Genomic DNA, 144,179 nt, shown 5'->3' on the forward strand with positions numbered 1-144,179 from the left:
TGTTTCTTGCTGCGAAGCCTGTGCAGCTGATGGTTGCACTGCGGAGTGGTGGTGGAACATGCTGGAGTCTCCGATCCTGTGCTGCTGTTGATAATGGTCCCCTGAAGACAAGCCATAACTACTGTGTGTAAAGCCTGCGTGCTGCTGTTGGGGGCCCAGAACTGCTGCTTTTGAGCTGTTCTTCACTGCTGGGACCCCGGATGCCCTCTGTGCTGACACTGCGTGCCCACTTCTTGAAGTCTCTTTGACGGGCCCGTTGCCACCTTGCTTCTCCAGAGGTCCACTACAGGTGGCAAAAATATGGTGCTGCAGCTGTCGATGGCCACACATGGGCCCTGTGGGCACATTCCACATTCAATCCACCATTATCTCTCCGCACCCTTTATAGGCTCCGTGGGACTTTACATCTAGGATTGCCGATGACTACTCCCACACCAGTCAACCAGGACTGTCTTGCTTCTGGACCACGGGTGACTGTTCATTGCAAACTCTCCACCGGATATCTCATTTTCTTTGCCTTTGCCTCCCTTTGGGGAAAACCGATTTCATACAGGACAAGCATTTGATGCTAGGAAAACACCCCATCGCAAAGTGAAATGGATGGCGGTCACCCGAAGGCAACAGAGCTAGCGGGTATGGCTGACTTCACACTTCTCTGCGAGCTCAAGACCAGTCTTCAGTCCATTGATGGCAAGATATACACCATGGCAGTGAGACTTGATGGCCTAACTGAACAAATTGTTTGCAACTTGGCCAGAATATATAGTGTACAAAGGAGGATCTCTGACCTGGAGACAACATTACTGAAACAAAATCCCGATTTAGCGGCCTGGCCACACAGAAATAATATCAGGATAGCTGGTACAGCAGAGGCCACGAACATAGAGATGATGACCACGTTTATGGACACACCTATTCGGCCTCAACAACTTTTTGGCAATGTCCGCAGGTGAGTAGCCACATTGATCATTGGGCTCAAAATCCCCTCCGAGACAAATAATTCTACGAGTCCTAAATTATTGGGACCGGGACACCATTCTTCAGCTTGCTAGGAAGAGGGGCCTGCTGTGGTGCCAAGGCTTGCAGATTTCTATTTTTCCAGACTTGATGGTGGCGATGGAAGAGGCGCATTACAAATTTGTGTAATTAAATGCACACTGCACCATTGTAATATGAAATATGCTATGCTATACCCTGCTCGACTTCATGTGGGCATAGAGGGGAAGGTCTATTTTTTCACCTCATCAAAGGAGGCTATTACATTTTGCAAGTTGCTTAGACCTACTCGGAACACTCCCCAATCAAGTTCCCCATGTTGGATGATGAAAGGATACCAAGGGAAGACCCTTGAATTACTAACAGCCCCGGTCTTTTTGCTACACCACTGGACGATCACTATCACTTAGCCTGGGCAGGACCCACCAGATCGCTTTGAGCACTGTGAAAATTCAAGTTTGTACTATGTGAGTGTCGAGGTGCGCTTCCAAGCCCCATGGTGTGTACCACCAATTCGGTTTGTTTTCTTTCTCGCAATGTTTTTGCATTGGTTTGTTGCTTGCATTGCTTAAGATGCCTTCAAACGTGAGTGCTAGTGACTGGAGAGATGGTGAAGCTCGAGCAGGAATCCCTCAGACCTCACCACCTTCAAATCTGCCCTCTGCAAATACCGCCAGTGCCTCAGGAAGCCAAAAAAAGACGCTGTAACCACCTGCATCGGAGCTAGCACCAATCACACAAAAGAACTATTCACCATCATCAGAGAATTCTTCTGGTCGTCTGCCACCAAGACCACGATTTGCCCTTTCCAAGCCCTCTGCATCTCTCCGGCGGACTATTTCCACAAATAGATAGCATATATCTACAGCAACTTTACCCGCAGCAAACTGACCTTGGCCCCTTCCTGACACACACTGGCAACTCCCATCACAGCCACCTCACAGACTGGACACCACCCACCACACCAATCACCTCAGTGATCATAGCCTCCATCCACTCACGTGGCATTGACAGACACGTTGACACTGCTACAGATATACCAGCTTGCCTTGACGAGGTGGCCTGCTTTGCGCGGTGGCCTGCTTTGGTTAGAACACTGCCATCTGCAATATCTAAGTCGCCCGATCTCTGTGGAGATCGGGATAGAGATAGATTCTTTGGCAGGAGGCAAGGCCCAAGGCTTTGATGGCTTGTCCATTGACTTTCAGAAAGCTTTCAAACACATATATGCACCTATTCTCATGGTGGTTTGTGCAGAGGTGCTAGTTGACGGTACCCTTCTTCCAACCTGGCACTAAGCCGTCATCTCTGTTATTCCCAAACCCAACCGGGATGCCACTTGCTACACTTCCTATAGACACCTTTAGCTGCTGAACTGTGATAATAAAATCCTTGTAAAGGTGATAGCGACTAGGCTGTTTCTCTTGCTAGATAGGATGGTGTCACCAGTGCAAGCCGGCTTTGCTCCACATCGTTCTACTTCCATCAACCTCCGCATGGTGTTTACTGTCTTACACCAACTTAAACTGGAGCTTGAGGCATCAGTAATATTGTTGGATGCTGGAAAGGCATTTGATTCCTTGGAGTGGTCGTTTCTGAAGGAGGTGCTCAGGCAAAAGAATTGCAGGCCCTTATTTGTTTATTTTACACAAACTCCACTGCCACGGTTAACATCAATGGTCCCCTAGCTGTGCCTTTTCAGATGCACAGAGGTACACAGCAGGATTGCCCCCTATCACCTTTATTATTTACATTAGCCATGGACACTTTAGCACTCCTCCTTCAATGGGGTCTGTCTTTCTAGTCCCGCACGCTCTTGCTATCCATGTATGTGGATGACATGACATCTTGCTTTTTGTAAGACACCAGGACGTAAATATGTCCCCATTGATCAGAGACATTATTAGATACAACAGACACTCTGGTTCTAGCTTCCACTGGAACAAAATGGATATAGTTTGACTTACTGATTCTACAAGACCATGCCCATTGGAATGCCCAGTAAGTTGGACCACTGAATCGGTGAAATACTTGGGGTTCGTCTTGCACAGAGGGGTGGAATCCATAGTCGGTTTGAATTACAGCCCAGCGATAGATACTTTACAGCCCCAACTGACTGCATTGGGTAAATGTCTGTTGTCCCTGGCAAGCAGGGTGGTGCTGCTTAAAAAGGTAGTCTTACCTAAGTTCCTTTACCTATTCCAAAGGATCCCCATCCCTCTAAAGAAACCTTTTTTCCACACACTTAATTCCCTTCTGGTCAAGTTCATCTGGGGCAGTGTGGTCGTTCGAGTTCGCTGGGACACGTTGACACTCCTGTATGAGCGGCGAGGATTTGAAGTTCCCGATTTCGAATTATATTACTGTGCAGCACAGTGTCACTATGCAACACATTGGTACCATCCGGAAGCACGCCTTCACTACCTGAAACTGGAGCATGAGTAGATACTGGGCATACTTCTGATGTCAGTGCTTCCCTATAGGCAACATAAAACCCAAACATAGGCCGGAGAGGTTGCTACGACAAACTGGGCATGGCACACATTGTGTCGGACAGGGGGAACTCCCTTCCCTTATTCCCCCACAATTCCCCTTCTACGTAATCCCTGGCTACCTCTCCCTCTGCGCAAGATGGCCCTAAGTGAATTAGGCCACTTATATGTGGAGAAGCAGTTCCTCAGACTCAAACAATTCCAATCATGTGGTAATCCTACGGCCTGGGACATATTTTTCTTTGCAAGATTATGCAACACAGTTCGAGAGAAAACTCCAAATTATCTGGCAGCACCGCCATAGTTTGTCCCGCAAATGCAACTAATAACTTCCGTAGACACAATGAGATGGACATCAAGATTGTATGTCAGTGTATCTTTATCTTGGGTGAAAAGAGCCGTACCAACTCTGCGAGTATGGGATCAGGACCTCGGTGTGGTGTCGGGCCTCAGGCCCACATGATGCAAATAACTGACACAGACACCAGGGGATATAGTACAGTAACTGGCCACGAGCCCGTGCACCCCGGGCCCTTTTTTAGTGGCAGGCCCACGTCACTCATTTACTTTGTTATGCTCGTGTGCTGACAACTGTGTATTTTAAAAATCCAGTTTTTTGTATTTAATTTAATATTTTATTTTATAGCGTTTCACCCTGGTTTTAACTCCCCGCGCGCACACGTGCACTCTAAATTGTTCCCTCACCGCTACTTCGGCGGGCCGGTCCCTCGCGCTCTCGATTTGCTGAGCGCCATCTTGGGTGGGTGCAGGAAAGGCAGGGCACTCCCGCGCTCTAGCAGTCAGGAGGACTGGCTAGAGCTCTACTTAAACCGATCACAATGACGCGCAGCGTGAATGCCGCAGCCACGCCGGAGTCATGCCAGAGTCCAGCCGTCTGCGCCCGTCCGCGCTGAGGACGGGCTGGGCGGCTGGACCACTGGCCAGACTGAGGTAGGCTCCTATGCATTGAAATATTCTTTACAAGAAGCACTACGGCTTAGGCCCACACCTGCCCCATGCTTCCATCGGTACAGACCTGGAGATTTTCCTACACGTCTTGGCTGTGCTTGCTTTCAGATAAATGCGGAGGCTTCCAAACTCCCTCTTCCTCCTGTTCTTCCCGAGCCATGCCCTTCTTCGGCACTTAAAAGGCTGAGCGAAAATTGTCTTCTTCTCAACGCTCGCTCGCTTATTAAGAATAATATTGTCTTCAAGGAACTCGTTTTAGATAGGAAACCATCCTGGGTTTTTATCACCGAGACTTGGGCTAAAGACTCCTCAGGCCCGGATATTGTAGAAGCGGTTCCTGAGGGCTACTGCTTAGCTCGACAGGACAGAATAGGCAGTGTTGGTGGTGGCCTGGCTATTTTGTATCAGGACAGATTCCACTGCCACACTATTCCTCTCTCTGACCCTAAGGATATGTTCCAAGTTTTATACTTTTCCCTTTCTGACTCCTTCAATCCCGCGTTTAATGGGATCCTGGTCTACCGCCCCCCCGGCCCTCGAGCAGGTTTTGGGCTGAAATAGATGCAGGTTTTGGAACCTTACTTCGGCCGACAAAATCTCACTATTCTAGGTGACTTTAATTTTCACCTAGAGCTACTTGAGGCTCATGATACCATTTCCTTATTGGAAGTAATGTCAGCCTGTGGGCTCACCCAACTGGTGAATGCTCCCACTCATCGTGCGGGGCACACGCTCGATGGAATCTTTTCAAATGATCAAAGGGTGACAGTTACCAACCCTTTCCACCTCTCTTGGTCGGATCATCTGGCCGTTCCCTTCAACATGATCAATTTGAATTCGGATTCTGCCAGAAGGGTCCCGAGTACCATGGAAGTGCGAAGGAACTTTAATAACATTAGGGAAGACTCTTTTCACCCGTGGATATCTAGTTTGTCCACTACTTTGGAGACGGACGTTTCCTCAGCGGTCCTTAAATATGAAAATATCATCTCGGAGGCCTTGGATGAGCTGGCTCCAGCTAGATCTTGCTATTCAGCCAGGAAAAGACCCTCAGCTCCCTGGTTCTCAGAACAACTAAGGCTTCGTAGACAGGAAATTAGGAGACAGGAACGCCTTTGGCATTCGAGCTGGGCCCCCAAGGAAAGAGAGGCCCATAAGGTCTTGCTTAAAAATTATAAATTGGAAGTGATTAAGACTAAGCAAGAATATTTCACAGCCCTCACTTCCTCACTCTCGTCTCCTAGAGAGCTTTTGAAGGTCGCTGACTTCCTTACCTCCCTCCAGATCCCAGACCCGGTGGTGGCTTCTCAGGATTTGTGCAACAAGATAGCTGCTTTCTTTCAGTCCAAAATTGCGGACATCCACATTGCCCTGGAGGCCCAAAGAGCCCTTACTGCTGTGCCCTCGGTGCCCCCTCTTTTCGAGCCTGATGATGCTGAATCATCCCGACTTCAAGAGCTGGTATCCTTTCCTCCTCTCTCCTGTCAGGACCTTGAAATCCTGCTCAACAAGACTAAATCTGGCTCTCCGCTAGATGTCTGTCCGCTAAAGATCCTCAAGCAGTGTAGAGATTCCCTCCTTCCCCCATTAGTTGACATCATGAACAGGGCGATGAAGGAGCGCATTTTTCCCCAGCAGTGGAAAAATGCTGTTGTGAAACCTCTGCTCAAGAAGCCCTCTCTTGACCCGGGGGTTTTAAGAAACTTTCGCCCCATCTCACTGCTCCCGGCTCCCGCTAAGATGTTAGAAGCCCATCTTAACAAACATCTGGCTGCATTCGTGGAGAGCTCGGGTTGCTTGGATCTTTCCCAGCATGGATTCAGGAGGGAACATAGCACCGAGTCTGCCCTCACTATAGTGCTTGATAACATCCGCACTAGGGTTGATGAGGGACAGACCTCCCTCCTGATCCTTCTAGATCTCACGGCTGCCTTCGATACCCTATCCCCCTCGGTGCTAACATCTCGGCTGAGGGAGATTGGGGTTCGCGGATCGGCCCTGGGACTCCTTGCCTCTTACCTCGGCCATAGAGAGCAAAGGGTGATGCTGGGATCCTTCCTATCTCCATCCATGTATGTGCAATGTGGGGTTCCTCAAGGGTCAGCGCTTAGTCCTACCCTTTTTAACATTTATGTTACCCCCCTTGCCAGACTCATTAGATCTTTCGGGATGGAGGTAGTCTCTTATGCGGACGATACCCAGATCCTCGTCTCTCTCTCCCAGTCAGTTACGTCGACTGCCGCCAATTTTAGATCTTGTATGGAGGCAGTCGGCCAATGGATGATTCACAATTCATTGAAACTGAATGGGGAGAAGACGGAGGTGATGGTATTTGGAGGAAAGGAAGAGATCTGGTCTGCTGAGTGGTGGCCGAACACACTGGGCGTCTGTCCCGAACCCACCACCCCAGCAAAAAATTTGGGGGTTATGATCGATCCCATCCTTAGTATGTGTCAATAGGTCAACAGGACTGTATCGACCTGTTGGGGGATCATCTACATACTAAGAAAAATCAGGCACTATTTGTCCCTCCAGGCAAGAAAGCAACTTGCCGTTGCACTCCTGGGTTCCCGTCTGGACTACTGCAATGCGCTGTATGCAGGACTGAATAAGAGTCAGCTGCAGCGCTTGCAGGTGGTCCAGAACGCGGCAGCGAGATTTGTTCTCGACTTACCCAGACGCGCCTCGGCTACTGATGCCCGGAAGCAGCTCCATTGGCTTCCCGTCGGGGATCGTATCCTTTTTAAATCCATGTGTATGGTATACAAAGCCTTAGCTAAAGCTAGCCCTACAGGCATTGGGTCTATCTTGACTCAGTACAACCCCGGCAGGATTCTTCGTTCCTCATACAAACTTCTTCTTTCTGTGCCCCGCGTTAGGAAGACAAGATGGGGAGGCAGGGCCTTTTCCTATCTGGCCCCTAAATGGTGGAATGCTCTCCCCCTTGAAGTAAGGACTCGCCCCACTCTACAAGCCTTTAGATCTGCCTTAAAGACCTACCTCTTTACACGTGCATATCTTTAGTAGTGCTCTGAATACTTTTTGATCTATTTTGATAGGCGCCTTGACACCTTCGGGTTTAGTTTGCGCGTTACAAATTGCATAATAATAATAATAATAATAATACTCATGACACCCGTGATGGACGGGTGGGGGGGAAAGTGTGTCCAGCCCTCATGGGAGTGGCTGGGAATACAGAGGCCGGCTAAACACCAGAACGTGTCCTGCAGGACAGTACACTCGGCATACCCCTAACTGATTTGCATTGGAAATACTGTTATTCCCAAACAGGTGAAGTGTTCCTAAACTATTGCCACAAACATTTGCACTTCAATTATTTAAATAGGGCCTACATCACACCAACTCGACACCAGATAGACCTATCTTCCTCCTAATAACTGTACACGCTGCAGTGCACCTATCATGGGAGTCCCCTGCTATTCATTCTTGGGAGGGAATTCTTTCAATGTTTGATCGAATGATTGATACTCACCTCGCATCCCACCCCCTAGTGCTGCTGCTGGGGTAGCTTAAAGACATACCACAAGAGGTTAGATGCTTCTCAGCATTGGCTTGGCTTTAGGTCTAGCGTAAGGTTGCTACGTATTGGGGACGTTGCAGTACACATAAGGCAATTGGCTGGATTAAAGACCTCAAAGTAATTAATGATCGCATAGAAACATATGAACTGATGCGGCCGACAAATTCCCGGCCGGAAGATACAGAATAGACGTAATGTTATGTTATGTTATCATTATTTATAAAGCGCGACAATTACCCAAGGGTTTCCTGGCGCTAAACCACTAATTCTCTGAGATCAGGCGAGCTATCTGGGATCAGTGGGTGAACAGCCAGGTTTTAAGGCCTCTCCGAAAAGCGAGTAGGTCCGTGGCATTTCTCAAAAATCATGCTGCATCCCACCACCATTCGAAAGAGGTACGATACTTACGCTGAGGGGTGATGTGACTGATGAGGTGGAATGACGAGATACGCTGAAGGTGGTGGGAGGGAGTCCTTACTGTGCACATACTTTCTTAAATACACATGGGGTAGCCTTTGTGAGGAGATTATATCTAGATGCGGATATTCTGTGTAGCCGATATTACTTTGTGTAGCACTGTGTTCCAACGTTAGGATCTCTGTTACAGATATTGCTGATGTACTCTATGTACTGTTTGCTTGCAAATATTCAATAAAAAAAAAAAAGCTATTTGAAAATATTTGTCATTGAAATAATTGTCCAAAAACAAAATTTGTCCACAACTAGTTTGGAAATGAAACAATTAATAGAAATATATTTTAAAATGAGATTAGATCAACTGCGTGCACTCTATGCTGCCCTTTTTCTATTCATAGATGGCCCCCAACCCATCTCACCTCAAAGGTATGCAAACATCCTCACTTGGCCTAAACACGAATTTGAAAACTTTCTCTTTTGGCCATGGCCTACTCTAATACATTGCACCACTTCAGTGGTGTCACCTATCTCCACCTAAGCACGAAGGTGTGGCTGCTTATCTTAGACTTGTACATGCTCTGTCTTGTCTGTGCCGGGAAGCTTCCAAATATTCCAAGAGTATAGAATTTCGGATACAAACTTTACCAATTTTTGATTAATAATTCAGCAAGAGGTAACTGTTGGTTTAGGCATCCCAAAAACATACAGGGGAAAGTTTATAAAGGCATTTATGAGTACAGAAATAATTATTCCTGTGGTAATACTTCAACGAGTCATAAACAACGTTGTTACTCGGCCCATAATTTTAAGCTGGTTTTGAATTAAAGTTTGATTTTGGTAGCATCTTTTTTAACGAACACTCTTTTGCTGCATAAGAGAACCACTTTATCATGTTTATCTGTATTCCAAACTTTGAGTTCAAGTCATAAAGGCTTTTATAAGCACATGACGTGGTACTGGTGGAGTATTTACTTCACATACTCCATTAACATTGAGTCTACAGTATTAACAAGCATTTGCAATGCAATAGGTCTCGCATTTACGCAAGTGTGAGCTATTGACATTGCAAATGACAATGCCTTTTATTTTTGGTTTCATTTTATTTAAAACATAAATAAAAAGCATTGTCATTTACAATGCCAATCGCTTAAACTCTCGTAAATGCGAGACCTATTGCCTTGCAAATGCTTGTTTCCTTATGTTCTTACTAGTGAATGAAAGGTGGTAAGAATTGTGCCTTAAAATGCGGAGATTTTGAGGAAAAGAGGAGAAAAATGTGAAAAGAAAGTGCGGTTCTTTTCCCACTTCCTCCTATTTAAGGGTGGCTGAAGTTGTTTAGTTTTAGTGTGAGAACAGATTTTTAATCCGCCACCTCTGAGGTGGTGGTTTTATGTTCGAAGAGTATAGCCAAAAGGGCTATTTTCGAAAAGTGTGTGTTTGGCTGGAAAAGTGGCTTAAAACTATTTGAAAATATATCAATAACGCTTTACTTCAGTAAATAGTGGAACAATGGGAACACATATTATAGAAGAATGCCTCCCTAGCCCAAGCCCTACCTTGCTACCATTTCTTCTGTTTTATATGTAACCCTTGCCTGTTATTTGTGCACGCTTGGGGAAGGCCCCAACACTCTGCAGCAGGCACGCTGACTCACTAAGCTACCACACCCGCACATTATCGATGGTGAAATGGAAACAAACTGAAAGACGTAACGAGGATCGCTGTGGCTCCTTCAAACTATCAAAGGAGATTAGAGCTCAATCTATCAGGCGCATGAACCCCGTGGGCTATCTCACCAGTATTACAACCAGATTTTCTCGGTGCTCAGACCTCTGCAGGGGGTGCTGCAAGCCTAAAAGCTATTTTAGAATACAATCTTTCTATGTGGGTAATTAAGTACCTAAAGCACAAAAAATATTTGCCAATGGATTGGATCAATAGGTTGAAACAACTGCCACTGAAACCTGCAGTAACTTGCAGTTCTTTAAGAACTCCTTTAATGAACGCCGTTGACGTCAGAGCCAACGTGCAGTAAAGCAGAGCTTCTAGCTTTTCACCTTTGTTTTACTAATTGAAAACAGCCAAATAACAATACATACCCATCATGAAAGTCATTGATAGCACCCTTCCCCATGCCTGTGTAAAAATGATGCTTCCACTCTAGTCCTAGTGCACTTACATCTTTGCACTTTCGCCTCTGTGGTGAGGATTTCTTCCACTGGTCCTGAGGCAGCAGTTTTGAAGCAAATAAAACGAGACCTACTGCATTGTAAATGCTTGCCAGTATTAGCAAACAGGTACTACTTAGGATAGTAAGTACCTGCACCTCTTTTACATATAAACCACTGCCTAAGCGTCTGTGGCGGTAGGGTGGGCTCTAAGTACTTTGTAGGGGTCCTCAGGTATCCTAATGCATGTTAAGTTGTGGACACAGGGGTTCTGCAAGGCAACGCAGACCCACACAACTTACAAAATGTTCTATGCAATGACAACACTCACTTGGATTAGTGCATGGTAACTCCCCGCGTTCACACCCCGGTGTTCTTTAGTATAACATATGCGGGGGGAGGGGTTGTATGACAAAACCCCCCTCCCAAAGTTGAGTGGGTGAGCCTGGCCCACTGACTAAACATTACATAACGCTCTTGTTAGTAGGCTCCTTCCAGCAACGAGAAACGGTGATAACTGCTTCTCAGCAATAAGTTAATTCTCAAAAACACGAGGAGCGCAGTGAAAGTCATGACTTTCAGAGGTGAGTGTGCATACAGCTCATTCATGCAGCGTCGAGATTGGCTTTAGGAAACAAGCGACACAGCTGAATTTAATGAGGCGTGACTGAGGGCTGCTACAGCCGGACAATGGAGCTCTTCACAGACGGGGACGGGAATGTTTAACAAGCATTGAAAATGCAATAGGTCTCGCAATAGAAGAGTTTGACATTTTTCGTTTTGCAAATGGATGAGTGGCGTTGCGTGGATGAGTGGCGTTGCGTGGATGAGTGGCGTTGCGTGGGTGAGTGGCGTTGCGTGGGTGAGTGGCGTTGCGTGGGTGAGTGGCGTTGCGTGTGTGGCGTTGCATGTGTGAGTGGCGTTGCATGTGTGAGTGGCGTTGCATGTGTGTGTGGCGTTGCGTGTGTGTGTGGCGTTGCGTGGGTGAGTGGCGTTGCGTGGGTGAGTGGCGTTGCGTGTGTGGCGTTGCATGTGTGAGTGGCGTTGCATGTGTGTGTGGCGTTGCGTGTGTGAGTGGCGTTGCGTGTGTGAGTGGCGTTGCGTGTGTGAGTGGCGTTGCGTGTGTGAGTGGCGTTGCGTGGGTGAGTGGCGTTGCGTGGGTGAGTGGCGTTGCGTGGGTGAGTGGCGTTGCGTGGGTGAGTGGCGTTGCGTGGGTGAGTGGCGTTGCGTGGGTGAGTGGCGTTGCGTGGGTGAGTGGCGTTGCGTGGGTGAGTGGCGTTGCGTGGGTGAGTGGCGTTGCGTGTGTGAGTGGCGTTGCGTGTGTGAGTGGCGTTGCGTGTGTGAGTGGCGTTGCGTGTGTGAGTGGCGTTGCGTGTGTGAGTGGCGTTGCGTGTGTGAGTGGCGTTGCGTGTGTGTGTGGCGTTGCGTGTGTGTGTGGCGTTGCGTGTGTGTGTGGCGTTGCGTGTGTGTGTGGCGTTGCGTGTGTGTGTGGCGTTGCGTGTGTGTGTGGCGTTGCGTGTGTGTGTGGCGTTGCGTGTGTGAGTGGCGTTGCGTGTGTGAGTGGCGTTGCGTGTGTGAGTGGCGTTGCGTGTGTGAGTGGCGTTGCGTGTGTGAGTGGCGTTGCGTGTGTGAGTGGCGTTGCGTGTGTGAGTGGCGTTGCGTGGCTGAGTGGCGTTGCGTGGCTGAGTGGCGTTGCGTGGCTGAGTGGCGTTGCGTGGCTGAGTGGCGTTGCGTGGGTGAGTGGCGTTGCGTGGGTGAGTGGCGTTGCGTGGGTGAGTGGCGTTGCGTGGTTGAGTGGCGTTGCGTGTGTGAGTGGCGTTGCATGTGTGAGTGGCGTTGCATGTGTGAGTGGCGTTGCGTGTGTGAGTGGCGTTGCATGTGTGAGTGGCGTTGCATGTGTGTGTGGCGTTGCGTGTGTGTGGCGTTGCGTGTGTGGCGTTGCGTGTGTGTGTGGCGTTGCGTGTGTGGCGTTGCGTGTGTGTGTGGCGTTGCGTGTGTGTGTGGCGTTGCGTGTGTGAGTGGCGTTGCGTGTGTGAGTGGCGTTGCGTGTGTGAGTGGCGTTGCGTGTGTGAGTGGCGTTGCGTGTGTGAGTGGCGTTGCGTGGCTGAGTGGCGTTGCGTGGCTGAGTGGCGTTGCGTGGGTGAGTGGCGTTGCGTGGGTGAGTGGCGTTGCGTGGTTGAGTGGCGTTGCGTGTGTGAGTGGCGTTGCGTGGTTGAGTGGCGTTGCATGTGTGAGTGGCGTTGCATGTGTGAGTGGCGTTGCATGTGTGAGTGGCGTTGCATGTGTGTGTGGCGTTGCATGTGTGTGTGGCGTTGCGTGTGTGTGTGGCGTTGCGTGTGTGTGTGGCGTTGCGTGTGTGTGTGGCGTTGCGTGTGTGAGTGGCGTTGCGTGTGTGAGTGGCGTTGCGTGTGTGAGTGGCGTTGCGTGGGTGAGTGGCGTTGCGTGGGTGAGTGGCGTTGCGTGGGTGAGTGGCGTTGCGTGGGTGAGTGAATGGTTAGCTGTTGCTTATGCGACGTATAGCACTTAATACTAAAGTAGGCAGACCTTCTTAGCCTTTGTGAGAATAATAGCAAAATAAAAATAAAAACCAGATCAAGTCAAGGACGCAAACGGCACCATGCTATTGTTTATTTACTCAGATGATTTGCATAAAAATGTAACTTGTGAGCACGTTTCTCTAACTCTCCAATAATCCCATTACAACACTTTGTACAAATGAGATTGGGACTCATCCTTCCGAAGTCGAGAAAAATGTGCAACGCTGTGTTGTAGTTAATTTTTTTAATTAACAAAATGCAAATAATGTGGAGAGATGTCAAGTGATTCAGGAATGGGCGCCCTTGTAAAGAGAAAGTACGGCCGGCCTGGGCAGTGATAGGGGAGGAGGGAGGAGAAATGCGAGTCACGGCAGCAGCAGCCTTTGATGTGCCTGCCGGCCGGCCGTGAATAATTAGGGGGTGAGAAATGCGCTCGGAGGGCTGCCTTTGATGTGGTAATGCGAGGCAGGCAGGCAGGCGGCTGGTGGCATTGTGCACGCGCTTTTTAGGGCTTGCGCAAGCGCAATGACCTAAAAAGCACATGCACTTGAAGGAATCGCCAGTGGAATCGCCAGTGGTGGATAAACACTGGATAAGCCCCTATAGAGCTTCGCCAGCTATGCGCTGAAGCGCATCAGCAGGCGAGCCCTAAAAATGTCTATCTATCTACATATCTTTGTATAGAAGATGCCGAGACCTAAAAGGACATCAATTCAGTTACATTTCTATGTCCGTGCCTCTCCCGGTTTTTCGTTCTGAAAATCTGGTCACACTAGGTTAGGTGGTAAAAATGTAGCAATAACTGTGCCCTCCATGCCACTAGCTCGGTGCCACTGCACCTGCTGAACTATTGATAGCTAGCGCAGGCGCGAGACCTAAAAACTAAGACCTACTGAGTAGAAACCCAAGCAATACAATATGCTCCTTCCCGTCAAAAACCCCTAAAAGGTGATACATCGGATTTATACAGTAACCTAAAGTGGATGAGGTAACTGAAATAATGCATCCAAGGTTATTCATCCAGCTAAGAGAGTGGTGAAAGCAGCAATTGAAGACCACCTCCAACCTGCCAGCTTGTAATAGGACCCATAGAGGTGTGAAAAGTGTTATCTGCAGCATTAAATAACGGATCATGGTTCATAGAATAAGGATCTACAGGCATTTACACCCACAGATAATCATAATTTGCTTTCTGTATAGTTCTCTATATCCCTGTCCTGTTATTTGTGAAATGAATAACAAGTGTTTTTACCCAGTTTCTAGGTACTCATTTATGGACAGTAAAAGGATGGAAGACTGAATCTGCCCCCAGTGCTTTGCGAGCCATCCTGATGGCTAGGTGGAATTGTCTGATCTGGTAGCATGGGTGTTCCAACAGAAGGGTTGGGGATGTAGTCACCAGAAATATTGTGGAAACCTATAAACTAATATTTTTGTGAGCATGCATCAACAATCCCAGTATTTTTCATACTAAACTTACATACATAAGGTTAGTGCTAACAGCTGCACTAACTTTGAGTGGGGTGTTAAATGCTGATACATGCAGTAGCAACATTACCAAAACTACCACATTATTCCCTTGGTACATTTCAGTAGGTCAAAGTTGCTGAAATGTATAGGGTCAGAATGTACAAGAAATACTGATACACAAACTTGGAAAAGGAGGTGTTTACAACACCTAGAAAATACCACATTTTTCAAGTGTCAGTGTCAGTATTTTATTTATTTATTTATGAAATTTGTAAAGCGCAACAAATGCCCAAGGGAGTCTCGGCGCTGTGAATGTGGCAGGAAAGAGGGGAGAGTTATTGATTGAACAGCCAGGTTTTAATATTTCTTCTGAAGGCTAACAGCGTGGGACTGGATCTGGTGTCCAAATCAAGAGAGTTCCAAAGTTTGGCTGTGGAAACAGTGAAACGGCGATTGCCCCAGGAAGCCGTTTTGGTGTGCGGGACGGACATCAAGAGGGCGTTGGTAGATCGTAGTGGTCGGTTGGGAACATGGAAGGCTAAGGAGTTAAGGAGGAATCGGGCTCCTTGCTTGCATGAGGCTCTGTAAGCGATGCATCGAGCCTTGAATTTGATGCGGTTTTTTACTGCAAGCCAGTGGTAGCTTTTGATGATATGGGCGATGGGTTTGAACTTAGGAGTTCCCGAAAGCATTCTTGCTGCCGCGTTCTGCACCGACTGTAGTTTACGGAGGACTTGTTGCTGGGCATTAATAAAGAGTCCTTTGCAATAATCCAGAGAGGACATTACGAAAGCTGTGACCAATGTTTTTCCTGAGTTGGGGGGGAAGATTTTTTTTATGGTTTTCAGTTTGCTAAAGGAGGATGAGACGATGGTGTTGGCATGAGCGGCAAAGGTGAGTTTGTCGTCAAGTAAAATGCCTAGGTTTCTAACCTTGGTAACGGGGTTAGGCGGGGGACCTAACTCTGTGGGCCAGCAGGAAATGGGCCAGGTCGGGCTGAGCTTGCCAAATATAATGACTTCCATTTTTTGGGAATTCAATTTTAAGCAATTTGTAGCCATCCACTCGCTGATGGCGATCATGCCATGCTGGAAGTTGGCCGCTACTTTCTGTCCATTGTTTTTTATGGCCAGGACCAACTGGGTATCATCCGCGTAGGATGTAAGGCTTATCCCGTAGAACTTGATGACTCTTGCTAGGTCAGTTACGTAGACATTGAATAGCGTTGGGCTCAGGGTTGAGCCCTGTGGGACGCCACACGGTAGTGTCATCTGGGCGGAGCTGAAATTGCCTAGCGTGACTGTCTGGGTGCGGTTTGAGAGAAATTATGAAAGAAGGTCACTGGCTTTATCCTGGACGCTTATGGTATTGACACGATTAATCAAGATGTTGTGGTCGACCGTGTCAAAAGCGGCGGATAAGTCCAACAGGATAAGCACAGCCGTCGCTACATGGTCTAAGATGGCTCTTATTTCGTCTGCTGCTTTGATCAGAGCTGTCTCCGTACTGTGATTCTTGCGGAAACCAAATTGTGTATCATCCAGGAGATGCTGGTCTTCTGTGGAAAAGTAAATTTTGCCATGTTCTGTGTCCCTACGCCCCATCCATCATATGTTATGTATGCATGACCAATATGCATATGTTATTCCCCATGTTTGATTAAAGACGCAATTACAGTTGTGTCCACCTCTGGTATGTTAATTTCCAGTCCTCGTGAATACTACGAATATCAGGCCTATGTAAAGTAATGTTGCCACGTTTCCCAGTGTGCACGTTATTCCATTATAAAGTCCCCGTTTCTAGGCCTCAAAAGGGCCCGGACCACAGATTCAGCTCCTGTCTCCTGAAAGCCTCGCTAAGGAGCGATACAGCCCCCACCTGTATCCTCGACCTTTCACTTACTTCCTGCCTTGCAGTGCCCGGTGCAGCCCGGCCCTGCCTCTGAGTCTGCCAAAAGTATGTTATAGTTCCAGCTATCAGTTCAGTCCTCCTCCTCTGCATTCCTAAGCTACTGAACTGCATCAATAGTTTCCGTCATTGTCTAGCCTTCTCGTCTCCACGTTAGAGAAATACTGTATTTAATGGTCATTTAATATTCTTCACGCACTACATGTAGAATAATGCATGGTCCAGTCTTAGAGTCAGGTTAGCCTCTCCCCTCATGACTTCTAGTTTATATCAACATGTTCCCTAAACATTAGATACCAGATAGGGTTTAGGTACATGTCGCTCCGACCCTCCAGACTTTAGTCTCTGCTCCTAGCACAGAGTTCGTAGCCCCCAGCTTCTCCTAGTAATACGTCATTGCCAGTTTTCGCGCACCATTAGGTTAGAGGTCCCGGCTCCTTAGGTAGCCCCCTCCTATGTGTCCGCCCATTCATGACATATTCTGTTACGTTTTACATCACATGTCTAAGTAAACTCCCAGTTACACCTCTTTTTACTGTTATCTCTCGCGACTGTTACGCGTCACGCCTTCTGCTCCACCCACTGTTACGCCTACTGCAATGTAATGCTATGTGTTTGCGCTATGTATATATGCCTGTGTCTTGTTATTGAATGTTAGCGCGCTCATCCCAGACCCAGCCCCGGCAGCTGCCGGGCCTCTTTTCCCCTGCTGGGCCCCAGTTGTCCTGCTGGGCCCCCTTTTTCCCCTGCCAGGCCTTATTGTCCTATTCCTATGCAGGTTGTCCTGATCCTGTCCTTATGCTGTAATAAACCTGCAGAAACTCCTACTACCTCGAATCTTGACTCTTATTTATTGAGCTATCTGTTATTCATTTATTCATCCAAAAATAGGGTATTATTTATTTATTTACCACATAATGGCGCCCGAACAGGGACTTGCCCTTTCCCCACGCGTCGGTGAAGCCACGCCGACCCCCTGACCCTCTGCAGTCGTGACGGAACCATACTGGCCAAGTGCAGATATTTCTGCTTCAAGTATCCCTCAGGCCCACGGAGGAGACGGAGGCGGCGGTCCAGCATCCGAACGAGACGGTGGAGGAACGCGGCGAGTCCCGACCAGAGCCCAAGCCGAGAGTCCAAGGTCCGAGGTATCCGGAGGTCCACCCGTAACTGAAGTCCGAAGTCCGAAGTTCGTCGTCGTAGTCCAGTCCCGTCCGAGGCCTTCCGTTCCGTGCTGCCCGGTGAGTACCATTGCTGGGGTAGTGTCTAGACAGGGTCAGTCTAAATTGACTCCTGGTCCGTGGGTTGGTGGTACCCAAGCCCACAAACGAAGTATTCGCCTAGGTGGATACGGGTCTTGATGTGTTCCTTTATGGGACCGGTATGTTCCGTACTGTTATAGCAGTGCATCCAGTAATTCTAGTCTGTTCCGTTCTCGAGAATTCTGTTCTGTTTCTGTTTTCAGTATTTTCAGGTAGTATTCTGTTCGAACTGTTATTTATAATGTTGTTTAATGTATTTCCAATGTCGTGGTATGCCTGAATTGTTTTCCCAATTGTTATTGTTTTTCGTGTATTGTATTGTGTTCCGATTCAAGTTTAGAATGCCGCTCTTTTCCAAGTTACGTCAGTTAAAAACTAGAAAGGGTCTGCTGGAAGCAGCAGTTCCTGTTCCGCCTAGGGACAGTCCAGGTCATTTTATGTATCAGAAACATGGCATAAGCGCCATATTGTATCTAGATTTATGGGTAGAATATACCAAACAGTTAGAAGAAAAGTATAGATGGCCCGTATCGGGTACATGGGATGCCGAATGTATCATGCGAGTAGAAGAAGCATTATGGAAAAAGAAAGCCAGACAGTCACAGAAAGATGCCATCGAGTTATGGCGTAAGGAAGCGCATAGAAGAACGGAAAAGGAAGTCAGAAAGTCAGAGTTAAGTAGAGAATCCCAAGAACGAGCCCAAGAAAGAGAACTAATCGAGATAGGTGAACAAGTCAAAGCCGAACAGTCAGATAGACAGAGGCATGCCCTTATTAAGGGTATGTATCCTCTCCTTGCCGAAGGCTTGCCAAAAGCGACCCCAGAGGCACCCAGTAATTTCCCGCCACCATTGGTTCCGACCAAGCTACGTCACAAACCGACCGCAGCTGATATTTTTATTTCGTCCTATTTGGACGACACAGTTCCAGAATATGCAAATCCTGTTCGTGCTCCGCCCGTCCCTGTAAATCAGGCACTTCCCGTTCCTCCAGACACCGGAGTACCTGTTGCGGTACCCCCGGGTCAGCCTGTCATACAAGTTCAGCCCACGTTACAATTACCGACCCTGCAAGCACGAAGAATGTCAGTCGACGATTCTAGTCTAGGGGCCGCAGGAGGAGGTCCTCCTCAAACCCCGCCGCCACACAAGCGTTTATCAGCACTCGAATTACATGCTCAAGCATCACAGCGTACTCCTAAAAGTAATAAGTCTGTTACAGAAATCAGACAAGCCCTTGCCGAATGTGTCTATGACGCAGTCCCAGGCGAGTATAATATGGTTTTATATTCCGTACGCGTAAGAAGGGTGACCGAGTATCTAGTTACCTTGCCGAATATGAAAGAAGATCTAGACAGAATATATCGTTTCATCCGTACAGGGGATGATCCAGAAAGTATTGGTGAGATTATGTCTCAAAGGAAAGCCGAGATTCAGCTCATGATATTAAAGTTCCTGATCAATTGTCTAATAAGAGAACAAGATTACCCGTCTAAAGATCCCGCCGAAATGAGAATCCTGACAAGGTGGAGTGATAATATAGCCGAGGGTAAGCACAAGACCATTAGTGCCATGGAAAGTATGTACAAGAAAATTCGTAAAGAAATAATAAGGTTACACGAACAGCGTAAAGCAGCACAAGTAAGCGAGAAAGAAAGTATCTCTGATCCTGAAGAGGAAGACGAGAATCCCGCCAGAATAGCGTATGTAGGAAAATCCAGATTTCCAGATCGCCATTTATGTCTAGAACCCAAGTCTATTTTTCATCATCCAACACGAGAGCCTTGTTCTCTAGAACAAGTATTTCAAGCTACCGATCACATTCTGAAATCACGAGTCGGTTATAGCGAATTAAGCACCATGCATGAACAAGAACTAGCCCGATCAGCAGTCCGATGGATTACTGATTCTACCACTTTTCCAGACGAAATAGTGGCACAAATGTTTCTGAAACTGCCCCCAGCCGAGCAACGACTGGTGGGTATGTATATGATCCAGCACCTCATTACTCTGTATGAGGGTCAACATTCTGATCCAGGCCCGTTACACGATGTCCTGAACGAGTTACTCCAGTATAAATGGAGAGGTCTAGGTACCGATTTAATAAGTGTCATTCTAGAACAGCGCCACAAGTATAGAACGTTTCTGAACCCGCATTTTGTTCATGTCTCACCCCCAGAAAGTAAACCATTCTACATAGACAGACAGAATCCGTTACGAGAAGTCCACCCAGTCCAAGGGGCGGGTGGCGTAATGCAACGAGTGTTTGTATACACTCCGATTTCAAAGATGGAACTTCTCGAAATGAAAAAATTAATTCCCTGTCATGACAAAGATCCAGCAGGGTTCCATAGAGAATTAAAAGACATGCTCCGTATGGGAGAATACACGTACCCAGATATCATTAAAATGTTAAAGGTTCTGCTACCCGCAGGGGTGTATGAAAAGTTAAAGGAAAAAGAATGGGAGGTGGGAGAGAAAAAGATCGATTGGGCAGCTCTAGAAGCTGAAGACAAGGCACGAGTACCAGGTACCGGTCTTGGAGATAAATGTAAAGAATTACCAGAATTATTGATTCAAGTTTTACCCAGATTATTGACAACTAGGAAAGAAGACTGGGATGCAATCTCAGCCTGTAAACAGAAACAAGATGAAGACATTAGTGATTTTTATTCTAGATTTGAGAAATGTTTCAGCATTAATAGTGGTCTCAAGACAAGTAGTGAGTCATACCCTCATCTTTTCGTTACCAAATTAGTCGAGAATTCAAGTCCACAAATTAAAAACCGAGTTTTGAAAGTCGAAAGCACCTGGCAAGCAAATACTCCGTCCCAGATGCTCCAGATGCTCCAGTATCACCAGAATAGAATCAGAGAAGAGCAAGAACACGAAAGAAAACGTATGAAAGACACGAAAATGAAAGTACTAGTTGCACAATCTATTCCTCAAGACAGTCAGAAGAGGGGTCCGAATCAAGCCAGTCATCCTGCGGCTCCCGTTAAAGGGAACTGCAATTATTGTAAACAGCCAGGTCATTTTATAAACGAGTGTGCAGTTCTGAAACACAATATAGCTACTGGTAGGACTAAAGAAAGACCACGTCCGCCTAGACAAGAACAAGTTTCACAGATTCCTCAGCCACAGAATGCACAACAGACAGTTACAGTACCGCAGCCTATTGCTGCAACACAGCACGTTACATCGCAGATGTACCAGTATGCACAGTCCGAGTATCCAGAGTACCAGTCATATTCATGAAACAGCCTAGAGAGGGAGGTAGGCTTGCCTCTCATCGAGATACCTGTAGACCAAGAAGGTCCCTATGTTCACAGCCAAGTATTAGGGAAAGACAGAAAGTTTTTGATCGATACAGGGGCAAGTAGGACCACAATTAGTCACGCCGAAGTTCCAGGGGCTCCGCTCTCAGGCTCAAGAAATGTTTCCCTTGGATTTTCAGGAAAACCCATCGTTAATGAAATATCTAAGCCAGTTACTCTAGAAGTAGGTCCATTGTCCCGTACTACTGATCTGTTACTTACTAAGTCATGTCCAGAAAATCTGTTAGGTATTAAGACACTGAAAGAGTTAGGTGCAGTTATTTGCTGTTCCCCAGAGGGAATACGTCTGTTCCTACGTGACTTTAAGGGTCACTATGTATTACGAGATTTTGATTCCAGATTGTCTAATGTTCCGCAGCATTTATGGGCGCAAGGTCCAACTGATGTAGGTTACATGCAAATCACACCCTATCGTGTGACTCTCAAGTCAGGTGTAGTGTTACCACGAATCAGGCAGTACAGATTGCCACCTGAGGCTGTAGCAGCCTTATCCAAAATTATTGACGAGCTCATGGCTCAGGGAGTAGTTGTAGAAACTGACTCCAATGTATGCAATTCTCCGATCATTCCAGTCATGAAACGTACTGATCCAAATGCACCCCCAGTATATCGATTAGTGATTGATTTACGAGAGCTTAATAAATGTATAATTCCTCAGTACCCAGTTGTTCCAGACATTTCTTCTCTGTTAACTGCCATTGATTCCGAAGCCATGTTTTTCACTGTTATTGACCTTAAGAATGCATTTTTTAGTGTTCCAATTCATCCAGACAGCCAGTTTCTTTTCGGATTTTGTTTAAATGGAAGGAGCTATATGTTTACACGCGCTCCTCAAGGTTTCACAGAAAGCCCTAGTATTTACAGTCAAGCACTCAAGAGACAACTAGACAACATTCACATGCCAACTGACACTGCCCTGCTCCAGTATGTCGATGATCTACTGATCACAGCCCGTTCTGAACGTGCTTGCGAGCGAGCATCACTTACAGTTCTGTATTTTCTAGCCGAGATGGGGCACAAGGTGTCACCTTCAAAGCTTCAATTCTGTGTCCAGCAAGTGGTATACTTAGGACACTTGCTGTCCAAGAGGGGTAGGCAGTTGACACCCGACCGTATCCAGTTAATAGCGAGTCTTCCCCAGCCCAGAACCCAGAAGGAGGTACGTGCCTTTATCGGCCTTACTTCTTATTGTAGACAATGGATTCCCCAGTATGCATTTCTAGCCAAGCCACTGATACAGTTAACGACACAGGAGGCAGCCGTATCGACTGTTCTCCCTTGGACATCTGAACATACACTTAGTTTCAACGAGTTAAAGAAAGCCCTATGTCAAGCTCCAGTTCTAGCTACACCGAACTATAGTAAGCCTTTTATACTTTTCGTTACAGAACGCGAAGGTACAGCATTATCTGTTCTCACACAAGATCAAGCAGGTCAATACAAGCCCTGTGCTTATTTTTCGAGCACATTAGATCCAGTCGCCCAGGCGTTGCCTGCGTGCCTCAAGTCAGTTGCAGCCACAGCACTAGCTATCAGACAAAGTGATTCCATAGTTTTAGGACATTCCCTGACAGTACAAGTTCCACATTCAGTAGAAGTTCTTTTAAACCGAACACAAACTCAGCACTTGACAATTGCACGTTTAACAGGTTATGAATTGACACTGTTCCAGCCACACATAGAAATTAGACGCTGCAACGTCCTGAATCCTGCTACACTGTTACCATCAGTTAGTTCAAACCCAGACACACATGATTGTATGGAAGTAGTTAACATTACGACAAAGCCAAGACAAGACCTGACAGATATTCCATTACCAGATCCTGACCTGACACTTTATGTGGATGGTTCATGTATGAGAACTAGTACAGGAGAACTAGTCGCCGCGTATGCAGTGACTACTGACACTGAAGTTATTGAAACACACCGTATTGATACCCTGTCCGCTCAAGCAGCAGAGCTAGTTGCTCTGACACAAGCCTGTATACACGCCAAGAACCTGAAGGTTAATGTTTACACAGATTCACGTTACGCATTCGGAGTTGTACACGACTTCGGAGTGCTCTGGCAGGAGAGAGGTTTTATGACTTCTCATGGAACCAAGATTCAGCATGGTCTCCTTATTCAAGCTCTGTTAGATGCCATACATTTACCGACATCTATTGCTATCATGAAATGCAAAGCACATACGAAAGTTACTGACATTATTTCCCAAGGTAATGATCTAGCAGACCGCACAGCCAAGCTTACAGCACAGACTCCAGACATTCCAGTAAACAAGACACATACTCCAGATCTGATTACATGCATGACGGTTAAGGACCCTACACAAGATGTCATAGATATTCAGTTACATGCTACTCCCGATGAAATCAAGAAATGGTCTGTACAAGGAGGGGTCCAGACAGATCAAGGATGGTTAACGAAGGGTAGAGCCACATGGTTTCTCCCCGATTCTATGGTTCAAGTCATTATCAATACCGCACATAGTCCAGCACATTTAGGAGAAAAAGCTATGTTAGACAGTATCCAGAACATTTGGTTCAACAAGCATTTACGAGCTGCAGCCAAGCAGAAAGTCCGTACCTGTATGATATGTTGTCAGTTTAATCCAGGTAAAAGTGTCCCGGTGGAACAAGGTGGTTTCCAGCCCCCTGACCACCCTTTTGAGGCCCTCCAGATGGATTATATTCAGATGGAGCGATGTCGAGGTTTCAAGTATGTCCTCGTAGTTGTATGCGCTTTGTCCAGGTGGACAGAAGCATATCCAGTCCCAGATTACACAGCCGCGACCACTGCCAAGCAGCTGGTTCGTGAATTCTTCCCTAGATACGGACTCCCTAGAGTCGTATATTCTGATAACGGTCAGCCATTCTCATCCGAACTCATGAGACACGTTTCCCTGTTGTTAGGGTACCAGTGGAAGTTCCATTGTGTACGCCATCCAGAAGCAGCTGGACTAGTCGAAAGACATAATCAGACTCTGAAAATCCGTATAGCAAAAATCTGTAAAGACAAGGGTGTGGACTGGTTAGTAGCTTTGCCAGTCGCTCTGTTTTACATGCGTATGGTCGCACATTCCAGATCAGGTCTGTCCCCGTATGAGGTCGTATTCGGCCGCCCCCCTAACATGTGGGGTACTCCTAGACCCCGAAGTATTACCGATGTTTCATGTAATATGCTGACAGATTACCTAGCTTCCTTGATGTCTGCCCTCAACTCATGTCGTTCACAGGTTGCCGCCGCATTTCCAGACAATACCGAGGTGGCACCGCACGAGATCGTTCCAGGATCCTTGGTGATGATCAGAAATTTTGACAGATCAAGTCCGCTGGAACCACGTTGGAAGGAGCCACGTCAGGTCCTCTTGACCACCCGAACTGCCGTCAAGTTGGAAGGCAGGAAGGGGTGGGTTCACCTTTCTCATGTAAAACTTTTCAAAGGACCGAGTCCAGACTTCAAAAACATTGCCAAGAACATTTCCCAGGATTCGAAGGATTGCCAGAACATTGTTTTAAAGGACTGTCCCGCACCAGACTTTATTACAACCCCTCCCTTGTTAGAGAAAACTCCGCAACAGGAGTATAAGTTAAAGCTCAGGTCTAATAAGTCAGCCAGTTTGATTGTATAAGTCCTCCCCTAGGTGAAACGGTTAGACTGTTTCTGACATGTATAAAATAGACCCCCATAGTGAGAGAGTCAGTCGAAGTTCACTTCGATGCATCGTTTTTCTAAGTTTCATATTATTTCTTAGCATAATGATTTCCTGCACCAATTATGCTTTCTATCTGTGTTTTCCAGTTCCTCATGTAAATATGTCTGCTCATGCTACAGTAGAGCACACGTTTAGTGATCTGCCTCCTCACGAATATTCATACCGCCTCGCAATGCGTAATAACACATTCATCCGTATGTTACATTATTCACACCAGACCAGCAATGCCACTAATTGTTGGGTGTGTGGTCGACTCCCCCCTTTCCAGACATCGAAGGGAGTTCTGCCACTCTTTCCTTATCCATTCTCACACAATGGTTCGTGTGGAGCATGGTCCACGCTAACGTCATCCTCAACAGATATGTCTTTTCTTAACAGTACATGTTTCCCAGACAAGCAAGGTTTCCCCCATAGAACAGGTTTAGATCTAGAAAATGAAGTATATAATTTAGGAAATTATTCGTCGAATTTCATGGTTCTGAATGTTCAGTCTGATACTACTCCAGACTCACCCGCTATTTCAGTACTACCAGTCAAAGGCGAATTATGTGTCCGTAGTTATGGTTCTGTACATATAGGTCATAGTGAATGTACTACTGTTATCCAGTATAGTGACAGTAGGAAATCTATTTTTAGAGCTTCACGTCATTCTTATTTTGTTTGTGGTCAAACTGCATATGTCCGTCTGCCCCTCGATTGGGAGGGAACCTGTTACATTGCCTTCCTACTGCCACCTGTTTTTCTAGCCCCACCTGATTATCATAGGAATTCTTTCTTAGTACACACTAGACACAAGAGAAATCTCCCGATTGTCGATTATACTGAAACCGCCGCAGAGCAATTCATTGATATAGATAAAGGTGTTTTCCCTTATTTAGGTACAGTTGTAAATAGTAAGCTAATTCGTAGGTTAACAAGAACCCTTGAAGCAGTAGTAGATGAGACTGCCTCCGCTCTAGGTAACTTAACTGAAGAACAATCCTTTATGAGAAATTGTCGTTTTACAGAATCGTCTCGTCCTTGACGTCATACTGGCCGATAGGGGCGGGGCCTGTAGAATTCTCGGATCCAGTTGTTGCATTTTCATTCCAAATAACGCGCCGTCTGTTTATTCAGCTATAACCAGACTCCATAAAATTGCACATCTGTTACATCAAGATCCAGGCACCTGGACATGGTCCGGTTGGTTCTGGAATGTAATTTCTGCATGGGGATGGAAAGTCCTGTCCTTCCTAGGTATTGCAGTAGCGATCATATTTAGCTGCTGCCTCTGTATACAATGTGGCCCTGCGATTTGCAGCATGTGTGCTACCTCTTGTATTCCTAGTCCCAAGCCCCGTTCTAAATCCCGTTCCAAGACAATTCGAGACGAGCAAATGGTACTGTATGAAATGATAGATGGTATCATGAATATTGATGTTTCCTGATGGAAACGTAGTGACAAGGAGGGAATGTGGAAAAGTAAATTTTGCCATGTTCTGTGTCCCTACGCCCCATCCATCATATGTTATGTATGCATGACCAATATGCATATGTTATTCCCCATGTTTGATTAAAGACGCAATTACAGTTGTGTCCACCTCTGGTATGTTAATTTCCAGTCCTCGTGAATACTACGAATATCAGGCCTATGTAAAGTAATGTTGCCACGTTTCCCAGTGTGCACGTTATTCCATTATAAAGTCCCCGTTTCTAGGCCTCAAAAGGGCCCGGACCACAGATTCAGCTCCTGTCTCCTGAAAGCCTCGCTAAGGAGCGATACAGCCCCCACCTGTATCCTCGACCTTTCACTTACTTCCTGCCTTGCAGTGCCCGGTGCAGCCCGGCCCTGCCTCTGAGTCTGCCAAAAGTATGTTATAGTTCCAGCTATCAGTTCAGTCCTCCTCCTCTGCATTCCTAAGCTACTGAACTGCATCAATAGTTTCCGTCATTGTCTAGCCTTCTCGTCTCCACGTTAGAGAAATACTGTATTTAATGGTCATTTAATATTCTTCACGCACTACATGTAGAATAATGCATGGTCCAGTCTTAGAGTCAGGTTAGCCTCTCCCCTCATGACTTCTAGTTTATATCAACATGTTCCCTAAACATTAGATACCAGATAGGGTTTAGGTACATGTCGCTCCGACCCTCCAGACTTTAGTCTCTGCTCCTAGCACAGAGTTCGTAGCCCCCAGCTTCTCCTAGTAATACGTCATTGCCAGTTTTCGCGCACCATTAGGTTAGAGGTCCCGGCTCCTTAGGTAGCCCCCTCCTATGTGTCCGCCCATTCATGACATATTCTGTTACGTTTTACATCACATGTCTAAGTAAACTCCCAGTTACACCTCTTTTTACTGTTATCTCTCGCGACTGTTACGCGTCACGCCTTCTGCTCCACCCACTGTTACGCCTACTGCAATGTAATGCTATGTGTTTGCGCTATGTATATATGCCTGTGTCTTGTTATTGAATGTTAGCGCGCTCATCCCAGACCCAGCCCCGGCAGCTGCCGGGCCTCTTTTCCCCTGCTGGGCCCCAGTTGTCCTGCTGGGCCCCCTTTTTCCCCTGCCAGGCCTTATTGTCCTATTCCTATGCAGGTTGTCCTGATCCTGTCCTTATGCTGTAATAAACCTGCAGAAACTCCTACTACCTCGAATCTTGACTCTTATTTATTGAGCTATCTGTTATTCATTTATTCATCCAAAAATAGGGTATTATTTATTTATTTACCACACTTCGAGGTATTGTGAAATTTGTGTGTTCATTAATTTTTCCACGACTTTAGCTGCAAATGGTAGACTGGCAATGGGTCTGTAATTTTTAGTGTTTTCTGCGTCCAAGTGGGGTTTTTTCAGGAGAGGTTTGACAAGGGTATCTTTCCAAATATCGGGGTAGATGTCTGTGCGAAACATTGAGTTGAATATTTCTGCTAGTGGAGGGGCTATGATGTCGGCCGCCGGAAGGAGGATGGCGGGTGGGCATGGATCATTGGCCGATCCAGATTTGACGGAAGTCATAACTGCCATAACCTCCATGGCCGTGACCCTTTGGAACTGTTTGAATGTGGGCCTAGAGTCACTTGTGGGTCGAGAAGGTGGATGTTCTGTAATGCGATCTGAGAAATTGATATATATGTTATTAACTTTATCGAAGAAGTAGGTGGCTAAGGTGTTACAGAAGGCTTGAGAGGGAGCTGGGACAATCTGGGAGGGTAAGTGTGAGAGTTTGGAAACAACCTGGAAGAGTTGTTTATTAGAGTTGTTTGATTTTTCAATCAGATTCGAGCAGTATAGGCTTTTTTCTTGGTGGATCATGATTTTATATTTACTGAGTTCTTTTTTTGTAGAGAAATTTCTCGTCTGGGGAATAGGTTTTTCTCCAGTGTCTCTCTCAGTTTCTACATAACTGTTTTTGTTCCCTGCGAGCATTGGTGAACCAAGGGTCTGAGGGGGAATTACGATTTTTGGACTGGGATTTCATTGGGACTAGTATGTCCATGATGGTGGTTAGCCAGTGGGTATAGTCTATGGCCGCTAGACTTGGATCGGTGGGGAGTTTAGGTTGTGATTTTGGCAAGAGATCCTTAAGTTGTTGATTATCAAGATCTTTCCAAGATTTGAACGATTTGGATATGCCTTTTAAAGTGATAGGGTGTGATGGGGAGTCAAGAGGGATTTCAAATAGTATAGCGTGGTGATCTGACCAGGCGAGGGGCAAAACCTCTTTTACTTTAATGTTTTTGATGTTAGTAAATATTCCATCTAAGGTGTGGCCTGCTTCATGGGTGCTACTTAGAACCAGTTGGGTGAGGCCTAGTGCCTCTAGTTCTGATAAGAGGGTATATGAGTCTTTATCTGTGGACTTTTCCAAGGGGAAATTGAAGTCACCTAGGATGATGGTGGAATTGTTGGTGGCTAGGGATTCTGCTATATCAATGAAGGTGGTTGAAAACTGAGTTTTGCTACCGGGTGGGCGGTAGAGTAGGATACCCTTGAGGCGCTGGGAGGGACCCAGGGCTATGGAGAAATGTAGTGCCTCACAAGTAGTAAGAGGGACTGGGTTTATAGCGGTTTTAAAAATGCTACGATAGATTATAGCAATTTCGCCCCCTGTTTTTAAAACCCTGTCTTGCCTTAGGATGTTGTATCCTTCTGGGACAGCCACTAGTAGATCTGGTTCTGAGGAGGGATTTGTCCAGGTTTCCGTGATAAAAAGAAGATCTAGTTTATAGGAGATGATTAGATCAGCGATTTCCTCTTTATGCTTGCCCAAGGACCTGGCATTGATAAGGGCTGCTGCAATGTTGGATACAGTTTTATGTTTTGGAGGTGGTAGGGGTGCAGCGTGGGAGTTTATGTCACTCTGTCGTTTGAAAAGACAGTGAGAGCATACTTTAGGGAGGTAGGACCGATCGTAGAAGGAAAAACAGGTATCGGGGCATTTGACAGGGGGTTTTAGTTTGAGTAAGGCCATGTGGGAGTAATGGCACCTGATTATATCATTCTTTGGACCATGGGGTATGGCCCTAGGCTCGAGCCAGGCGCGGACGGGCGCAGACGGGCTTGCCTTTGGCGCGCCTTTCTGCGCGCAGCCGGCATGTCTGCTGCGCGCGTCCGCTGCGCTTGCGCTTGCCCTGTGCCCTTTGTAGTGTGGGGAGCCTCAGCGACTGGTGTGCTAACTCCGGCATCCGCCGGAAGTGCTGCAGAGCTTCCGGGTCAGCCCTCCGAGCGATCGTCACAGGTCGGACCGGGGCTTAGGGAGGAGACTGCGGGTAGAATTCAGGTAAGAGCAATGATCGTAATCAAATTCAAGTACAAACAGTGGTTTTAAAAGAGTAAAATGCTACTGGCTGCGAGTCTATTAAATCCGGCGGCGTGCGTTCAGTGCAGTGAGGTAGGAGGCGGCGATCACAGTGATAAAAATAAATGCATAACAAATTACAGAGGGTTAAAAGCAGTGGCGGCAACTCTAGTGACTCAGGCTGCGCACGTTCACCGCGATTGTCCCTGCGCTGTGCCCTTTGTAGTGTGGGGAGCCTCAGCGACTGGTGTGCTAACTCCGGCATCCGCCGGAAGTGCTGCAGAGCTTCCGGGTCAGCCCTCCGAGCGATCGTCACAGGTCGGACCGGGGCTTAGGGAGGAGACTGCGGGTAGAATTCAGGTAAGAGCAATGATCGTAATCAAATTCAAGTACAAACAGTGGTTTTAAAAGAGTAAAATGCTACTGGCTGCGAGTCTATTAAATCAGGCGGCGCGCGTTCAGTGCAGTGAGGTAGGAGGCGGCGATCACAGTGATAAAAATAAATGCATAACAAATTACAGAGGGTTAAAAGCAGTGGCGGCAACTCTAGTGACTCAGGCTGCGCACGTTCACCTCGATTGTCCCTGCGCTGTGCCCTTTGTAGTGTGGGGAGCCTCAGCGACTGGTGTGCTAACTCCGGCATCCGCTGGAAGTGCTGCAGAGCTCCCGGGTCAGCCCTCCGAGCAATCGGCACAGGCCGTGTCGGACCGGGGCTTAGGGAGGAGACTGCGGGTAGAATTCAGGTAAGAGCAATGATCGTAATCAAATTCAAGTACAAACAGTGGTTTTAAAAGAGTAAAATGCTACTGGCGGCGAGTCTATTAAATCAGGCTGCGCGCGTTCAGTGCAGTGAGGTAGGAGGCGGCGATCACAGTGATAAAAATAAATGCATAACAAATTACAGAGGGTTAAAAGCAGTGGCGGCAACTCTAGTGACTCAGGCTGCGCGCGTATTTACCAGGTGCAGTCACTATCTCACCCTATTCTTTCCAACTCATAAACAGGGACAGCGTGTGCAATTCTGGTGTGAATAGTACACAAATAAACATATTTTCTGGCCCTACGGGGAACAAATTTACTCAACTTCTAGTTAGAGAAAATAAAATAAAATCTAAAAAGCATTTGTGACTTATGCCTAAAAGCAATTTGCAGATTGTTTGATGGCAAGAAAGTCACGTGGTTTACAAAGCCATCATGACCAGCATCCCGCTTATCTTGCAGACAAGCTCACCATCTCTGGTGGTTCGTGGCACACCCGCAGCCATAATACCATCAGACTGCAGACTAAAAAGCGTAAAAATAAAAAAGTAAGGCAGTAAGCCTTTTCCATATATACATCAAGGATTTTGAAAAACATTACCACAGTGGCGGCCGGCAGAGGTAAGCGCAGTGAGGCGGGGTGAGGCGGGGTGGGTCAGGGTGGGAGGGGGGAAGTCGACTGACGACGGAATGGGTATAATTAAATAAATAAGTAATACCTAACCCATTGTCTGTCAACTTCCCACACCCCACCTCACCATGCTTTCCTGTGCCGGCCACCGCTGCATCACCATATCCAATAGGACCACCCTAACACTGCTCCAATTTAGAAAAGAGTTGAAGACAGACCTCTTAAAAAAAACTACTTCACCACGCATTAGTCCACAAACCAGCGATCTCTCTTATCACTTGTCTTAATTAACCATGTAGGGCACTCCACTGCCTTTTGGGCAAGTTTGGGCTATAGAAATAGTACACACTTACATTCATACATACATTCAGGCTCGGGCACAGAAACCTTTGTCTTTCATTCAAGCACATCTTGCCACTTTTGTGAAACCTAGAACTGTAGTAACTTTGGAATTATCATAGGCATAAGTCTATGCTTTCAGGAACGTTTCTACTCGGTCCTCCAGGAACTAATAAATAGGGTTGTGGGGAAAAGGAAGCGTAATTCTGGAATGCATAGTGCAAATAATAACCATAGGCCAATGCACAGGGATTTACAACTTTAGGCTTCATTGGTGAATAATGCGTGCAGTAGAGTAGGTGACATTTCTGGAAGGGTAAAAGGCTGGTGGTCCTTTTCTGCCATCTGTCTGTGTGTCTTAAAAAGAGGTTGTTACAACTAGACCCAGGCAACTTTGATCACGCTGGTGTAATCTCGCGTAATTTCCTACATTTTGCCTTACACTTTTTACACGAAATGCCCGACATTACGCCATTATGCCACATTTCATAACAGTGATCACATTCAGGTAAACATCCCACTGTGAGAGCATGAGAACAACGCGAACACACAGAACACGAGAGACTGTTGTTTGTGTCACTTGTGATTTTATGCAAATTGAATGCAAGGGCGCATTTTTGTGCTAAAAAATACTAGGGGCCTCATTGTTGCACCATATTTACAAAGTGACGCATCTAGGTAGATGCGTCACTTTGTAAACCCCTGCGCAACATTATACCTGCGCCAGGTATAATGTATGCAGGGGGGCGTTCTGACGCAAGAAAGGGTCATAGAAGTGACGCAGTGAAATCTATAAGATTTCACTGCGCCACTTCTAGGACGCAAATGCGTCAATTTCTTACGCCTGCCTCACAGCAGGCGTAAGACTGACGCAGGCCCTTTCACATGGGACTTGCCCCAATGTGAAAGGACACATTGCTGGAGTTGCATCACTTTTGTGACACACTCCAGCAATGCGTCACTTTTGCGCCATACAGATACGTCAGAAATACTGACGTATCTGTAACTGCTTGCGCAACGATGCGACATACTGTAAATATGACGCATTAATGGTGTTGCAAGGAGGGCGCAATGAAAAGTGACGCATCGCTGTTTTCACGCAGCGATGCGTCACTTTTCATAAATTAGGCCCTAGGGGCCTTATTTATGAAAGCCTTGCGCCGCCGGTACGTCACTTTTTCCCATTTTAAAAGTGACGCACCGGCGGCGCAAGGCCTTCATAAATAAGGCCCTAGATCTTTATATCTTGTCATTTCATGTACTTTTTCTGGAATTATGCATTATTTCTAGAAAAGAAACGTGCATTTTGCACGGTACTAGTTATAACATTATCTACTGGTACATGGTACAATGCCCAGCTTCGAGCCTTAAGGAAGGGATGTAAAAAGCTGGAAAGATTGTGGAGAAAGAATTGGGAGACAACTAGGCAGGAGAAGTACCGTGCCGCGATGAGGGGTTATAAATTGGCTCTTCGGCAGGCTAAAACACAATTCTTTGAAGAGCGCATAAAATCTGCCTCAAGTTCTGCCAGAGAGACTTTTAAAGTGGTTAAAGAACTTCTTAAAGTCTCCGAGCCTGTGGTCATCTATGATGAACATAAGTGTTCGGAGCTCGCAGACTTCTTTCATTCTAAAATTGAAAAGATTTTAATTTCCCTGCCTCAGCCCCGGACGCCGCTTCATAATGAGAACGTTAATATAACGTCTCGGCCAAATGGGATACTTCCCTATCTAGATACATTTGGCCCAGTAGCGGTGGAGGAGGTGTTAAAAGTCCTTAGATCCATGAAAAGTGGTTCTCCCATGGATCCTGTGCCTATGAAGTTCCTTAAACAAGCAGCAGCCTCCATTGCGGCCCCTGTTACTGATCTAATGAATGCCTCCTTTGCCCTAGGTTCGGTGCCACCAAGTTGGAAAACAGCAGTGGTAAAGGCATTGATAAAGAAGCCTCACCTAGATCCCGGGGACCTCTCGAACTTTAGGCCCATCTCTCGGTTGCCGGGTATTGGCAAAATTGCCGAAAGGTTAGTGAATGAACAACTGTCGGGTTTTCTGGAGGCTAATGGTCTGCTCCGAGACTCACAAACCGGTTTCCGTCCTGGCCAGGGCACCGACACTGCCCTCCTGGCAGTCGTCGATGAAACCAGACGCATCTTGGATTCAGGAGGTTCAGTGGCAGTGATCCTCCTGGACCTAAGTGCGGCGTTCGACACCGTGAACCACCAGGTGTTGATACGACGGCTGTCTGAGGTTGGTGTGTCAGGTGTTGCATTGAAATGGCTGAGGCCATTTCTTACCGGACGGTCGTACCAGGTTTGGGAGGGCAAACATCGCTCCAAATCTATCCCCCTCCAGTGTGGTGTGCCACAGGGCTCTTACCTCAGCCCGACATTATTTAATGTCTATATGGCCCCCCTGGAGGATGTGGTGGCCCCCTATGACATTAAGATCGTCAGTTATGCGGACGATACGCAGTTGGTGGTCGCCTTATCCCAACTGGTAGAGAATCCCGACTTACTTCACTCCTGCTTGTCGGCAGTCCATACCTGGATGGACGAGTCAGCCCTGAAGTTGAATGGCTCCAAGACAGAGGTAATGCTTCTAGGGAGTAAAAATCCCCTGCTCCCTCTGACCAGCTGGCCAAGTTGTATGGGAGACCTTCCTACCTCTAAAGAGGTGATCGAGAGTTTAGGGGTTTGGATAGAGCAAGATCTGTCGTTTAGGACTCACGCAAAGAAAACCGCGGGGGTGTGCTTCGGATTGGTGTCACTACAACGCGGTTTATAACAACGCATTCCGTTACATCGGAATTTTTACAACGCAGGATCCATTACATCGGATGCCATTACAACGCATGGCATTACATAGCAGATGCTATTACAACGCATGGCATTACATCGTAAGTATAGGTAAGTATACCTTTTTAAAAAAAATGTAATTAAGTTAATTTAATTAATTAAATTTAATTAATTTAATTAAAATACATTTTAAAATAGTAATTAATTTTATTTAATAAATTTAAATCTATTTATTTAAATTAATTTTAATAAAAATTGTAATTAATTTTATTTAATTAATATAATGAAATTAATTTAATTTAAATATTTTTTAAATTGTAATTAAATTAAATTATTTAAAATAATGTATTTAATTTAATTATTTTAATTAAGAAATGTAATTAATATAATATAATTAATTTAATTTAACCTAAAAACACCCCTGTACCCCAAAACCCAAACCCTGCCCTGAAACCTAAAAACACCCCTGTACCCCAAAACCCAAACCCTACCCTGAAACCTAAAAACCCCCCATACCCCAAAACCCAAACCCTGCCCTGAAACCTAAAAACACCCCTGTACCCCAAAACCCAAACCCTACCCTGAAACCTAAAAACACCCCTGTACCCCAAAACCCAAACCCTGCCCTGAAACCTAAAAACACCCCTGTACCCCAAAACCCAAACCCTGCCCTGAAACCTAAAAACACCCCTGTACCCCAAAACCCAAACCCTGCCCTGAAACCTAAAAACACCCCTGTATCCCAAAACCCAAACCCTATCCTGAAACCTAGAAACACCCCTGTACACCTGTACTTATTTTAAAAATTATTTTAATTAATATAATAAATAATAAATTAATAATATTAAAAAACATAAATAAATATATTTAATTATAATTAATATTAATAAAATTAAAAAAAATTAAATACTTACCTATACTTACGATGTAATGCCATGCGTTGTAATAGCATCTGCTATGTAATGCCATGCGTTGTAATGGCATCCGATGTAATGGATCCTGCGTTGTAAAAATTCCGTTGTAAAAGCCTCCCGTTGTAAAAGTTGCGATGTAACGGTGCATCACCGTGTGCTTCGCCCTGTTACGGTCAGCGCGTAAAATTCTCCCTCTTTTGCCTGTAACATCAAGGAAGTTGCTGATCCAGGGGCTGATTATATCTAGATTAGATTTCAGCAATTCCATCTTCCTGGGCGCCCCGGAATCCTCCCTGGACAAACTCCAGCAGGTCCAGAATGCGGCGGCAAGGTTGCTCATGGGCATTCCTAGATCACAGTCCGCCCGACCTGCCCTGAAGGTGCTGCACTGGTTGCCAGTGCGAGAACGAGTGAAATTTAAGGCACTCTGCACTGCCCATAAAATCCTCTTGGGGAAGGGCCCTCCAATATTGAGGAACCTAGTGGTCCCATATAAAGCCAGTAGAACACTGCGGTCCGACCAAAAACATCTTCTTGTAGTCCCCAGAATTAAAAGAGCCAGGACGGGCGGGAGAAGGTTTTCAGTTCACACAGCAAAGCTCTGGAACTCGCTTCCTTTTGAAATGCGCGCTGAGACTTGCACACTGCGATTCCGTAAAGGTCATAAAACCTACCTTTTCCCTGTTTGACTGCACTAAACGTACCGTTTTTTAGGTCTCGGCTAAAGACGCGCGGAAGCGCGTCTCCGCCGAGATCTTATGTCACCGAGCGTGCTTCCCAGGAGACAGTCCCGGCCGCGCGCATCCTTCGAGGCGATTTGTAACTGGAACGCACGCTGTGGCCAGGCGCTGTCTCCTGGGAAGCGCAAGCACCACACACGCATGCGCATACACACACACACAAGCGCCCATGCACGCACGCACATACATACATACAGACACCACCCCTGACACATACACACACAAGTGCACCCAGGCCCCCCCCGGCCCCCCGCCGTCACCGTCGCACACATACATACACATACACACGAGCATACACACACACACACAAGTGCACCAATCCCGCTCCAGCCTTTTGGAACTTACCTTACCTCAGCACGCGGCGCCCAAACTCCTGCTGGCGCGGCCCAGGGGCTCTACACCGCTCACAGGAGCCCCGGGCCGCGAGACGCAACACGCAACGACTCCGCCTGCCTCCTCTTCCGGTCTGAACGTGGCCCCGCCCCCGTCACAGGCGACCGTGCCTGACTTCCGGGGCGGCCGCGATACTAAGAGACTGCTGGGGACAAAGTGTGGTCTGTGGAGTTACAATGGTTGCATGCAAGGGGTGAGTGTGAAAGTGCCGACCTTATTTATGTTGGCGTCGTGCGGCGCAGCCAGCTGTAGCATTTGATTAGTGCCTAAACAATAGCGATGCGGGCCACATACATATGCCTGCAGTGGTGCACGCGCGCGAGGCCGAGGCTTTTTTTTTTTTCATTTCGTAGTCGTTTTATGATTGTTGCTGAGCTGCAACCCACACTATATTGACAGATGGGCACTCCTCAGTCCAAATTGTCACAATGGCACCCGAAAAGAGACTATAACCAATAAATACAAGCAAAGATAATATGGCTGGCTTCTAATGTGCTATGGCATGATGAGAAAGCACATTAAAGTCGCCGGGGGGGGGGGGGGGGGCGGGTAAGCCGTGGACCATAATGGCCGCATTGCATTGAAGCTCCGCTGGCTACACCAGCAAATCAGCAAATATCCCCCATTAAACATGACCGCACCATACCAAGAACAGAACCGCCAGACATACGAATGTCGCCTCATTTCGACACTGGCTCCAAACTGCTGATCGCCACATGGAAGACCGCGATTCCCGACCCCGACTGCATCCTATAGCGGAGGACAGGCCCGAGGACTGGACACGACTTGAGGGAGGAACTGTGGTGTGGTAAATGTGCTGGGAGCGTGGCGATGCCTTCTGCCCCCTCCTCAGTATATGCAGATCTCAGGCAGGCGGTGCAGTGATCCGTTTGATCGTTAGCCCGCAGTTAACATGTGCGCCACCTCGCTGTGCACGGCTCCGCGTGGATAGTGCCCGCGCGAGCTCACCGAGCGTGATCCAGTCGATTGGCTGAGGTCCCTGAGGGAGATAAGTGGGGTAAGATGTTACTGGAGCCTAGGTGTCTCCCCCACCCTTGATGATTCGACACCTCAGCGGCCTGTGCATTCACCAGCAACGGGCCCCTCCAGGATTACAAACCTGCCGTTGGGACTGCCGCCTCCATTGTAGACAGGCAAAAACACCTGAAACACTGCACCAGCACTGGTCTCTATTAGCGCACAGACTCCAGGCACAGCAGCTACAATACATAGCAGGCTACATATTCAGTACCGCTAGCCCAACATCAAAAAAAGTGCCAGCCTGGCTGCGCCCATCCTTGGTGTGTCTCTGAGGCTGCTTTGGGCCACACAATCATCCTGGACCCCTTCTGTTTCCAGAAGCCGCTGCGCTCTCCCCTGTGATTGAGCCACCCCAGTCTACAGGCAGTAAAACGCCAAATCCGCCACACCATTCCCTGGGCGCATGCATAAAAAGTCGCTCTACACCAGTGACCCGACCCAGCTGCTGACCCTGGCCCACATTCTTCAGCGCACGAGCGGCATGGGCCGCAGAGACCCGAAACAGAGGACTGTTGAGTGCAGAGTGCTGTGTGCTGTTGAGTGCAGCGTGCTGTGTGCTGTTGAGTGCAGAGTGCTGTTGAGTGCAGAGTGCTGTTGAGTGCAGAGTGCTGTATGCTGTTGAGTGCTGTGTGCTATGTGCTGGTGAGTGCTGTGTGGTGTTGGGGGCAGAGTGCTGTTGGGGGCTGAGTGCTGTTGAGTGCAGAGGGCCATATATCGTCTGTTGAGGGCAGAGTGCTGTTGAGGGCAGAGTGCTGTTGAGGGCAGAGGGCAGTTGAGTGCCGTTGAGTGCTGTTGAGTGCTGTGTGCTGTGTGCTGGTGAGTGCTGTGTGCTGGTGAGTGCTGTGTACTGTTGAGGGCAGAGTGCTGTTGGGGGCAGAGTGCTGTTGGGGGCAGAGTGCTGTTGGGGCAGAGTGCTGTTGGGGGCAGAGTGCTGTTGGGGGCAGAGTGCTGTGTGCTGTTGAGTGCAGAGTGCTATTGAGTGCAGAGGGCAGTTGAGGGCAGTTGAGTGCTGTTGAGTGCAGAGTGCTGTGTGCTGCGTGCTGGTGAGTGCTGTGTGCTGTTGGGGGCAGAGTGCTGTTGGGGGCAGAGTGCTGTTCAGGGCAGAGTGCTGTTGAGTGCAGAGTGCTATTGAGTGCAGAGGGCAGTTGAGGGCAGTTGAGTGCTGTTGAGTGCAGAGTGCTGTGTGCTGCGTGCTGGTGAGTGCTGTGTGCTGTTGGGGGCAGAGTGCTGTTGGGGGCAGAGTGCTGTTCAGGGCAGAGTGCTGTTGAGTGCAGAGTGCAGATTGCTGTTGAGTGCAGATTGCTGTTGAGTGCAGATTGCTGTTGAGTGCAGATTGCTGTTGAGTGCAGAATGCTGTTGAGTGCAGAATGCTGTTGAGTGCAGAATGCTGTTGAGTGCAGAGTGCTGTTGAGTGCAGAGTGTTGTTGAGTGCTGTTGAGGGCAGAGTGCTGTTGAGGGCAGAGTGCTGTTGAGGGCAGAGTGCTGTTGAGGGCAGAGTGCTGTGTGCTGTTGAGTGCAGTGTGCTGTGGAGGGCTGTGTGCTGTTGAGGGCTGTGTGCTGTTGAGGGCAGAGTGCTGTTGAGGGCAGAGTGCTGTTGAGGGCAGAGTGCCGTTGAGGGCAGAGTGCCGTTGAGGGCAGAGTGCCGTTGAGGGCAGAGTGCCGTTGAGGGCAGAGTGCCGTTGAGGGCAGAGTGCCGTTGAGGGCAGAGTGACTGTTCCAGAGAGAGCAGGGTATGCTTGTGCGCTTACACGGTACACTGACACACAGGAGCTAAAACAAAGAACAGCTGAACACATGTCTTGTTACACAAGGTTCCAAAACACAAAGGTAGGTTACACTATGCTTAATTCCACAAAACTCACGCTATATACGGCTGAAAAATAGCACAAGGCGAGGATAATGAAATTCAACAGTACTGCGAAAGCATGGCTTACATTACAAACAAAGTCTTGCACTTGCCCATTGTAAATGACAATGCCATTTATTTAACGATTAAGCTATTGGCAATGTAAATGACAATGCCATTTATTTATGATTTAAAGAAAAAAAAAAAAGAAATGTCATGAGCAATGTCAATAGCTCTACCTTTAATGATGCCGAGACCATTGCATTGTAAATGCTTGTTAAATAGGTCTGGAAAAGCCCCGGGATGCCCAAGGGTAACTGCGCGCTATATAAAATTTTAATAATCATAATAATAATAATAATACTGAAGTGTGTATGTCAGAAAAAATGAGAACATGTTTGTTTTCTCAGAAGTATCTTTTTTGTTGTTGCTGTGCAGTCTGGATGTGAGCATTATTCAGCACACACCTTCGTCTTCCATGAAATCTCAGCAGCCCTGATTTACTAGCCATGTGTGGGTGGCTGACTCTGAGATCTCCCATCTGCTCCAGGGGGAGAGATGACTGCCTCGAGGCGGCTTCCACATCACAGGCGAAGCGCTGACTCCCACCATCATGTGACATGGGAAAGCAGGTGAACTGGAAATGAATTACCGTCTGTACACCGCTGTTTGATTTTGATTAAAAAAACTATTTACTGTTTCTTTAACGTTGATCAATTGCTTCTTTTTTTCAAAAAAGTGTTTTTCTATCTTTTCTCCAACATATGTTTCTGTAAACCAGAAACAGCTGACTTGACAACATCATTTGTTTTCATTAAAAAAATAAACATGCAGGTCTATCAGTGTTTTTCATTGACAAGCCTGCTTTTCCTGGAAAGTCCTTTAAGCTGAAAAGATGGATGCACCTTTTAAAATCTGAGCCTGGGACAGATCTTTTAAAATCTGCCACAGGCTCAGATATCCGACATCAAACACGTGTTGAGGGCATGTCTGGAGACACAGTACACGGTGCTCCAGTATAGCGCTGCCTATTAAACCAGGAGATGCATCTAGACCCAAGAAATGGCAAGATAACGCAGGTGTGCCTGAGTGCTACAGGCAATATTTTCGAGCATAGTTTTTGGATGAATTATTCGTACTGTGCAGCGTTGCAGGAGGTCACTACCACATCGGTTCTGCGTATTCCTAGCAGAATGAAGCCTTCTGCAGCAGAAAGTAGCAACGTGTTCTCATAGTGGAAAGTGAAAAAGACAACTTACTAAAGCTTTGTATTAAATAAAAAAGTTGGGGGCATATTATCAAGAACTGGGATACAATTATCGCCGCTTTAGCGCCAGGAAACTGCCGCTAATACGGCGATAATGGGCTTGATAATATGCCCTTGTGAATTCCCATAGCAGCCCAGGTTAACACCAGAACCTGGGCTGCTATGGGAATTCACAAGGACATATTGTCAAGCCCATTATCGCCGTATTAGCGGCAGTTTCCTGGCGCTAAAGCGGCGATAATTGTATCCCAGTTCTTGATAATATGCCCCTTGGTACCATAACTATCATCCCAGAATACCTAAAATATTGCTTAGTGGGTTCAGAAAATATTACAGTGGTTTAAAGGAAGCCTGCAGTTTTCGAGTTTGAATCCCGGGATAGATAGCCTGTTTACCTGTTTTGTGGAAAAAACACCTTGAAATTAGACTTTTATGAAAAAATTGTGGCAATAACTCTAGGACTTGAGTTAAGATGCACGCGTTTTTATGATTTAGGGCATGATTTAGAACTTAGCAGATAGGATACTCGAGGGCTTATTTACAAGACCGTTGCGCTGCCTGAGTATCACTGTTAATATGGGAAAAAGTGACGTACTGGCAGCGCAAGGGGCTTGTAAAAAAACTCCTCTGTCACAAACGTGCTTGATATTCCGTCCGCCGTATTGCAAGTGCCATTGAATATACTCACTTGTAATACGGCGGACAGGATACGGCGGACACAGCCATCAAATACTAAATTAGGCTCTTAGGGTTCATTTATGAGCAAGTGACGCAGTGCAGTGCAGCGTCACCTTGGTGCGCTGCGTAACAGGGAAAGGGCAGGAATGTGCTACACTTAAGTCAATAAGGCACTTCCCTATCCGTTCCCTTTCACTGGAACCCTTTGGCTGCCTAGAACCAACGCAGGCACCCTTAAACCATAGTGCAAGCGTGCCTGTGTTGCATGCAGGATTGTTTTTGTGAAGGGAGGGGCATCTTCCTGCACAATAACAATCCTGAGGGGCATATTCCTCTTTCTATGTGGGCTGCACAATGCAGAACACATAGAAAGAGGAAGAACCTAGGAGAAATAGAGAAAGGAAAGTGTAAGATTTTGGCACATTCCCAGGTTTACTAGTTCTTGTAAATCTGTTGATGCAACAAAATCCATGGGAGTTGCATGGAAACACCGCTGCAACGCCCATGGAACGCCTACCCAGGGCAGACTAACACAACACATCCATTTGTGCTGCGCTGCATTGCGTTACACCAGATTTGTGAAGCCACTCAGAGCCATGCAAAGTGGCTTTGCGTTGCTTCAAAAATCTGACTTAGAGGTTTGCTTCACGCATGTACCATGTCGCGTGGTGCAAACGTGACACAATCCTCTCATAAATAAGCCTCTTAGGGGCATATTATCAAGCAGGGTGTTAAAAATTATCGCCGCTTTAGTGGCAGGAAGCTGCTTCTAAAGCGGCGATAATGGGCTTGAAAATATGCCCTTGAGAATTCCCATAGAAGCCCAGGTTCTGGTGTGAACATGGGTTTCTATGGGAATTCACAAGGGCATATTATCAAGCCCATTATCACCACTTTAGCGGCAGTCTCCTGCCGCCAAAGTGGCGATAATTTTAACGCTATTCTTGATAATATGGCCCTAAATCCTTTACAGTAAATTTAGTCCCAGTTCCGAGGTCAAATCTGCTGACATTTTCTGCCTCTCCAGAGCAAGCGGAAAATATCAGCGGGAGGGTGAGAGGGTGCCGGGGTGTGATCTCAGGGAGCAGGGCTGGCGAGTGTAGTCCAAAGTAAGCATTATCTGCTCCACCCATGTTGTGCTCTTGGCGGGGGTGGAGTGAGTGGAGGTTATACCAATGTGGGCTCTATCATTGTCTTTCTTTCATGTGGGGTGGAGAGTGGAGGGAGTACACACAGCTCCCGACTCTATTGTTGTTCGGGAAATGTCCTTCATCCAGGGGTGGATGAGTAAGTGGTTACACACAGCCTTGGCTTCGTTACTGGCTCAGAGTTATCTTTCATCTGTAGAGGGTGAAGCTGTCTGGGCCCATGCAGGGAGCAGACACTGCTCCCCGGTGCAAGTGTTGGGGAGGGAGAGGACTAGTCTGCCTTGGGCCACATCTTGCCAATGACTGTGGACGTGTCCGAGTGCACACTCGCACCCATCCTTGCTGTTTTGGGAGGGAGCGGGTCAAGTGGGTGTTCCATAAATGGCCTGGGCCAGCCTGAGTGAGGATTGTATACAGCACTACCGGATGGTGCTGTAGATCTCAGCAGGGGCCAAGCTGTGCACCTCACCCCAAATCTTGTCTGTGCACAGGCTACTCTGGAATTTGCAGAGCTAAGAATTCTGGAACTAGAGACAGGGTTCAACGAATAATAGAAGTGAGTACTGTTGTCTGTGCTTTTCACATCAATCGGGGCGAGTGATGGATCCGGGGTATGTGTGGGTCAAAAAGGATGAGAGCCTTAGATAAAAATTACTGTAAAAGCCAGACAACCCCACACAGAAAACTCCACACAAGAAAATCCACACTTGATAATCCACACAGGACAAGGTTAAAGTACAAGCCATGAAGGTATTTAAAAATCATTACAGAAAGCAAAAGAGGCAATTAGTCAATCAATTCAAAGTACTCCAAAAGTTAACAATTGTAATTCGCCATGGTCAATGAAAGCTGAGCCCTAATTCAACAGCAAGTGCCAAATATGGCCTAGGACAAGGCAAATAATAAATCAAAAAGTAAATTATCATGATGGCTGCTCAGTTTAAAACAGGAGAGAATTCATTCTGCAGAATGTGGCAGAGGCCAGAGGCCAGGGACCCAGATTTATTGCTCCAGGTAAAATCCCATTACTCAAAATCAGGGCCTTTGTGTGTATTCCAAACATTAAAAATGTTGCATGACCATCCTGTAGATACTTACCTGACCTTCCCTTTTTCCATCTTACCCCTAAGCTGAAAGTTGTTGAGAATCCATCATATATATATACATTTTCAGCAATCTTAAATTGAATATTGGTCCACAAAAATCCCCAAATTCTGAGTCTGTAAATATAATTTGAGAATTCCGACTGCAAGTCCAGCTTTTTATGCACACAAGCTACACAATGGTGCGCACACATTTTTATTGTATGTTATTATTAATTACTCTAAAATGTGAGAGCTCTCAAATAAAGTAATTGTTCGACTTTTACAGCAATCACTACTAGAATTACAACTCTAAAGGAGCAGCCCTTCCACAAGCTGTTGTTCAGGATGTAGAGATGGGACAGTATGTTCCAGATTTCGGTCAGATTTCTTTGTGGACACAAACATTACTTAACTTTTGCATTAAGATTGGCCCTACAAAGCCTTATACCCAGGAGAGGCTGTAGGCTAACTCCTTCCACTCAGATTCTTGGATTATGATGTGGGGCAGATATATATGAACAGGCAAACATTTAAAAAGGTGCTTGGCCTCCAAGGCTGGATAAGCTTGAGTGAGGTTTTAAGATGCGGAATGTCACTGGTGGAAGAGATTTTGAGGTACAGTTGAAAGTAAATGTAAATGTATTGTATTTATATAGCGCACTTCTACCTGGAGGCCTCGTAGCGCTGTATTCATACCGCTGTGGAACCCATCCTGGTTTTCCTGTGAAATGTCCACTCCTGGGCACCCCCAAGGTGAAGCCAGGCATCCGCAGCGCTGCGGGGGCCGTTGTGGAGATTAAGCAAGCTATTGCCCAGAGTCACAGAGTGGGACCCATGATTAGACTAGGCACCGAGGCGAGAATTATCAGGTCTGGGGAAATTGAGTCCAAGAGCCGCCGAGGCGGGAATTGAACCCTGGTCCCGGGCCAGACCTCTGCAACAGGGTCTGCCGCTCTAACCATTGAGCCACGCTTCTCCACAAAAGTAGTCAGTACTTTGATGGATCCTGATGTTGGTATTATTGAACATGGATCCCAAGTCTTCCCCATAGAGATAGAAGATGATAGAAGAGAACAGAAATCTGTGCTCCACAATGTATATGAGTTCTTGCAGGATTTTGTGGTAGTATCTGTGCGAGTTGATTACAGTTATCTAGGGAGGAATTGAACCAGTCGAGGACTGGTAGAAAAACCCATGCTGGTTTCCAAGATGTGGATCTGTGCTTATTGGCATACTGTGCTGAAGGCTGTGGAAAAGTGGACAAGAATCAGAAAGCACGGATTGGTACTGTCATTAATGACACAAGTGCCATTATTTTTTGAAGAGTAGCTGTATGTCTGTGCTAAAGTGTGATCTGAAATTGAAATGATAGTTCTATAGAGGACTGTTCTTGGTGATCTGCTCCAATGGTTCAGTGAAAATGCTTTTTCAACTATTTTTCCTGTGAGGGGTAGTTGGTGATGAAGAGAAGTTGTCAAGATTATTTGAGCTCAGGTTAATTTCTCAAATATAAGGAGTGTCTGTCCTTTCATGAGGACATTCAGGACATTCAGGAATAATCCTTGGCTGAAGGAGGCGGGATTTAAAATGATTACTTTATTGATAGGCTCATAACTACTGACACAATAAGGCATAAATATCCCTATTGACCGTGTCAGGCAAGGTTAGCTTGAATGACCATTGTAGTTGCCAGTAGTACACTTAGACACAGACTCACATTTGCACACATAGAAAAACACAAACATACACATACCAGTACTGTAGGTAGTAATGCTGACTACAGGTTGTGAGACTTGGCACCAGTTGAGGAAAGAGTTAATCCATGGGTTCAAGACTCCTCTTAAGATTCCCATGTCAGACATGAGCAGCTCCTCTACTAAGTTTTAACATTACCTGCTAGTACTTAACTTCCAGTACATTTATTCCTATATTTACAATGTGGAATCGAGTATTTGAAAGCAAGTATGTTGGGGTACGTGGCCTGCTAAGAAGGCAGACTAGATGGCTTTTCACGACGGCTCTTGCTGCGGAGATCTGCATCCTTTGAAATCGTGAGCCTAAACATACACACGCAACCCCAAAGTTGTGTTGGTGACATCACCTGCTGTTGGCAGTCTGGTGGGGACCCTGAAAGCGATCCATCCAGTGTGTGGTGAGGAGTACAGTGATGGGCTTGATGGGGCCCGGATTGAAATGGGTGTGTGGAGAGCCCAGCACAGACACAAAGCGAGACCAGACTGTCTCTCAGAGGGTGTGCGGGGAGCCAGGTGGAGACCCAGCACAAAGTTGTACAGTATACGAGTGGGAACAGCAGTGGGGAGCTCCTGCCCTGTGAAAGCCCATGGCCTGGAAGACTGTTCACAGTAGAAACAAGGCCGGCGAGTGCAGGTGAGAGGGGCAGTGACTGAGGCCTGCCCTGCGCCCGCTGCTCAATAGTGGTGTGGTGGCCTGGGAAGAAGACCACCCTAGGACCCCGGGGCCTGGTTCGGATGCCGAAAGAGGGAATACGTCAATTACTGGTACGGTGGTGGGCTGGAGTTATCGGCTGGTGCAAAGACACCCTAATAGATGCTGACAGCTGGGAAGGACAAGGGGGCAAACCCAGTGCAACAGAATCGATCAGTACACTGTGACAAGGCCGGAGGTGCTGCCGGCACACCAAGTCTGTGAACAGCCCACAAGTTGCGGAACTCCAGGTGGCAATACAGGGCTCCCGTGTTGCGCTGGAGGGGAATACGGACTCAATGGCTAGTGATATTTACCACCAGCGACGGATCTACAGAAAGTTATGGACCGGAATACGGCAGTTGAAGATGATGTGGATGCTCTGAAAAAGGAAGTTAAGTCTCTGAGAGCTGCGGAGGAAAGATTAAAATGCAGTGCCACGCACATGGAAGAGTGCCTGGAGGATGCGGAGGGCCGGTTGAGGCAAAATAATCTACTCATGGTGGGCTTCCCCGAGCGCATGGAGGTCCCCTTGGAGGAGCTCTTCCTGGAGAACTGGATTGTAAAAACCCTCAGGCGTCCGCGACTGTCTAATTTCTTTACAGTGGCGAAGGCTCATAGACCATGCTTCAGCATGTGCGCACACACAACCCCCCCAGAAATGAAGATAAGCAATTTTTCATTTACCCTGACTACACTCACAGGGTCCAGACTTTACGCAATACATTTTTATCCGTAAAATGGAAGTTGAGAGACTGTAACATCAAATACAGTCTATCATTCAATGCCAAACTGCAAATGCAGTATGATGGCCTTTTTCAGTTTGATGAATTCCGTCACCAGGTCATGGAGTGGCTGCACATTCTGGGATGGAAGAGTAGTGCTGGTATTCATGGGAGACATGAGACGCGTATGGGCACGGTGTGGCATTCTTCCTGTAATCGGAGTACACCACTGGAGAGTACAGAGAGGTGGGAGGCCCCTACTGATGACTTAATTCTCGTGTGCCTGTATGACACCCTCAGGTCGTAGGTGCTGGGCTTAATGGATCAGAGAGCTTTTTCACAGATTAGACTGGTGCCTGACACACTTAGCAATAGTACGGATGAGGGGTAGGCTCTACGGGTTTAGGAGGACACCAGGCACAGTGCCAAAGGATTTTGCTTTGGATACTAGCACTATGGCTAGGGGAGTGCAGGTTGAACTCTCTCTTTTTTAAACTTGTTTTAATTTTATTGTTATTTAATTTCATCGTAGCCTGATAGACCAACATTTTTGCCATGCACATTCTGCTTTTTTTGCTCATTGTGAAGACTTTGGAATGATGAAACTGCATGTATGCTTTGTCAGAATTTAAACTTGACAGCAGTGTGGTTGAACTCTGTCTTCCATGGATTGCCCGAAATATGATACCAGCTCCCGGAAGGACGAGATGACCTAAGGAAGTTTGGAGAAGATAATGATATGATCACAAACTGTAAAGTTAACACTCTGTTTGCATCATATTTTCAATTTGTTGCACCATAAAAGTTCAGGGGATGCTCCTTTAGGGCTGACGGGACACCTAAGCAGTCACATTTGAAACAGTTTGCAGAGAATGCATGGAGGGTGATTGTTAGACCTGGCATCATTGGCGTGAGTCTCCCTTCCATTTTTGATGGATTGCCTCCTGTTTTGATATGTTTTTGCTGGTTTTATGCTTTGGGCACTGTGCCACTGCTAATCAGTGCCACAGTGCAAGTGCTCCCTATGTTAAATGAACGTACTAATTGGTGATTCCATGATTGGGTTATTTGATTTACCTGTCAGCCCCTAGTACAATGCACCATGTGTGCCCAGGGTATGTAAATCAAATGCTGCTGGTGGTCTTGCAGCACTGGTTGTGCCACCCACAGACGCAGCTTGTAAAGTGTGTCTCAGGCCTGCCATTGCAAGGCCTATGTGCAGTCTAGCACTGCCATGTCGACTTGGCCAAGTGCACCAACTTGCCAGGCCCTAAACCTTTCCTTTGCTTCATATTAGACACCCCTATGGTAGGCCCAAGGGCAGGGTGCATTGAAAGTATAAGGTAGGACATGCTCTGATGTGTGTAGCACGTCCTAATAGTGAATTACAGCCATTTTTGTTGTTAACAATTGAAGGCTACCTGTTCTCTATAGGCTAGAATGGGACGTTAGATTATTACATTCTTATAATCCTAACTGACTGAGGGAACATGGTAGAAATTAAAATGTAGTATGCCTGAAAGATGGTTTTAATATTCTGTGTTTGAAAATACCACTTTTAGAAGTAGGTATTTTCTTGCCTAACTGTCCAGGCCTGCTTCTGCTAGGTTGTGTATTCCTTGTCTGGATTTGTGAGTGACAGGGCTGGGGGATTCCAGGAGACAGGCTGGGGCAGTCCAGTGGTGAATAGAGAGATCTGCAGCTAGATGGGAGGGAGGCACCTTGTACCTGAATAGGGCTGGGCCTTCCCTCTACAATGCTGACTCCAGCTCCAGTGGCTTGTCTGATGTCTCTGCCCTGCGAAAGGAGAGAAGGAATCATGTCAACAAAGTGCTCCAGAGCTGTATCTTCCCTCCCCTGTGCTGGCTCCACCTCCCGTGGGGCGGCTGATGTCTCTGCCTTGCACAGTGAAAGGAAGGAGAGAGTCATTTAAACAAAGTGCTCAGGAACTGGTTTGGACTAGGCAGAGGCCTCTCTGCCTTCAGAGAACAAAGGATTTTGGGGTATAAATATTGGTACCCTGATCCCAAGAAATTAGATCACTTCTGGAACAAGAAACCTTTTGCCAAGGAGAAGTACCAAGGAAGCTGCAGGAGTTTGACTGCCCCTCTGCCAGTGTGCTGCTTGCTGGGTTGGCCTGCAGTGGTTGCTACATTGCCAAGGAAAGGAGAAGGAGCTTTTTAGGGACTCATCATCTTCACAATATTCTCCAAGGGCTTGAACTGTGCTTGCCTCCTGCTGAAGTCTCAGGGACAAAAGACTTCATCTCCAGCCCCCCTCTGAATTTCCTTGCTGGGAATTCTGACTCCAGGCATTTGCGTGTCGCTGGGAGCTGGAAGCGTGATGCATCGCGAGGAAGCATGTCACCGCTGCAGCTGAATTCGTCGCATCGCCGGAGAAGCGAGCCTTCGCTGCTTCTCCCTGGAAGCGTGTGTTCATCGAAGCTGCCTGGTGTTGCATCACCGGAGCAGCGTGACGCCATCGTGAGAGTCACCATCGCATCACTGGAGAAGTGTGTTGCAGGGCCTGTCGCGGCTCCAAAGTACAGAGTCATTGCAAAGCTGCCAGGGCGTCTACGCATCGTTATCGTATCGCATCGCCACATCAAGAGCGCCATTTTCTCGCATCGCAACTGGATCATCGCATCGCATCAAGGCGCCATCCTGCACACCGCAACTGGCCCGCAGGCCGAGAATCTTCACATCACCTCCGCAGCGGTAAGGATTATGACGCATCCCCTACTCTGCGCAAGCATTGAGGCACGACGCATCATTTATCACGGAACCGACGCATCTGCCCTTCTGCAAGCCTTTTGTTTACTTTGCGTTACACATCCAGGTACCTGGTTGAGAACTTTGACGCATTTAGCATCAACTTGAACTAAGTAACTTTTATCATCTTTAAGTCATCTTCAATTATAGTATTGTGGATTTTTGTTGTTTGTGGTCTTGTGTTTCAGTCTATATAAAGAATACTTGTTTTTATAAAACCTGTGTTGTGTCCATCTGTAGTGTTTTTCACTGTATTACTGTGTATATTCACAAATGCTTAACACACTGCCTCTGGGATAAGCCTGTCCGCTCGTGCCAAGCTACCAAGAGGGTGAGCAAGGGTTATTAAGGAGTGTAATCCCCTTAGCCTGACTTAGAAGTAAGGGTCCCTATTTGGACAATTGTGAATACCATTGCCAACTAGAGACCCCCAGATCTAACAGTGATGTGCTGGAATGCTCTGTGATGGCCCAATAAATGCCAGCACAGGCCTGGCAGGCCGGGATAACACTGCTTCTCCGGCTGTACTACACCAAGTAACTGCTCTAATTGGCAACGATAGGGAAGGAGGAAGGAAAGTGGGGCGGTGACTGCTACCCTTCTGGCCAATAGTTGAGATGGAAGGAGGAGAGTTGGGGAACTGTTGAATGTTGTTTTTGCAGATAATGTGCTTTTAAAGGAAAGTTCTTTTGAGGCTCGTGAACCTTATGCTTTGAGTCCTGTGCTGAAACTGCCCAGTGGGAGGGCCTTATGGTTTAGGACACAGGGTCATGCCGAACCCAGGAAGTGAATACATGTTCCTTAAATGGAATGTCAAGGGACAGAACAGGCCAGAGAAATGCCATACAATTTTCACTTACCTCAAAGGTAGCCCCAGATCTCTGTACTGGGGTGAATGTATGACATTGTTCTGCATTCTGTCCATCAACTGTTGTTTTTTGCATTTGTTACCCTGAGTGGGACGGGTATGCTCAGACGTGAGTCCTGTGCTCTCCACACCACTGGAGTCAAGCTATCCTGGCTAATGACGGCTGATAGCCAGAAACCGGTCCTAGGATGTTTGATTCCGGTCCAGGGAAGACATGGCTTGGCAGTTCGGGCTGGACTGTTCCCATGAGGCACAGGGTCAAGGCTGATTTGCATATGGCAATGTCTGAACTGGGGTGGCTTGGTGAGCAAAAAAATTATGGATTTAGGCCCAGTTCTCTGTACTGGGATGAATGTATGACATTGTTCTGCATTCTGTCCATCAACTGTTGGTTTTGCATTTTTCAATTTACATGTCAGATTATTTTTGTGTGCATATTCTATTGTCAGTTCATCAATTTATAAGAAAAATTCCCCCAAAACTTTAGCAGGTTTCCCTTTGTTCATTCTATTTACTACACGAACTTTAGCAAACATTTCATAAACATCAGAATAGTAATACTCTACTTTCCCAGTTTGGTAAAATAATTAGCTATAACACAACAAGTCATTCCATACGTCTAAGGAAGGTGATGATAAGTCACACCCTCTGATACAGATGCAGGCAACTGCATCCAGACGTAGCAGTCTTGTACATCCATAGTTTCTGCATTTTCTTTCAATAATCTAAAAAAAATATTCTTTGAAAAATCATTAATAGATCTATATTTGTGCAATTCTGTTTTATCTATCAGTTCTACATAATTCTTTGTATCATGTATACTCCCACTTTTAATATTACCTCTACTTCTAAATAAATGCACAAAACTTGAATGAAATGGAATCAATATTGCTAAAATAATCCATATAAGCATTAATTAAACAGTACATATTAAACACATTCTACACCATCTGCGTATAATTCCACATTTGGATGTATTTCTTGCAGGCATTTTTTTGGGGGGGGGGAAACTTTCTATAATGTCTCTTTATCACTTACAATGTCTCTTTGCCACTTCCCACATAAAATATGTGTCCTTTTAACATCTGTAAATTTAATTATGTCTTTTCCTTTCATTCCATTTGATCTTATCTCTTCATTTGCCACTTTTTACTTTCTTAATTTCTTAAATCAAATCCTTTTTCTTTGTCTTTTCTCACTCACCAGAGCCACTTCGGTTTTCTTGATTACTTTCAAGTTCTGGTATGTCAGGTAAAGAAATATATAACCATTCAGGTGACTTATATTTTTGATTTGGTCTCCTTACACTCTTGGGTCTTTGCAAAATTTCTTTATTCTTTTCCTTTTGGCCTTCTTGGCTAGATATCTCATTTACTTGTTCGTGTGGCACTCCATTTATATTCATCAATTTGAATTTAAGACCTTTAACTTCTGCAGGCCAATTATCTCCCTTTTTGGGCTTTTTAATCACCGGTTCAATTGTTTCACGTTCAACTTTCCAAGCTGTTTTTTTAGAACTATTTCTTAGAATAGTTTCTCCATCACTTTCATTGGACTCAGTTTCAGATTTGTCTTTGCTTCTTTGTATTTTAAATGTTATTGTTTCTAATTCAGCTTCTGAGTCTTGCTCTTCTCCAGTCAATTCAGTTCTTGTGCAAGGAATCTCTTTATCAGTGGTACTTGGAATCTCATCCTCATCGTGAGTTATTTCCTTTTCTCCAAGATCAATATTCCTTTTCTCAGAACTTTCTGTTTGACTTTTGAAATCTCCTCTTTTGCCAGTTTAATTCTGTTCTTTTTCAGTGTCCAAACAGTTTTTTTCTTTTTCCAGATGTCGACTTACAGTTCGATCTTCAAGACCTGAAATTTCAATTATTTCAGTCTCTGTTTCTGATGCTGAACTTGTATCTGATACCTCCAGATGTCGCCTCACAGGTCGATCTCTCTTATCTGGAACTTTGTCAGCTATTTCCTCTGCATCAGAGTCTGAAGTAGTCTTTTCCTATTGTAATTGTTGATTCTCAGGCTCTGGTACGTGAATGGTGTGGCTCGCATGAACCCACCTTTTAACACCTGTACAATTCACTGCAGTTGTGCTGACCAGAATCACCTGTCTCGGCTTGTCCCAGCGAGGAACCAAGCAATTTCTTCTTCTGTGTACTTTTATTCGGACCAAGTCTCCAGGACTCAAAACATGTGTTGGATGCTTTTCCTTAGTACATGCATCAGTTCCAACCTGGTGAAATACAGAATTTATTGTATCAGACAGGCCTTTTCAGTAAACCAGTATGATATCATTTATTGTTAGCAGTTTGTTGACAGGTACAAATGCTTGTCTCGGGGGCGGAGCTTGCCGGCAACGAAGATGGCCGCATAAGCCCTAGCTCGGCTCGGCGATTTTCAATATCCTAAATTTATCCTGCATCTGCAGCAGTTAAGGCACAGTTAATGCGACCCCCCATCCAGTCAACACTAGCGTCTTGCGGTACGAGCTTCCCGGCGCTGAGCCGGCTCTGGTTCCCTGAGTGCGACGGAGGCGAGGAGCGCGGCCGCGGCGGGCCGTGGAGGGCCGTGAGGCCGCGACCTTGAGTGCGGGCGGAGCCTGAGCGACGTGACGTTGCGTGCGGCCTGGGGAGGATGAGCTCCCGGGCATGCTTAGTGCCCGCCTGCGCTGATCGGACCGGATCTGTGTCCTTTGCCTGCGGTGGCCACAGACGCTGTCTGGGGCGAGCAGTCTGTTTCTGATTGCCCCTAAAGCCCGGATCACTCTCCTACGCTACTGGGCAGGTGCTGCAGCCACAGACGGAGACGGCCGGGGGAGGCCACGCGGAGAGTGCGGTGCCTTGACACCCTGGGCCCCGACGATACAGAGCGGAACGAGGTGCTGGAACCGACGAGGCAGGGTGGTGCCTGTGGGAGCAGCGGAGTGACCGGATAAGCCCGCTGGTAAGGCCACAGTTTATCCACCTACGGCCTTGGCTCTACTCCTTTGGGGATAGGACGGCGGGAGGCGACGGAAGAGGCCATACTGGGGCGCGTTGGAGCGCATTGAGGAGACACTGCAGGCGTCGTGGCCCATATACAACGCTATAAGCAGCGCCTGCCCTAAACTTACAGTCAGTCGAGGCTGGGGTGTAGGGACATGGCCGCTCCTGCCTCTCTCTACCCGCAGTGCACAGAAGCCTGAAGTGCGAGCCCTAGCCGCGTGCGTGCTGTGGTGCCTAGTTTGACTGCCTACTTCACATGAGAGGCTGCAGGCCGCCTGGCCGACGTGGATAATACTGACCTGGACTGCCTCGCTGTGGATCGAGCTGACCCGGAGAGTCTGGAATTATTTACTAACAACGGTGTGTGCACGACACTGCCATTCAGATAGTGGCTGCCACTGCGAGTGCTTTGCACGGCTCAGAGTGTGCCTGGCCTCGGCGCACGCTCGGCTCGGAGAGACGAGCGGCTCCAGCCTGCGCCATACAAGATGGGCCGAGGAGACAAGACACAACCTAAAATCTCATTTGAGCAACGGCGCTCTAAATCCCAGGACACCGCGCACTCGAAAAATGATGCGCTGCAGGAAGACGAGGGCGCCACAGAGTCCACTGACATAAAATCCATGCTACTGGCAATGGGAAAGGGTCTTCAGAATATCATGACAACCTTGGGTTCAAAAATTGATGCCCTCACCTACAGAATGGACAGGATGGCCGAAAGGATTGATAAACACGCTGAAAGACTGGAATTGTCTGAGCGGAGGCTGACGGAGGTCGAGGAGGCGCACATGGAGCTCGACACTGGCCATAAAAAAATTGAGAAATTAATGTGTTTTACAGAACTCACTCCTGAGGCGGAAAGCCGGGAGATAGCACCCTTTTTATTGTGTATAACGTGATTTTAAACTTTGCTATTTAAAACTCCTCTCGAGCGCGCAGACTGCCGCCCAGCCGATTGGAGGCTGACGCGGTCGACTGTTGCCAGGGCAACGCCGCCTTTCCTCTGCTGAGGGCTCGCCCAGCTACGCTGACCACGCCCCCTTACCGCACTACATAAACGCTCGCTGACAGCAAGCGAGGCGTTTACAGAACTCACTCCTGAGGCGGAAAGCCGGGAGATAGCACCCTTTTTATTGTGTATAACGTGATTTTAAACTTTGCTATTTAAAACTCCTCTCGAGCGCGCAGACTGCCGCCCAGCCGATTGGAGGCTGACGCGGTCGACTGTTGCCAGGGCAACGCCGCCTTTCCTCTGCTGAGGGCTCGCCCAGCTACGCTGACCACGCCCCCTTACCGCACTACATAAACGCTCGCTGACAGCAAGCGAGGCGTTTACAGAACTCACTCCTGAGGCGGAAAGCCGGGAGATAGCACCCTTTTTATTGTGTATAACGTGATTTTAAACTTTGCTATTTAAAACTCCTCTTGAGCGCGCAGACTGCCGCCCAGCCGATTGGAGGCTGACGCGGTCGACTGTTGCCAGGGCAACGCCGCCTTTCCTCTGCTGAGGGCTCGCCCAGCTACGCTGACCACGCCCCCTTACCGCACTACATAAACGCTCGCTGACAGCAAGCGAGGCGTTTACAGAACTCACTCCTGAGGCGGAAAGCCGGGAGATAGCACCCTTTTTATTGTGTATAACGTGATTTTAAACTTTGCTATTTAAAACTCCTCTCGAGCGCGCAGACTGCCGCCCAGCCGATTGGAGGCTGACGCGGTCGACTGTTGCCAGGGCAACGCCGCCTTTCCTCTGCTGAGGGCTCGCCCAGCTACGCTGACCACGCCCCCTTACCACGTCACTTGAACTGATGATAAAGTATGCACGGCAACCGGAAGCGCAGCGGACGAGCGCAGCGGGCGCGTCGAATGCGCGCCGAAGGCGCGCATAAGGCAAGCTCGTCTGCGCTCGTCCGCGCCGAGGACGGGCTAAGGGCCACCTCCCCTGCCGCTTCAACTCCACCACGGGCGGCAAACCCGGTAAGATACACCTATACCGCTGCCGAACTTCATAACCTCAGACACGTAGCGGAACGGCCCCATGTACCTCCTTGTTTCAGGCATACCAACCCTCTTATGGGCCCTCACCACTGCCCTACGTGCACTCTGGACACTCCCAAACTGACCAATACTGCCTCACGTCCAATATTAGCAGCGCTTATAAATGCAAGATCGCTTCCCAAACACAAGCTCGAAATTGCTGAATTAATAGATACTTACAAACTGGATCTTCTGTTTATCACTGAAACTTGGGGGGATGAAGCCTCCGGTCCAGACTTCAAAGCTGCTACCCCTATCAACTTCAACGTGTGCAGATTAGACAGACCCAAGAAAAAAGGTGGAGGTATAGCCATAATGTACAGAGACCACTTTAAACTCTCCACGGTACAAACCACATGTCCCGAATACGAGGCCCTCCTTTTTACTTTAGGCCTCTCTGCTAAATCATCATTTAAGGGCATGCTAATTTATCGACCTCCGGGATCGAGATCTAAGTTCTTAGCCAACTTAGGAAACATAATCGAAGGGACTGCAGGCTCCCCTTATTTTACCTTACTAGGCGATCTTAATTTTCATTTAGAAAACTCCAATGACCCGGATACTACACAGCTAATCACGGATCTAGCTGCTGCCGGCCTGATGCAAATAGTAGAATCCCCCACTCATCAAGCAGGTCACACCCTGGACGGTCTATTCACCAACAACCCCCAAATAGCCGTTACCCAAGTAATCCCTCTGATATGGTCAGACCATTCAGCAATCTGCTTCTCCATCGAAGTAAGCCCCACTAAACCCCCGCCTACATCTGTCTCCGAATCCACGTATAGAGACTGGAAACATATCAACTTATCTCAGCTAACAGAGATAATGCAGCAAACCCACATCCCCATCGAGCAGGACCCTACGCTGTCTTCCTCTAACTACTTAAACAACTTAACCACGGCTTGCAACAAACTAGCCCCAATTAAAAACTCACGCCGAAACAGGAAATTACCATCAGCACAATGGTTTACAGAGCCCCTCCGAACTCAGAGACAGCATTGTAGGAACCTCGAAAGGAAGTGGCGCCGGCAATACGACCCCATAGATAAAACAAATTATAAAAACGCTCTTTCCATTTACAAAAAACTCATAAACTCAGAAAAAGGTCGCTACTACACCGCTCAAATCAACCAGGCAAAAAACTCAGCAGGAGAACTGTTTCAGGTGGTTACTCTTCTGTCCAATCCACCTGCCCCACGATTAGAAGGCTCACAACCCCTAGCAGACGATTTGGCTAGCTTCTTTGAGGACAAGGTTAGCTCCATTTTTCTGACTTTCTCCCAATCATCCTCTATCCCCTCCCTGACATCACCTCCTATAAACAATAATGTCAGTTTTACTTCTTTCAACCCGACTAATCAAGAACAAATCCGGCATCTGGTAACTAGCACTAAATCGGGATCCCCCTTAGACCCATGCCCTCCAGCTATTCTGAATCTTATCCCAGAAGCCATTTCCCCCGCGTTATCTACCATCTGTAACGCCATGTTCTCTACAGGCATTTATCCATCGGTCTGGAAAGAGGCAATTATTAAACCTCTCCTCAAGAAACCAACGTTGGACCCTCTTCTCCCTGCTAGCTACAGACCCATCGCCTGCCTTCCCTTCCCAGCTAAGATCTTCGAGAAGATAATGAATACCCAACTCTCCAAATACATTAATGACAACGACCTTCTAGACGACACTCAGTTCGGCTTCAGACAGGGCCATGGAACGGAAACTGCACTGCTCAAGGCAGCAGATGAGATCAGAACAGCTATGGACAAAGGAGGCGCGGCGGTCCTAATACTACTGGACCTTTCCGCTGCATTTGACACGGTCGATCATGTCACCCTGATCGACCGTGTCTCAGCCTTAGGCATAAGAGACAAGGCCAAAGACCTTATCGCCTCATTTCTAGCCAACCGCCCACAAACAGTCAAGATGGGTAATTTTATCTCCCAGACCTTCTCCCTCCCTTGCGGAGTTCCACAGGGTTCCTCGCTGAGTCCGACACTTTTCAATATCTATGTGTCGGACTTAGCGAGAGTAATAAAATCCCATGGAATTGCCCTCACAACGTATGCTGACGACACCCAATTAGTGCTATCAGTGCACAATGACGGAACATCTGTCGCAGCAAACTTTCAAGAAGGGATGAAGGCGATAGGCTCCTGGATGTCATCTAACTGCCTCAAGTTGAACTCCAACAAAACGGAGGTGATGACATTCGGGAGCTTGCAGCCGGCCTGGTCCCCCAGTGGTGGCCAGCACAGATGGGCACGCCCCCCCAGCCAGTGGTCAAGGTACGAAATTTGGGAGTCACTTTTGATAACAAGTTGACGTTCCTCCACCACGCCAATTCTGTGGTATCCTCGGCTTTCTTCATCCTAAAAAGAATAAAGAAACTTCTCCCCTACCTGCCACAATCCGCCGGTAAAACATTGATCAGTACCCTAGTGTTCTCTAGAACAGATTATTGCAACTCCCTATTGCTGAATGCTCAGGAAAAGGTACTTAATAAGCTCCAGACAGTGCAGAATGCCGCGGCTAGAATTCTTCTATCCATTCCCAAATTTACTCCTACCTCCCCTTACATCAGAAAATTGCACTGGCTCCCCATCAGGAGCCGAATAAAATTTAAGGCACTCTGCATAGCCTATAAAACCTTGAACAATCCCGGACCTTGGTTCCTGAAAAAAGCTCTCTGCCCAGTGGAACATCAGAGAACACTACGATCGGCATCAGCCCACCTGTTAAAAGTCCCTCGAACAAAAAAAACCAACTGGGGAGACAGATGCTTTACCATCGCAACTGCCAAACTATGGAACACTCTGCCACTCCACATTAAAACTGCCCCCACGCTGCTAAAATTCAGAAAAAGTCTCAAAACCTGGCTGTTTACCTCCTAAATCTTTCCCCCTACTGAAGTGACGATCTGTAACATTAGCGCCGAGACACCCGTAGGGGTATTTGATGCGCTTTAAAAATCGCGATAAATAAATAAATAAATAAATAAAATGCAAGCTCTGCAGGATAAAACTGAGGACTTGGAGGCGCGGTCTCGGCGCTGCAACCTGAGAATTAAGGGCCTTCCAGAAACAACGCAGACTGGCAACATGGAGAGAGACTGAGCGTGCGCACCGTTCCCTGGGCCCACGACCAAAGCCGGGCACCCCCCCCCCGCGCCCGATCATTGCCAAAGTGCTCAACTACAGGGATAGAGACGCTGCTCTACGACAGGCCAGAGAAAAGAAAGTGCTCCGTTACGAGTGATCGGAGATCTCCCTATACCCGGATTTCACAGCCAGAGTGCAGGAAGCCCGCAAACTCTTTGCCCCTCACAAGAAGCAGCTCAGGGACTTAGGCTTAGACTATGCCATGCTATATCCTGCCAAACTCAGAGTGAATAGACAGGGCCACTCTCACCTGTTCACGGACCCCCGCGCTTTGCGGCAGGCTCTTAAGGATTGGTCTAGAGATGGCTACGGGAAGGCTGGGGGGCCGGAAGCTGAGGCCGGGGGCAGCAGTCAGCTTGACGAACAGGAATGACCGACCCCCCCGTGTCCGCCCTTGCTGGCGGTGAGGTAAAGGGACTGAACTGTATGTTTAAATCCATAGGTGATGGGGGTAAGTTGTTTCCCAGAATGCCGGTGTAACCCGGAAGGCATAGTTGAAATGCTAACTCTAACTATGTGGTTACTATAGAAGTTACGTACGATTAATGATCTGAAAATAGCCCTATGCACGCGGTCACAGAATCGCTATTACGGGGTATGGAAAGTAGTATATTGCTGTAGGAATGTTATGTTTGTGTTAAGTGATAGGGGGTTCTAGTGATATGCATCAAGTATTCCCTCTGTGCTTTTCTGGGGCGAGCTCGGATGGCGCGTCCCCCCAGGGCTGTTGGTGCATAATATAAATCGCAGCGGACGGTGAGTTCCATGACTCCGGTGCAGTGCGTATTAGCACTCATTGTTGATAGCATGGCAACCTTGACCCCCGCGTGCAATGCTCCCATTTGACTCTCAGGAGTTTGTACTGTTTGTGAGGGGCTTGAGTGGGAGGGGGGTGTGTTTGGGTTCGGCAAGGCCAGATTGGGGGTGGTCTGCTGTGGGAGGGGGTGGGTCTGTTTTGGTTATTGCTGTTTGGGGGAGGGGAGAGATGGTTGACTCATTGTTTGCACACACTGCTAACCCTAGACCTGCGCACTGGCCCTTCACATAAGATTCCCAAATTGTACACAGATGGCGAGTACAACTGACATAGATGCGCGAGACGAGCCAACAGTGCGTGCTCAACCTGCTGCGCTTAGAGCTCTCACATGGAACGTTCAGGTCCTAAATGACCACCGAAAACTCCGAAAGGTCATACACTATCTACAAAAGCAGAGATTAGACTTAGCCCTCTTACAAGAGACCCACCTTCCACTCACAAGTAAGATGTTGCAGAGTAGGGGTTTGGTGGGCAACTATACAGCGGCAGGATTCACTACACACTCCAGGGGCGTGCTCACGTGGGTCAACCTGCGATCGAAACTGGCGCTGACGCTGCTTAGAGCGGATCAGGGGGACAGGTTCTTGATATCGCGCTGTGTGGGGATGGGGCTTGATCTAGTGGTCGTAAACGTGTATGGCCCGAACTACGACTCCCTGGAATTCTATAGTGAACTGGCGTCACTCACGCACACATATTCCACTGCACAGATATTATGGGGGGAGACTTCAACCTAGTGCTTAACCCGGCGCTCGACAGGTCATCCGGCCCGCCGCGCAGGCCCTCGGCAGCTGCACAGGCGTTAATGGCAGAACTCACTGGTATTGATCTGGCGGATGTATGGAGACAGAGGCACCCCACACAGGGTAGTTACACACACTACTCGACATTCCATGACATCCACACCAGAATTGATTACTGGCTAGCCTCTACCTCCTTGTTGGGACGCATACAGGACTGCGCAGTCCTGACCCGCACTCTATCTGACCATTCCCCCATCCTATTGACTCTGGAGGCCCCCTCAAAGAGAATTCCGCCGTTCACTTGGCGCTTTTCCCCATATTCGTTGCTCGACCCACTGTTCAGGAGTGAGTTGGCGGAAGCGATTGACACCTTTTTCGAGACTAATATGGGTCTGTAGACAGCTTTCAAATGGTCTGGGAGGCCTTTAAGGTTTACATCAGGGGCATTGCAATGTCAAAGCACTCTAGTGTACTTAAAGCGATTAGACAGAGACTAGACCCGTTAGAGAAGCGACTAGCGACCCTAGAGCAGCAGCAGCAGCACTCCGCAGACACGACAATAGCTGATGAAATAAAGTCCCTGGGAATTGAATACAATGAGGAGGCGGACAGGGAAGTGCAGCACATGGGGAAATACGCCACGGCACGCACTAACGGAGAGGGGGAGAGACCAAGCTCGTTTCTAGCTAGATTACTATGGGTAATAGGAGACAATTCCACATCACAGAGTTGAGGAGAACAGATGGCCAAGTGGTTACTGATGACACTGACATAGCACATGAGTTTAGAAGGTATTACACAGAACTATACTCCTCAAGGAGTGGCAATGCGGCAGAGGAAATCATAGATTATCTGGAGCATATAGACCTGCCTATGCTATCGAACGCCCACCGTGAGTTCCTGAGGCAACCTATAGAGAGAGACGAAACCGTGGAAGCACTGGTGAGCATGCGCTCAGGGAGCGCGCCGGGGGCAGATGGACTCACGGTTGGATTTTATAAAGCATTCCAAGAAAAACTGATCCCACATTTTTCCACGACATTTGCGTGGAGAGCAGTATGCCGCGGTCTATGAGGGAGGCCCTTATAGTTACAATCCTCAAACCAGATAAGGCGCATGACGAGTGTAGCTCATATAGGCCGCTTTTGCTCCTCAATGTGGATGCCAAACTATACGCCAAGGTGCTTGAGACTCGTCTGGCTTTACTGGCGCCTGAGCTGATTGCGCCAGAGCAGGCGGGATTCATTCCCAGCAGAAACTTGACATGTAACATACAAACAATCCTAGGAACTCTGCAGCACATTAAACAGGACGCGAGGGCTATCGCGGTCTTCCTTGATATGGAGAAGGCCTTTGACTCGGTCGAATGGCCCTTCATGAGTCAGGCACTACAGCGCATGGGTCTGGGGGAACCGTTTATGCAGATGATGGGTGACCTATACCATAAACCAACGGCCAGACTCCGCCTGGGCGACTTAGTGACGGAACCCTTCCCAATATGCAGGGGTACCAGACAGGGGTGCCCGTTATCCCCCTTACTGTACGCTTTGGTCGCAGAGCCGCTCGCATGCGCACTGCGGGAATATCATAGCAACGAGGGTGTGAGCTTCCCAATGTATAAAATAGTGGTCTCAACATACGCGGATGATACCCTACTGTACGTCAGAGACCCAGAGAATAACTTGTCTTCTATGCTCCACGAAGTGGTCCGGTTCGGAGCGCTGTCCGGACTGCGGGTCAACTGGTCAAAGTCAGTGGCCTTCCCCTTAACGCCGGCGACCAACAGATTTGAGATGGAATTCCCTTTACGGTGGACCACGGAACTGGTAAGATACTTAGGAGTACGATTACACCCGGACTCGGACACTCTACTCAGAGAAAACTATGGGGTCGCATTCAGCAGGCTGGAAGATGATGTGGAGGTATGGAACAAACTACCACTATCCCTTAAGGGACGCATAGCTATTATGAAGATGGTGGTCCTGCCTAGATTCCTATTCCTATTTAGCACCATTCCGATGGTGCTGCCGAAAGCCTTCTTCCAAACTTTGACGCAACTCATGATTAAGCTGGCTTGGGCAGGCAAACAACCTAGGGTGAATTGGATGACCCTCACTCTGCCGACCAGCGCGGGCTGGCTGGGAGCCCCAGATCTTGAGACTTATTACAGGGTAGCACAGGCCGCACATCTCCACACGTGGATACATGGAGATGTAAATATCCCCCATGTGCGCATGGAACGGATCTTCGCGTTCCCGCTTCCTCTCCCAGCCACGGTCTTCAGGCCAGTGGACCGACGGACGGGCATGCTGGACTCCATAACGGCCACAAATCATGCATGGCACTCTCTATTGCAGGTGCAGAATGGAGCTCTGTTGTACTCGCCGAGCATGCCCCTGGAGTGGGCCCTTTGGCTACTACCGGTTAGAGAAAGGGAGGTGGTAAAAGCTCTTGACGCAAAGGAAATGCGATTGGCTGGTGACTTATTCTTAAATGGCAAGGTGAAGGCCTGGGATCAGACAGCTGCAGAAGGAACAAAAGACACACTGCTGCTCCGGTTCCAATACCATAGGGTGCGAAGTGCCCCTACCGACCTTCTAGGGCCAGATATGGTGGAGCCACCTGAGGTTCCGGAACTCTCGTATGTTGTCAAAACAGAGACGCCCCAAAAACTAATAACTAACTTATACAAATTGGCACTAATGCACCGACAACAACAGTCCATGAAAGCCAGACTGGCCTGGCAAAATGACCTGCAGGTCCCGATAGACGACACCATGTGGAGGTATTGCTGCACCAGTACTAAAATGATCTCTCTGAATGGAAGGCACAGGTTAGTGCATTTTAAATTCCTACAGAGAGTGTACTACCCCCGAGAGACTTCATAGGTATGGCCTCAGACAGTCGGCCCAATGTGAGAGGTGCCACGAACCAGTAGCCGACTTTATGCACCTCGCCTGGCGCTGCCCTGGGATACAGCAATACTGGGACAGTATATTCACAGCAGTAAATGCAACACTGGACCTCGAATTGACCCTGGATCCAGCGCTGGCGCTGCTGGGACACTCTAGGGGCCTACCGGTGGCAGTTAGACGGCTTGTAGACATGGGGATGTTAATGGCCAGACGTGTGGTGGCATTCTGCTGGATGAGAGGTCCACTCCCGACTGTTAAGAGGTGGACGCGCGATTTGCTGTACTGCTGCACGCAATCTGAGAATTATAGCGAGCTGTTGCCTCCGACCAGCAGGCCAAAGAACTTTTGGGTCCTGTACCAGACTCGGCTGAGGACGGATGACGCTGGGACTCCTGCGGGGGAAGAAACTCTGGCTATAGAGCCGCTGCCCGGGGAACTGAACGCTTTAGGAACTCACTAGACAGCACTTTTACGGGGGAGCAGGCCTGACAGGAGACCCAAAGGAACTCTGGGGAATAAACGGAGGTGGGGGTCGGAGAGTCGAGGCTAGGTGCGTGTCACTCGTGTGGATCTTCATAACAGCTTCAAGACACTTAGATTGATGAGTGACCACGCTTGGGCCTTGTTCTGGCACGGCAGAGACTTGGGGCACCAGTTCGGTCAGTTCCCAACACCTTGTTTGAAATGCTTAGGCTGTGACTGCTACATTAGAGGTCGGTGGGAGGGGGGGCAGTGTGTGTGCATATTGGGGTAGGGGGTAGAGGGTTTTAATTTGCTCACTCGCAGCACGACACAGGGCCAGGCCAGGAGACTGCGGGAAGATAGACATAAGTTTAGATAAAGACGGGGAAGGAAGTCAGGAACCCCCGTAACTCCCAGGAGAGGAGAGGATCTACATTCTATATTTGATAACGAAGTGAGAGATGAATGACATTAAGTTTGACCCGCCGCTGGACCCCAGGTTTATCGGCTAAACGGCTGTGTTGAAAGTGCAACTTTATGTCCTATCCTTCTCCTCTAATGCCGCCGGCCCCCGGGTTGTAGGCGTATTGCAAGATGTTATCACTGAATGAGCAATAAAGGTTTTTGAAAATTTAAAACAAAAAACAAATGCTTGTCTCATTACTCGCCCCATCAGTATCTCATGTGGCCTTAAACCAGTCTTTCTGTCTGGAAAGCTTCTTAAGGTCATTAGAACAAGTGGCAAAGCATCAGGCCATTTTATACCAGTTGCCAAACACATTTTTCCAAGTCTGTTTTTAATTGTTCCAAAAACTTGCTCAACTACTCCAGAAGCCTCTGGTCTGTAGGCGCAATGTAATTTCTGTTGAATATCAATTCATTTTGAAAGTGGCTCCCTCTGTCTGATTCAATTGTTACTGGAAATCTGAATCTCGGTATCACTTCCCTTAATAAAAGCTTTGCTACAATCACTCCATCATTCCTCCTGGTTGGGGAGGCCAGCTTGTTGCATGGAGGCATTTCAATGAAGTCCAACTGCATTCATGTGAAAGGACCATCCTCCCGTCCTGTGGTTCCCAAACTCACAACAGTGTTTCTTCCTGGATTCAATTGTTGACAGACCAAACACCGTTGGCACAAACTTTCAGTTATTATTCTGAACTTCGGATTGTACCAAGTTTGCTTGAACATCCTCATCATAGCATCTCTACCTATGTGTGCTTGACCATGGTACATTTGAGCCATATTTGAGATCATGCTATCAGGCTTAACTGGTCTTTCATCTTTGTATACCCAAATTTCATCTATCTCTCTTTGTCTGCAACCTGCTTTTATCCATCTATCTTTTCCTCATCATCTGCCTCATCTTGAAATTGTTTCACTTCCTGTCAGGTCTCAACAATTTTAGTAAGCATTAAAGGACTTGAAGCATGTTCTTTTTCTCTGTCCCGATTGATTGAAGAAACATTTCTAGCACAATATTGAGCAATTGCATCAGCAAATCAATTGCCTACAGTAACATAATCATCTCCATTCTTATGTGCAGCACATTTCACCACTGCAATGCTTTTAGGCAGCTGTATCGCCTCAAGCAACATCTTCACAAACTCACCATTCCGGATAGGTGATCCAGCAGAAATCATATAACCTCTCTGTGACCACAGTTGTCCATAATCATGAACTACTCTGAATCCATATTGACTATTAGTCACTATGGTAATTCGGACATGCTTCCCCAACTTGCATGCTCGAATCAAAGCAATCAATTTGGCTACTTGAGCAGAACGTATTCCTTTCACACAAGATGCGTCCATGACATCTGCCACTGTACAAACAGCATATGCAGCACTCAAAGTTCCTTCATCTGTTATTAAACAAGAACCATCAACAAACAGCACATAATCTGATTCTTCCAAAGGTTCATCTTTGATGTCAGGTCTTGGTTTGGTACAATACTCAAGCACATCCAAGCATTTGTGATCAATATCATCTTTCACTTCCACATCTAAAGTATCAGGTAACAAGGTTGAAGGATTCACATGAAGACACCTCGCAACTGTCACATTGTCTGCACCCAAAATCACCTTTTCATATGACTATTGGTCATGTACTGAGTTTTCGTCTGTGTCAAGAGTATTTCCACTGAATGCGGCACATACACCTTGACAGGATATCCCATCACAATGCCTTCACTCTGTTCAAGACTCATACTTACGGCTGCAACAGCTTTCAGACACCCAGGCAATGCTCTTGTTACTTGATCTAATACTGCTGAAAAATATGCAATGGGTCTTCTCATTCTTCCATGTGTTTGAATCAGAACTGATAAATGTGTATCCCTCTCTCTCATTGCAATACAATTCAAATTCTTTTTCATAGTCAGGCATGTCTAGTGCTGGTGCTTCACCTAGACTATTTTTCAATTGTTCAAATGCTTTCATTTCATCTTCATTCAGCACTAGAGGATCTTTTACATCACCTCTTGTCAATCACTGTAACGGTTTTGCAATTAGTGAAAATCCACTTATCCACTGACGACAGTAACCAACCATACCCAAAAACATTCTTATTTGTTTCTGTGTCTTTGGTGGACTCATCCCTCTGATAATTTTTTTTCTTTCTGAAGTCACTTTTCTCTCTCCCTTTCCAATCTTGTGACCTAGGTATTGTACCTCTTGCTGGCAAAATTGCAATTTTGATGGGGACACTTTATGCCGTCCTTCTGCTAAATGGTTCAACAATTCAACTGTATCTGTAATGCAATTTTCTTTTATTTTTGATGCCACCAATAGGTCATCAATATATTGAACCAATACTGATTTTCCTGGCATGTTTAAGCTTTCTAATGACTTTTTTAGCATCTGATTACAAATTGAAGGACTTTCAGTATACCCTTGAGGAATTCAGCACCATGCCAAAATACGCTCTCCAAACCGAAATGTGAAAATTGGTTGGCTATTTGGATGTAATGGAACTGTAAAGAATGCATGGCACAAATCAATAACAGTATACCATTCTGCATCATGTGGAATCTGATATAATATCACTGCTGGATTTGGTACTATTGGACAACATTGAACAACTATTTTGTTTGCCTTTGTCAAATCTTGCACTATTCTAAATGTACTGTTTGGCTTTTTCAGTCCCATAATTGGTGAATTACATGGACTACTCATGATTTCTCTCAAAATCCCATATTCAATCATTTTGTTAATCACAGGAATTACTCCTTTAATTATTTTTGGTGTCAATTTATATTGTGAAATATTTGGATATACAGCATCTTCTTTTACCGTGATTTTTACTGAACTTACTCCTTTCATCAGTCCTATTTCTTCTCCTGTGAAATCCGACACCTCTTCTTTAACTGCTTCTTTTAATTCATTTGAGATCTTCTCTATGTCAAATACAGGAAATTTTTCACTTCTTTCCGAATCAATTATTGACATAGTCGTTTTATACATACTATAATCATCTGCTGTTTGGAAAGCTATTCATATCCAAGTAGATTTACATGGCCTACTGTCACATACTACAAAACTATGCATTTCTTTGAAATTACCAATTTCTACTTCTACGGTTGTGTCAAAGGAGTTTTAATTTGCCTGTTCATCACACCTACAACTTGAATTTCATCACCAGAGAGAGGAAGGTTTTGAATTTCTACTGATCTAACTGTAGAACGGGTAGCAACTGTGTCGACTAGGAAAGTAACATTTACACCATTCACCTTCCATTCACAAAAGGACCAGATTGATCTACCTCCAGAGTTGCGCAAAGCACGCACTCCACATCCTCCCTTAGGCACCGTCAGAAACTTTCATCAGATTCATTTCCATCCGATCTTAACCAAAACTGCGGAACAGCAGTCACAAGTGGTGATCTTTTTACCTGTTCTCCTTCATAGAATCCTGTGTCTGCACTGTATTTCTGAAGATTAACACTCTGTGGAAGAGGTGGCAATGGCACCTGATTCTGTTGAGTGTCAGGGTCCCCCTACTGCTGCAAATAAGCCAGTCCCATGGTGTCTGGGTCTCTCCCTCATCTTTGTCATCCTGTCCATGTCACCTTGGTCAGTCAAGTTAAAGTCTCCCACAATAAGGAGCATGGCCTCAGGCACCGCCGCCAGGCAAGCCCCCATACTGTTGAGTCCCACATTCTGCCGGCCAGGGGGGGAATACCATGTAGCAAAGGTTAGATTTTTTCCATTCAAACACATATGCAGGGCTGCCTGGCAACCCTAGCGGTCAGCCCAAATCTGGATGACCTGCAAGGGTATAGACCGAAAAGACAATATGCCCACCCCTCTGGAGCTGGCTGAAAAAATCGGAATGTACTAACAGCTAGTATCTATCGTGGTGTAAAACACTGCATGTGTTCCTGGAGAGATTTGTCTCCTCGAATAGGATTATGTCTGGATTTTGTCTCATTCAGTATTTCCACATGACCCCCCCTCTTAAGTTTACAGCCCAGACCATTAATTTTCCATGCTAAAAGGCCCGGGGTTGTTAGGTGAGCCATAACCATTGTTGTTGGTGTCTAGCCTGCTCTGGTGTCATAGTGTCGATTATGTCTTGATAAACCTCGAACAGTGCCATGTACCCACCCCTCCCCCCCTTCAAACCTCCTCCTGCTGCTGGCCCCGAATTATTAATTCCCTCAATGTGAGGTGTCTGTCACCCCATCCCAAACAACAACATAACAGATTAATTTGACTGTACTTTCTTGGTAAGGTAACATGTGCCTGCCCTGGCCCCGTGTATTGCTTTCCAAATCATCACTGTCAGCAAGCCTGCTGGTGACCCCAGCAGGCACCTCATCTGTCATTCACCGATCGCAGCTGTCCGGTGTCTTCCATAAATGACAACATTGGGGTGACCATTGGCCTATTGGTTTCATCTGACCCCCGCTCCAGATCCCCAGGAGTCGCTGGTGTTCTCATCTAAGTCTTTTGCCAGAGCTTCCCATTTGTTGTCTGACTCGCAGAAATGTGCATCTCGATGTCTGCCACCACTTTGACCCTCTCCACCGTCAGGCCACCGCGTCTCCTATTCCTTGGTCGCTGACGTTGCCACTCTCGTTCCCTGGGCAGTTCACAGGAGTCCAAAAGGTGGTGTCCCCATTGACTCCAACCAGTCACATGCGTTCTAGGCTTTATGAAAGAAGTGCGCCTCACAGAGACATATACGCAATTTTGCAGGTAAAAACAAAGCATATTTTAGATTCAGTTTTCGGAGATGCCTGTTTAGTGGTGCGGTCCGGGTATATATTCACCAGGGCACCACCTATCTTCCAAGGGCCATGGGTCCATGCCATCTGCAGTATATGGTCATAGTCATACGGATACGTGCATGTTTTTCACTATTTAATTGCATCGCAAAAAGCAGAGTAAAAACGAGGTCCTGAGGAAAGCCTACTGACCCTTCATGGCTATATAAAGTATGAAACATGTTCACATATTAGATGATTGGCAACATTAATTCCTAAAATCATCACACTGATCTATTCTAACCTGGCCCTAGATCACAGGTTAATAAAGTTGTTACAAAGGATTTAAAGGCTATTTTAACTCACTAAACCCTTCCTTCACTCACAGCTACCACTCAAAGAGCTCCACTTATAAACATGTTGAGTCCACCCATTCACATTCAGTGTCTGGGTGAGGGCCCAATGATGAAGGATGCCACTCCAGGGGTCGAGAGCACACAGGGGGTGGCTCCAGGATACCTTCTTCAAGGGGCTGGCTCCCTGAGCTCGCCACGCACGCGTCCAACTTCCTCTGTAACTTGGTCACACCCCATGTAGGAGACTGGCTTAGTTTATGGTACTCATTTATGTAAGTGTAGCACCTTGCAATGATCCAGATAACCTTTATGGTGATTTTAGTGGTCTTAGACAACCTTAGAACGCTCTCTAAGTGGTAGCTGTGGAGATCAGCCTTCAGGCTTAGTTCAGGAGGAGTTTAAAGCAGCCTGTTTTACCAGTACTAATCATATAGTGTAGGTTAAGCGGAAAAAAACTCATTATGTAGTTGTAAATATGAATTTATTATGAACACTCACTAACACATTGCAATACTCCCTACCCAGAAATATAATCACAACACACATAATACTTTGATAATAGAACACGTAAGTAGCACAAATACACAGTGGTAGCCAGGGAGAGGCCAAACCATATACTAATAAAGTGGAATGCGAACCACGACCTAAGTCGAAAGTGGACCAAGAAGATGTAGAAGAGTTGGAGACCCAAGGAACCACCCAAGGTAAGTACCCAGGAACTCTACGGAGGCCTGGTGCAAAGTGGGAACATGGCCGCGTGCTCAATACAATTCAATGGGTAAGTTGCGGTTGCAGTTTTTAAGAAGAAGGACCCTTCCCAGAGGATCCTGAAGAAACCCCACGGAAGATGGAAGGTTGGAGAGTCACCCCACTTGTGGATACCCCGGGAACCAGGATACCTACAACAGGGAAGCCGGGTGCACAGGTGCAAAGTGACATCGGAAACTGCCGCAGACCACAATGGGGGACTTCAGTGCAGCTGTCAGTGGCGAAGAAGGTGAAAGAGTCCAGTGGACCAAAAGGTGGATTCAAGATGAGAGGTACCTGCAAGCAGAGGGGTCAGAGTCTATGCAACTCAGGAGTGACCAGGAGGCATGGAAAACGAATGCCCATCTATGTCAGAAATGCAGGATAGTTGACGGTGAACTTGGTGCTGCAGCTGTGCCGACCAGGCAACGCTGTGGAAGACCAGGAGCCTTTCACAAGCTGTCCCACATCGGATGTCAAGAGCCAGGGGGCTGGTGTCCATCGGGGGCACGAACAAACCTTGGCAACAGCAACAAATGTGGTTGACAAAAAAGGTGCAGTAACTCACCACAAACAGGTAAGTCAGAGCAGGCCCAGAGCAAGCAGGGGAGCTCACTTGAGCCAAAGAAGACCCTTAAGAGGACCCGCTGGCCAGAGGCACAGGAGTCGCAAGAGGACCTCGAGCAGCTCATCAATGATGAAGGCCCACGGTGCAGAGGATGTGATGAGGACAAAGATCTTAGTGGAAGGAGATGCTTGAGGCTGGAACTCCTTGGAGCTCGAAGATCTCTGGAGGCAGAGTCAACAAGTCTTGGCAAAGTCTACACAGTCCACCGGGGTACTGCTCCAGGGGTTCTAACGAGGCATACTGGGGTCATATTTGCTGTGAAGACAGTGCAGGCCTCGAGGGAGTTGTAGAACCACCACCTATGTTGCTGAACCTTTTAGAGTCCATGGGAGCTCAGGAACAGCAGACCGGTTGGCTTTGTTGCGGTGCCTACAGATGCAGGGGAGGGACTCTTTCACTCCAAGGGAGATTCCTGTGGGTTTCTTGGATGTCCACAAGCCTGTAGAAGTACCTGTATGGAGCACAGGCATGGATGACGCAGAAGTCTGGCAGGACAACGACACCAGGAGCAGCAGGAGTCTTCCTAGTTGCAGTCTTGATTCTCAAAGCAAAGTCCAATGAAGTCCAAAGTGCCCAGACGGGTGAAGATGAATTGGTTTCGGATCTGAATCTTGTCCCACAATGAATCTAAGGAACCACCCACAGGTAAGCCCTTAATTATCCCAAAGAAAGTGTTGGGACAATTCAGGATTCCCTCCCACAGAAGGGGCTGGACAATGGGGAGGATACTACCCTGTCCTTTGTCCAGTTTCACGCCAGAGCGGGAGACAACGGCTCCCTGAACTGGTTCCAACTGGAGTATGCAAGGAGGGCACCAAATGTGCCCTTCAAAACAGTCTAGTGGTGCTTGCAAACACCCCCACCCTGGTCCAATACACTAAGTCCTGTTTGGGAGGTGGTCACACCTCACTGTGACAGGAAACCTATAGTCCTGCCTTCCCCTACTGGAGCTTGGTTCAGCAGCAGGAGGGCAGAATCGTGTCTCTGGTCAGCAGAAGCCATAGTTTGCTGTCCGGTTCTAGAAGACTAGTACCGGTAGCACTGAGGGCCTCCTGGAGGAGCTTTACAGTGCATGGAATCATACCTCCAACAAGGTGTTGGGGTATGATTCCAACATGTTTGATACCAGACACTCAAGGGTTCCTTACAGCCAGTTTAGAGATAGCCATCACGTAATGACGCATGGCCACTCTATGTATCGTAATGGCTGATGTACTTACAACCAGAGATAATGGACTCTGTGGATTGTAGGGGTATCCTGCTGCTGCAGGAGTATCCTCAAACTTATAAGCAAGCACCCTGCCTTCAGGATTGAAAGCCATGTTTTAGGGGTGACTTATAGGTTTTAGGTGCAGTGACCTCAGATATAAGAAAACTTATGTCCGTCGAAGGTGGTGCTAGCACCAGCTTGCACAGGCTGCAAAGGCAGGACTGTGGTCACAATTTGAGTGGTCTCCCATGGGTGGCATAATACATGCTGCAGCCCAAGGGGGAACCCCTGGTGTACATGTGCCTTGGGTAACTTAGCACTATATACTAGAGACTTACAAGGTATACCAGTAGCCAATCTGGGGGGAGGGTACCTAAGTACTCACCATGGTCTAATTTAGGAAAGAAACACAGAGACTGGGGTCCTGATTAGCAGGATCCCAGTCAAGCTAGTCAGAAAAACATAATGACACTAGCAAAAAGTGGGGGTAACCATAAAACCAGACCCTACTTTCTACACCCCCCCTGCACCCAAACATTGTGACATCAGCAATAAACGCTGCCCATCACTCATCTTAGTTCAATTATTGAATGTCATTAAACTTTCTTGTCATTCCACGACCTTCAATTTTGCCTAATTTTTTACCGTCTGAAAGTGGTTTGAGCTGAAAATGTCTGGAGATAGCAGTAAAATCAAGGCCGGAAGACATTTTCTCCTTAAACCGCTCTCCTGTTGGTGTTGTGCATTTCTTTAGAAGCCCAGGTTCTGGTGTTAACCTGGGCTTCTATGGGAATTCATAAGGGCATATTATCAAGCCCATTATCGCCGTTTTAGCGGCAGTTTTCTGCCAATAAAAGCGGCAATAACGTATTGCCCTTTCTTGATAATATGGCCCAGAGTTTTTGTAGGCAGGTTTCATATTGTCACTAGATCTCTGACTATTACTCTATTATTTACATCTGAGTATCTTACATGCCACATACAGAGCAGCACCATTCCTATCCTTGAAATAACTGTGTTATAGCTTCAAGATCAAAAGTAAAATAAACAACATCAGCTGCCTTACACTCTGACCTTTCTTCGCTTCTCATCTTTGAAGGGCAATGTGTATGTGTTAGAAGAAAAGTATGAGATCGCCTTGCAATGACTAGAGTCTGGAGTTGTGTCATAGGCCGCCACCTGCGGCTGCTGACCACTAAGAGACGAGCAGATGGCTGCTGTTCAGCATCTCCATCAGGGAAATGACCCTGTAGGCTTTTAGTCCAAAGGGCAGGTGTTTCGATAAAACCAATAGTGTCCTTTCATTTTAGATGAATTAGCCAGATCATCAAAGGCGACACAAAATGCCCTGCAGATTAGCAGAACTATTTGTAACATGCCTACACTTTTCAGAGTGTGATAGTTACACACATTCTAAACAGCAGGGCATGAGTGGGGCGTGCAAATTCTATGTTGTACAATCACTATAATGAAAGCTATTCTATAGAACTGCTTGGCTGACCAAGAGATACATGTATGCCAACCTCTACTTCATAAAGATATTATAAACTAGTGATGAGTTTTGTGCAGAATAAATCTTGAGGTACCGGGTTTAGTACTTACTAGCATTACAGTCGTTTGAATTAGCGTTACGATACAGAGAATGTTTAAATACATGTATATACGGTATGCATTTTTTTATCACATAATCGCACACAAGGCACACATCACATGTAAAAAAGATATTACAGCTTTCCGATTATAATTATATTTGTCTAGTTGTCAGGTCTCAACTTTAGCTTTTGGCTATGAGGTGTGTTAAAGAGAGCTTAGCATAGCTGTACATGCACAGTACACCAACGTATGCATGGTGCCCATGCACTGCAAAAGAGGTGTATTTTGTGCCACTAAAGTTTTTCCATGCTGCACCAACAGTGATTTGAGTCAAAATGTTATTTTACACCTAAATGCACTTTTGCTCCTATATGTGATCTCTGCTCCTAAACATGTTTCCACAATCCTGAGATGTTGCACCAAAAGTGATTTTGCATCTGAAAGTGATTTTGCTCTGAAATGTGAAAGCAAAATGCTGCTTCGTTTACATTAAAAGTAATTATACACTTTGGTGTGCTGTCAACCACATGAAGTGTCATGCTGATGCACAACATTAACACCTAAACTGACTTCTTATGTTCACATTTTCTATCTGTACTGAGTGACAGTGCAACAGAGTGGGCTTTTTCACAATAAATGTGTTTCCATACTCCTGCCGTTGTTGCGCCAAGGATGATTTTGCGCATAAATGTGAATTTTCACACGCAAGTGTTTTCACGCCTCTGTTGATATTGCTACAAGTTTAGTTTTGTACCTTACTGTGACTTTGCAGCAAAATGTGATTTCTTTCCTAAATGTTATATCATATTCCTTCTTACTTTTTACCAGGGGCGAGTTAATACCTAAAAGTGATTCACACCAAAGATTGATTTTTAAAATGTTAGGTGATTATGCACATAAGTGCAATTTGTGCTGTGGCAACAAATGATGGATGGAATACTGAATAAATCAAACATTCACCCCCAGTCAAGAGACATGGGTTAAATCCATCTTTCTTTTGCTCACTACACCACCCCAGTTTGGATCCAGCCATATGCAAATCAGTGTTGACCCTGCTCCTCATGGGAACAATCCAGTCCGAAATGCCAAGGGTATGCCCAGACTTGGGTCCCTTGCTCGCTGTGCCCTGGATTCAAGCTAGCCTGGCTGATGAGGGGTGATACCTCAAAACTACTGATCCTAGGATGCTTGTGTCTAGTCCAGGGAGGACCTGGACATGGTAATTCAGGCTGGACTCTTCCCATGAGGAGCAGGGTCAAGACTGATTCGCTTATGGCTGGGTCTAAACGGGTGGGATAGTGAGCAACAGAACCATTGATTTAACCCATGTCTCTTGACTGGGGGGAATGTTTGATTTATTTAGCATTTCTTCCATCATTTGTGTGCGTAGCATGAATGCAATTTGGTCTGCTGAACATTATCTACATGTATGATGATGTTGCATTGAGGGTAATATTGGCACTTCGTTGTGCTGTGGACCACATGTAGGCTCATACTGATGCCCTTCTGTTTGTCCATCATGTGAGCAGTGCTGTTGTTTTTGAATCCCAAATCTTGTGATGCTCATGCCAAGTCTCACCACAAGCTTTTGGAATAAAATAAATGTTTCAGAGAGGCACAGATAATGACAGAGAAATGGCATAAATAGTCCAGATGCATTTGTGCATGTGTCAGCATACTAAAGCCAGCTCTAAGAAGTGTAATTGTGGAAAATGTGTTTGCCCGTGAATTCATGTGCACCCTAGTTATTTTTCTAGAGCAGCATTCAATGAGGTACTTTAACATAATAACTTAATTTGATGTGCAGAGCATCATTGGAGTTTATGGTTAGGAGCTGGAATTTATGGGGAGCCGGGTAACATGACAGAGAGTTCTGGGAAGTAGTAGCACAGAACATTCTGGGAAGTAGTAGCGCAGAACATTCTGGAATATAGTAGCACAGAACATTCTGGGAAGTAGTAGCACAGAACATTCTGGGAAGTAGTAGCACAGAGCATTGGGGACTGTTTCATTGGGAAAAAAAGGCTTTCCTGGGTATGCGAATGATGGTTTAGGGCGGAACACCTTCTGAATGAGCTAAGAGTGGAATTTTTGTGACATCAGCTGCCTAATTATGTTATAATCGGATATTTGTGAAATGACAAAGAAACCATTGTATAAGGAGTAGTATTTTCTCTACTCTACAGTATTAAGTTGTTTGACGTCCACGATGAATTAATTATTTAAAGGAATGTGTCCGAAGGCCACTAACTCTATGGGAAATTGAGATGCCCTTTTTAAGTACCATAGGGCTTATTTTATTCCTTATTAAGCGTGTTTCCACCATCTTCTTCCAACATCTTTAAAATTCTTCCTCTTGCTCCATCTGAATGGGGACCTTCTGGTTGCAGATATTATGAGTATTTTGGAGTAAACATGGTACGATAAATACTATTTTACCATAAATGTCTTCTTATTAGCTAATAACCACGTTAGGGAATTCCTTTCAACATTTGAGTCTCGCATCAGACCTTATGACACAACAAAGGAACTAGAGCACGTTACTACGTAAGAGTAGGGATTTTTTTTATTCCAGGTAGGTAGTGAGGATACCACCAGACTGTCATGTGAAATTTATATACATGTTTTGAATTGCTGGATCACATGTTTCATTCATAATATAATACAGCAATGCTTTTCATAGAAATAGTTGCAAGTGTAAGGGTCACACAGAGACCCTTCGCAGTACTTGGAACCCTCCAGTACCAAACCTCCCCCAGTGCTATCACGACAAGAGCAGAGAACACAAAAACTCAACAGCACCGGACATGATAGGAGACATTTATTTTAAAAAGTCCTGGAACTATGCGTGCCTAATGATATCCTCTGTATGTATATTTAAAGGTATTATATTTCTTACAGTGTGGGACCCATAAGATACTGAACACAGACATGAAGAGATATATTAGATATTAACCATGCTATGTTATTTTATGTCATCTGATTTTATATAATGCCTCCTAGCACTAGACAAGGCAGAGCTAGCATTGTGGTTGTGAGTTTGTTCAAGCACGAAAACACACAGATGGGTTCCCTCTGAGAACCGCATTAGAAAGAACAAGCAATGAGAGGGAACAGCAAAAATGATGTAGCATAGATTATTGTGAATAGGTAGCATCTTATCTACATATTGACTTAATACGTTTTGGGCTCAGAAAAGATTTCACAATAACATATTTGATAAGAATTGTATGTCCTGTGAATGTACAGAGTTGTTTCTGCGGGGCTATGAATTGGAAAAGCGGGAGAGGTGTGGAGCCGCGGCCAGGGCGACTGACGCTGGACTCTGGGGATCACGGTTCGATTCCTGGCACCGGCTGAAGATTAGCCCAGCACCATGTGACTCTGGGCAATAGCTTGCTTAATCTTCCCAACGGCCCCCAGCGCCTGGAGACCCTTACGGGTGATTGTTTGCACTTTACAAATGTAGATTATTATTATTATCATAATGTTGTATTTCAAGTCTATGCATATATATCAGAAGGTAATTCTATGTGTGAGTCCAGGGTACCAAACCAGACCTCATCCACTTATTTAAATAGCATTGTTTCCGTCCTGCCACTTGCAAGTATCTCTGGGCTATATTATCAAAAAAGGGCGATACATTATCACCGCTTTTATTGGCAGGAAACTGCCGCTAAAAGCTGCGATAATGGGCTTGATAATATGCCCTTGTGATTTCCCATAGAAGCCCAGGTTAACACCAGAACGTGGGCTTCTATGGGAATTCTCCAGATAAGCCCATTATCGCCGCTTTAGCCGCAGTTTCCTGCCGATAAAAGAGGCGATAATGTATCGCCCTTTCTTGATAATATGGCCCTCTGTTTTATTTCTCGGAATCGTGTCAATTTTGTAGTCTCTGAAAATAAGAGTTAACAGAGATCTCCACAGACATCCTCCCTTGCCTGTAATTGTTCATTACAGGCAACTAGTGGTGTTATGTTTTTTCTGATTACCCATGAGCTCTGCTGCCAGAACGTGATTGTTATGAGAAACTTAAGTACATAGAGATGTTGTGTTCTCCCATGTATTACATATGAGATAAAGAAACAAAGACTGTGCATTATTAGGATATTGCAAGTCACCAACGTGCTCCTTGTAAATATAGACAGATAAGGACTAAGGCAAATTTCCTTTACAAAGAACTCCAGGCTTACTTGCAATACACTTATCTATAGACAATATGTACAACAGTATTCTTTATAAATCATGGTTGCACCACTATCCTTCCTTTGACCTGCAGCTATGACATATAGCATAATTGTGGAATTTTCACTGTCAAAATTCGCACACCAAAATGCATCGTGTAATTGGCTGCAAACTATATTTTAAGTAGTTAAATGTATCACTTTCAAAAGTGACTATCATTCAGACTGTGTGGTAACATGCTTTCTTGTACTGAACACTCCCTACGCGCTAATAATTTCTCCTTACTAACTAGTGGTTGTGAATGTTATTTGCAACATTTTCCAAATAATGTCATTGTTTAAACAATACTTGTCATTTTGCTCAGTGACCAGTCTTTAAATTGTTGGCTGGCTTTGGCAGCTTGCAGAGGGACTGCTGTGGAACACCTTATTACAGTAGAGAAGCCTTTTTGATTATAGTCGAGTATTTTTGTCCCAAACAGACTGTAAAAAGACAATTAGGGACATGGTTTTCTGCATTTATTACACAACTTAACATATTATAATGTCATATTCAATTGTTTTATGCGAATAATGTAACAATTGGTTTTCGAATACATCATAGAGTTTAGCTGGCAGCCCAATGTTCTTGGGCAGGTACACAGGGCACGCATTTTTGTGCCATCTCTTGGCGCTGAAATGGGTGAGTGTCTCTGTGATAGCTCTTGACTGCTTTGCCTCCATGAGCTGTCAGAGAAGGACCCCCCTTCTTCCTAACGATTCTAGGACCTAAGCACAGGGCTGCTATGTTAAGTATGCAGACCCGGCATTAATCATCCTGCCACAGGGGGCAGGAAGCGCAGCTCATAAATCGAAACCAGGCATGGCCATCTATCAACATTTCCCAACCAGGAATATTTTTGTAACAAACTGTGCAGGTGATTGATTATTGTGCCTTCAGTTCAGCTAATCGCCCATCAGCAGGAGGTGCTAAAGTGGGAAACACGTGTCACGAGGAAATTTACAAACACTTGAACCAAAGTAGGCGTGTGGAGTGAGTAGGGTTAATCACCATCAACGTGACGCTGATGAGCATGTGACTGTGAACTGATTCATAGGGTTTCTTATGATGTATGCGATGCAACACACTTAAAGATAAAGGGCCTCATTTATGAAAAGTGACGCATCGCTGCGTGAAAATAGTGATACGTCACTTTTCACTGCGCCCTCCTTGCGACACCAATGATGCGTCATATTTACAGTATGACGCATCATTGCGCAAGGAGTTACAGAAACGTCAATATTACTGACATATCTGTATGGCGCAAAAGTGACGCATTGCTGGAGTGTGTCACAAAAGTGACGCAACTCCATCAATGTGGCCTTTCACATGGGGCCATGTCCCATGTGAAAGGGCCTGCGTCAGTCTTACGCCTGCTGTGAGGCAGGCGTAAGAAATTGACGCATTTGTGTCCTACAAGTGGCGCAGTGAAATCTCATAGATTTCACTGCGTCACTTCTACGACCCTTTCTTACGTCAATACGCCCCCCTTGCATACATTATATCTGGCACTGGTATAATGTAGCGCAGGGGTTTACAAAGTCGCGCATCTACCTAGATGCGTCACTTTTTTTAAATATGGCACAACACAGCGCATTTTTTACGCCACTGGTGCGTCACAAAAAGTGACACACCAGCAGCATAAAAGTGATGCACAGCCTCATAAATGAGGCCCAAAACTTCTAAAAAGCCACATCTTTGTATTTGTACCGAACGATACTCTTCTCTTGCCAAATATGTGCAATTCCGTATTTTGAATTTGAGTAAACCTTTTTCATGGAGCACGAGTTGCAAACGAGAAAAGTTTGTTCCAACATGGCAGGCCATATACTGGTGACGCAATTGGCTAAGATGTGTCTAGTTATGTTATACGGCTTGACGTGGCACGCATTCTGCCATTGACGTGGCCACACAGCACAGACACGGTTCAGGGGCTGCGCTAGCTGGGAGTAGTGGCAGCACCCCCATGTATCTTTGATGGAGTTAGAAGGAAAATTAACAATTAATTATTGATCATTCCTAAAGCATTTATTGAGTGTGCAAGATCAAACTCTCATGGCAGGCAACTTCATTTTGCAAAGTGCTGCTAATTCATTTACCAGGAGAGATGCGATTTCCAGTCCTCTCTCTGGTTGCATCTTCAGGGTACTTTGTAACTATAACTGGTGACACTATTGCTGTGGTACAGGTGAAAGAAGGCCACAGTGAGGCAGAGGTTTTCTAACACATATGTACACAAAAACTGCTTGTTTACAAAGCAAACTACACATATTCCTCCAAAGTGGCATGCAAAGTACAATCCTGGCATATTAGTCAAGTGATGTGGTGGGTCAGCACCCCCCTCTAAAAGTGGAGCACAGAGCTGATCACCTTTTTTGTGCATCGATGTGTCTGAGGTTGCTACTTATAACTCAGGAATTCTCCAAGGTAATTCTTGAAATTCAGATAGCACATAGCGGTAAAAGTGAGCAGAGATTGCCCCGCACTGCTTCTGACGTTTTGGGCCTCATTTAAAAGCTCCTTGCGCCGCTGCTGTCACTTTTTTTTAAGCAGCGGCGGTGCAATCTGCACGCTTCACTGCTCCATATCCACAAACCGATGCATTGGGTCCAATGTGTCTGTTTGTAGAGCCCTGCGTCACATTATATATGCCCCAGGTATGGTGTATGCAGGGTAGGCGTCCTCACACAAAAAAGCCACGTAGAACTGGCGTAGTGAAATTTACAACATTTCACTGTGTTGCACTATGACTCCACTACATCAAAATCCTTACACCTGCTTAGGCCAGGCATAATGATCAATGCAGGGCTTTTACAATGGGACTCACCGATGTGTTCTGATGCTTTCCTGGAGTTGCATTGGTTTTACGACCAACTCCAGCAATGCGTCACTTTTGCGCCAACTGATGCATCTGAATTTTGTGACACATATGCAAATCCTTGCACCATGGAGCTCTGTATTGTAAATACAGCGCATCCTTGGTGTCGCAAGGACATTTGGCTCAGGTGCATCCTTTTTTTGTGAATGAAGCCCTTTGTGTCTAAAGTTCATACAATAAGCGTGAGAAATTACAGGTTATATGTTTGACCATCAGACACCTCAAACATAGAAAACAGGCTGTAGATCTTCATGATACAGTCCTGGCTGTTTCATGTGAGCCCGTGGTGAAAGGTGGGTCCCACCAGCACTTATTTGTGGGCACCAGTACTTATTTTTTCCCCATCAGCCATTGAGCCAGAAAAAGGCAGAAAGGGGGAAAGTAGAGGCAAGAGAAAGACAGGAAAACAGTAACAGAGGGAGAAAGCAGGGATGAAAAGACCATGCAAGAGTGCAATGATGAGGCAGGGAGTGTAGAATGGTAGATGCAGCCTTGGAATTGATCAGCCACATCAGTGGCAAGCTTGTGTGAGAAACCTTAGGCACAACACTAATTCAGAATTCTGTGTTGTCAGGTGTGGAAAGAAGTAGGCAGTGTGATAAAATTTCAATCATTGCTGTTGATGGTTAGTGGTATGGAAAGTCTGTTGTGTGTGGCTGAAGGTTTAGCTGTGAAGTTTACTATTTTATCGTTTGCCAGTTCCATGGAAGCAAAAAAACAGCTAGCACCAACTTAGTGGTCGACTGTGGGGCTCTTTGCATGTCAGTTCCTTTGACCAGTTAACAATGGGGTTTCCTTTTCTGTGGTGCTACAGGCCATTGGCATTTATTTAAAGATGTGAGAGATGCATTTCATTTTGATTGGGGCAAGAGCTTTGGTCAAGGCATGTACTGTTTAGGAGGGTGCACTTCATGAGCCTTGTTTTTGGTGACTGCAGTACCCGCATTGTAAGTTGTTTTATGGGAGAATGCACTGTACAGTTTTCATTTTAGCAGGTGCAGGGCACACACTTTGCTTTTTGAGGGCAGATATGGCAAAGGATGAGATTTAAAAGTGATGGAGTTTTCTAGAATAGATGATGCAGCCTCTTACACTGGCTGTTCCAGTCCACCCAGTGGAATAATGTACAATTATCAGGTCCATCCTGCAAAATTGGACCAGAAACTTCAGATATTTTGTAGAATCCAGCTGTCCGATATATACATGTCTTGGGTTTATTGGGGCGCCCGAGGGGTGTGGACTCACCCCACATACGACAAATGCCTCCAAGTGTGTCGTGGTTCTCATTGGTATCACCAAGCACTACACCAGGCTTGGGATGGACCAAATCATTCAAACTGCCCTGGGCGCCTTCAGAGGCCACTCCTTTATGAATCCTTTCAATGGTAATGCACCTATTCTCAGCAGGGTGATAAAACTAGGTTGCCTTATTTGGGATAATATACAAATATAATGTTGCGGGAAGAATCCATTGTGAGGATTAGTGGAGTACAGAATGTTGTGTGCCCTAATGCCATCTCCCAAGCCTACAGAATTATATTCTCCTTGCCAAGTTACAGCTCCCGGGCCCAGATAAGGCTAGAATTCGGAATGGTCAAGCAGTCCCTAGCTAGGCGCTGCACATACATAATTTGCTGGAAAAAATCAGGAAAGCTGAATCGAACACACTGAACCACATGTTGTAGGACAAACTACAGCATCGTCACATATCACGGAGTAGAGAGTATCTACAAGAATCACTTGCTCTTAGAGGTCTCAACCAGCTTTGGGCAATGTCAATTGACCTAACATGACATGGGATTTTAGCAGCTATGACCCGGCGCTCTCCCAAGAATGCCAAATAAACAGAACTCTGCCATTTCTGCTTCACTAACTGAAAAATAAAGGGATGGCCGACCTCTCGCAGTAGCTTGTTTTCAGTACATGAGATTTGCTATCGGGTCGGCAGTTCAAAGCCAGAACTTGAAAATGATTGATTGGTTTTGAGAATCTTCGTGCTCCTTTTCTCTGCTCTCTCCTAATCCCTTTGACCGCTTTGAAGTACCCGTCCCTTGCTCCCTTTCTCACCCCATCGCTTTTCAACATTTCCAACCGCAGCTCTACAGAAAGAAACCTCCTCACTCAACCGAGATAACGAGATCTAACTTCTAGTTGAATCCAAACTTTTTTCATTTGAAAACTTTGGGTATTCTACTAAATGAGCTTTGACAATCTCCGGAAAGTGAATGAAATATATCAAATTGGTTTAAAGGAAACGAGAGAATCCATACACATCTTTGGGAATAAGATTTTTTTTCATAGGTATTACGACAACTGGGATAATGGGCAGTCTCCTTCAAGCTTCGACAGAAGTGGCGAGAACAGGGTTAAAAATTCAGAGCTGGGCACGATCTGCAGATGGGCACAAACTCACACCACAAAGTGTGCCAGCTGCTAGTTAATCTGTGCCCACTAACGATGCACGAGGGGAGACCTGAGAAGTTACCACGGACTTCAGAAAACAAGCGCGCGCTAAAAGTAACAAAAAAGGGTCAGCAAAAGTGAAAGCGTTTCACTTGCGGGAGCGAGCAGCACCAGGAGCGATAATTGCTACCATATGGCCCAGCTCGCTCCCTCAAGTGAATCGCCAAACATGCACGTGTTGCCATTGAAGGCAATGGAACGCGTGCACGTTTTTGGCTGAAAAGCCGAAGCGATTGTTAATGGTCTTTTTGCCTAAGCAGCGCATGCGCGCTGCATAGGCGAGACCTAAAAATGGGTCTCTGCTCTCCCTGTTAAGCAGCAAAAGGCAGGCTTAATTTAGATGCAGTAGGTCCCTTACACTGCTAGGTCTCTGTGCCACCGCATGTGCGGCAACTTATGATAGCTACTCCTCTGAGTAGGGTCCTAGGTGATGCAGAACTGGTTTACAAGAACGACATTATTGACAGCTATTGTTGTCCTGGACTAAAAATGAAACGACTTCCTGGCATGGTTCTCGTTATCAGACAGATTCAAACCCACCTGCCTGCTTGCAATATCATCATCTTCATAAAACCTGCCTGTCGTATTGTGCCTGGAAGTTAATATGCACTAACAGGCCTCGACTGATATTCGGTTAACATATTGGACTCCATGAATGCATTGCATGCAGGGCACTCATCAAGATTTTGTAAATAGTTTTGCCCCCCAATTTTACTCTTAAATAAACTAGTCCGTTGTATGCCATAATTTAGCGGCCAGTGTTATAAACCGGCACATGTGTTGACTCCTCAATATCGATTACCAACATATCGTCAAGGTAACATATATTGAGAAGTATAGATTTATGTTACACCTGACATCCTTGCCATGGTATTCCCCCAGACCTTTTGCCTTCGCCTCCCTACTCGTTTTTCTTGCCTTTTGTACACTCTACCCCTGGTAACCACTGCTAAAGTGCTTGTGCTCTCTCTTTTAAACATTGTAATATTGGCATACACTGAACAGGCACATTTAATTTACATATAAGTCCCTAATAAATGCTACTACATGTACCCAGGGCCTGAAAATTAAATGCAACCAGTGAGTCACAGAACTCATTGTGCCACCCACTAAAAGTAGCCATTCAGACCTTGTCCCAGGCCTGCCACTGCAGCCTGTAGTGCAATTTTAAACTGCCCTTTGGGCCTTGCAAATTAGCCTTTTGCCAGGTCTAACTGTTCCTTTTTAGGTTTTGCCTGGACGGTGCTTGCAAAATCTCTTGTAAATAAAAAAATCTTAAAATGGGCTTAGAGCCCGTCCATTAATTACAGTTATTTACCATTGGTCGGCTCCAATGTCACTCTCGTTTCCATGCTTCTTATTGGTCATAGAGTCTTCCTCGGCTTGCACCTGGGCTTCAAGTCTTCATCCCTGTTGTGGAGCATGGACCATGTACAACTTCCTGTCTGTGACCAGTGCACTCTACTTTTACCTTTTGAGTGCATGTCTCTGCAGTTCCTCATCACCTCTGCCATCCTACTGCAGTTCGTTTTGTTGCTCACCCCGTCCTTCTCTCTCTGTAATTCTGTTCCGCCACCACTCTCTGATCTGTTGAGCCTGCCGTCCTCCCGCTGTCCATTCTTTTTAACCTGCCCCATCGCTATCCTCCCACAGTCCATTTGTTTTACAACACCCCACTCTCTTCCCACTTTCTGCTCTTTTTAAGCCACCCTGCCTTACTCCCACCGTTGGTTCTTTTCTAACCCCCTGCCCTCCTGCTGCTGTCATTCTCTTTTACCCACTCCACGCCCTCACCCCGTTGCACATTCTTTGTTTCCCACCCTTCTCCCTCATACTGCTTGCCAACCTAAACCCCCAGCACTGTTTTAAGACATAGAATGCTGTGCAATATGACTTAAAGAGGAAAAAACGGTATGATGCTGGCAACTCTGGCTGCATAATTTTTACTTTAAGGCATGTTGCGCAGCAGCTCATGCTTCTGTGCAACATGCAAAGAAACACATTGACAAAAGTCAATAGATATCACATAAGTGAAACTTATTAGCTTTGTTAATACTTATAAGACCTCTTAGGTAGAATTAAAAGCTCATAGGACAATGTATATAATATTTGAAAAGTAGGACATGTGTATTTACGTTTTACATGTCCTGACAGTGAAAAAACTCCGAAAGCTATTTTTCACTGTAGCAAGGCTATCTCTCTCAAAGACTAACACCGTTTCCTTATTACACTTAGTAAGTGATGACCTCAGATAGGAAGCGAATAGAGAAATACTTCCTCCACTCAGTTGAATTGTAATTTAATGGTAAAGATGGGTTTATGTTACTATTTTGAAAATGCCCTTTTAGAAAGTTGGCATTGTTCTGCCTAAACCAAATGTGCCTTTCTGCCGGTGTCCAGAGTCACATGATTGTGAGTGGGTTTCCAGTGGTGTGATGCATATTCCTTTTCAGACATGAGGTCAGAAGGGCTTCGGATGTGGGGCAGGCTGTTCCTCTCCTAAACAACATGGCTTGGGGGTTGCACTCAGCCCTTCTTGAGCTTCAAAGCGTAGCCTGAGGTCTGTGTCCACCACTTTCCTGATTTCTAAGGCTGCCTGCCTTTCCACTAACAAATACAATTCACACCTAGGCCTGCCTTTGCCTCCATAGACAGATAGGCGCCGAACCCAGAAAAGGGTGAAGTTTAGACAAAGGGGTATCCCCAGCCCACAGACTGGCACTGTGTATAAAAATGACACGTTCAGAACCCCTCATCAGAACACTCAAGGAACTGTGGACAGCATGGCCTTAAGAACACTCCACTCCACCACCAAAAATGCTAACATTGGAAAGAGGCACAGACTGTGGCAACAAGAATTTTACAATTCCATCCAGTCACCATCCAGCTGTTTGGCCAGGTTTCTTGGAGAATCAATGACCATTTTGTCCACATTTTGAGATTTTGAAAGGGCAGCAGCAGGCACTACAATAGGATTTTGTGTCAAATCCTTTACTTTATTTTTTGACATGGCAATTCTGTCTCTATTTGCTTTAATAAACGCTAATTCAAGAACAGTTGGCACAGCTCTAAAACACTTTTAAAGTAATTCTTTTTTTGCATTTTTTTGTTTTACATTTTTAATTTAAGACAAAAAAATACAGTTTGCTAATTTTCCTAATTTTGTTCACCATTCTTTAGTTGCAGATACAATTTGTGTCTGTAACCACACCTACACTGATTGAGTGTGGATTTATACTCAGAGAGCAAAACATCTGACCTCAACAGGTCAAATAAAACAAGTGGTAAACTAAAATAGGTCGCTAAAAAGTCTGCAATAACATTCTATGGCATGCCCTGATCTTTGTGAAATTTCTGAAATGTAACTATTTGTATTTTAGAAGAAGAAACATTTGCACAAAAAAAACATAAATGTTTATGCTCTGCCAACATGTAGGTTCATCGGGTCTTATGCCAGCATCATAACAGACCTCTTTCATGAAACAGAGATGGTCTTTGACATTTTTAAATGTCACGCAAAACACAATTTAGCTAAAGCGCAAAAGTGGGCCAGCCACCTAGCATTCTCGAGCTTGATCACATGGACCGTTCACCAGAGTTGAATTTGTAAAGTGTGAGAAGGCGCTCACAAGTATGCACATTAGGATCCCAAAAATTCAGATGGGCACTCTATATGTGAAGTGCACTTTCAATAATGTAGCTGCATTTATTGAGAGAGTTTGTTTTGTGTCTAAGATAACATTCTAGTCAGTGAATGAATCAAATTAAAAAAAGTCCATAAAATAAAATCCATGATTCATCAATCGTAGGCCTTACCAAGGCATGGGTAGAATAATTTTTGGGAAGTTTGCAAATCATGGTATCATTTGGTGAAGTTCAAAAAGACACCAAAAGATTTGTTGTGGGTAGACTATATGACTGGGGCATAGTGGGTAGGATCGCAAAAAGTGAGCATGGAAAGTGGCGATTTATGACATGGTATGTGCCACACTGTCCTAGAAGATGGAAGAAGTTGTTTAGTAGCAGGTACCACCTTTAGCAGTGGTAAGTTGTTGATTTTTACTAGAAGCTTTAGCACAGTATACTGTTATTGATTGAAAAGATACCAGCAGTTGCTAAAGACCACACAACACAATAGTACAACACAACAACACATCAAAACAGAACTCATGAAAAATAACATGATCATTTATAACAACACAATAGCAATAAAAGGTAACACAATATCATTACAAATTGTTAACACAACCACAGTAGAACACAATAGCAACACCCTAACAATGCACAACAGTATATCACAGCAATACAACACAAAATACTGTAACAGTGCACAATAAAAACAAAATGTATCATCAACGCAGCATAACAGGAGCAATCCAACCCTCATTTATTATGTCACATTACACATTTGAATAGACATGTATTGCCAATATAATGCAAAAAACATCACACAGGCAGAATCTAACACAACAACTCAAGACAAGCATCACAGTGCAACACAAACAACACTAAATATAATATGACAAAACAACCTAAAACATTTCAAACTGATACAGCACAACAACTGTACAAATAAACACAAGAAGAGCACAGAAGCACCCCACAAAAACAAAAACAATAACAAAACAGTAACACAACAAATCACCACATAACACCACGTTATAATAAAACTTAGGAGCAAGGCACCACAAAAACTAACCACAACAAAACATAACAAATACACAACACATCAAACACCCAGCAACAAACAAAACATCTGCACAGCATAACCAAACACAATACAAACACAAATCTCAATTACCCCTTTGTGTTATTGTACTGTAGTAGTATATTTTTTAAGTAAGTAAGTAATAAGCTTTATTCGATAAAATGTTATCATAAAAGCGTATACATAATAAAAATCCGATTTGTGTAAACATGGACCACTTAAAAAACATCATAATGTACATTAAATTCCAAACAGTTAAAATCCACGAATATACAAAATTAAAAATTAAAAATAAATATGGAATAAAAGAGAAGGGATTTTGTTTTGGTATGTTGTTTGTGTATTGTGTGGTTATTTTCCTATTTTTTTGTTAATATATTATGTTGCCACAGAATGTTTGCTTTTTCGTTTGTTGTTTTGTACTGTGTTGTATTTGTTTGATGTTATTGTACTACATTGTTGACTTGTGTTAGTGTATTTGTGTATGTTGTTTCTGTGTTGAGTTGTTGTTGGTTTGTTCTATTGTGACTTCCTGCTCCATTTCTGTGGTATGGTTGCTTCCTACAATATTGTATTGCTACTGTCATATTGTTTTGCTGTGTTTTGTAATGAGGCATTGTATTATTGTATTATTGTGGTACCTGAAACTATTACCACACACTCAGTTTCATGGTGGAAAGGTGTTTGCAAAAGCCACTGTGCTGTTTATCATAGAACAATTGTAACAACACTGACCAAAAATGTTTAACGGACCAGCTCCAAGCCAAATAGAAATATATTAGCGTAACAAAACTCACAGGAAAACAAATGTGACCGAGTCATCAGACAAACAATAGTCGCACACCATCTCACTAACGTTAACTTGAAGATGACAGCTAACAGCCAAAATAGTTTCACACTTAACAAACAAGGGGGCCTTAAAGGGGCTTTAAATACCTCCGACCTTGGTGCAGTACTAATGTATATCTTCCTAATGTGGACATCATTTCTAAAGGTAAACAATGCGAGTTGATGAGGAAGAAAGGGGGACAGAGATATGCATATAGAAAAGACAACGTATTGGAAAGCTTAACATGTCACCCCTTGTACTTCTCTTTATTAAAAAAAAATCTGCGACGGAGGAATTCATTCAAAATGAATCTCATATGAAAAATAATCGTGCTTGTCGTAATGTTTATGAAAATAACACAGAGTGCATTATGCTCAGTAGTCAAGTTAATTTCTGCTTGCAAGGAGTGTCATAAATTAGTACAAAATGTCATCAGTGCTCATATTTCACAACAACTCCCAATTTACGATATGAGGTCATTTTGTGACCGCTGCATAAGCTGCTTTCAATCACACACAACCTCTGTGATCTGCTTTCTCTCGCTCCTACAACTGTCTGTTCTGAGCTGTCTGCTTGACAGGGGACCTCTTTGGAGTATTGCACAACAGCCTGTGCTGGTCACAATATGCAAATCTGGACCAACTCTGCAGGAAACGACTGGAGACAGGACTGCTCAGGCAGCATCTGATGGTGATTCAAGACCCCTGCAAACAGCATCGGGTAACGCCGGCTGGCTGGAGTCCTGCTGTGTGAGGGTGAAGCGACCTGTGTCCACCGCTGTGAAAGCTCCCCCTGTTCCCACTCCCCTGCACTACTGTAATGTCCTTCTAGCCAGGAAACAACGAAGGTCGAAAGCAGCCATTTAAAGTTAGTGGAGCTATGTGTGCTAATAGAACGAGTCTGATAATTGCATTACCTCACCTACGGTCAAGACAATGCTATGAATGTTTAATTAAGTGGGGAATAACATGAAGAAACATTGGGCCCTTTTTTACAAACTGAATTTTGTAGGATATATAATACTACCATTCTGCTACTCATTTACCTTGAAATGCCATTCAGAAACCTATGACCTGAGACCGCCACCTTTGCCTCTCTTATCTTTTCTGTGTGGAGATCTCTGCACACAAAGGTAGATGACTTAGGGCCTTATTACGAGTACAGTGGACCTGGGACCGCCGTGCTCGCAGTGGCGGTCCGACCAGGGCCGGTCCTAGCCATGGGCGGTATGGGCAGCTGCCCAGGGCATCGCGCTCAGGGGGGCCCCGCCGCCGGCCCCGCAGTTGCGGGAATAATGGAATAAATAATCATGGCATGGGGAAAAGCGATGCGCAGTGCGCACAGCACTCTCGTCACGCTCGCGCTGGGGCCGGGCCGCAGCAGGCAGTAACTAAGGCAGGGAAGGAGCAGATGGAACTGAACACTGTCTGCGCAGTGCGCACGAACGCAGACCTGACCGTGACGCCTGCACGCAAAATCACTTTAACAACGCCACAGGATTAATAGTCAATGAATAGTATTAATGTCATGCCATAGGCAAATTAGGGGGGCCTCTCACATTCCCCTTCTGCCCAGGGCCCCAGAAATCCTAGGACCGGCCCTGGGTCCGACCACCACCACCCATCGGCCCTAGTACGAGTTTGGCAGTGGGACCACCGGCGTGAATTTGCTGGTGGTGCCACTGCCAGCACTCCTGAGTATATTACGACCTTTATATCCACCGTCCATTTCATGACATGGACCCCGCAATGAGAAAGGTGGAGGACATGCAGGTAAGGGGGCCCTAACAGGGCCTCCAGCCGATTCTGAGCCCGGGGGTGCATGCAGGGGGGGGCATATGTAGTGCCTGCCTGGAATTGCAGCAGCAGCAACACTCGCTTAACCTTTTTAGATGTAGAAGTGTTTCAACAAGATGGTAAGCTAGTCACCACCCTACACCGTAAACAAACTGACAAAAACACAATTCTACACTATCAAAGCTTCCATCCTAAAAGTTTGAAAGCAAACTTACCCTACAGCCAACTGTTACGAATTAGACGTAATTGTTCGAGGAAAGAGGACTACACAATACACGCAGAAACACTGTGTGACCAATTGTCCAAACGAGGATATCCCAGAAAAATGTTGAAACATGCCACTAAACGTGCATGGTTCACGCCCAGAGAAGTCTTACTAACAAAAAAAGAAAAAAAAACACTGGAACAACTAGTTTGTGTTACCACGTATGGCCCACTCACTAACAAATTCAAAGCCATAGTATTAAAAAACTGGCATTTGTTGTCTAACTTAGACATACCTTTCCCAAAACCTTTGTTTGCCCTAAAAAAGAACAAAAACATCGGACAACAAATAATCCGAGCGGATCTGGGCATTCTGCAACCGAAAAGTGATTTACCCACACTGTGGAAATTAGACCCGATTAAAGGACACCATAAATGTGGTAATTGTATTTCATGTAAAAAACCATTGAAGGCTCCACCTTTGAACATCACAGCATCAGATGGACCCATGTGGAATTCACGAACTGTAAGAGCAAAAATGTAGTTTATGTAATTATTTGTCCATGTGACAAACTTTATATTGGAAAAACTACACAACAGGTCTCACAAAGATTGGCTCAACATAGATCCAGGATAAAACAAAAAGTTCTCAATGCACCAATGGTACAACATTGCATTGACCTTGGTCACACAGAAAAAGAATTGAAGTGGTCAGTATTATCAAAAATCAAAGTCCCTATAAGAGGGGGCAATGTAGAAGCACTGCTATCAAAAAGGGAGGCATATTTAATTTTGAAATATGACTGCGTGAGTGCTGGACTGAATGAACATACTGAATGCCAGAACCAGTAACTGGGCCGTAGGCAGTACAGACCACCGTCAAATAATCATTACGCACGTTCTGGACTACAAGTCCCAGAAGCATCAAGTCACATGTTGAAGCCCTAAATCCCCGCGTGACTTGAGCATTCACTCACTCGAGGAACTTCGAAGCAGACAGCGGCGTCTCGCAATTATTCTACAGGTAAATGATCTCATGCGCTTTAACTAGACAACGTTTCAACAAAAACGGGGTATCCCAAATCCTAAAACTTTTGTTCCGTTGATTGTTTGTAGCATTAACGGCTCCCACGGAAAAAACAAGAAAACGAGTAACGCCCCGTCCACCAAAGGCTTGGCGTCTGGTACGCCCAGAAACGGAGTGCAAGTAGGTGTTTACTTTATTAAAAACCTCTAAACACATAGGACGATTAGATATATGTCCTACTAAAATGTAACACCATTTAAACTTTTTAGCGCCGATAATATTCAAAAGACAAGAGGTGGCGTCCCATGCCCTGACAAGCCAGGCGCTCTGCGCCTAACTGAACATTAAGAAGTAAGTGCTGATACAATCAGTTGCCTGTAGAGTATTGTGAAGCCTTCGCTTTCCGTTTAAAAGATCGATTATTCCTAAAAAACACGTTTGTTGACATTTCAGCCTTAGCGACAGTCAACTCCACAAACTGAAATTTACAACTTAGTTGAAAACGCCTTGCCTGGAAATCACGTGAGTGAAGCGCCAATGATTGTTAACAAACAGCGTCACAAAACATCACTAGGAGACAGATATTATATTACTGCTTTCATTGCAGAATACAAGGAGTTCTCCAAGAGATTGAATACACGATCAAGAAAATTGTTAAACTGAGCAACAAGGTAATAACAATGTATGCTTAACTAAGCCAGTGACAACATAAGTAAAGGTCCCAAACTTAATATGCCCTCTACTTATATTCACATAGGTACCCAGCCCCGAAGCCCTGAAGAAGAGCCTGAACAAGTAGAGAGACAGGCTCAGAAACGCGTCGGCTTACAGGCTTTTTCATTCGTCTTAAATTCGAATGTCTTTTTGTTGCGCATACGGCTTTGTTTTATACAATCAAACATAATTGAATGTTCATTGCAATACTTGCCTTTGCGCCATTAGGCCAAAACATAGAAAAACAATTGCATCCTAGTGGCCTGATACAGAAATAGTGGACAGGGTACTTCAACAAAAAAGTAATTTATTCGTTGAATATGTTCTGTTTGGAATTGTTAGAAATGTCTAATTTTTTTCGTTTTTCATAGTAATGTATGTTTGTAGTCACTTGTAAATATATGTGTCTTTGTGTAGGACAGTGAGTAAATCTTCGGACTGTCAGAATTATGTAAAAATTGATGCAATCTTCTTTTTTCATCCACTTAAAATAAAAATATACATCTAAGGATTAAATACCTTAGTGTATGACTCTGCTCTAAATAAAAAAGACAGCAGAACAAAAACCAGTGACCGGGTCCTCTTTTTCTTTCCAATTGTATATTGTCCTACCCGGCCACATTATCGGACATAACCCCCTTTGTAAAAGAGTTCAATGAGCGGTAATTTCTCCGCGAGGGTTACAACACCCAAATAAGTGCAATATTAATAAAAGCACTGATTAATTTTGACAACAGACTGTGTCACAGTCTGTTTAGATATGTCCGAAGAAGAAACCCTGTCCTTCACAGAGGCATACATCAAAAACCTAACTGCAGGACCCTCACCTTTCGCGTCACTAAAATTGAGCACCAATGCTCAACAACAAAATGAAACAGACAAGTTAATGCGCTTGAGCAAGAAAAACGTCCGAACTGAATTACATGGACATTTTTTGTTCCAGCACTTAAAAACAGGAACAATACCTTGGGGACTCCAAGTGAAAAACGTACCGGTGGTCTTTACAGACGACCCAGTTTATAAAAAAGGTTTCAGCTTTATAGCCACAAAATGCAGTCGGGACCTGATGGTCCACACTGTTGAAACAGCTCAAAGGATTTGTGCAAAAGAAAAGGAGGAAATAGACGCTTTGACCAAGGCCATTAATGACAACCATAATAGCCAGGAAGCAAAAGACCTATTAGAAAAAATAGAGAAAGATCTTCAAACTTTTAAAGACAACACAATTAACTACAGAATTAATAAATTTGAGAAAGACCTGAAATCGTTTAATATAGAAACAGTATACCCCTATCTAAGGGAAGACTATTACACCCAACAAGAATCCCGTCGTGCCCTGTCACAGTATCAGGGAAGATCAAAAAATCGTTTTTTGACATTTTCAGAAAGCTCATCTTCTGAGACTTCAGGGGAATCAGATCTAAGTGAAGGAACATCCAAACGTCAAAATTCTTTTTTAGAGAAAGGCGAAGGGAGAGGCAGAGTCAGGTTCAAACCCCCACCACAATCATGGGATATGAGAACCCGCAACAAAAACTATTACAAACAATAGAAGAATCATCCATAATTAACCTCTCACCTAAAATACTAACCACTCATGAACGATCAGTCTTGGAACTTGGGATTAAATTCGTACCCAGTGTAAATACAGATATAGTCAACCTGAAAATAGAGGCACAAGACCTTTTCAGAAAGGTAAGATTAAAGGCTTTCTTTCACGATAGAGAAAACAATCGAACTCCAGAACCCTCCAATCTATCAAATAAGTCGTCTTTTACCCCTACATCCCAAATGGTACCCAAACAAGTCTTGGCATTCGAACAGGTCGTTCTGTCATCACTCACGCAGTTGGGCAAACAGAAGAATTACCTCAGACGAAATATCACAAGAGAACAGCAGTCAGCCATTAAACAACTCAGCACTGACACAACTATAGTGGTAAAGCCGGCCGACAAGGGGGGAGCCTTAGTGTTGTGGCAAAAAGAAAAATACATTGATGAGGCAAACAGTCAGATTGGTAACACAGAATGGTACAGGAAGCTAACAGAGGATCCCACCTTCACAATCCAAAATGAAATTCAAACCAAAATAAAAACAGGGATTAGATGATGGAATTTTGGGTCCAAAAGAATTCGACTATTTGAATAAGCGAAATCCCCGAACTCCGGTAATTTATTTTTTACCGAAAGTTCATAAAAACCTACTACATCCACCCGGAAGACCGATAGTCTCCGGGTGTGATTCGATTCTGGAACCGCTGGCCAAATACGTCAACGTGTTCCTAAAACCGTTTATGTGTGAAGTGAAATCATACATAAAAGACACGACTGATTTCATCACAAAAATAGAAACCACACCATTTGATGACATGAAAGAGTTGATGGTCACTCTTGACGTCAACTCTCTATACACACAAATCCCCCAAGAGGAGGGATTAGAAGCCATAGAATTTTTTCTAGAAACACGGCCCAGACCCCATAGAGTTCCAACTAAATTCATCATAGAATTGGCAAGCTTGGCACTTAAACGCAACTACTTCAGATTTATGGACACTTTTTACATGCAAGTGAAGGGTACCGCCATGGGGTGTCCTTATGCCCCAGAAATGGCGGTGCTCTTAATGGCATTGTATGAAGAACGTTTCATCTACCATCAAAACCCATATAGCATACACATCCACAGATGGTATCGCTATATCGATGACATCTGGTGTCAGTGGAGAGGAACTGAGGGACAATTAAAAGAATTTTACGAATGGCTGAACAACAGACACCCTGACATAAAATTCAGCATGACCAGCAGCAACACTCGCTTAACCTTTTTAGATGTAGAAGTGTTTCAACAAGATGGTAAGCTAGTCACCACCCTACACCGTAAACAAACTGACAAAAACACAATTCTACACTATCAAAGCTTCCATCCTAAAAGTTTGAAAGCAAACTTACCCTACAGCCAACTGTTACGAATTAGACGTAATTGTTCGAGGAAAGAGGACTACACAGTACACGCAGAAACACTGTGTGACCAATTGTCCAAACGAGGATATCCCAGAAAAATGTTGAAACATGCCACTAAACGTGCATGGTTCACGCCCAGAGAAGTGTTGCTAACAAAAAAAGAAAAAAAACCACTTGAACAACTAGTTTGTGTTACCACGTATGGCCCACTCACTAACAAATTCAAAGCCATAGTATTAAAAAACTGGCATTTGTTGTCTAACTTAGACATACCTTTCCCAAAAGCTTTGTTTGCCCTAAAAAAGAACAAAAACTTCGGACAACAAATAATCCGAGCGGATCTGGGCATTCTGCAACCGAAAAGTGATTTACCCACACTGTGGAAATTAGACCCGATTAAAGGACACCATAAATGTGGTAATTGTATTTCATGTACAAATACCATTGAAGGCTCCACCTTTGAACATCACAGCATCAGATGGACCCATGTGGAATTCACGAACTGTAAGAGCAAAAATGTAGTTTATGTAATTATTTGTCCATGTGACAAACTTCATATTGGAAAAACTACACAACAGGTCTCACAAAGATTGGCTCAACATAGATCCAGGATAAAACAAAAAGTTCTCAATGCACCAATGGTACAACATTGCATTGACCTTGGTCACACAGAAAAAGAATTGAAGTGGTCAGTATTATCAAAAATCAAAGTCCCTATAAGAGGGGGCAATGTAGAAGCACTGCTATCAAAAAGGGAGGCATATTTAATTTTGAAATATGACTGCGTGAGTGCTGGACTGAATGAACATACTGAATGCCAGAACCAGTAACTGGGCCGTAGGCAGTACAGACCACCGTCAAATAATCATTACGCACGTTCTGGACTACAAGTCCCAGAAGCATCAAGTCACATGTTGAAGCCCTAAATCCCCGCGTGACTTGAGCATTCACTCACTCGAGGAACTTCGAAGCAGACAGCGGCGTCTCGCAATTATTCTACAGGTAAATGATCTCATGCGCTTTAACTAGACAACGTTTCAACAAAAACGGGGTATCCCAAATCCTAAAACTTTTGTTCCGTTGATTGTTTGTAGCATTAACGGCTCCCACGGAAAAAACAAGAAAACGAGTAACGCCCCGTCCAGCAAAGGCTTGGCGTCTGGTACGCCCAGAAACGGAGTGCAAGTAGGTGTTTACTTTATTAAAAACCTCTAAACACATAGGACGATTAGATATATGTCCTACTAAAATGTAACACCATTTAAACTTTTCAGCGCCGATAATATTCAAAAGACAAGAGGTGGCGTCCCATGCCCTGACAAGCCAGGCGCTCTGCGCCTAACTGAACATTAAGAAGTAAGTGCTGATACAATCAGTTGCCTGTAGAGTATTGTGAAGCCTTCGCTTTCCGTTTAAAAGATCGATTATTCCTAAAAAACACGTTTGTTGACATTTCAGCCTTAGCGACAGTCAACTCCACAAACTGAAATTTACAACTTAGTTGAAAACGCCTTGCCTGGAAATCACGTGAGTGAAGCGCCAATGATTGTTAACAAACAGCGTCACAAAACATCACTAGGAGACAGATATTATATTACTGCTTTCATTGCAGAATACAAGGAGTCCTCCAAGAGATTGAATACACGATCAAGAAAATTGTTAAACTGAGCAACAAGGTAATAACAATGTATGCTTAACTAAGCCAGTGACAACATAAGTAAAGGTCCCAAACTTAATATGCCCTCTACTTATATTCACATAGGTACCCAGCCCCGAAGCCCTGAAGAAGAGCCTGAACAAGTAGAGAGACAGGCTCAGAAACGCGTCGGCTTACAGGCTTTTTCATTCGTCTTAAATTCGAATGTCTTTTTGTTGCGCATACGGCTTTGTTTTATACAATCAAACATAATTGAATGTTCATTGCAATACTTGCCTTTGCGCCATTAGGCCAAAACATAGAAAAACAATTGCATCCTAGTGGCCTGATACAGAAATAGTGGACAGGGTACTTCAACAAAAAAGTAATTTATTCGTTGAATATGTTCTGTTTGGAATTGTTAGAAATGTCTAATTTTTTTCGTTTTTCATAGTAATGTATGTTTGTAGTCACTTGTAAATATATGTGTCTTTGTGTAGGACAGTGAGTAAATCTTCGGACTGTCAGAATTATGTAAAAATTGATGCAATCTTCTTTTTTCATCCACTTAAAATAAAAATATACATCTAAGGATTAAATACCTTAGTGTATGACTCTGCTCTAAATAAAAAAGACAGCAGAACAAAAACCAGTGACCGGGTCCTCTTTTTCTTTCCAATTGCCTGGAATTGTAGCATTGTTCCTGCACGGTGTGGCATGTGCAACATGCTGCATGCCACACCATGCAAGAACGTGTTGCAGGCTCTCTCACGGCCGTGGTATGCTTGTTACGCTCTCCTATGAGCCTAACTTACCACCGCCCAGAGACCGCCGCAGTACCGCCAGCCCACCTGGCTGGATCAAAGTCATAATCCGGCGGGCGGGTTCACTACAGCCTTGGCAGTCTTCCTGGGACCGGGTCGGTCCCAGCCGAAGGCCATCAAAGTCGTAATAAGGCCCTTAGTAGTAAATGTGGAAAATTTATGGGGGGTTTGGGTGGGGAATTCTAATACAACACACTCACCAAACTGTAAGAGAATTGCAAAATACACTTCTAAAGTTACTACAGCACAAAATTGTTAAAACCCCTCAAACGTACTCCAGCCCAACCTTGGAGTAAGTAAAGAACCACTCATGACCAATCACTGGTACTACAGCACACTCCCATAGAAAGCTGCTGGTGTTTTTGGAATAAACATGCTGTGTTCACATTGGAGCTGCAGTACTGTATTAACAGTATTTTGATGCATGTTTTGGGGTTTGCTACCCCGCCGCGTGGGTCACCGCTAAAAGCGGCTTGGGTGAAAGCGATTTGTGTGAGATGGAATATATATATTGATAAAAATATATATATTTATATGAGTATACCCTTTGAAAAATAATAGTAAACTTTATTTAAAAAAAACAACTTTAACTTTAAAATAAATGTGAAACATTTCTAATTTATTTTAATATATAACTTTTAACCAATTTGACCAAACATTGAATAAAAATACAAATGCTAGTGTAGGGGAATATGGCATGTAATTGTCTGGGGTGTACATCTTCTGAAGTGTAACACATGGCACCCCAATATAAAATCATCAGCATTGTTATTATGCACCTTTCGGACACTCACCCCTAGTCACAGATCTGGGCTGAATCAATCATCGTTCTTTAGCTCACTTCGCCACCCCAGTTCAGACACAACTATATGCAAATCAGTCTTGACTCAGTGGCTCATGGGAACAGTCCAGCCTGAACTGCCAAGCCATGTCTTCTCTGGACGGGAAACAAGTATCCTGGGACAGGTTTCGGGCTAACAGCCCTCATCATCCAGACTAGCTTGAATCCAGTGGCAAAGTGAATAAGGGACCCACGTCTGGGCATACCCTGCCAACTTGTGTTTGCTTTGTTCACCCTAAGTTGACTGGGTATGACCAGACATGGGTACCAAACTCGTTTTGCCACTGGATTCAACCCAGCCTGGCTGATGAAGGGTGTTACCCAGAAACCGGTCCCAGGTTGCTTGTTTCCGGTTCAGGGAAGATCTGGCTTGGCAGTTCGGGCTGGACTGTTCCCATGAGGCACAGGGTCAAGACTGATTTGCATATAGCTGGGTCTGAACTGAGGTGGTGAAGTTAGCTAAAGAATGATGATGGATTCAATCCAGATCTGTGACTGAGGGGTGAGTGGGGGGTTCAGCGCTCCGTCCATCATCTCCTTGTGTTTGCTTCAAGCAGCCACAGTCTCTGGGTGAAACTCTAGCCCAAAATGAGGAATTACTGGAGCAATAGGACCCAGAATTACCAAGTGCCCCGGTAACACCTCCTTTCTTAGTGGGCCTACAGGATCCACCTTGTAATAGGTCAGATTTTCCCCACTCCTGGTGTACTGGTAACTTCAAGGGTGGGGAAAATCCGAGCCATCTCAAGAGGACTTTGGGATGGGATAGGTTTGGCGAAATGTGAACGTTGCCCACCACTGAACCATTTTATTAAAATATCCTCTACAAAAAATCCCTCGAGTAATTGATGTATAGAAATCAGTTCTTAAATTTCAAAGACTTAAAGAAATGTTATGTAATACTGTTTGCCCTGCATTAACAATCACTACCACAAAGAAGACATTTTCGGTGGCATGTCTGTTTAATCACAATAATAGGTCATTACATGACAACAGGTATCTCACTGAATGTTTGTCTACATCCTGAACTAAAACCATTTTAAGCAATGACTTACACCGTTTTAATGTTTTGCATCAAATTAATAACTTCATATTGGTGTGTTTAATTCAGTTTCTCATTACAGATTCCACATTTATTCTATTTATCTGGAACCATACTCTTTCACACAAAGGAGACTATGGATTTAAATATTTTTAGGAGAAGAGTATTTGTGTGGTCGTGCATTATAGGAATACAATGCTTTTTGTTGTACGTTAAAAAGGTATTGCAAATCATCTCAAAGATCCATGACCTCAAACATGAGCTAGGCCATCGGCCTCATTGCTATATATGGTTGGTGACCTGCAATATCCTAATAATGTATAGTAGAGGTTGCTTCATCCTAGAAAGTAATCTTTTTTCAGATCTGGTGATAGCCAAGAGCTTTTGATGTTACTAAAATTATTAAGTATAACATACATACTTCTGTAGATCATCCATAGATCTGTTAAAGTGTTATTTACATTTTCCTTCCACTCACTACAGAATACAGCATGGGGCAAAGAGTCAGTCCACTTCAGCCGCTCACTAACTTCACTCTCAGTGACAGCATACTGACCTTCAACAAGAAGCACATCCACACTCCAAGTATTTCTCTCCCATGCTAGGGATGACCATGGCAATGTGTACTTTTTGATACCAAAACATATTTTTGCTTTAAGCCAACTTTTCTGATACAGGAGGGCCCAGTAGTTTCCCCAACAATGACAGTTTGCAAGAATAATTGCAAAAAAATAAGAAACGATAATGCCAAAAGGCTGGCAGTCAACGCAGGACTTATTGGCTTACCCAATACTTGTTTATAAGTGGCAATCTTCACAATGATTCTCTCCACTAACTAAGTTTTTACAACATTATATTGTCAAAATGTTAGTCATAAGTTGTTGTTTGCCTGATGGTCTTGGGGAGGACATATACTGTACAACAGATTTTTCCACCGTTTTCCATTGATGAGGGGCCACCAGTTTCTGAAACATTTGGAAAATTGTCATCAGCAGCGGGTACGCTCTGTTCACATAGTGGTGACACTGACAAATTGCTTGAATCAAATGTGCATTGTTTTGATCTATTAACTAAATGTGCCCACCATACACTGGCCAAGGCTTTGTTTGAAAGTGCATTAATCTCGGCTTTCCATGAACAAATATTTTGTGAAACTGAGAGAATCACTATCCCCTGTGCTTCGTTTTGATTATTTTCATAAATGGCAATATTAGGCACAATATACAAAAGTAACAGATCAGGTTTTTTTTAAACTTCATTGTATTGAGGATATTGTGATAAACTATACAAGTGTCCTCACTCACTCACTTACAGCAACCATTTTCATGAGGAGCAATAGTTGTCAGTTACAAGGGGGCATTACTTCTCTGCAGTCCACCAGTCATGTGTTGATAGCCATTCTCAGGGTTTCACCAATAGTAGCCTGTGGGGTTAACATTCATTAGGCAGTTCATTCTGCAACCCTCAGCAAATAGCCATTTTGTGATGCAACATTTAATTATATATGTAGCATAGGCACATTACAGATAGGCTACAAATTGTTGGGGCACAGTTTGCACCCACTATTTGTGATCTGTCTGTACGTACATCTGGCAGAGATTTATTTTAGTTGGGTGTTTCTCTAGGAAAAACATACTGTCAAGTAGGGATCTATGATTAAAGCATCTAAACTATTGGTTTCCTGCATCCCCCAAAAAGATTGTCTATCATTTAGAGCGAGTATCATGGGCAATGGCATCTATGATTACAAATTATTTAGTGTCTGGGTTGCCGTTAATAAAGGTACAGTTGTGAATCACAACTGAATGTCTGTCTCTCCTGTCGGTTATCATAGTTCCATCGACATTCACCACTGTCCATATTTCTGGTTTGTTGGGTGTGCAGAACTTCCATCATGGTTGGTGGTCTTTGATTACTACTTGCAATCCTACTTGTAAACGATGAATCCTCGCATGACGATCTTGGGAGGCCTTCTCATTGGTTGTTCGCTTCTTCTGCTGCACTCTTTTCATGTCCAGGCTTGGTGGCACCCACTCAGAGTCTTCCGGAATAACGTCCCTGGGCGGCTGTTGGAACAGGAGGTCTGCAGGGGTGCACCGTGTGGTGAAGTGCTGGGTTTGCCGGTAGGCCAACAGGAACTGGTGAAGATACACCTCAGCATCATGGTTCTGGTCTACTCTAATTCAGAGGGCTTGATTCAGTGTCCTCATGAATCTCTCTACCTCCCCATTCACCTGCAGCTATTGGGGTGTGATTCTCCGGCGGTGGAGGGCCATTTGTGCCAAGAAGTCCTGAAACTCCTGCCCTGGGAAGGGAGGTCTATTGTTGGACTTCAGTTTTCCCGGCAAACCAAACATTGCGAAGGTCTTTTCCAGCATGAGTTGCACATGGACAAATGTGGTGGAGGGTACGAGTTCAACCACTGGAAACTTGGAGAACGAGTCTATGACCGCTAGGGTGTTTCGCCCATCGGAAAAACTCCAGAAGTCGACGCTGACCCTTTCCCACAGAGTGAGCACATGGCAGTTCCGTCGGCAAGGGCGATGGAGCAGGATCCTTTCCGGTGATGGTGCATGGGTGGCAATGCCTGAGTTCTTCGTCCACAAGCTTTTTCATGCCTGAAACCACACTTTTGCTCAGAGCCTCGCCTTGGTCTTGGTGGCCCCTTGGTGACCTTGATAGGCGAGCATGACCATCCGACCCTGTAGGCTCATGGGGATGATCTCAATGAGCAGCACCAAGCCGGACCCACGTGTGATCAGTTCGAGGGCGCACCCTCCAGAGCTGGTAGTGCGTGTTTTGCTCATCGCCAACATCAGCTTGGATCTCTCCAGGAATTTGTGCCATTGCCCCTTTTGCACTGTTTCTTTCACCTTCTGCAGTGTGTCATCAGAGTCCAAGACTTCCTTTATGTCTTCTCGGGTGACGGCCACCGGGCAGGTGTGGGCCTCCACCATTTTCATGAAGCATTCTGTGCTTTCTTTGTCCAGGGTCTGTTCTCTCAAGGTGTTTGTTGAGGGGTGGCGCGATAGAAAGTAGGATGGGTTGTTAACACCAGGCCTGTAGACCAGCTGAAACAAGTAAGCTTGGAGCTGTATTGCCCATCGTTCTATGCCTGGGGGGCCAGGCTGGATGATCCACGGAACAGGGTAACCCTGGGCGGTGAACTATGCTCCGCTCGCGGAGTTTGCGTAGTTTCGGTAACTTCGCGTAGAACGCATACTTACCGAATACTACGCAATATGCGACGCATCATAGCTGTTTTTCTTCTTCACGCGCTCAATATGTGTGCTCGCACGGGCGTTAACGACTCACCGTGATTCTGCGTTCGCCGACTCGATTTTCTATCCTTTCGCATACGCCAGGAGATTTGGAATACGGCCACACGATCCTGCGAGAGTGTGCGAACATGAACACGTAATCCGGACACGCGATCTGACTTCCGGCAAAACTACAATCTGGCAAAGAATATCTCTCAAGCACCATAAAACCTTCTCGCAAATGATCATTTTGCTAAAAAAAACTCAGATTGGGATTTGGCTGTAGTTTTTTGTGCAAGGAGTGCGTTTTCATTTTTTACTTTTTCTTTCAAGAGGAAGGAAGTGCCCCTGAGTCTCCAACTTCCTGTTCCTGTCCAGCAGGCTCCTCCCAGTGCTTTGTCCATGGGCTGTTCACTTTCATTTGGTTTTGGAGCTGGAAGGATCACCTTTTGTGTCTGTCTGCTGCATCATATCATTGGATTGGATTTGCGGACTTTTGGATTTGAGATTTTACAAGTAAATTAGGGAATTGGTGTAGTTGTTTGTTTGGGGCTTGTTTGTACCTACATTCTTAGGGGGATTTTCATTGTTTTTAATATGTATTATTGTGGGTTGCCTGTAGTTTCAGTAGGGGCCTAGTTGCTTTTCTTTGAAATTTCAGCCAGTATGCCCAGATGTACCCATGGGTGCATGTTTCTGTGGTGTCTGTTGAATTTAAACATCATGTAATGCATGGATGGCATTGGATGGAATAGCTAAATGTGGTTGGGGTGTATTTCACTTTTTGGGTGTGTGTGTTAATAAATAAATACCTTTGTTTGATGTGTGTGTGTGCTTGCTGTGTAACTTAACAACCTTTCGTACCCCTGTTGATTTTCGAGTTTGCATTTTTGTATTAAAACTGTGTTGTTTAGCAGGCCTCCTTCGTCTGGTCATATATAGGCCTGCTGGAGTTCATTGTTTTCCATAGCCTGTTGTGACTGTGAGTGACCATGTGACTTGGGGCCATTTTGTGGTGGTAGTTTGGTAGTGTGCTGCTTTTTCCATATAGGCCTGCATGTCTTTTCTTTGTTCCCCTTGGCTTATGCTTGTTGTTGTTGTGGCCTGGCCATGTGGGTGGCGGCCATTTTGTGGAGTTAGGCAGTGTGCTTGCTTTTGCCGTAGGCTTCAGTTCCAAGCTTGTGGCCTAGCCTGCCAGTAGTTCCAGAGGCCAGAGGTAGTCATCATGGGTGCATAAAAACTGTTTCTGTGTTGTCTGTTAAATTTTAACATAATTTATGGCATGGATGGCATTGGATTGAATTGCAAAATGTGGTTTTTGGGGTGGAATTTCAGTTTTTTGGTGTGTGTTAAATAAATAGGCCTTTTCAGGCAGTAGGTAACCCTAGGCGTTCAGCTTGCGCAGTTTTGGCAACTCTGCACTGCGCGTCAACGCAGACTTACAGTTTTTGTCTTCTTTGCGCACTCAATATGCATGTTCGAGCACGAGCTAACTACTTTTTGTAAAGCTCGCGATGCCGAACACGCAGAATTTGCAATCTGGCGAAGAATATCCTTGAGCAGCATAAAACCTTCTCAAAAATGATGTTTTTGTTAATTTTGCGAAACAAACTTGTTTGTTGTCATTTGGCTGTAGTTTTTTGAGCAAGGAGTAATTTTTCTTTTTTTACAATTTTTAAAAAGAGGAAGGAAGTTCCCCAGACAGACCCCCCAGGATATAGCGGCATGGATTAGCAAATTTAGCGGCACAAATATGGAAATTTAGCGGCATTTATGCAGGCCTTTATTTTACTCATATTCATTCATTTTCAGCCTTACATCAATGGAAACTGTTTTAGCAGAGTATTCCACTTTGAATAGACAACCTGGGATATGGAACAGAGGAAGCAGTCCACAGGTGAAGGCTCTTTAACCACCGCCTCCCCTTCCACACACCCACCAGGCATTTCCGCTCTGCCCAACTGACCCTGGCCCCCACCCCATTGATCCACAAGACCACAGCTGGAGGAAGATCCTTCTGCTACCTTGCTGTGAGGGCTTGGAACTCCCTGACTCTACATCCCAGCCAATCACCGTCTCTGCCTCAATTCAGGTAGATCTCAAGACCTTGCTCTTCGACTGAACCGCAGATCCACTCCACCCAATCAGCAACTTGAGACCCTAATGGGTGAGTAGTCGTGCTTTGCAATTGACAACGAGGCCTCCGGGTAGTTACGCGCTATACAAGTGTAATTTTTCATTTAATTTAATTTCACAATTGATGCTGTCAGCGGTTTTGCCGCATCAACCAGACCGGGGATTGAACTGGGTTACGCGTGGACAAAGGAGAGCGTACTTCCTCAGTTTCATACAGTTATTGCAGGCAAAGTTCGCTTCTGTACCTGCATCAAGCCCCTGGCTCTGCCTTGGTGCTGTTTGACTGAGCATCCCAAGATGCATTGTAAACCATGCTTTTTCCAGGGAATAAAACGTCCCCTACCAGTGTCACTCTTAGTTTTTGCTTGGGATCCAAGGTATGGAACAGTTACTCCTCATGCAGCTTATTTTTGGCTAATATAGGATATATATCTTGCAAATCTGGGGTCATCTCTGACCCGAAGCTCACTACAAACCCCATTCATCAAACGTGAACAGACTACAGCAACAAAGGGGCCAAGGGGATGCAAGGGCAATGTTTCGGTCAAGGGTCAGCTGAACCCTTCCTGCCCTTCATGGAGATCTCTATTCCCAGTGTCTACATAAATCAGTGCACACACATGTAACGGGACAAAGCACTCATATAGGCACAGCACTTAAACGTCTACGGCGAGGTACCTCTTGTGGTACAGAACTAGCCGTACAACCGGGGCATGGCAAAGATGAGTAGCTTCCCTCTGCTCCACGGAAACCAGAGGTGTATCATTAACATCTTGTACAACCATTTTGGCACCATTCCACACCTCCTCCTACCCCACCCCATGCACACACACTCCGACCTATTCCGTCCCACCAAAATCACTTGCCAACATTACACTATTCTGAAATTACTACTTTGTTTTTGCTGTTCGTGGCTGTTCACTTTAAGCCCTGAGCCCCGCCCCTCATTTTGCATGCAGTGCCGCCGCAATACTCTTCCAATAAAATAAACTATTTTGTTTTCGATATTAGGCAGACTCACCTTCCTAACAGCAGCAGGCACTCACGAGACTCTTGCAAGTCTCATGCCAGTGTATATTGCCATACTATGCACTGCAGTGCCTGCCCCCGTTAGTCTAAGCAGGTTGCACTGTCCATATACAATAGGCAGCAGAAATCCAATCACTTTAAGTGCAACGCTTCACTAACATGCAAAATCCTTAAGTGGAGTAAGATGGATACCTTGTGCTACACAAGTCTTTGAAATGCTCCAGCCAAACACTGTTTGATCCAATTAGGAAGCCCCATAAAATCATGTCCTCCCCTCTACATTATGAGAAACTGTCACTGCAAACGTAGCAGAAAACTGAGCTGCATTCACACACTTCATACTTTCTGGTTCACTATAATGAACCGGGCAGTAGATATGATGCTGCCTCCACCTCACAGAAGTGATTTCGCGGGCACCTCTGTAAAAATTGCGGCATTTTTACAAAAGTGCTGATTTCACTGGCACTTTTGTAAAAATCGCCTCATTTTTACAAAAGTGCTGATTTCGTGGCAAATCGCGAAATCGTGAAATCCTGGAGGGTCTGGGTATTTAGGTCCATCTGCAGTCCTCTATCTCTTGTTAAAGCAACGCAGTGGCATGGGCAGATCAAGCAAATGCTGGGGCAGCGTGATGGAGTCCAGCTGAGCGGCCTTTCCCTCGATTGTAGTAGTGCTGCTGCCTCAGCGGGTTGGCAGTGGGTGCCACATCTACACACAGATGCCATTCTACCTTACTTTTTTATACAACTCCTCTGTTGCATTTACCTCTTGGCTCAACGTATTATTGAGCGACCACATTTAGCGGGATCCTTAGTTACAAATCTGAGACTTTCCCTCCATAGTACGGTGCTTAGCATTCCCCTTTTTATGCACTTTAATTTTCCTTCAGTCCACCCAGCCCAAAAGTATTTAGTTTTCATCAGGCTAAGCCGCTGCATTAACACTGGTGCTGATTTCGCAGGAACTTTTGTAAAAATCGCTGTATTTTTACAAAAGTGCTGATTTCGTGGGCCTTTTTGTAAAAATCACGGCATTTTTACCAAAGTGCCGATTTCGCTGCAAACCGCAAAATCGCGAAATCCTGGACGGTCTGCCAGAGTCTCCAACTTCATGGTCCTGTCCTTTGTCTTCACTTTCTTGTTATTGTGGGTGGCCTGACCATGTGGCTGGGGTTATTTTGTAGTGGTAGTTAGTAGTGTGCTGGTTTTGCCACATAGGCCTGCGTGTCTTTCCACTGTTCCTCTTGTCTTACTGCTTCCAAATCCATTCCCATTGCCAGATGCAGCTCCCTGATGCTGCATCCATTCCACTTGATGCACAAATTTAGGCCAAACAGGCTCCAATACATTTTTGTTTTTTTCTTTGCTATTCTTATTCTTCCTGATTGTACACAGTTCACCAGGAAAGCCCTGGCCTTGTTGTTAAAGTCTCATAAATGGCTACGCTGTTGTTGTTCACTGAGTTACTAAAATTTTATAATTGTGACCGCTACACACTAAAGTTATATATTATATTAGTTTGATTGTACTATCTTTTGACTGATGTTCTTGTGGCTTTTTTGCTTTTAGGTGCACAAAATACTGAGGAGGAGGTGTGTCATCATCGCCCGTTGTCGTTGTGCTGCCAGACAGACGTCCTGTCACAACGTGACATGTGAGTGCTGACATCTGAAGAAGATGGCCCCAAAGAAAGCAGGTACCAGGTCCTCCAGTACCAAGAAAGTTGCTATTGAGAAGAAGGAACAGAAGAAGGAAGTGACACTGAAGTCTGGTGTGCCATCCAAAACCTTTTTTGGTAAACCAAAATGGACGCCAGCAGCAGCGGCGTCCGGGGGGCAAACTGGGGGTAGCACCTCCATACCAGTGGGCAACCCAGACCCAAGCACGGGTATGGAAAGGGTAGCCAGCCTAATGGTGGAAACCAGTGATGCTGAGCCTGAGCTAAACTTATCGCTATCTCAAAGTAGTACCCAATCAACGCAGGGGAAAACACAGAAGATAAGTGGCCAACAACAACAACAGTGGCAAGCTGGTTGTATTATCTTCAAGGCCTTGCAGGGCAAGGGCCCAATGTTTATCAGACAACTCATCGGGAGATATAGTCCCTCACGCAGTTTGAGATCAGCTCATAAAGATCTACTTGAGGTACACCGATTCAAGAAAAAACGACAGGGAGGTAGCTGTTTTCACTTTCTAGCTGCCTCTCTGTGGAACTCCCTCCCTTTGACTTTGAGACAGAGTAAGGACCTCCTTGCCTTTAGAAAGGCATTCAAGACTTTCCTCTTTACACAGGCCTATTTGAAATAGTGACTCTTTTTGGTATCTTTCTGTTATGTTTTTTTATCCTCTCTTCAGCGCCAAGAAGCTTTTGGGCGTATGCGCGCTTGATAAATTTTAAATAACATAACATAACATAACCACCGCCCGCAATAGTAGTTGTTGTTCCTCCGGAAGTAGGGGCAGTTCAGGAAATTGAGCCTCATGCAGAGGAAGAAGAAGAGGAAGCCACTGATTCAGAATATTCATTGTCTTCCAAATACCCAGCAAGCAAAAGGAGGGTTAGTCCATCAAGTTCTTTGCCAAGCCCCCCTTCTGATGATCTAGATGCCACTTGGAAGCCACAAACTGAGTCTAAGAGGGACCCCTAGCCTCCCAAGACCGGGCTAGGGAAAAGGAAGGTTCCAGAAAGCCTTACACTTATGGAGGTTGATGTAGAACAGCAGGATGATGATGATGAGCCAGTCATCACGAACATCACTACTGGCCCCGAGGAGATGGAGACCAACATTATTACCCTATCCAAAATCACTGTGAGGGATGTAGCACGCATACCTCTAACACAGGTAACACCAACTCAACCTACAGCTTCCATATTTACATTAGCAAAGGCCTGGCAGTGACCTACATCCAGCACAACCACCACCTCAGTAGACATGGGTAGTGGTACAGCACAGAGTCAAATTCAACGCACACCCTCCAGTTCATCCAGCATAGGAAGTGGCACCTCCAGCAGGAGGCAAAAGTTAAGCTCCCCAGTTTGGGACTTCTTTACGGTTAGCGAAAAGGAGGAGAACATTGCTATATGCTCCATTTGTGATACCTCTGTTAGTCGGGGTAAGCTTGGTACAAACTATGGTACCGAAGGCCTAATAACCCATCTGAAAAAACACCACTTGATCAACCAGGAGGACCACCTACGTGGCATAAAAACTGCAACCATTGGTGTTGGTGGGGATAAACAAGTAGAAAAAGAAGATCTGATCACGGTGGGAGAGGAAGTACAGGGAAACATTCTCTCTGGTAGAGGTACACAAAGTAGCCCTGTCTCTAGCAGTGCAGTGTTATCGTCACCCACATCTTCAGTGGCACAAGAGTAAGAGTCAGCATGAGACAGCAAGGAGTACCGCAATGAAAAAAAGTGCGTTGTTGAGCCTAAGAGAAAGGAAAACCATGTAGCCTACCATTATCAGCATGTTTAGGGGGAGGGGCAGTTCGGACGCAACCACCCAATAGCACGTTTGTACAATACAAAGCTGGCTAAAATGCTAGCACTGGACCTTCTCCCTTTTTCTTTTGTTGAAGGGGTGGGTTTTCTGGAATTTGTGGTAGCCATCTGCCCAAAATGGCAGGTTCCCAGCCGCTACTCTTTCGCCAGAGTTGCTGTTCCAGCACTACATCATAACGTGCTGGAATTGCTTGGAAACGCCTTGAAGCAGAGTGTTGTGCAGAGAATCCACCTGACAACAGACATGTGGACCAGTTGCCAAGCCACTGATTACATGTACATCACTGCACACTGGATCTCTTTTGTGGGGGTTAGAGAACAGATATCTGCTGATGTTGACGCTGCTGAGATTTTTCATGTCACTCGCAAACATGCAACTGTAGCCATGTTTGCCATGGAGAAATCTCATACTGCTGCAAACATTTTGGATGAGTTTACCAGCAAGGTCTTTGAGTGGCTTTGCCAAAGAGGGCTTAACCTTGGTTTTGTTGCCAAGGACAATGGCAGTAATGTAGTAAGGGCCATGAAAGATGGTGGCTATTTCAGGATCCCGTGTTTGGCACACTGCATTAACATTGTTGTTCAAGACTTTCTGAAAAATGAATAAAAAGTCAGCAACTTACTGGCCACCTGCAGAAGAATATGCACACATTTTAGCCATTCTTTTAAAGCCTGGAAGCAGATGAGGGTCATTCAACATGAGCATAAAATGCCAGTTAAAGCACTCATCCAGGACGTGCCAACACGTTGGAATTCAACTTATTACATGCTTGATCGTCTGTTTGAGCAGTACATACCACTCAATGATTATCTCATGTTAAGATTAGGGGATCCTACTGTGAGAGGCATGACCGTTGAGATGGACCTCGTTAAATGCCTGACAGAGATGCTACTTCCTTTTAAGGTCTTCACATGTGAAGTCAGCAGGGAGGACTGTACTATGGGCCCATCTATCCCATTCTTGCACCTGCTAGAGCAACAGGTGAACTAAGTATCTGAAACGTACGCTGGTGTGGATGACAAACAAGACGCACATTATTTGGCAGAATCCTTAGCCGTTCACTTATATGAAAATACAAGGATTCAAAATAACATTGTGTCACATCCACATTACATTACTGCCACCATTTTGGATCCATGGTACAAAGTACATCTGAACAGTAAGGCAGTAATTCCTTTTTCAGAAGTGAATGTTGCCAAGTACAAAACTTTGACAGCTGAGCAAACTATTGACTTTGAAAAGGAACGGCTGGTAATTAGAGGACCCCCGCCCTAGGCCAGAACAAGTACTACAGGGCAGATTCCAGAGTTCTACCTCAGAGCCTGAGGGCAGTGCGTTTGCCTCCCAGCAGTCGCTGACACCAAGACTACCAATAACATTAAAAACAGCAAGAACATGATCATCTACACTACAATCGGCAACTGATTGGTTTCTACGGCAGGGGTATGGGAAGTCCAGTGCTGATGCAAAGGCAAAGGAAGCCGAGCACATCAGAGCACTCCTGAGCATTGAGCGGATGGTCCAGGCCTTTCGTAATGACCCAACAGAGGTCTTCATGGATCGAAACCCATTGGTGTATGGTATGGGAAAGAAGCCAATGGACAGAGCTAGGCAGGATGGCGATAAAGTATTTGGCTTCCCCTATCGCAAGTGTTTCTTCTGAGCATGTTTTCAGTGCTTCTGGTGCCATTGTAACTTTGAAAAGGACATGTCTCTCGCCCAAAAGCATGGAGAGGTTAACCATGATCAAAATGAATCAGCACTTTATACCACAGGACTACAAAATACGTGAATCACAGCAAGAAAAGAAGAGTGACTTCGATGACGTAAGTAGTGGGTTACATGAACTACTTCTGTCCGAACCACCAGATGAGCTCCTCTTCCCTGACAACTAGGCTTTCAAATTGTTACTTTATACCTTCCTTTATTTGTGTGTGTATCTGTCTTTTTCTGATTCAAATCAAATCACAACAAATCCATCACCACTGTCTTCTCTTTTTATTTCCTTATTGGAGCTGCACCTCTGTGCATTTCACTGCCCACTCCTCGAGAGTCCTGCTCCATCTTCCTGACTCGCCCTAAATACATTTCCTTCAAGCCAGACATTGGATGGAGAATAGTACAAGAAATGTTGCCTCTAACAGTCCTTCCAGAAGAAGTGGAACGTGACTATAGCTATCCTTCTTTTTTTCTGCGCCGAAACTCATCACTGTCAGAACTAGGCTACCGCCTCGGCCGGCATAAAAGCTCATCAATGTCAGAACAGAAGGTACTTGGCAGAGAAAGATAAGAGACTCTTTGAAGAAACTTGTTGACATGTCACATTTCTGCAAACTCAATTGACCAATGACCGCTACCCAGGCCGTGGCCCATCTCACAGCACTGACCATGTGAACGAACTTCAACTGCGACAAAGTGCCACAGATGAGTAAGAACACCGAAACAGCGACTAACACTCAAAATGAATGTGGAGTAATAATGAGGCCACTGGCTCAGTAAAAAAACACACACTTGTCAGAAAGAACTAGGCATCTGACAGCCAAAGAGAAGAGCAAGACAGGTAATGTTGGCATGCGTTGTGATTGCTGTTTTTTGTGTTGATGTTGATGACTTTGTGCATGAAGTCGAACTGTACTAGTATTTAATCAACCAACCAAAAGTGACTCAAGTGACAGTCAATGTTTTCCTTCTTGGTGTTTAATAACCAAATTGTACTCCTACTACTGCAGGCCAATATCCGTTGTAATTTTTAATATGGAATATGAACTTAGTCAGAATCGTACTCGGTACACTACAGACTGAGTTGGAGTTGGCCAACACGTCCAACACCATGATGAAGACCATACTATCTTTGCAGTTAGTCAGTTGGATCTGAGATGATTGATGGAATAACTCTGGGCATTTCAAATAAAGTGGCATAAGAGGTAAATAAGTCAACAACCACAGCAGACCTACATGTCCGTATAGTGGTGACTGACAGCCGTGTGTTGATTTAGTTACTTACTTTGGAAAATGCTATGTTGCTGTATATGTGTCCTCCTGTAACTGTTTCTGGTTAATGGCGTTGTAAACAGACTTGTTGTTTAATAACAAAATTGTACTTCTACTGCAGGGCTATCCATTGGATATTTCAATATGGACTCTGGACTCACTCGGTACACTACAGACTGAGTTGGACACATGATAATGATGACCACATATACTCTTCGCAGTCAGTCAGTACTTAGGATCGGAGCTGATTGATGGAATAACTTCGTTCCATGAAGTGCCATAAGGTAAACATAAGTCAACAAGAACCACAGCAGACCTACCTGTTCGTGTAGTGGTGAAGTTGAGTGCAGTGGTATGACTGACAACGGTGCATTAGTTTATTCACTTAGTTTTGAAAATGCTAGGTTGCTTTGTCTGGCTCTGTCAAAATTTCAGCTAAATGGAGGTTTGGTCACGGCCCGGTGCCGTGGGCATGCTCTGTCCTGTTGTTGATGTAGGTTAAAAATGTTTTAAACAGAGTAGACAGACATGATGTTTCTATCCATGCCACCTTGGTCTAAAAGTGTTCTCTTCTCTGTCTTGTTGCACTCCACCGTAATTGATGCATTTATTATATTCATTGACTTTTCAATATCCTCTTTGATTTTCCATTTACACTTACAGGCCAGCTTTTACCCTGTGCTATACTTGGAAAAACAACGCACCCTTACCTTCCCAGTGAATCTACATATGCCAGGCATGCAGTGGCGTCACCCAAAATTGATGGACGGAGCATCCATGGAAGGGACAGAGGACCAACAGAATGCAGAGATGCCACGCCCCATTTTATCAGGATAACACAGTGTCAGTATCAACTTTCTTCATCTTTTAAACAATTTGATTAATTTTTCATCTTCAATCATTAACTCCTTGGGCGCGGCCACAATTCTGTGCCTGTGCGGCCGTTTTTAAGAATGGGCGGGATCATGACGGCCCCCAGCCGTCATTAGCCCACGCCCACCGTGATGCATGACGGATGGGGGCCGTCATCAGCATGGAAGGGGTTAATACCATGTGTTGGTGTTATTATTAATTATGTTTGCTCCCTGCTTATAATTCATCCCTACAGCTCATTTTTAATTTTCTTTGCTCTCTTTAAAAGTAATCCCGGTACAATAGAACAGAACACAAACTGTATGTAATCTGTGTCTCTATGAGTGCAGACAGGCAAGGCAAAGTGCATAATATTAATACACTGATGCCCTGCACTGTCTAATTTTCTAGTAGTAGTTAGTAAGTTTTACTTATCATTAACCATCAAGTTATCATCATCATGCATGCATTTCCTTTTTCACCCATAACACATTTATGGATATGGTAGTCTACAGCAATTGTGTTTTCTTTTGTTGTTTGTCCATGCATACTGTTTTTCTTTGTCAAACCTTTCCCCAAACCCCCCTTCCCAACCATTCATCAAAACCTAACCCTCTTACCCCGGGCTGTGTGATTTATTGAGGAGTTACTACATTAATGTACACCTTTAATTGATCACACGCTTGCTGGGGCGGACGTGGCAAAAGCAACAATAATTCAATTTCAAGGCAGGGTGAGGATCTTCTTCTGCTTGCCCATCCATGATGATAAGTATATTTGTGAGTTAACTTTTTTAACAAAGGAACCTAATCCATCATCATTAATTCCCGGCATCGATTGTCATCCTTCCTATTACACACAGCACTAAAGGTTACGCTTGTGTCTAGTGTAGGCCTAGTTGAGTGACTCAAAAACAACAACAGTTTGTAACTTGTTGTACTAGGCTATCCCCTCCACCATTATGTTTTATTTCCTTCGCTCTACCACTCCGCCCAGAGTCTCTCTCAGGTGACTGACAGTCTCATTTTTTTTTATAAATGCTACTGCCAGTGTCTACTACTACTACCACCACAACCATGGTATCCGATTCTGCATTCTCTTCGGAAACCCAACCTGCATCGTCATGCAGCCATCGCTGTGGCTAACTTAAACATCAATCACAGTTAAGAAAAGAAAAGATGTTTGGGGGAGATATAATATTGGACTAGGAAAACGAGACTCGGACCGCACTAGTAGGACAAGTCACTAAGTGAGGGGTACCGCATCTATCTGTTTGTGTCTTACAAAGTCAGCCAATTATTTAAATCAAACAATGGCTGTGGTCCTGCAGCAGTAAGGAAACAGTGTGACGTAAAACAGTAACCCCACCCACAAAACATTTACCACATTGTATGTAAAGTTTAAATAAATATTTATTATACTTAATCCCCTAATAAAAATAAACTATGTAAAAAATCCCACAACAACACCTGACCCACCACTCTCCCTAACCCCAACCAATGTCCAAAACAAAAAAGTCCAAAAAATCAAATGTCCAATTGTCCATAAAAACCCCAACGCCCGATTCCCACCCACCAAAAGAACCTATAAAAAAGGGGCAATTGAACAGGGTCTTTAGCGGCAGGCTCTTCGGATGTCGCTATCCAGGACCTTGAACCTCTTTTTGACCTCCTCTAGCTTCTCCTCCAGTCGCGCATTCCAGAGGAGCATGCGGCGTGCATATGCCCTGCAGTTGCATCCACGGGGGGGGGCAGCAATAGTGCTGGATGTTGTTGGTCGGGGGCAATGGGTGGCTGCCTGACCACGGAGCCGAACAACTGGAGGGGCCTGGCTGGGGCCCAGGGCCTTGAAGGAGGCTGCTGCTGCCTCCTCCTCCTCTTCTGTCCGAGCCACCAACCATTGGTACTCGGCGCATATGGCCTCCAGCTTCCGGCACCAGGCCTTGACTGCCAACTCCTTCCTCGTTGGTTTTGGAGGAGCTATATCAAGAATGAAAAGAAGATTATTTTACCAATACTCTTAGCAAGACAGCAACACAAAATTAATTCAACACATAGTTGCATAGTAGCTGTAGCACTAGCAAGCACAGTACATAACATTTGTGGTATGCATCTGTCCTCCCGCTTCCTCAGCCTCTAACATTTGTGGGCGTTTCAGGCATAATACTAGTACTATGACACAGTACACCAGTCTTCCTTTTTCTCTTTAGTTTTCGTGAAATTATATAACCTTGTTGTAGCCGGCATGCCAGCTCAGTCAGCTTGCGCCCAGGACAAACATACTCGAGTCTGACTAATGACACAGACTCACGATAGTTCTATTTACTATTGTCTGCAGGTGGGGAAGCTCGTAATTTTCTATTACGGGTAGCACTGGACATAGTCTCTCTGTTACATCAAGGGCACTTGCTCAATTTCACTTTCACCCTGCCCTGACTACTACAAAAAGGCAGATTACATATCTGATCCAATGATCATTGCTTATATATGAGACGACATGAGGTACTTTATTTTGATTGTGTAACCAACAGATAGGCCACCACCCACAGCAGGCTGGCTGACAGTAAAATTAACATAGGCAGTGGTCCTCTGAGTTGGAGGAAGACGCTGATAACTACATACATACAGAATATATATATATGATGTGCTTGCAAACTACTGTGATTCAAGGGAATATTCTGAAAATACCACTTATATTCCCCTCGGCTTTGCTACTGTGGCGTGGTTTCTTTTACATTCTCTTCAAAGACTCTGGTCTGCATCCAGTGACAATCGCCACCTATGCTATCTATGATGAATACATCCAGGCATCCATCCATTCAAAGTAAACGTCTAACATTCTTCTTAATCTCTCAACAAACCTTAGTTTGTTTCACCAACAACCAGCCATGCATCCTTCCTTCTTTGCCTTGGCTTTGAGTTTGACCCAAACACTGCTGATGATTCTCGCTATTCTATCTACCCATACAGTGTGGGCACCCATGCAGGCATCTTTTCTTTGACCTTCCACCCATCCTTCAACAACCCATGCATCTGATTCCTATCAGCCACCTATGCATGCTTCCAACGTATCCTTTTCTGCCAGTCATATTACATCTCGCCCGTCCATCCTCCTTCCACCCTTCTTCCCCTTTTTGTTCAACACATCCATCAAGGTTATCTGATCTGATCTGACTTTTAGTCTTCTCCATAAAACTCACAGCTGAGTTGGAGTCAGATAGAAGAGGCCATTGGTTACTCAACTCATACTGCTAATGCTATTGCTGCTAATGTCATTGCTAATTAAAGGGTGTCTTCTTCAACCGTTGTCTAATGTTCACTGCAACTTCATACTTACTGAGTCTCAACAGTACAGTGAGTGTTTAGTACACCCTTCCCGCTAGTGTAATGTCGATAAGTAAGGAACATAACTTACCACAGCCCGCTGCTGCTGCTGGCTCAACCCCTGTAGTAGCTTCTACAGGTTCCGCTGCCACATCTCCAGCTCCCTCCAGAATGGTCGCATCGCCGCTGACCCCGGCACTGGTGGTGGTCGGTAGTACGCCTAGAAAAAAAATTATACATTTTAGATGCCATATACACCTCCTCCTATTCATTCTTTTTCACTAGCAAGATTGAAAAAAGTTAATACATACATTTACAACATACATCACTAGTCCAAATCGGGTACTAGAGTAGAGTAGACACTAGTAGTGTTATGGTCCCTAGGGTCATTCTAGACTACTCTACTCTTTGCAAAGTTAGCCTGAGCCATGCACCATTTTAGCTTCATGTCTTTTGCGCACATTACCTCGCAGCTTATTGTATAAGACGCCTTTGAGCCCACATTAGCTCATACAGCTACTGTCTGAGCGTTTCATACAAGAGGTCGAAAAACAAGCCACTTTGTTATGGAGTTCTGATCAGTCCGTATTGCTTAACCATAACATGCTACACTTTTTGGCATGACTGAGAAATGCTTGCATTATACTATCAAACACGCACCATTTTTCTCATAACAGGCGGAAGATTCCCTTCTATGAATGAACCAGAGCTTTGCAGAGCTTATGATGTAACCAGTGCTTCTAAGTTCTAAGGTGAGGGGTCCCCCAGAATTCGCACAGAGATCATTTGTCTAACTCTTCGGTGGACTTGTAACAATGTTTATTGTTTTAATCTTATGCATTTTGCTTTGTAGCTGGCTCGTATGGTATAATAATTTGAATTATAGAACAACATATGGAGCTTGTCAGTTGAACATAAACCTTTTGAAATTCAACTTACACAAAGACTCTGTGGTATTTGGTGTGGTGGACTTACACGAGTGAGTGAGCGAAAGGGTGTTATTATGTTCTGAGTTGTCTAATCATTGGGTATCTTCAGGGGGGATTTGGGGACCTAATGAGAGAGTATAGCTAGTTGGTCAGGGGATTGGGCATTCTCGCTGAGGTGTGAGGAAAGTCCAACCTCCCATCACCAACATGCTATTTTCTTGTGCACAGTTATGTACGTGGCTGTGCAAAATCCCCACAACAGTAGTAGAATATCCTATCAAAAGTAGTCAAATATCTGGTTGGGCATTTTGTTGGTGGGAATTGTTGAAAAGCCTCAAGAAAGATTAAGAAGACCAGAAGAGGACAACCCAAAGAACTGGACTCCGTTGCGAGACCTAATGGTGAATCTAAGTTTTATTTAAAACCTTTCAAATACAGAGTGGTCAACTGGGCAAGCTTAGCTACAGACAGACTCATAGTAGTAGTACAGAGAGTCAAAGGCTCATAGCAGAGGCAGTTGGATGCAGGGATAATGACAAGAATTTAGAAACAGTCTAGATCGAAGAGGATTTGGAAAAATATAGAATTAGGAAACAGAAATAATAGTTCGGAAAAAATAAGGTGCAGTAAAAGTTAGGGAAATACAATTATTAATATAACCACTGGAGGACTTACTGGGGCCAGCAGCAGTGCCCTCGGTAGAGGAGCGGTCCTGGCCCTGGGAGGCTTCGTGATGTTCTTGTCCCGCAGACGCCTGGACCCTGTCGTCTTGCCCCTGGTTGCTGATCATGTAAGATATAACAAAGAAAGAGACAAACATTAATGATTGGTGTACTGTGAAACAAATAAAATATTTTTTTAAACGCTCTAAAAACATTTTAGGAAACAACAATTGCAATAAAATTAACCTATCTCATCAGATTGACTAGTAGTATTATTGCGGGACTCACAAACCGTCTACTTATTATTTATGAACACTAAACCAGTGTTCTATTCTGATTCCAGAATACTAACTAAGTCTATGTACCACCTGACCTAGCCCACATATTCCGGATGGGCCAATTGTTCAATAAGTCTGCATTTCAATTTTAGCCCTCAAAAAATGCATAGGTGTAGGACACATGCATAAATGTGTGCACAAACCAAATTGTTGGTTGGTTGCGTCTGATGTTATGCTAGTGACACTGCTAAGCCTTTCCACTCACTAAACAAACTACAAAAGGTTCTACTATGGAATGGGGTAAGCAGCTCTCAGTGACAGAGAGGATGCGTCACGCAGACCTCTCAAAAATTACCAACTAAACCTATCAATCCATCCACCACTATCTCTTCTTAGTGATAGGAGGACAAAGGAAGAACTAGAGTCTCTCTAGCAATGGCATTACCTAACTTAAGTTCTCTAAATAAACTCTTACATAATCAGCCCAAGCTAGCGCAAAGTTGCAAACAAGTAAGAGCAGCGCTGAGCACCTGTGTCCTACAATCATAGAAGATTTTGAAACGTAATTTACCTGTAATGTAAGCAGCAGTATTCTTGCTATTCGGAAAAAAAATTATACACAATACTTTTACTACTAGTGTATTAGCTACTCACCAAGACCCACGACCTCGACACCTAGCATGTCCAGCAGCTCCCTGTCCAAGATATCTGACCACCGGTGGGATAGCTGGTGATAAGTGTGCTGGAAACACAGCCCGGCATACCTTCGCCCACCGGAGGTGATGCTCCTGGGTCTGGTACCTGGAGCCAGGCCTGCTGCCAAGGTCAAGGGGAGGTGGCACCTCTGCCTCTCCAAAAAGCTCCCGGGCCTGCACCCCTGGACGGCGCAGTCTGCCGCAAGGCAGGCGGCACTTGGGCCGCAGGTGCCTTGCCCTTGGAGCACCTGTTAGTACACTTAGGCATGGTTCTGGGGTGAGCGGGAGGCACAAAAGAAAATTTAGAAGGTAAAAATAAAGTTAGGGGAAGGAGTAGGAGCTTAAAGAAAGAAGTAATATAAAACACTAGAAAAGTGTAAAAAACGCAGTAAAGCAGAAATAAAATGCAAAATATAGACTTAGGGACAGAGAGGGATAGATAATAAATAAAAAAGATCAGACAAACAGTGTAAAAACCTAAGGATTGCAAAGATAGACGGAGGATAGAAACGCAGGCCCCAGAACCATAGCATAGAGTGAAAAAACAAGATGGCCGCGCCCGTCGCGACCGCGTGGGTAAGTTTGCGTGATATTTCCCCGCAAGCACGCAAACAGCATCGCGAACACGTAAAACGCGTTCCCGAGCATTACATGCGCATTGCGAACATGCTATACGTGACCCGGAACAGGAAATAAGGCATCACGAATGGGCGGGACAAGTGAAAAACAAGTTGGCCACGCCCATAGGCGACCCCATGGGTAAGTTTGCAAGATAATATTCCCTGTGCATGCAAACAGACCCGCGAACACGCAACACGCGTTCGCGGGCAAGAAAAATGCATCGCGAATGGACGGGACAAGCAACTACGCATGCTCGCATAGTTCGCGAAGCACATGTGCAACTATACATAGCTACGCGTAGCGCGACTACGCATACTACGCCCAGGGTTAGAACTACGGCAGGAGTAGCTTTTGATCCGTCATTACCCTGATCTGGTGCCGCATAAGTAGGGATGGAAGTGCTGGCAGGCCCATCGATGGCTAGCGCCTCGCATTCTATTTGAGCATACCTGGTTTTAACCTGCAACAGAGGTCAGTTCGCGTAGGCCACTGGGATGTACACCCCCAAGCATTCTCCTGCAGGAGAACGGCTTCAAGTCCTACAGAGCTGGTATCCACAAGCTTGTTTTTTTTCCGTGGGTGGAAATAGGCCATTGTGGTCTGATCCAGAAGTGCTTTCTTTACGTCTTGAAACGCAACCTCTTCCTTGCGACCCCACAACCAAGGCCATGTGTCTTTCTCTCCAGAAACAGGTTGTGTATTTGCTTCGCAAAGAACACGTGCTCCAGATCTTCGGCAGTGTGGCAACTAAGCAGCTTGCCCTTTTGGCTTTCTGTTATGTGAAACTTGGCCCTGACGACATGGTCGGTACTGGCGACAATCACCCCAATTACACCCAATAGTTGTAGGGTCTCCATACCCCCGTATGTGAAGTTTCTGCCTGCGCTGGGGGTGAGAGGAGGAAAGGGAGCCAACTTTTCATAGTGACGCGAATCCATCACGTTTACAGATGCCCCGGTGCCGATTTGGGCTTGAATTGGGACATTATTGACACACATTGTGCACATAGGTGGGGGACGCTTCTTGCAACTGGAGCATCCGGCAAAGGAGATCACGAAGATGTCATCATCATCATCCTTGAAGCGGGCTGCGGCCCCTTGGGTGAGCAGTACCCCTGGATTGATGGGGCCTTCGAGCGTTACGTGCTGAACGGTCGTGGCCTGTCCTCTTGAGCTACCTCCTCTGGGCCACCCTCTCCCGCCACGGCAAACACTGGCGTAGTGGTTGATCTTGCCACTTTTGGAGCATATTTGCCCCCTCGCCAGGCAGTGGTCTGTTGGCTTGTGGTCGTATCCGCACTTTTGGGGGTGGTTCCCTGGGGTTCTCCATGGTTGAGCTAGGCCCGAGTGCCATTGTATAGCGTCAACTGTTTCCTCCTTAATGGAAGTTGTTGTCGTGGCCGGTGAGGTATTGGCGTTTCTGATCCTAGACGCTTTCATTTAATCTTCCTTCCCATTGGAGAGTTCATGTGAACATGCGAGGACCAAGATTTCGTCTAACGACATCCCTGGTTGGCGGAGTATTTGGCATCGGAGCGTGATGGACTTACATCCCTGAAGGATCTGTGCTCGGATCTCCTCATGTTGATTGATGTTCACGCACAAGAGCGCAAGCTTCCGCAGCCTTGCGTAGAACATGTCCACCGACTCTTCGTCTGTCTGTTTGGCTTGGCGTAGCTTGAAAAACTCATAGTCGGGATTTATCTGCGAGTTAAAATGTCTATTTAGGGCTTCTACAGTTGTGTCTTAGTCACCATCTTCGCCAGTGTTGGGTATGGTCTGGAAGAGTTCGTACAGCTTACCGCCTCCAAAGTGCATCAGTAGCGATCGTTTTACAGTCCCATTCGTCTCTCGTGCACCATGAACGTAGTGATTGATGTGGCCTAGCCATAGTTTCAATTGAGGTGTACTGTTGCTAGGTTAGAGTGCTGACTGAAAAGTGGCAACGGGGTGACAGAAGCGTGCAAGTATGGCACGGAAGGTACTTGGGCCATCGCTGGTGGCTGAGGAGGTGGTGGATTCCCCATTGGTGCTGTGATTCCGGCAGCCGGTGCACTTCAGATGGCAGGTAGTGGGGTGCACACTGTTTGCTGGAATCGGAGCTTTGGTGCTCTGGGTGACTCCTTGCCTCCTTGTTTGAATGCGGTGAGTGTGTGGATGAGTGTTGCCTTTATCCTGTGGCCCTTCTTTCCCCAGATGACATCACTCCCTCGCAAGACCTCTGCGACTCCCTCGCCTCGTTTTTCCACAGCAAGATCACCGACATACACAACAGCTTCGACGCACAGACCACGCACCCTACCACTGAGCCAACGCCCCCACCACCACCCTCTGCGCCTGGACTCCGGTTAGCACCGAAGACACCACCCGCGTGATGAACACCATCCACTCCGGATCACCAACCGACCCCTGCCCCCACCACGTCTTCAACAAGGCCGACTCCATCATCACACCCCAACTCTGGGACATCATCAACACCTCCTTCAACACCGCCACCTTCCCGGAGAGCTGGAAGCACGCCGAGCTCAGCGCTCTCCTGAAGAAACCAACAGCGGACCCCACCTATCTCAAGAACTACCGTCCATCTCGCTCCTCCCTTTTCCTGCCATGGTCATCGAGAAAACCGTCAACAGCCAGCTGGCCGCCTTCCTCGAGACGAACGGATCCCTCGACCACTCGCAGTCCGGTTTCCGCGCCAACCACAGCACCGAGACCACCCTCTTCGCAGCCACAGACGACATCAGATCCCTGCTCGACAACGGGGAAACAGCGGCCCTCATCCTCCTGGACCTCTCCACAGCATTCGACACGGTCTGCCACCGCACCCTAGTGCAGCGCCTCAACAACATCGGAATCCAAGAGAAGGCACTGGAATGGATCATCTCGTTCCTCACCGGAAGAACCCAGAGGGTCCGTCTGCCCCCGTTCAGATCCAAGGCCACCGAAGTCATCTGCGGCGTACCACAAGGATCATCACTCAGCCCCACCCTCTTCAATGTCTACATGAGCCCCCTCGTAGCCATCGCACGCCAACACAACCTCAACATCATCTCCTACGCCGACGACACCCAGCTGATCCTCTCCCTCACTAACGACCCCGCCACCGCCAGAACCAACCTACACGAAGGGATGAAAGACGTCGCCGAATGGAGGAAGAACAGCCGCCTGAAACTGAACTCAGACAAGACGGAAGTCCTCATCCTGGGATCATCGCCCTCCGCCTGGGACGACTCCTGGTGGCCGCCTGCCCTGGGTACCGCCCCCAAGCCAACGGACCACGCACGTAACCTGGGCTTCATCCTGGACTCCTCCCTCTCGATGACTAGACAAGTCAACGCCGTCTCGTCATCATGCTTCAACACCCTGCGTATGCTCCGAAAGATCTTCCGATGGATCCCCACCGAAACCAGGAAGACGGTCACCCAAGCACTCGTCACCAGCCGACTGGACTACGGGAACACCCTCCACGCCGGAACCACAGCCAAACTTCAGAAAAGACTCCAACACATCCAGAATGCCTCCGCACGACTCATCCTGGACATCCCCCGACACAGCCACATCTCCGGACACCTGAGAGTCCTGCACTGGCTCCCCGTCAGCAAGAGGATCACGTTCAGACTCCTCACCCACGCACACAAGGCTCTCAACGACCTGGGACCCAGGTACCTCAACAACCGCCTGACCTTCTACACTCCCACCCGCCAGCTACGTTCCACCAGCCTCGCCCTCGCCGCCGTCCCGCGCATCCTCAAAGCCACCACCGGAGGAAGATTCTTCTCCTACCTGGCAGCCAAGACATGGAACTCCCTCCCCATCCACCTCCGACTGACCCAGCACCATCTTTCCTTCAGGAAGCAACTCAAGACCTGGCTCTTCGAGCAGTAGCAGACCCCCCCACCCCCCAAGCGCCTTGAGACCCCTCCGGGTGAGTAGCGCGCTATACAAGTGCTTTGATTGATTGATTGATTTTCTTCCACTACTATTTGGACCCCATGGGACAAGGTCCCATTTCTGTTGTGCCACAGAAGGTAGGGGGAGGCTCCCACCTTGACTAATCTCTCTGTCTTTCAGTTATTTTATTTTTTTGCAGGGATTCCTGTATGACTGTTTCCTGTGCCCTTGCCTCACCTGCACTCTGTGCCGGTAGTGAGGCAGGAATACGGTCACTCCTGGTATCGCTGCTGGCTGGAGATGATACGGCCGTCGTGCAGGTGATGCAATGCCCCCGGTGATGCGGCATTTCAGAGAGCCGTGGGCCAGAGCAGGAACGCGGCCAGTGGGAGCTATCTTTCATTTTACTTTTGGGCTGTCCGCACTTCCTCCACCCGCCTCACCACAGTGGTTCACGGGAAGCCCCCTCAACTAGCCAGGGGAGTCTTCGACCTCCAGGCCTCCCCTTCTTCAGGCCGTAGAAGTGCGCCTTTGATAGTATTAATTGTGGGGGTCTTCTTGCGCCGAGCACCCCCTGTCAATCGGACCTGCATGGCTGCTTCGGGTCACACCCCCTCACTGCTCCGGTGCTGGATGCATTCGCCAGAGTACACTCCTCTTTTCGGCCGCGAAATGCCCATGGAACTCCTCCCTTTGCGCAGAGTAATGCAATGCAGCGCAAATCGCTGCATTGCCTTACTCCATATTTTTGAAGCCATTCAAAGACATCCAAAGTGGCTTTGTGTGGCTTCATAACTATGACTTACGCCTTTGCGTCGAGCATGTCCACGTTGTGTGGTGCAAAAATGATACAAAGCTCTCATGAATATGTCTCTAACCCCCAGATGCATCAAAGTAATGTTTTGCGAGTCCTTAATAGCGAATTTTAAGGATTCCCTATTAAAGACTCGCAAAACGGGATGCATGTAGGAATCGCAATATTATTTGCGATTCCTACTGATTCCTAATTTGCGATTAGCTAATTGCTAATCGCAATTAAGGAATGGCTTTCCCAAAGGCCCATAGGAATGAATGGGGAGTAATTCCTTATTTGCGATTAGCAATTAGCTAATCGCAAATGTGCCGCAATTTCAAGGGTGCCAGGGTGTCCAAAGGACACCCTGTTGCACCCCTGAAATGGTAATGTTCACTGGTGCAGCGCACACATATGTCCCAAGGACATGTGTGTGTGTAACATACAACTTAGAAAAATGCACTAAAGTGCATATTTCTAAGTTTTTGCTATTTACCACGTAGTTTGACTTCGCGGTAAATAGCGGCCCCAGATTGCGAATCCGCAATCTAGGAATGGTTCATGCATTGCATTTAAGGAATCGCACATCGCAATTTGAGGATTCGCAATTATTTGCAAACTCTTAAATTGCGAGTGTATGAACCCTTGATGCATCTCAGATGCCATTTTTGCGGGTGCAAACGGCCGAATTTTGCGATTCGCACCGTTTGTGCTCGCAAAAATGCTTGATGCATCTACCTGTGTGTGTGCTATGAAAACAGGAACAAGACACGCACAGACCCCTTCTGCGTCGGCACAGCGTAGAGAATGCGATCACGGAGGGCCCCTGGTGCAAATCGGTCACTGCCACTCTCCTTTCTCCCATCAGATTCAGCCGGGTGAAGTATTCCGAGCAGGCCATGGGACAACGCGCCAGGGAGAAAGCCAGAGCCATTTATCAGCCGCCTTTCAAAACGTGACAGCAGAACAATGTGTAAAAACAGCCCTGCCTCACTGACGGGAAGCAAAGTAAACATGTCCACACATTCCTTTGTGTACCACAACAGAAGAGTGTTTGCAGAGCGCGGGACTGGGCGCGGGGCGGTGACGTCATCGAACTGCGTGAGGAGAGTACCCGTGGATGCAACATGCCTGCTTGTTTGATTACGTGGCTGCTGGACAGAGAGTAAACAAACAGGGGGCAGCAGGATTAACCCTGCTGCATATCACAGCCCATTTACCCCCCTGCGCGCCCTGCTTGAGCTCCTTTCATTTACTCTCGAATTCCTCAAATGCTTTTTGCAGTTCTCTGCCACACATGCCATTGGAAGCGCGCAGCAGAATAGAAACAGTTCACTAGATTTTTCTTCACTCTCGGTGACTCATTTACTTTTCCTCTACGAAACATATTCTTTTGATAAAAGGTACTAAGCGAACGCGATTGCTTTAAGCAGAACACTTTCACTCAACCTTTCACCCAAAGACAAAAAAATCTCTTTCCCTTGACTATTCCTTTAAACAGATTTTGAGCTCTTCATTTTTTTATTGAAAGCTTCACCACATGCCTGATGAATACTATTGTCCAGCCAATTGTAAGGATTTGTGTGGAGAAATGATGTTAAATACACATATGTCATAGGTTTTTGCGGGGCCAGGTTCAGCGACTCCAGGGTGCCTTCTTGTAGGAGTAACATATTTGTATAAATTAAAAAATATATATACATGACACAGCATATACTGTATCTGGCGTCATCTAGTGGTGTTAGTTGCCTCATCATAAACCAACAAGATAGGCTTTCTTTAAAATCTATAAATAAGTGTTGCAGCAGAGGCACAGAGCCCTAAAAATACAGGACTTGGGGTATAAATAATGCTCCTATGCCCCCCTCTTTTGGAAGCTTCACTTACATACAGTATTCTTCTGAGGATTTTTTTCAGAAAAACCCTCCATGCTTCTAACACATCTGCTATTTTAGTTTGCTGAGCACTTCTAAGTTTGGGTGGGGGTTTCTGTTTGATCAGTGCTGAAATGGAATATTCATGTATTTACCCTGATGAAGGAAGGTCAGAAATTGTGTGTTTGACCTATTTTTTGTTGCATTGCCTCCTCGTCCATCTTCCTCGCCACGGTAATAACGTAACAAGCTTTAGTCTCCCTACAGAAACACCAAGCAAAAGTTAGCACACTAGTTCCCCATCCCTCCAATATGGCCGGCTTCCTCTTCCCCATTTCCACTATGAAAAGGAAGTACACCCAGAGCTCCACCTGTAAAGAAAGCAAAAAACAGACTGAAGCCATACACAATAGGGAAGAGGCGGTTGGGAAACTATACTGTGGTGAAGAAGACTAGGACTCGGAGTAATGAAGATTACCAGTAAGTAACTTGGGGCATTCCTGGACATTTCAATGCTGTAGCACTTGCCAGTCGTTTGTCTTCTAGACTGTGGTTATGATTCATGCAGATGATTTTCTCCACTGGGGGATTTTCTTCCCGATCCACATTGGTGTGGTTGGTTATTTTGAAAAGTTGTGGGTTATGCTCACAGAGGTGTGCCCTAAAGTGGTGGCTGTGTCTTAAAAAATAAGCTGTGTGAAAGTCAAGTGTATTGGGGGTTTTCCTTCTGTGGTGGTTCACAGCAGAGGTTTGGTCTTGAGGCCCTCCTATCAATCTTTGTCAATCATGGCAGTGTTGTTGCAAAGGGGCCAAGTGTACAAACAATAAAACCAAAAATGATCATCCTACTGGGGGACGTTGAATACTGCTATTAACAATATGTAACTGGGTAGCAACTTGAATGAGACCTAAGGGTAGAATTGCAATGATATTCTTCATTAGGAGGCAGGTGAGGTTAAATGCTAGAGGTTAAGTTATAATTACTCATTTGAAATTGAAATTCTGCAATATTGGATGATTATTTGGTAGAAGTGCAAATTTCGCAGATTGCATCCTATCACGGGTTAGTCTAACTGGTTTTAGTTATGCTCCCGTTTACTCCATGTATTTTAAATATGATGGATTACTCATTTCTCCAAGGTTAATTGAGAGTTCACTCTAGAATTTAGGTACTAAATAGGCAAATAAGTGTCCACCTATAAGAGTCCTGTGGAATCTAGGTACCTGAGGAAGGGGGAAGCACAAGGCCATAATCCCTGAGATGGGTCAAGAGAGCCTGACACTGAAACAAAAGCTCATGAAAGTGAGCTGCCCTATATGTAACATCCATTTCCCGGCAACCTTATTCATTTGGGCAATAGCCATAATATAAAGCTTGGCCAAAAAGAAGCTATAGGTAGCACAGATGGCGTTATAATATATTGTTATATTATGCTATGTGGTTTTATGTAACACCTCATACCTCGTCCCCATCATTTCTTAGCAATGTTTGGGTCATGTTGATGTGTTCTAGCAGACGGTGCTGCTATGGGCCCGAGGCTTGGTCTTACCTACAAGGTTTTGCTTTGAGTGCATGTAGTCAACCACTCGATTGTTCAAATCCTGGGAATTTCTTTGGTTTCACAAGGGTCATTTGTCCTATACCTGTGGTTAACTGCCAAAAGGACACTCTCTCAACATGTGAGTTTTCTCAGAAGTTATTTGTAGAATCTTGTCACTGTCCTGACACACTCTGTGGATGTGCTGTGGATTGATAGTGGTTGGCTGTTGATGCCATTCTTTGTAGATATATTGAGGTTTATGGCAGTCGGTAAATGTGTGGTTCTCAACAGGTGCCTATGAGAGAGAAGCTAGCCATCTTCCAGGAACATCTTGCTGCTCTAGTCATCAGAATGACCGGGTGGCTTTTTCCCAGGTTTGTCTAAAGTTACAGGGCGCGTCAGTGGTGTAACACAGGCCCCCACAACCCCTGCGGAACTGGGGGCCAAAAGCTCCAGCCTCAGCAAAGTACTCCAGCCGGAGAGCTCCTGGTTGAGTCGGAGGCGGGCCCTCCACGTACCCTGCAGGGGGGCCCCTCAAGTTTTATTACGCCACTGGGGAGCTTTACTTTAGTGAAAAATATGCCTATGGTAGACATGAAGGGCGGAATCCATTGAACCAAATCATAAGGGTTTGTATCTTGTACCTTGACATTTTTGTTAGGCTGGATGGACTTTATTTGCTCACCACTCGAGAGTTCTATAGTCTCCCCAATCTGGAGTATTTGTAAGGCTGTGTAAATCTCAACTGTGAAATCTTGTGTTTATATATATGTATATTTGGGTTAGTTGTACAGAACAAACCTTGCCAAAAGGCAGTGAAGTGTGCTGGACAGGACCAACCTGATCATTTCAGCTATGGTGAAGCCACCTGATATAGTGCTTGTCTCCATTATGCACAGGCGCTTGCAAATTGGTGTACTTTAGGTATTACTCTTCTCAGTGTCATGTTATTCAAACCTCTCTGGAGTCCTTCCTTGTCTTGTAAGGAAATCAGAATCCCTGTGTCATTCATATTGTTTATTAGCTTATGGCTAGACATCAGTGCAAACTTGGTCCTCTGTATGGGTCTCAAAATGAAGCAGTGTTTGGCTCATGCATTGCTTTGGCTTCGAGGCGGTGTGTGAGCTGGTTATAATTTTGGTTTTGTAGGGGTTTGTATTTGTATTTACTATTTGTAAAGCGCATGACCACTGTAGTTTGTTTGTGCTGCATAGACTGTTAATAATGAACGAGAGTGTATGTGAAGCGCTCTGATACCTACGGGTCTAGCCAGCGCTATACAAAACTTTAAAAATAAAAATAAAATAAATAAATAGGATAGAAGAGGAAAAAACCTGGGAGACCAAAGGTATGCTGGTGAACAATTATCATAAGATTAAACAGGTCTTATGTGGCTTTCTAAATTGTACCAGGGAAGAGAGTATGACGATTCATTGCGAGTGAGATCTTAACCTTTGCTGCTGCAAAGGGAAATTATTTTTCACTGTGTGTGGCCATGCGAACTTTAGGGATGGGGAGAAGGCATTTGACTTCTGAGCATAGGCACCTCCCTGGATTGTACTGACAAAACTTTAAGCTGGGAGTCCCACTGCCTCCATATATCACTCCTAGAAACTAATGCAACATTAATCACTTCCCTATAATTTATGGCCAGTGAATCTTCACTGTGGGCATATTTAAGACAAAGAGGCTAACTTATTGTAGTTCATCAGGGAGTCTCAGTTCATTCGTTTGACAGTGAAATGTGCACTTACAGTACTACAAAGCACTACTCTGGGAATAGTAGGGGTGTGAGGGAGAGAAAAAGAAAAGAAAGAGAGAGTGTGGGCTGTGCTTCCATTCCTCTCCTTTACTGTAGCTCTGCTAAGTTACTCATCATGAGACCATCGACTAATTGTTCCATGGCATGCAGGCCTCAAACTGATTTGCAATGGTATTTTTCATGAGAAAAGCAAGAACTGGTCGATGTAATGATTTAGGTAATCCAAGCTGCTATAGGCAGGGTCCCATCATATGAAAATCAAGGACAGTCAAGCCTGATCTTTGACCCAGTGTAACTTCTAGCGACTACAATTAATTCCAACAAACCACACACCACGGATGTTTTTTCTGAATTGTATGCTTTTGCAACCAATGGCAAGGCTCCTAGAAGGTAAATCCTGTTTCATATCACTGGTGGTATTGTTCAGAATAATATCAGGTTTTTTTACTTTAGAAGGGAGTTTCAAAGAGAACCAGCCTGCCAGAAGGACCTTCATCTTTGGAAAGTTACACAACTTAGAAGCAATTAAGCAGTTCCATCGAACTTGAAGAATCATTTGAGCAATGACAATCGAAAAAAGTGCCACTAAGAGGAAGACTAATGCCCTGCCAGGTTACTTTGTCTTTGATATGACAGAGAGTGAAAGGCCTCCAGAGCACAAACAAAGAAAAAGTTTAGAAGTTATATTGAGAATGAAGCTAAGTTTTCATAATAAATAACCTGTAACAAATTGAGACATAAACATTTAAGTTATTGAAACCTACAATTGTAGTGTAACTGATGAACTGTGAGGTGTACAACGACAAGGTCCACCCAAAGAGGAGATCAGAAAGGAAGAAAGTGGGTTAGTTAAACTTTATCAGTAGTAGTTCTTCTGTTTGAAGAACCGAGAATGTTTTACTTGCAACTGTGAGCCCTATTTACAAGCCTTTTTTCTATGAGTAGATGTTCTTTAAGTATGTTTTGGATGTGAAGCACTCCTGAATATCCAGTGATGAGTTATAAGTCATTTTCAGTGAGTACCTCTGTCTTACTCCAAGATTAGCCAAGGCTTATACAAGAATTTCCAGAATCAAATATGCTTACGCCCCCCAATAAAAGGTTTATTGATTCACAAGTGTACTCATAGAAAATGTGTTTATTGATTCACAATTGTACTCATAGGAAAAGTTTAGTGATCCGGGCCATAGAGCTCAAAATGTTAAACTTTAACCTCATTGGTTCTTTTTTAAAGTGGATTTTATTATTTTCATTCACCTTGTTGCTTCTTTAAATGGGTCAAAATGATACATTTTAAATTCTTGATCGGACTTGATTATGGTAAAAAGACACAATGATTGTGGGTGATTGTTGCACATCCTCCTATTTGGCTGAGAGAATAAAAAACCCACCTCTGGCAGAGTATGCCTCACCCGAACTAGGAAGTCACCGGACTGGCAATGAAGAACAGTCCTTCCCCATCTATGCCCAGGGTCTGGAACAACATCCCTGTCAGCATCAGGACCATCTGACTCAGGCAGACCTGTAGACTCCCCTCTTCCAAGAACACTGCATCTCGACATTATAAAACGACCCCATTCCACCTGAATATTATAACCCACACTCCTTCCCCTCTACGGCGCCCCATCACTCCTAGCTAGGTGGGCGCTATATGAGCACTTGTACACTAATAATAAATGAGAAATCATTTGCAATCCTGAAATTGTTATATTTGGAAGTATAATGCATGTAATGTTTTGTTATATTTAAACATGATTTATGAAATCATAAAAGATGAAATGTCAATGATATGAAATAATGATTGCGAATACATGCTGGCAAGTGGGATATTTTATTTTTCATACATCAACAGTAGGTAGATACTTCCCAAAAATCAACATTAGAGATGATTGAATATTAAATACTAATATTTCTGTAATAGTAACATTCGGTACGTACAGTCGTTAGAAATAGCAGTATGAAGTACTATATAAAACGCTTTTATAAAATGTTTATTACATTGTTTGTAATGTGCTGCTATGTGTTTGTGTTGTTCATTCTGGTTTTAAATATAGGCTAGTTCTTGTTTTTACTTCTTCTATCAGATTCTCAATTCTGCAATTGATCTCTTTGGTTAGACATCTTGTAGCCAAACCCAATTTAGGTGTGGGTGGGGAGAGAGGTGTAGAAACGTGGCCTAGGCCTAGAGATAACTGCCAACATTACAGGAGGGTGAGGGGAGTGTCGAGAATCGTGAAATAAATAAAGCACAAAGGCACCACGTGAATTCTGAGAGAACAGGTTCTGAAACTTGAGCAGCTACACTTTGTTTATTGTTTACTGTGCAGAAAGTGGGAAGCATCCATCACAGTGAAATGCGCGTTGCTGGGAACTTTCTGTATTTCTCTGAAGGAAAAGAGGAAACGTTCTTTCCTCTGCTGTTCACAGGAGGCCTCTGAATAGCCCGTGCTCTGGTAATTGATGCTCGGCTCGGGGTTTATGTTCCAAGGGCCTTCGGTGTTTTTATTGACTCTGGCCAAACACAGGGACAATTATGTGCGTTGGGTCTCAAATCTCAGCCGTCCCGGTAGTGTGAAGTCAGCATTTGTTTTTCGCGCCTTCGTATATATCTTCATTAAGCACGCCTAAAGAAAACACAAAGGGGCGTCTTTTCAAACACTATTAGAAAACTTCTTGACGTGTTTTTCTCTCTCATTGGGGTCTCCGTGAGTTATGGGGCCCGAGAGACGCGGGGGAGCGCGTGGGGAGCGAGTCTGTGGGAAGCCAGACCAACAGGCCATTATCTTGCGTTTTCCATCGCCTGTTGTGTAAAGTTTGCAGTACACTGTGTGCGACAACAGCTGATGAAACTTTTTGGACATTGGAGCACAGTTTTTCCTGGAAGTGTATTCCATTTGTTGACTAAAACGCTGGCTAATGTTAATTTTGAATGCTAGCTTGTTTTTTACTTTTGGAAAAACCTCACGCAGTGAAATTTGTGCTCGGCAGTGAACCCATGAGGAAGATTTTGTGCTATCCCTTTCACTTCCCTTCCACTAATGACCATCCGAGCGTTGATCAATCTTTAATACATAATTTAGACAGCACAACATTGATGGATGGAAAGACTTGAACCTTGTCCTTGAACCGCTAACATTTAATTTATGTGCATTCCGTTCAGGGCCGGACAGGCCGTAGCGGGAATCGGGCATTTCCCTGGGAGACTGGGGACGGTTTTGCAGCAGTGGGGGCGGTTTTCGGTTATTTTACAAGGGGGCCGGTTATACAGTGGTGATGCAATATCGGCCCCCATTAACAAACCCAGTGGTGCTTCACACTTGCACTGCAGGCCAAACCCCCCCACTGAATGAAAGACTTGAACTTGTCTCTGAACCGCTCACAATTCATTCGTGACAAGCCATTCAGGGCCGGACTGGCCGTAGCCGGCATCAGGCGTTTTCCAGGGAGGCTGGAAGGATGGGGGCCTGTTTTGCAGCGAAAGGGGGCTGGTTTTCGGTTCTATTGCTAGGGGACGGTTTTGCAGCAGCGCTGTAATATCGGCCCTGTGTAATAAAAGCAGCAGTGCTACACACTTCAATGTAGGACTACCCCCCTCCCCCAGCACTCCCCCCCCTTACAACCACTTTTTCCATCTTTGTTATGCTCAAACTGATTTGGATGTTATGAATACATTGTTTAGAATTTGGCAGCACTACATCGACACAATGGCATCAAAAGTCGGTGTAAACATTGTTGCTGTTTGCACTGATTAACTTGAAGTGTGCCTTGACTTAGACCTATGCTGCAGAAAATGTAAGAATGGTGGAGAAATGTAAGAATGGTGGTACATTCACTGTTTAAGGATACAGTGAATGGCAATAGTTGTTTCCAAGTCGAGCATCAAGTTGGGAGTAGATGATACCTGTTTGTTCATAGGACCTCTTGTATAAATTAGACTAGCAGTGATGCGCATCCATTCCATCTACTGCTCTTTAAAGAGACATTTAAGTCACTACCCAAATTATTATTGATGTATTTACTGAACAGCTCCTTTCTACCTGAATGGCCCAAGGGCAATGAAAAAGTACGTATGCATAACTAGTGTGTCCTTAGACAGTAGGTCTTGAGGATTACTTGCTTGACAACGTAAATCCGCTCTCCAATCTGATCATTTGCAAGAAAATTTGGAAAGAGTGGACATCACCCAGCAAAACAGAGGTTCAGAATGAGCAGACCTCTTCAATACCACACAGTATTTAGCTGTGTGACTGACAACATCCTACGTGCCAAGGCCAGAGGCCTTAGACTTGTCGGCGAGTGAGTACTTCACAAGTAACCAAGGGTGCTCCTGTGTCACCGGAAGGGCAAGTGATGCCATTGGAGAATCTCAGTCAAGGAGATTACGGATGTCGCTGAGTTTACAATCGTTAAAAGGGTAAAGTAAACATTAAGGAATTTCTTTTTGGAAGGGGTGTGTTTAGGGCGTACCTTCCAAATACTGATTCCTTAAGACTAGCCCGGGCCAGACTTTCAATTACGACAGAGTAATCAGAGTAATTTCAGCAACTCTGCGTTATTCATTGAAGTGGAATTATCCTTAATAATGTATTACACCCACTTGCCTAAGTAAGAGTAATTTGGGAGGGAACTATCCTACCCCAAGAGCACATTTAGCTAGTATGAGCGGCTGCTCATGCTGCGGTTTATGTTCTGTTGCATTTAGTGCTATTTTCTTAGTGCAAAATGCATCCTCGCATGCATTTTGGACACAAGGGTGCCTTTTGCCCTAAGAAACTAGCGCTAAATGCAGGGAGTAAGTTGTGGGAAATCCTACCCCAAGTTTACATTTAGTGAGCGCGAGCAGCTCCTCACTCTCACTATTCATGTTCTGTTGCTTTTAGTGCTATTTCTTAATACTGAAAGCATACTCGTGTCCATTTTGAAAATAGCGCTAAATACAAAATTACTCTTCACACATAATTCCACCTGATTACGCTACAAGGAATTGGAAGGCAGGCACAGCCCTATTCAGGCCCAGGTGCTATCTCTCCCACCACTCAAGATGCAGATGCAGCTATTCAGCCCAGGGCTGACCAATCCAGCCTCCTGGGGCCTCCCCAGCCCCTGTCACTCACAAACCAGACAGTCAATTCACAAACAGGCCAAGGCACACAGAAAGGTTAGACAAGAGAACAGCCACTTTCTAAAAGTGCTGTTCTCAAACACAGGATTTAAAAATCATCCTTCCTAAAAGATGGGTTATTAAATTCTGAGTTAAGGGATACCAGACTTCAATTTCCTATCTTGCTCCTATGGGAAGGTATGCAGGTAAACATTATACACAGCATTCCCCATTATAGCCTATGAGCAAGATAGTCTTTGAATAGTGAAAAACGAAAATGGCTGTAATTCACTACCAGAGCATGTCACCTACACTAGTACATGCTCTACCTTTCACATACACTGCACCCTGCCCAGGGGGGTACCTAGGGCCTTCCATAGGGGTGTCCAATCTGCACAGAAAGGGAAGGGTTAGGCCTGGCCAGTGTGGACATTGGTCAGGTCAGCATGGCAGTTAGCAACTGCACACCGGCACTGCAGTGGCAGGCCTGACACACCATTGTAGGGCTACTCCTGTGGGTGGCGCAACCAGTGCTGCAAGCCCACTAGTAGCATTTGAATCACCAGCCCTGGCACACTCAGTGCACTTTACTAGGGACCTACTGGTAAAACAAATATGCCAATCATGGATAACCAATCACAATAACAATTTATACAGAGAGCATATGCACTTTAGCACTGATCAGCAGTGTTAAAGTGCCCAGGGTCCTATTGCCAACAGCCACAAGTCAGGAAAAACAAGGGAGGAAGAAGCAAAAAGTTTGGGGATAACTCTGCACAAAGGGCCATTTCCAACAGCCACCTCATGGGGCTTGACTATCTGGAGGCAAAGGGTATGTGTATTAGGAGGTTACACACCTAATCGGGCTGAGCTGTCTGACAGGAGTGTGCTCTCCGTCTAAGCTTCTGTATAAGGCAAAGGCTGTGCATAGTAGGTGATTGACCACCTAATTGGGCTTGGGGGAAGAGTGTGCATAGTTGGGCCATGACCATATAATGAGGCTTAGCTGTCTAGCCTGACCTAACTATAACTATACAGTGGTGACTGCCACTGCGTTTTTATATATATATTCATATACCCTAATATTGCACTATGAGTTACGTATATGGGTGAAATGCATTTGAACCTATTTACAATCAGCTTCCAGTTCATATTGGAATATTAATTACACACATACTGACTGACTGTAACATTTGCAGTTACAGTGCGTTGTAAAGGGGAATTTAGCCTTTTAAATTCCTAAGTGCGATTATATGTGGCATTCTTTGCATGTTCATAGATGTAATCAAATAAAATAAATATTCATATATTTATTTGTCTACATGAAAGCAAATTATTGTGAAACTAATATCACCCACGCAGGCTTTATCCCAGGCAGATCTATCATAATCAATTGCAATAAATTCAGTGGCATGACTTAGTGAAATTCTTGTTCTTGTACTCACTCTTCAAAAATAGATATGTAGTCATAATTCTACCTCTGCATTCAACACGGTGGGGCTTTGGCTCTCTAAATCGATGTTAACTTGTGATTCTTTTTTTGTGTTTGAAAAGCTTTATTGAAAAATGGCAAGAAATACAAAGGGCAGCAACAGATTAATAAATAGAAACAATAAGCCAGCTAAGGTAAAATAAAAGCAGAAAACAGAGCAGATAAACATTTCAAGGAGGTTTAACATTTTCGGAATTTAAACGGGATTTATCAGTTAAAACAAGATTATCTAGCTAAGTCGTAAGTGATAGCCAAAACAGATCTCTATTAAGCCTTGGATTACAGGAGGAGGCGTGAGCAGTGTCAAGTCGATGAAAATAGCAAAGACTATTCCACCAGTGTTGGACAGATCTTTTAGTAAGGGATTTCCAGTTGGAGGAAATGTGTTGGAAGGCCAGGACAAACATAAAGACAAAGAGACCATGGCTGTGAGTGGGAAGATCTCAGCAGTCAGAGAGACTTCCAGAGAAGAGAAGAGGACTAGAATAAGGGATAGAGAGGTGAAATAGGCGAGAGATGTAGGACCAGATTTTCTCCCAAAAAGTAGAAACCGAGGGACAGAGAAAGACAAGATGAATGAGATCAGCATTAGAAAAACCACAGGTCTAACAGAGACAATGGAGTGGGAAAATTTAGCGATAGTGACACGGGAGAGATAAAGTTTATGATAAAGAAAAAACATAGATTGAGTAAGAGAAGCTGACCGAGAGATTTTGAAAGAGCTGGACCAGAGTTTGTCCCAAAAGAAAATAGTCCATTCGCATCCCAGATCAGATTCCCAAGAAAGTTCCAATTTGCTTTTTGCACGTTCTAAATTGGGAGCGGAGAAATATTTATAGATAAGAGAAGCTTTGGGTAAAGAAAGGAGTATCTTAAGAAGAGAATTTTGGATTACAGGAAGAGATGAAGATGGGAGCGAATAATAAACATCTAGAATAAATGCCATAAGAGTAGTGAATTTCTGTAAGAAGGATCGAGGACATTGAGATAAGTTTTGAAGTTGCGGAAAAGAACATGGAGATAAGCCGTCAAATAGATCTTTAACCCAAATTATACCCTTTAATCTCCAAGGGGCATATTTACAAAGGCTTTATCTCCGCTTTTTTGGCTTAAAAAGCGTAAAAAAGCGGAGATAAAACTATCACCCTATTTACAAGAGGGTGCTAACATTCATAGTCGCATGTTAGCACCCTTTTTCCCAACGCCTCCCTTTGCATCTCTAATGAGATGCAAAGTGGGTGTCACTGGGCCTACCCTGGATGGACAACCTTGCAAATATCGCTGATGTTCACATCGCTATATTTACAAGGCTGCCCCAGCATTTTAGCAGACGTTAGTTTTTGGAGAAAAGAGGTGTTTTCTCCAAAAACTAACGTCTGCTAAAATGCCGACTTACCTATCCCCAACATTGGGGTGGATTATGCTGATACGACTCTGTGGGTCATATCAGCAAATTTATCACTGTTTTGCAGGGAACATCGCTGGAAAACCAGCGATGTTCCCTGCAAAAGGGAGTTAACCTCGCTATCTCTGGAATTGTATCGCCCTTGAGTAACGCGTTGTTAATAATGCTCTACCAGGGCGATACATTCCAGAGATAGCCTGCGATAATATAATTATCGCTAAGCACGGCCAGCGATAATTATCGCTGGCCGTTGTTAACTTGCCCCCAAGTCTTCCAAAAAATGGATCTGTTGTTAATGAGAATAAGGGAATTATGCCATATTGGAGATTCTAAAAAAGATTCTCTAGATATGGCATTAGAGTGTATCAAGGGTTTCAAAAGAAGCTAGTGTGTTTAAATAAGGGAAGAGAAGTAAATAGAGTTTTGGTAAAAAAAAACATAACTTCCTTGAGAGAGAAGGGTAATGATAAAGTCTGTTCAATAGACAACCATAGAGGAGTGAATGGGGAAAGTTCGGGAAGGAGCCACTTCGATGCCTGTCGCAGGGAGAATGACTTATGATATAGACGAAAATCAGGGAAGTTTATATCACCATTAGATTTTGGTGTGCGAAGAGAAGATAAAGAAATCCTAGCTTTTTTTCTGCCAGAGAAACTTAGAAAGACAAGAATCAATTTGCTTAAAATAATAAGCGGGAATATGGACGGGGAGCATGGAGAGAACATAAATCAATACAGGGGTGATCATCATTTTGATTGAATCTAACCAACCCCACCAAGAGAGGAAAATGGGGTTCCAAGAGGAGAGTAATTTGTCAATTCGAGATATAACGGCAGACAAATTTAGCTTAACGGAGGTCGCGATAGAATTGGAGAACCGCATGCCTAAACATTTGATTTTGGAGCTATTCCATGAGAAATCAGTGGAAGAAAAAGAGTGGGGTAGACAAAATTTAGTAAGGGGGAGAATTTCAGTTTTATCTGAATTAATATTATAACCAGATACAAGGGAGAAGGAAGAAGGAAGAGAATTCATGTAATAAAAGGGGAATAGAAGTGTCAAGTACAATGATAAAAAGTAGAATATTATCCGCATAGGTGGAAAGTTTCAAGTGATGATCTCCATAAGAGAAACTTGAAATGGAATCATTATTTCGAATTGAGTAAAGCAAGGGTTCGAGAGCCAAGACAAAGAGGACAGGAGCAAGGGGACATCCTTGCCGGACTCCACTTTGAAGAGGAAAATAAAATGAGATATGAACATTAACTAATCCTGAGGCTTTAGGGGCGGAGTATAATAACGAGATAAGAGCAATTATTTTGGGACCAAAACCATGCCACTTCAAAGATTCAAATAAAAAGCACCATCCACTCTCTCAAAAGCTTTTTTGGCATCGACAGAAATGGCCGCTAGAGAATCAGAAAGGGTTGGAATTTTGCTTAAGACATTAAGGAAAAGACAAGAATTATCTAAAGTTAATCTACCTCTAACAAAACCACACTACTCCTTACCAACTAAGTGGGGCATAAACTGGTCTAGGTGTAAAGCAAGAGTTTTGGCAAACAGTTTGTAATCGACATTGACCAACGAAATTGGGCGGTAATTTTTACAAAACATAGGGTCTCAACCTTCTTTATGTATAAGGCCAATTGTAGCTTCTTGAAAAGTACCTTCCGTTTTACCAGCTAGAAAACATTAATGGAAAAGACTATAGAGTCTAGGGAATAAAAGGTTGGAGAAGTAGAGGTAAAATTCAACAGATAATCCATCTGGACCAGGAGTCTTACCTTTCTTCAAAGTATGTAAGGCAGTGGATAATTCATTTAGGGATAAAACTGATTCAAGTTTAGAGAGATCAAGGTGAGAGTTAGACGGAGTTGGAAGCTTATTAAGGTATGCTTGGATAAAGGGTAGGGAGGGAGGAGCTTCTGGAGTATAAAGATCTTTATAGAAGAGTTTAAATTCATTAAGAATATCCTGGTCTTTGTGAATGAGGGAGCCATCTGAAGAATGAATAGATTCAATTAGAGTACGGTCTCTGTGTATTTTGAGGTAATTCTCAAGAAATGTACCTGCTTTATTAAGACCACAACAATAGCGAGCGCTACTACGAAGAAGTATTGGGGATGCATTATTGGTCGTAGTTTTATTAAATGCTAATTTAGCTCGTATCAAGTCCGTTGGTATTGTGTTCATGGAAGAAGTGTAAAATGTATGTTCTAAGTTCTTAATAAGTGCTAAGGAGGTTTTTTGTTGTTGAAGGAAACGTTTCTTCTTTTTTGCTGCAAAATCTATAATAAAACCTCTCGCAGTAGCTTTAAAAGAGTCCCATAATATATGGGGGGAGGTATCTAGGTTACAGTTAAGATCAAAAAATTCTTTGGCAGAAGAATTAAAAGAAGAAGAAAAAAGGGTCAGAAAGAAGGGAATTATTAAAACGCCGACAGGAGGACCTGGAATGTGGAAGGAGCAAGTCGAGATCTGTCACAATTGGAGCGTGATCAGAGATGACAATAGGTTCAATAGAGGATGATAGCAGATTTTGAGAGAGAGACTGGGAAAGAAAAATATAGTCTAAACAGGAGAGAGAATTATAAGGTGGAGAAAAGTGGGTAAAATTCTAAAGTATCAGGATGGGAGAGCCTCCAAGAGTCAACGAGGTGTGTCTGGGAGATAGTATTAAGAAAGTGTTTGTGAGTTTTGTGGGAGATGAAGCGGACTTGAGATTGGTGGTCAAGAAAGGGGTCGACTAATTATTTGCAATCACCTCCTAGTATAAAGAAATTATCTCTGAACTGTATACATTTCTGTGTAATTAAAGGCCAAAAAGTACAGTCAGGTTGTGTAGGGCCATATATATTAGAAACAGTTAAAGAAACATTATTGATTAACAATTTAGCCAATATCCATCTACCCACTGTATCAATTTCTTGTCATATAACCTTACAATTTAATTTCTTATGGCATAATATTATAACACCATTCTTTTTATTAGGGGTAGGAGAGAATACAACTGAGCCCATCATCCTCTATTTAGATGTTGCAGGTTTCCCGTATCGTGGGTCGTGGTGCAGGTTTTGTTACTTTACTTCAAAGGCCAATAGGAGCGCAGACATGACCATCACAGTATGAGAGCGCTGTACATCAAGAGAGCTGATAATGATTGCAGTACAGTAAGAACCTCTGTCACGTAATCTACATTGAGCTGGATGGTATAACACAATAAGGGAGAGCGAGAGCGTGGGAGGAGTCACGAGACAAGCAGCTGCAGCTGCGAGGACGCCCGGAGGCTGCGAGGCTGCAAGGAGGCTGGAAGCGCGCTGTGCTGCGTTGGGCCGCGTTGAGCCGTTCCGGGTTTGACAGAGGCACAGAGGCTATCGGAGGACCTCGCCCAGGGTCAATTGGACGCTTTGGCCCGCGGCACTCGGCGCTCTGCCTTATCATCCCTATCATCACGCTTACTCTTGCACTCTTGCACACAGCCATAGCCACGGCCCGACACTGTCGGCTGAAGGCTGAAGGTTGTTCCTGCACTCGAGGCGACTGCTGCTCGGACGACCGCCCTCACCCCACCTCCACCTCATTTCTGATTCTCCTGTGCAGTTGCGGGTTGGCGTCCGGTGTGTTCAGTGGGTGCGTGGCTCGCCCACGCCCGCGGGGAAAGCAGCAGACAGGCTCAAAGGTGGGGCAGCGAGGAGCGCGGAGTAGCGGTGCCAGAGGTGGCAGAGGTGAGGAGAGGGGGGGCACTTCTTCTTCTGCACGCCTCCAAGACAAGGGCAAAGAGGAAAGTCTTTTGTTACAGCAGCAGAGCAGCAGAGCAGAAAGAAGTGTAGTGCTGTGCAGCGAGTTGCAGGACTTTGCAGGACTTTGCTTTGACTTTGCTTCACTGTGCTTTGTTTGCGTTGGGGGTACCGCAGGCCTCTAAGTTAATTCGTGACTTGGGCTCAACTGGAGCTGTAGAGCAACCCAGCTTTTTAAGCTACTGTGGTACGGGCCGCAGGCTCTAGCTTTAGCTCCCAGCTCCTAGATTTCGGACTCCAACCCTAAGCACTTAAACCCTAAGCAAAGCTCCTAGATCTTGCACTCAAAACCCTAAGCACTTAGATTCTAAGCAAAACTACCAAGGCAAGCTGTGTGTGGGAAATCATAAAAATCAAGCTGAGGGCATTATGAGGTCAGGACGCGTACGGGGCAGTTCAACACTCAAAAAAGGGACAAAAAAACGAAAGTGGAAAATCATGACGCTGGATGAGGAAAATATTGACCTACCACTAGAAATAGTTCTGGCAACCAAGAAAAATTGCTCCCTTATAGAAATATCAGAAATACCAGAAGTCGGTAACATCTCTGAGACAGGAAAGAATGGACAATCACAAATTTTGGAGACAAGCAAAAATACGACAAAAAGGCAGTTCTCCTACCAACCAAAAATCTTTACAAAATTTTGCTTCTTAAAAAATGCAGGGGACACCCTACTTTCAAATAAAACAGATGTCCCAGGTCTACAATCACCTCTTCAGCCTTTACAACTAAATCAATCTTCACTAGCTACCGAAGGTCCACAACTAATTCAGGAAAGGAAAAGTCCTGACACAAAAAGCACAGTAGCTATTATTTCTTCACAAATAACATCAACACCTCAATATAGCAAAACATGGACAAGCGGTGAAACTACAGGTAGAAACTTAATCGGAAATACAGAGTCAGTCCAACTACATAGACATGAAGAAAATGACAAGATATTCAATGACGCCATAGGAAAAAATTGTGACATACTAGAAATTGGCTATGATTCGAATGGCGACAGCAGACCCACAAATTGCAAAAACAAAACTGGCAACTGTGCCATAATTAATACATCAATAAACAACATTCAAATAAGCCCGGGGGAAAAATCATTGCTCAAAGAAATCGTCTACAGGCAAAAAAGGTTGGGTGAGGCACAGGAAGACATGGGTCTTAAAACGTCGCGGCCTACTACATCAACAAATAATGAATCACAAAACCACCAATCAGAGCCAACCAAAGGGGATGAAAGAGCTAATGATGGGCTCACAGTAAAAAACACAGTCGAAGAAACAGATGACATAGAGCTCTCCTCATACCTTGGAACAGAAGAATGGAAAGGCCTTATGGCAGCCTATAATCAAGATACCAGTGGGAAAGGGCTTAATACCAAAAATAAAGGCAACACAACTGATTTTGTACAAGACTTACTTGATGGAGGAAAGACAAAGGAAAATCAAAAGGAAACGACAACCCCGTCCTGTGCTGAAGACTCACCAAAAAACGCTAGTCAGGGCACGGCCTGGTCCAGCTTGCTAAAAACAATGCAACTACTGGTAGAAGCACTCCACTATCAATCAGATAAGATGGATGTCCAGCTGATCCTTTTAGATACTTTGGCTGTTTTTGTGGTAGCTATCGACGGGAAACTAGGCTCACTTAATACACTGCTACAAAAAAAAACAGGACCAAGCCCAAAATAAGAACGAGGGTTGCGGATGCGGCCCCATCATTGATAAACTGGCCACACTACCATCAATGCTGAGCGAACTATGCACACAAATAAAAAAGCCCCTGCAAGGAAATGACAGCTATTCGTGCAACAGACAAGCAGACGTAGAAGCGGTAGCTGCACCGCAATCTCAACTGATAAAACAAAAAGTACAGGAACAATAATTATTAAGAAAAACGGGCGGCAGGGGGAGATGGATAGACAGATTTCTAAAATCCAAAATGAAGAAGCTAAAGATAAAACAACATCAGAAGATCAACGTTCTGTAGATCCAATGGAAGATAAGGCTGAGGAGCAACTCAACGCAAAGCAAAGGCGGGCGAAAAAACGCAAAGGCAGAAATCAAAAGCCAAACGTGGCTAGGGAGGGCTTCAGGCGCCTCTTCGGATCAACGTCCCAACCAGACGAATGTGAACCCAATCTCTTGAACAACACTAGTAAAAAGGAAGAAGGGGAGACCGAAAAAGAAACAAATAAAACTGTAGTAGTAAATGCTGTGCACCAAAGAGAGACTAATAGATCATCACCACCAACAGTGAAGGACAATACAACTAAAGAGCCAGCCCTGAATCAGTTAGTAAAGCAGAATTTCACGGACTTATCAACCACTGTCACTACAATGATCTCTATGGAACCAATTGGAACAAAGCAAAGGAAAAATAACGCACAGAAATTACAGCAGGAAACAACGAACGGGGAATCTATAGAATCATACGACAATGGCTTGGTACCCATCAGACAAACACCAAAATCTATTGACTCAAGAGTAATTCTAAGAAAGGCCACTAACACACATGTAAGGGGGTCAGGAATCGAATCGGTATTCCACAATCAGGCAGGCGAGAAATCAAAGCCAACCACAGGAAGTCAAACTGAGCGTCACGGAGAGTGGGAGGATGAAACAACCAGTCCAGATCTAGCACTAGTGAGAACACCGCAAGGGAATGAACTTGCACAAGGACGAAAAAATGTCAACAAAAAAAACAGCAGCACGGATAAAATAATAGATGCAACAAATATTTTATGGTTCAAACCGGATTACACCTCAAAAGGAAAGCATGACATATTGACATATTGAACAGAGGCAACATTTTACAGCTACTAGCGCACATTCCATCCCTAGCAGGTGTGACAACTCAGGATTTGGATTCTATTGAATTTATAACAGAAGCTGGAATGAAGGCTGAGAAAACAAAAGCAACATGGGCAACACCTTTAGTTGCACAAAACATACTGGCAGAAACTACAACCTTTAAAAACTGGGGAATAACAATTGTCCCATACGTAAAGCCAAAATACCCGGATCTATTAATTCCAGCTGTACAAGATGGGAAACAGAACTCCACCAATAGGACTGGATCTACAGTTCTTAGAGGGGCCAAAGGGGCAGAAGAAGCAAGAAGCGTGGAAGATCTTAATGTAAGGGGCTGCACCTCTGAGGGAGCACCACTAGGTTCTCACGACCTAAGAT

The 144,179-nt window shown here is 45.3% G+C and overlaps 1 long non-coding RNA gene across 2 annotated transcripts; it reads left to right on the plus strand.

Moving 5' to 3' along the window:
* Positions 1–29,871: 29,871 nt before the first annotated feature.
* Positions 29,872–117,081, plus strand: LOC144821855 (uncharacterized). 2 transcript variants are annotated; one of them, XR_013608474.1, is made up of 4 exons: positions 29,872–29,954; positions 39,493–39,686; positions 112,636–112,815; positions 116,825–117,081. It is a non-coding gene; the product is annotated as an uncharacterized LOC144821855 (long non-coding RNA). The 2 variants fall into 2 exon arrangements; XR_013608475.1 differs by lacking the exon at positions 29,872–29,954 and adding an exon at positions 30,289–30,337.
* Positions 117,082–144,179: the final 27,098 nt, after the last annotated feature.

The sequence above is a fragment of the Lissotriton helveticus genome, chromosome 2_2, assembly GCF_964261635.1.
Source record: "Lissotriton helveticus chromosome 2_2, aLisHel1.1, whole genome shotgun sequence".
Lineage (NCBI taxonomy): Eukaryota > Metazoa > Chordata > Amphibia > Caudata > Salamandridae > Lissotriton > Lissotriton helveticus.